The sequence below is a fragment of the Tinamus guttatus genome, unplaced genomic scaffold (assembly GCF_059628265.1).
Source record: "Tinamus guttatus ecotype Peru unplaced genomic scaffold, ASM5962826v1 Tinamus_guttatus_pri_ptg000063l, whole genome shotgun sequence".
Lineage (NCBI taxonomy): Eukaryota > Metazoa > Chordata > Aves > Tinamiformes > Tinamidae > Tinamus > Tinamus guttatus.
Window position 1 is genome coordinate 806,311 of NW_028288597.1, and position 113,379 is coordinate 919,689.

At 39.5% G+C, this 113,379-nt stretch overlaps 1 protein-coding gene across 1 annotated transcript; it reads left to right on the plus strand.

Moving 5' to 3' along the window:
* The first annotated feature begins 37,123 nt into the window (after window positions 1-37,123).
* Window positions 37,124-87,700, plus strand: CNKSR3 (CNKSR family member 3). The gene is given in 14 exon segments (XM_088519606.1): window positions 37,124-37,205; window positions 64,028-64,191; window positions 72,014-72,216; window positions 72,882-72,969; window positions 75,745-75,786; window positions 77,720-77,839; window positions 79,211-79,270; window positions 81,871-81,939; window positions 82,651-82,797; window positions 83,694-83,818; window positions 85,588-85,796; window positions 86,359-86,455; window positions 87,275-87,456; window positions 87,459-87,700. Coding segments are annotated over 14 exon segments (1,677 nt in total). The 5' UTR covers window positions 37,124-37,153; the 3' UTR covers window positions 87,578-87,700.
* The last annotated feature ends 25,679 nt before the right edge of the window (window positions 87,701-113,379 follow it).

A 113,379-nucleotide genomic window follows, 5' to 3' on the forward strand; every position in this document is an offset into this window, starting at 1 on the left:
CATCAGTCCTGAATTCAGACAGATTCCCAGGGAAAAGAAACTCAGCCCCTAGAAGCGCAATGTCCATTTTACAAACATTTGCAGCACTACATTGAGGTCACCTTTGTCTCCTGCAGAGACACCTGATGTCAGCAGAAAGCTTTGTTAGTTTTTGGCAGTTTTTACTGGCTGTGAAGAAGCCAATATTACTTATAAAAGGTAGATTTGTGTTATAGTCAATTGCCATTTGTTTCCTTCTCCAAAGACTGAGATCCAGCTCCACCTGAGCTGCAGGCTTGTCTTTCCTTTCTGAGAGGAATGAACCTCACCTTGCAGAAGCAGTTTGTAACCCACTTTCTGAACTTTGCTGTTGGTAATTGTAATTGCTGAGGTAAATGTTCTGGTGGATGCATTGTCAACTACAACGTCTTACTGGTTGCAGTCAGCCTGCAAACCAGCATATGCTTTTTTTTTTCGTCTAATTTGTAGTCTGTTCACCCAACTTTGTTTATACCTAGCAAGTAGGTTTATTACTTGTTTGTACTTCATTTATGGTTTGCTAGCATCCAGGTTACAGTAGGTTTACTCACAAATTACACCCAATTTGCAATCTTCACATAATTAACTGATTTGTTAATACCGAGTTTGCTATCTGTTTACAAAATTTGACAGCTAGGCATTTTTTTTTTATTTGATGCAGGTCCTGATGAAGGACAGGAGTTTTGTATGGGTTCAAAATTTACATATTTCTGTGCCTTATTTGGCTAAGCTATTGAATAACCTGCCATGTTTGTGGAATAAAGAAATGGGCCATATATTTTAAATGGGTAGAAAATGAATAATTCAACATTAAGAGTCAAATTGTCCTGCCAAGAAAAACCTGGTGAGGAGGAAGTACACTGAGTTATAATTATTTGCATTGTAGATAATGATATCAGTTATAGTTTCCAGCTGGAATCAAGCCTCCATACTTTTGGCTTCCATACAACCATGGAGTAACAGTTCTAGCCACAACAAGTTTGGGCCAACTAAAGACAAACTTCAATTACCCAAACAACTCAAGTTTGCAGAAAAGTAGGGCTGAGTAAATTGAGACCAACATTTCATATAGTTGCTTATGGTAACATGTAGGCAACAATTAGCAGGGCTAATAAAAATGTGTAAGTAATGTCATTTTTCAGACAAAAAGGTTTAATCCATCCCAAAAGCTGGTCCAATGAAATTCTGTTATTGGGCCAGACAGTCCTGGCATCATCTGTCCTGGCCTATGCTAGGCCAGAGGTCTATGCTAGGCCATGGTCTGAGGGGAGTTGGCAACCCACAGTGCTTTACTATGAATCTCATGCTGTCAGCCTCTTATGAAAATCCTAGCTTCTGAAAACTACTTATGGAAGAACCTGTTTTTTCCCTTTTTAGTCTACTTTAGTTCTATCAGCAATTGTGAAGAATATTTTAAAATGTGAATGAATGTGAAACGTTAGTCTAAATATTCCACGATTTTGAAGTGCTATTACAATTATGGTGTTACTTGATCAGTAGTTGGAACAGTTAAAACTGCCTACTTGATGGAGACTGTAGAAGGCAATGGCTGAGAGGCAAATAAACACAACAATTTGATATGAAAGTTACCACAAGGCAATCTTTGAAGAAAAAGAGGTTTCTCAGCAACAAAGTGTAACTTTGCCATTTTTCCTTCAAGGAAAAAATGCACCAACTTCTGAAAGCCAGGTCCACTGCCACTGTCCAGACAAGTGTAAGATAGTGATGAAAGGACTAATCCCCCTCCAGCACTGTGCTCCCCGAAAACCCTTTTGTGGCAGCAATCACAGCTTTCTGAGGTCCTCCCCCTGTTTCCATGGCATATCCTTTCCCCACACTCATAAGAATAACTTTGGTCCCTCATGGCTGGCATTGCAAAATTCAATTTTGCCTACATTATTAAAGAGCTTGATGTTGTTTCAGACCCAGGTGTCCCAGATTTTAACTTTTCCATAAGGCATCTCATATCTTTAAAATCTTCTTTTCTAGGACAATGGATTTCCATTCTAATAACTGAGTGACAACTGAATAGAAACGTCTCTTTATATTTTCCTTTTCTAGCTAGTAGGAAAAGACATAGCCTTCTCTTCAGCTTCCCACCTTTTAGGAAGAGGAAACATCTATATTTCTTCTCATGCCTACAGGAAAGAGCAAGAGGTCTCTCCTCTTTTCCCTATTACAGCTGTGGTGACCCAGGGAGGTGACCCAGTTTTGCCTCTCTTTGCTCGGGAAGCAGATGAGCCTGGTACCTCGCCCCTCTTTGGGCAATCACACATGCTCCTGCTTTGAGATTAGATCTCCAGGCCTTGGCTTGCTGTTTACCAGCAGGGTGAACTTGACAGGCCAGACTGGATTTGGCGCGTACACACCCTTCATCTCTGTTGTGACAGCGCTTAATTAAAGTGACTCAGAAAACAGCTTCCCCAAAACAAAGTAATGTTTATTTGCTAAAGGAGCATCCAAAGAAATGCCCTAAACAGCAAAGAGCCCTGAGCTTAGCTTGGCCTGCTTGTGGATCTGGCTGTGTCATGATGTGACAGGGAAGCCTGCAACCTGCTGCACCGTGGGCCAAAAGCTCCCCTCTGCTCACTGCAAGTGGTAGCTCATCCCTCCTCTTTGCCAAGCCAGCATCTTTCTTATGCAAAACCTTCCTTGACCTCAGCTTTGGCCTTGAGTAGTGTCAGCTGTGTCAAGGAGCAGGGCTTGGGTATAACTGTTTTTGTCGGAGTACTCATTTGGTCTGTGCTCTCCTTTCTTACTCACTTCCTCTTAACATTTTCACTGTACATCATCTTCAGGTGCCCTGCACGATTAAGACATGGCCGCGGAAGCGAGGCTGACACAATACATGTAAAACAGCACACCTTTCTCTTATTCAGCACAGCTATGGCAGGAAATGGGAGGTGCTTCTCTTTTTTACTATTATGAGTAGAGTTTGTATGTGACTGCCATGCCATGGCAGTGGCATGCCATGACTGGCATGTGACTGCCCATCATTTTCTATGTGAAATCTGATCTGAAAATGGATGCAGAGATTGCTAATTCTGCTTTGACAATTCTAACTTCTACACAGTGCAAGGTTGGCAAATCAGAGGCCATGACCTGAAATAAACGGGCCTAAGTTGAGGAAGGTTAATTCACAGGCCTACATAGTCCTGTGAAATTTGGCGATAGATATCTGGAGGAACAAACTTTAGAAATATTTCTGAATTTATAAATGGAAAGGCTTTCATTTTATGCCCTGTTTATTTGGTATGATAACCTAATATGATGTATGAAGAAAGTAGAACAGGAAGCTAATAGCTAAAACAAGAACACTCACTTCGCCAACAGAGAAACATTATAGGGATATGGATTAGAATTAGTGATACTACATTTGAGTTCTGAAGTCTAGTTATATCTTTAAGAGATGATTGTTGCCTATTAAACAAATAAAACAAATATTAAGCTGTTACAGATTTTTTTTGTCCTTACGTACAATATACAAAAATAACGTACACAAACATGTACATAGACAAAAATCACAAAATATACAATAAATATAAGCATCACATATTGTAGTTTTTCAGACACAGCTTTCTTAGAAACTGAACGTACAACTGAAAGATACTATATATGGTCTTCAGGAAAGACTGTTTCTTAGAGGAATCAAAAACCTTACAATGTGCTGAAACTGATTCAAAAGCAAAATCTGAAAAAGATTATTGGGATTCGTTTTTATTTTTTAATATTATCAGCTAGATTGTTATATTTGAATGATCATAATCCTGTTTTTCTTTTTTTGGTAGAGAAGATAAAATCCCTTCTTGACTATCCTGCGATGTGCACATTTCTTATCAGGTCAGCATAATCAGGTCAGGGTGATATGGGTCAGTATAAAGCCTTTATGATCAGTGTGTTATGATCAGTGTGTATTTAAAATTCAGTTAAGTTAAACTGACTTAGTATCTTTTTAAAGGTCATTCATGCTTCCTAATTGCCTAAACATTAGCTACAAATGTGTAGAAAAACTATTTATTCTTAAGCACTTTGGGGCAAGTTTCTCCCGTCTGACACTAGAGTCCAATACCTAGGACAAGAGAACCACCTACAGAAGGGAAACAGTTATTTATATGCTTTTTAATTAATATTTATAAAGATGCCCTAGTAATCAGTATATAAGTCTTTAGGAATAATCTATTTTATGTGAAAAAGTTGCCAGAAACCTGGATAAGCTTATTGATTTTTCCATGATGGTATGTCACAACTGGCATATAAAAGCTGCAGTTCATTGCCTCACAAGGATTATGAGAAATATTATTTTTCTAACAAATTAAACTTTACTCCTAGACTAAGGACTGTACCAAGAATAGCTTTCTTTTTTGTTTATTTATTTTCCCTGGAAGCTTTGCATCATAATAACAGCTAATAGTCCAATGGTGGTAACAATATTAGAAAATGTGACATTGACCAAGTTCAGATGGCTTCCAGTGCTTGGCATATTGCCATTCACCACTTGAAAAGTGTATTCTTTCATTCTATAAAGTAACAGAATTGTATATTGTAAGTATATCCATATTGTAATGATACCAGTCTGGTTATGCCTCACTATGATATTTTCAGTGACAGAATTCAGAGTTTTCTTAGATACTAATCCAGCCAGAATAGAAAACAGCCTTCTGTAATGAGATTTTGCATCTGCCTAAGCCAAGCATTACTACACTAGTACTGTCCCTGCCGCTGCCTATACTTGAACTTCACCGAAGTTAGTGATGGTAGGAAACTTCAAAAGCCTGAGGAAACTAAGAGTGTTTTCAACCATTCAGTGAATGCTATCTCCAGAACACAGGTCCTGTCTAACTTGTTCTTCAAAAGGAGGGAGTCTGTTTTTTTTTTTTGTGACAGAATATGATTTTTAAATTAGTACTTACTGTACTGCCAGAAGTTCAGTTGCTGAAAGTGTTTTCAAATATGCTCCATAGCGACTTGTGACTCCTTGCTTTACCCAGTATTGAGACGAGTGGCAATTCAGGGATGGTGGAATGGACTGGGCAGCCTGACCCTACAGTTTGGACCTTACTTCCATCACACTGAGCCACAAAGATCTATTGGGGAGTGGACACTGACACCTGCGTATCCTTAGGGTCAATGCACACTGCCGGCAGTCAGATGCATTCGGCTACAGTGAAGTATGGAGATGCCGGGCTATCACTCTGGGAATTATGCATTTTATAATATTCACTGCTTTCCTCCAGGTGCCAATGCCCACAGGAATATTTCCCACGGTTGAGCTGTATGGAGAAGAGAAAGACATGGTGGGAAAATGTGTGTCAGGTTACATACCTAATACTTGGCAAGTCTGAGGTAATACTTACACCTAAGATAACTGCAGCTAGCATAGTGGAAATAGGTTGGGCATGCAAAATATTCAGTATACCCTGAGGTCCTCAAACATTCCTGTGATTAGATATGCCCACTTTCAGTTGAAGCAAGGATTAGAAGAAAGGTGAATTTGGCACTTGCTCTAAGAAGAAAAAAAAAAAATCTTGAACCTACTGAGTTCACAAGCACACGGAAATAAAAATAGCCAATTGAAACTCTTCCAAAAAAGACAGGTGTGTGAATGGTTCCTGCCGAAGGGAGGTATAATTCTGTTTGTATTGTTGCTTTTAAGCAAGACTTTGCTCACCACCTCCCAGAGCATAAATATGGAGATTTTTAATGAAAGCAGCTGCAGGACATCTAAGAACAAGGATGGTATCATTGGATCAGACTATATTGACACAGACTATGCTAACCCCTTAAGTCAAGCAACAGTGAAAATGTGATGCTTTTTTTCTGGCTATATATTTAATAGCATGTATTACCAAGGCTGAAACATTTTAGACTTTTATGTTCATGTTTGATTTCCTCTCCATTTTGATAGTATAAGATAGATGCAAATATATAATGACAATTGTAGGTCAAAATGCCAAAAACTGAATAATTTGGTGAAGATTGTTTTATCAATTGTATTCCACATACCTCCAAAAAGAGCAACTTTGCAAGAAACTTCTGAGGAGAATCATGGTAATATCTGGGTGGTGTAAGTTCCACAAGGAATTTATCGAGCATGGAGCATTATCCTATGGAAAAAAATCCTTAAGGAAACTGACTCTGTGGTGAGAGGCTGGAGATTTTATGCACTGAATGCTACAGGGCCCATCCCTGCCAGCAGTGCCTTTGGGGCTGGGACTACCCTGGCTGTCTCTGGTGTCCTGGTCCCTTGCGGGTGGTGGGACAGGCCTTGACAGTGAGGCTTGGCTCTGCCACCACTGGGAGCCTCGGCTGCCACCAGCCTCTTGGCCACAGGGCACTCCTGGCTGAGCAACATTACCATGCTAAGCTACCATATTACGTTAGCAAATGAAATATGTTTTTTTAGTGGTTTGAGTTTACAGAGAACTACTAGTAATTCATACTGATTGAGATCCAGATGACTATCTCTTTTTTTAAAGGAGCCTTCCTCACAAGACTGCCAGCCCCTTTTTGGTCCGGCTAGGTCCTAAATTCAATGTAAATATAACCTCTCTTTGAATTCTGTGTTTCTTCTCTGTCAGTTAAGAAGTCAGCAAGGGTGTGTGTGTGTGTGGGCAGATAAATGAACAAGTGAGATTACTTCAGCTATTCCCATAGATTTAGCTACCACCTTTGTGACGATGACTAAAAACCCATTTCTAACCTCTCCCATTTTCACATATAATACTAGACTTGTCATTGCTGTCTTCCTCAATCAAATCTTCTCTATCTCTCTTCCTCCTTCACTCCATCTGGGCTTCTGCCAGGTCACATTGCTTCATAATGAAATCCATTCCCACAGCCACCAATATGATTCATCCCGTGACCATTTTTTTATGTTGGCTATTGCAAGTTCTTTTTTTTGTGTATGATGAGACACATTCGCAAAATCCTTAAAATCTGCACTTGCACAAGTAGTCATATTAATGATAGGTGCTAGCAACATCCTTTTCTTTCATTGACAATTGAGAAGGGAATGGTGAGTAATGAAATTGCCAAGTTGCTCATTTTTAGAAATCTAGTCTTTTGTATTGACTTGCAGTTTAAAGAGTCAGAGCATGAAGAAGCCAAGGTGTCTGTGTGGCTCCACATATCTCTCTGAGTGATAGATGATGGAAGACAGGATTCCAGGGTCCTATTTTTGATATTATAAATATTTTATTTTATTCCTACTCTCCAGTAAGTCTCCTTTCTTGTCACTGGACCTTGGAAAAGAAAAGCAAACATCATATATACCCAGATTTTCCTAATTGACATTATATAGTCTCCTATCTGCTGCATGATCTTGTGGCTATTTTTGTCTGTTTCTCTAGGTGGGATTTGGGAACTACAATCACAAGAATTATTATTTATTATACAGTAGTTCTAGAAGACCTTATTTTTTTTCACTTTCTCTGTAAACAAGTTTACTATCTGAGCAGTCCAAAACAGAAACACAAGGAGCTGACTGAAGAGCACTGCCAAGACAGACAAAGCTGACCTGGCCATTATTATTGACAGATGACCTAGTTTATAAATCCCTAAAAAAAAAAAAAGAAAGAAAAAAAAAAGGGGGTCGGGGGTGGGGGGGGAGGCAGGAAGAAAAAAAAGTGTAAGAACAAGCCCATAACATTTTCCTTGTTCTTCCTCCTAAATGTGACACTTGCAGAGTTAAAAGACAAAAAGAAGTAATTAATAAGAGATAAATCCTAGTATTTAGATTCAGCTGAGGATTTGGGATAAAGACGGGGAAAGGCTTTGATTGCCAGGCTGTAGCAAAGAAGGTTCAAAGCTGCCCTTTGAAGTATCTTCCATTTTTCCAGCCACCTCGGCTGAGGAGCTTGGTAGCTGTGAATTTTTCTCTTGCCTGTGCCCTGTAGCAGAATGCAGTCTGTAGGATACAGGACTCTGTGCAGAGACTGTGCATTTGGCCATGGGATTTCCAAGTTAAACTGCTTCCCATTTTTCTGCTTTTTTCTCTAAGTATATCATTGCTTAGAGAGAGGGTCATGGTCTTCTGTAATCATGGAACCTGAAGACTCAGCTTGGCCATGAATCAAGCACATAAAGAACTTGTGGCCTTATTGACATGTAAAACCTTTGTCATGTAACAAAATCTAGCAGTGCCACAAGAAACTTGTCCTGTGAATAACTAGAGCCTCCCCATCTTTTCCTATGAATGGATATGTGATTTGGTCAATATTTGAAAGTGAGAGAAGAATGCCATATCAAAGACAAAGGTTACTTTTTTAGCCTAAATTTTCTAAGACTTCCTGAATTCTTGGTGTGACCAGTTATCACAGCATAATAAGAACAGTCATTTATTCTCATACATGGAGTCAAGGGATAAATTTACTGTTTTCCTATTGCATTGTTTGCTGCCTTAGGCAGACACTCCCTTCAATGGGTGAGTCAAGAAACAATCCTGTAGCATCATAATTTGAAAGGACAAGAGACAAATACTTTGCCATTTGTATCACCTTTCTTACCCCTCTAAAGGGACTGTTAACATCTGGATGGCATTTTTTTCCTGTCTACTTATTAGACAGGTTCTGCAGAGGAGACTGATGCTGCAATCATATTGACCTGGAAAATTCTGCAGAGCTTTTATAACAAATTCTAAAACCTTCTTACAACTACTAATGACAAGCGTTTCACAACCTTCTCATCAGACAGGTAAGTATTATTATCATGTTTTGATGTCTGAAAGAACTGGAACAGAGATTGTCTGAGTTGCTCAGTCAGGTGACAGAACTGTACAGAATCCTGTGCCACAAATATATAAAATGTGGCAGTTTCCCAATCCATTTAATTTTACTCATAAAGCAGATTAGTGTAATGATGAGGAACATAAATATCAATTTAATTTGTGGTGACACAGATTACTACTTTTTCGGTGGAATTTTATGAAAAGGTTTCAGGGAAGTAGCAACACATAAAATGGATGATGTGTCTGTTGTGAGTAGAGGCACTGAGACACTGGGCTCATGTTTCTGCATCCTGAATACATCTTCTGGCAGAAGCCGATGCTTATATGTGAAGGAGTGCACAATTCTGACTATTGCTTGATCCCCCAGTTTTTGGAAAAGTATCAAAAAATGTGTGTTCCCCAAATCTGCTTCCAGGTAAAATTCAGCTTTAAAATCCAATTAGGTTTATATGTAAGGACCCAAAGCAATGCCTTTAAGGAGAAAAAAAATATATATAGTAGCATTTTGTGTCCCCCATGCCCTGCACCTTCTCTGTTGTTTCATTTGGTATGTCCTGACATTGTCATACAACTTTGAGACAACTATATTTCAATTGCTTTTTTGTTTGTTTTAGAATACTTTGAGGATGAAGGATATATTGCCCTTAAGTGCTATTATTTTCTATTGCTTTCCAATGCACAATAAGCATCTATCTAAATATTGCATCTACTTGACCTGTATTTTATTGATGTTTGATACTTGTAGTTCAAGAAACCTAATATGTTAAGAAATCAGCCTGCAGTCAGGAGAGAAGGAACATTCAAATGTAATTTGGAAAATGTGGGTGTGCTTAGACTGTCAGGATATTCACAGCAGAGGTCCTCCTGTGCCAATGATGCATAATTTGAAGGCTGTCCCCTCTAGAAGTACCACCTATCCACAGAGCTTCATTCAGGAGCTTGCCCGCAAAGAAATCTGCCATAATCAGAAGAGTCTGAGCTGAAACATCTCAAGCTGTTGATCTTCCAGATAAATATGTTGCCTACTCAGTCTTTATCTAAGTTCTCACAATTTTAATATGACTCTACAGCCTTTTTTCTGGGGTAAAATCTTTGACAACACCACCTTAAAGAATAGGATTGTATCTTTGGTTTGTATGCCCTTTTTTGGCTGCAAGAGCATCAGTAAAATGAGGAATCAAATACTCTTGCTGTTAGAACTTGCTGTAAGAACTGCCTGGAGACAGAGGAGATATTAACAATGTTGATGAATATTTAGGAAAACTGAGTGCATCCTACAACTTGTGTCATCACCATCCTGAGGTTTTCACAGTTGTCCAGCACCAGGAAAGGGCCTGCAGGAGGTAAAACCTTGGCAGTGATTGACTTGCTGATTGAGTTGCTCTGGGGTTGGAAGAATTCTTGCTTTCTCCCTTTTGAGTGTCAACACCAAAGTACCTTAACATAATTCCTGCACTTTTACAGTTTGCTTCTGAGATTCAAGGTTTTCCTAAATGATTAAAAATCTTCCCAGACTGAGAGGAGGAGGCCCTCATAGCTTCCCAATACCCTGGTTCCTTTTCCCATTGCACATAGCTCCCCTCTGTCCTTTACACCTAGTGGTTATCGCTACGGACAGTTCTGTTTTCGTGTGTGGCATAATGGGCCATTGCAGCAAATTCTTCCACTGTTTTCAGTCAACACAAAGAAAAAATTCTGTATCAGTTGGCTCCAGTTGGCTCTGACTGCTTGCGCTTGTGTGCAGCTCTTGTCACTCCTGTTGCAAACAGATTAATCAGTCCTGCTTGTGGAAATAATATTGCACCATCAAATACTTATTGCTAAATTATCTGTATTTTGACATTCCTTATGGAGACTATTGAAAATCTCCAAGAACATATAAAGACACATAAATAAGAATGAAGCTAGTATAATACTGTAACTCAAAGTGATTCTATGATAGAAAAGACTATATAAATTTATAAACTTTGCTGAAAAAATGAATCTTTCTTTAGCTTATTTATTTAGCGTGTGGGTCCACTTGGGAAAGTTCTCTGTGTATGTCTGTAAGGAATTTAACAGAAGAGAAAGATATTGTTGGCTCCTCTTTATGCTACCTTAACATACGTAAAACTCATATATATTTTTAAGACAAAGATATTATTCTTCTTATATTTTGCATGGCTGTTCTACAATGACTTCTTCCAAACGGGGGTATCATTCCTGCAATCCTATTATACACGTAAATTCTACTCGTCAAGCTGGAAGAAGCTTCCACATAAAGGCTCGGTGCTACAAAGAGTTGTATGCCCTGGACTCCCACTGGCTCCAAAGAGAACCTGAGCATTGAAAATAAATGTTCCTTTTGGAACAGAACTCTGCTACCAGCAGTGGGGTTGTGGGCAGCTGTTTTTGAGGCAAATTGCACACACAGAGCGTGCAGTTAAAAATGGATGGCCCTCCTGGTTGTTTGTCTAATTTCAGTGTCTGATTACAGATGGTAAATGTAGTTGAATATTTTCTCTGCTGTGTCAGGGATCAAACGAAAAGAATTCCTCTTCTAATCAATTTATGGAGCTTAGCATCCATGTGTCTAAAGCGCAAGGAACAGTTGTCCCTATGCTAGTTTCAGTTTGTATCAAAATCTGAGATAAGTGCTGTTTCCTACCTTTTTGGGAAATCAGAAGTTTAACCACATAATGCAACCAAAACACTGTTTTCTAAAAGTGAACTTCCACTGACTCAGATTAACAAAGAATGTGTAACTGCTGAATAAATGATGCAAAAAAAGAGTTGGACTGTATGACTGCTATTCTGTGTCCTTTCTGGGTCAAAAAAATACTTACATCAGTGAAAACACATCTTGCTGCAAGTCACTTACCTTTATTTTTAATAAAGTTTATTATTTATTGTATTTTCGCAGTAAAAGAGAGATGGAAGCTCTCTGTGGCAAAGAATTCTGAGTTCCTTTCTGGCCTTCAAAACATTGCTTAGCAATTACAGGACTGAATGTTTCTCTTTGTTTCCCCGTACATCAGCACACTGACATTTTATCAGTGACATGAATTTTCCGTATGACTGTATTTAGTTATTAAAATCTGCCTACATATAACTGTTTCAAAGTAATCTGCTCTCAGAATCACTATTATCCTTTAAAATGCTTGCGACTGTGAAAACCCATGGACAGATGTTTCCTAATGAACAATGTGTGCCATTCCCAGTTACATGTGAACAGCGTAAATAGGAACTTTTCAGAACAATACTCATTTTGTGGACAGGTTTCTCCAAACTAGTGTCCTCACCGAAAGCAATTTCCTGGCAGAATGTAAGGGTACAACACCTGTTTGAGGAAATATGCCTGCTGCTGGAGGGCTTTTATATATCCTCTCTCTATATATTTTTGTGAAGACCACCCAAATGTACTAGGAACTTACAAAATACCATACAGGGAAAACTACATGCGGAAAAGGATCCTTCACGAGGTATGAGATATCACTGCAATTGTGGTGTCACTAATTCTGCATGCCAGGCTTCTTGTTTAGGGAGCTGAATGAGAAGTTGGTTGTCCAGGAGTCGGACACATCCAGCAGGAGGGAAAGATGCTTTTCTGGGTCAGCATCTCCATAGCAGAGTAAGCATGACTTTTGGAAGGACTGCAAAGTCCCATTGAATCAGATAGAGACATTCTTATGCAGCAATTTGATCAACTCTTTTTTTAAAAAATCAAACCAAGCAGGAGAAGCTTTAGAGCAACAGTTTGTTAACAAGCACTTTGCATTCAGGTGCTTTTAGATACACAGACATATTATTACAGGAAAAAAAAAATCAATTTCATGCATCATTAATTATAGCCTTTGCTCATTTGTTCAACTTAGCTTCTTTGTTTATCACAGGGGATTAAAAAGGTCAGTGTATTAGATGTGGTGCTTCACTGATCATCAGTATTTTTCTGTTATTCATTAATTATTTTTCTTATAGGAAAAAGGAGAAGGCATGTTCTATAACTACTTGAAAAGAGGTTGTAGTGAGATGTGCGTTGATTTCTTCTCCAAATTAACTACTGATAGGACAAGAGGAAATGGCCTCAAGTTGTGCCAGGGGAAGTTGAAGTTAGATACTAGCAAAAATTTCTACATGGAAAGAGTGGTGAAGCACTGGAACAGGCTGCCCAGGGAAGTGTGGAAGTCACCATCCCTGGCAGTGTCCAAGAAACACGTAGAGAGGCACTTACTTAGGGACATGATTTAGCAGGCATGGTGGTGATGGGTGGGCTTGATGATCTCAAAGGTCTTTTCCAACCAGAATCATTGTATGTTGATACAGTGATGCTTTAAAATGCTATAAAAGGCTGTCTCAGGGCATTCCTTACATATTCCAGAAAACGACATATTTCTATGGCTTAAAAGCTCTCCCTAAAACAGAGAGGTTTTGGGATTTCTTTTCAGTAGAAGTGAAAGAGATTTCTTTCTTTGCCTTCTTTATGCTAGACAGCAAATAATAAGGAAAATAGATTGCAAAAAATAATCCCTATTTTGGCAAATATATTTTATATGTATGCATTTGTATGTATTTTATTTTATTTTATTATTTGCTTCCCAGAACAAAGAAGGCAAAGAAAATAATGAAAATACAGGCCAAAGAAATAGCGTGTGAGAGCATGTGTGTCTGCATGCAATAATTTATATACTAACATCATTACACAGTAATATGAACCATTTAACCAGCAGTGTTCCCCTACTTCATTACACTGTGCACAGTTAAAAAATACAGCTTTATATTAAACATCTTGTTATATTCTTTGCCATCTGAATCTTTTGCCTCCTTCATTGTTCTGCTCATCTCAATCTAAAACATAGTTCTGATTTTGATCTCAGACTACTATGAATTCAAAATATATCTAACAACTTCAAAGAAGTTATTTCTACTTTACATGGTTATAACTAAGATAGAAATCTGGCCCATAGGCACGTTCATTTTATAGCGAGTTAAAACATGTACACTTACTACTGTCAAATCCTTAAGGCAAACAGACATACATGTGTTGTTAGAATAGCAGCTATGATACTTCTTTTCTTTCATCCAAAGCTATTTTTGGTTCCTTCCCCTTTGACACACATTCCTGGTAACAATTAAAAGTGGCTCCTCTTAGCATAAAATCAAAGCTGATAGCTGAGGATGTTATGTAGCGAATGCATTTTTTATTGAGATGCTGATTTTTGTACAGAGAATAGAAATGTAAGGTCTGATCCTCCCAATGCTTGCAGTGGTGTAAAGTAGCAGAGGTGAGTGTGTGGAACAGGAAAATGACTCTCTGGATCTACTCATCTCAGGTGTTTGGCCATTGGAGGAATATGATGCAGAAGCAAGTCCTGCCTATGCCTCTGTGGCCTCTGACTGATCCCAATCCCTGTTTGTGGAAAGTCTCCTTGGAGGGAAAAGCAACACACAATGCCCTGCTGAGCTTCCCTCTCACGGAGGGGCTGGAGGGGATGCTGCAGCAGCACACTGGTGTCATCGGGGCAACTGCAGCAGAAAGTGTTAGCAGAGTTGGCCCTGGTCGAGAGCAGAAGGTGAGACCTGTTGAGAAGGGATTGCTGACGTTGTTGCATATTATCACGGTGGATTTATAGCTCTGTTCTCCTTTTTAACATAGCTATTGCCCCTGCAGGTTCACATGGACTTGGTATTTGTGCCTTGTCTGTGGATGGAAGCTACCCCTAGGGAAGAAGGAGAACTGGGTGACCTTGTCCAAAACAAAATCTGGTGGTGGGCCTTTAATCTGCCGTAATCCCCCAGTGTTCTGATTTATGTAAACTACTGTCTAATCGATTTCGTCTAGGAATTCATCAGAAGTGTTCCAACCTTTCCAGCCTTTTAGGGGGTCAATTTTAGGGATTCAGAGCTCTTCTTAAGACCCATATGACCCTGGGTTAGGCAGTAACATTGCCTGGAATGATTTTCTCTAGAGTTGAATTTCTAGGTACAAATAATAGAGGTTCCTAATGGAAAATCCCTGGGTCGTTGACTCATTTCTTCTGCTTTCTCTTTTCTCTTCTCTTCTCTTCTCTTCTCTTCTCTTCTCTTCTCTTCTCTTCTCTTCTCTTCTCTTCTCTTCCTCTTCTCTTCTCTTCTCTTCTCTTCTCTTCTCTTCTCTTCTCTTCTCTTCTCTTCTCTTCTCTTCTCTTCTCTTCTCTTCTCTTCTCTTCTCTTCTCTTCCCTTCCCTTCCCTTCCCTTCTCTTCTCCTCTCTTCTCCTCTCTTCTCCTCTCTTCTCTTTTCTTCTCTTTTCTTTCCATTGGGTTCCAGATTTTCTGACTTTCAGTGAATACAACCAGGAATATTTAGTTATTTAACATTCCTGAGTCCGGGCAAGAAGCCAGGCAGGAGGAAAAGAATTTATTTTATCAGTGGGTGGGGTTGGCAGATGGTGGCACTGCTTTGGGCATTTGCCAGTGGTTGGCTATTCCTGTGTTTATTTTCCTTTAACTGTGCACTCTGCCTACACATGACATTATGATAATGAGGGCAAATACCGATGAATAGTGATGGAGGAGGCTTCTAAGAAGATCTTCATTATGATGGAAGGGTGTTAAACCCACAGCCTACAGTCATCTGCATTAACTCCATGCAGCCTATTAACCCTGTTCAGAAATGCAAATGAGTTAAAGAATCAAACGTCTACTCAGTAAAAGTTTCCCTTCAAGGGTAGTAAGAAAGATTTCAGTTTAAGTCACTGGGGTTAAGCACATGCTTTACTTGTTTCCTGAAGAAGGACTTTGCTAAGTTGCATTCTCTCCAGCTAAGACTTTTTTTTTTCTCCTAAGAAAAAATGCAGCCAGAAAGAAAGCATTTTCTCTGTAAGATTATCTCTTACATCCAGAGTCACTGGCCTCCCAAGCAGGCTGCAGTTGCGTTTGGAAGGGCCAAAATTAAGGGGGAAAAATGTGCCCTGTTTACATGGTGTTTTGTGGATTAAATGCCAACAAAGAGGTCACCAAAGAATGAAAAAGACTTGCTGTGCTCTCAGGTTGTGTTTTGCCAATCACATGCTTCAGTGCAAGAGCAAAGGCGCTGTAGAGCAAAGAATGTAAGAATAAAGAAGGCACAATTCCGTGTTATATGAACACAGAAGACACTATTCTGTGTTATATGAACACAGACTATGTTCATTTTGTTAAAGAGTGTACACAGAGTAGTTCATTCTATTGCCAATAGACTGGCAATATCCATGGGACAACATGCAAAGGAAAGTCTCATTCAGTGCGAGTAAAGATCGTAGAATCAGACACTAAAGTCAGTAACTATAAGACAGAGAATGATGCCTATATTACACACTTCATGTGAAAGCAGACTAGTTATTTTCCCTTTTTCTTTTCCCCTTTTATGACATTATTGGAGATTGTCCCAGTGCATGCAAGTTTATGACACTCCATAACACCAGGGTACAAACAAGAACATCAAAGACGCAGCATTGCCCAGAATGTGGTGTGGCAGTTTTCTAGGAGGTAGATGACTGCTACTAATATTCATGAAAAAGCTATCAGTGCTGTTATCATGGCATTATCCCACAAATAAGTAGTTAACACTTGCATGTACCTTCTTAGGATAATAGTTTCTTATGTAAAGTTAATTACTAGACAACTTGTAAGTGCTAAGACTCATCCTAGTCCTGAAAGCAGAGAGACTGCTTTGTGAGCATTATTTTAATATCTCATCTTAAAAATCTGGGCAGCATTTTCTATCTGTTGAAAATGCCCTGATCTTACCCCACCATCTTCAACACCATATTGTGCAGCTGAACCTTGCATTTGCCTTGTGGTAGTCAGTTTTCACCCTACCTTAGTTCCTCTTGTCTCCTTACCAACTTTGTTGAAGTTAATCCTATGATATACCATGCCATACAGTTAGGTGACGGCTGCTTTGCATCACTGTAGATGTTGTATAACCACAGATGAGCCCAGCGCTAAGACAACAGGTGCTTGGTCTAGAGCTCCTATGAGGCAATTGGCCATAGCAAGGGAAAACAATTTAGCTAGCTCGCTTAAAATGAAACATCTTGAGTCAATTCAACCACTCAAAATATTATGGTTTTTTTTTCCAGGAAAAAAAAGTTTAGATTTGATTTTCCTTTTGAAACATCAGTTTTATCGGAACTGCATTTTCTGTTGGAAAGGCATTACGGCGAGAACTCCTTGATCAGGTCTAATCATTTAATCACTGTAGCTTTATGTGCTATTAATCCTCAAAAATCAACAATATGCTACTTTGTCCTTTGTTGATATTTTTTTTCCCTGTAGTGTCCTCTCTTCCCTCCTTTCTCTGCTTCCACTAGTTTGCATTGGCCCTAAGATGCTGAGTAGACAAACAGCTCATCTAACCTCACCCATCTAGTTATTTTTTTAGATAATTACTTTGTGCTCCCAACCCCCAAGCAATTTTCATGTAAACATGTTTCAGGAAATATGTTTCATTGCAGATAATTTCTGTGCCACTCTCAAGTTCAGGCGGGTGTTTTGTTTGTTTTTCCATGTGTTCTTATTCTCTATCATTACTCTTTATAAGTCATTACTTTTAACTGCTTTGATCTATTCACTGACTTCAAATCAGTCTTTCTAAGTAAAAGTTGACTCCTGTATGTTTTTATGCATTGATTTTCATGTTATATTAAATGCTCATAAGCACAGTTTAGCTTAATTCAGTTCTCAAATAAGTGGGATTTTTGCCACAAGTCAGACTTTTATTTTCCTACCAAAAGAAATACAGATCAGCACATGGAAGCAGCTGTCATGTAGAACTAAATTCCATTGAGGCTGTGTCTGCTCCATGGTGACCTGCAAGAGAATTCCTGCAGAAAAGCACAAGGACTGAGCTATGGGAGATACAGGTGGTTCAGAAAAATGCTAAAGATGTCCATCACAGACAGCCCCACTCCAGATACCAAACATAAGCTTGCACAAGGAGGAGAAATGAGTTCAGATACAGCAAACTGATGCCATGATACCTTCCTTCTTACCTTTACCTCTCCATTCTATCATCTCCAGCTGTGACTAAGGTTTATCTTTAAAATGGGTATTGTGTCTTGATGATTATATTGGTGGATATAATTATCATTCAATATCCTCCAGCAGGCGCACTAGGTCACAGTCCTGATAAGTGATTCAAAGAATTGCACAGTTAAAGAGGAAAGACGGGACCTCTTGCTATAAAATATGTTTTTAATGAGGAAGAGCAGGTAAAAAGCTGCCTAAAAATAATGAGTTTTTAAAGATAGATAACGTAACTAATTAGAATACAGGGCTGTGGTTGGTTATGATTGCCAGTGAATGCCTCTTCTGTCTCAGCAGGTTGAAAACTGAGATGATGCAAGTCTGACCACTTTTGAATTAATTGGAAGCTTGTGTTTGCTTCATCCAAAATCCCCTAAGTATGGACAAAAAGCCTTTGTTTCCTCAAAACCATCTGAAAGAAGGTAAAGCAAAAATATTGTTATATTGCTCAGTTTTATTTTATTTGGTAAAAAGTATAAAGAAAGGATGTAAAATCACTGAGGGAAACAACAGTGGTATCTGTCTAAAGCCTTTCAGCTCCACGCTTGGCCTAATCAGAAATATACCAACCTCTATCAGTGTTATTTTGGTCTTTGTTGTTCCCAGTGGGAATTCCATTAATTCCTTTACAGAAATTCTGTTGGTTTGAGCTGGGATAGCAACAAAGAAACTGTAAGTTACCAGCTGTCAAATAAAGTGTTTAGAAGGCCATGATTTAGAGTTTCCTCTCCAGGGTTTCCCAGTAGAGAGTCTAAATGCAGAGTGTTGGTTAGGGAACCCACAGTCTCCCTGGGGAAGTAAAACAAACACGCCCAATAGTCAAAAGAGAATCTGTTCTCATAATATTTCCAGCCTTCTTTCAAGCTGTGTGTGAAATTTGGATCCATATGAGAATGACTGTGTACTACTCTCACCCCAATGTTGCTTCCAAGCTTTAAAGTTTTGTCCACCTCAGGGAATAGTGCAGATTGGAAGCAGAATGGACCTGGAGGAAAAAACATATTTGAGCAATGTAAATGGCTTCATGGCCCAGTATTCTTCTGCTAAACTCAGTCTGCAAGTCATTCATGGCTTTCATTGGTATTTTTGCCTCTTAGAGCAAAAATAAATAAATGCAAGTATTCCTTCCTTCCCAGAAACATAAATTATGTGAACATGATTTGACTTGACAGTAAAAGAGAGTGCTGGCCTGACCTGTGCCATCAAGGTCTAATGAACTAAAGCTTTAATTCACTAAGTCATCATGTCAGCTTGGTGTTGCATTTGCAGCTTTTGCGAAGGAAGAACTCCTGAATCCTCTAATTTTTTTTCCCAATTCTTTATTGCATCCTGATGGATGTATCCTTTGTACAAACATAGATCTCAAAGTGGATATGAACATTTTTGTTGTCATTGTCTTCAAATGAGCTCATGAGAAGATGAGAAGATGAGAAGATATGTTTACCATATCTTCTATTCCTATATCCTGATGCTTTAAACAGTATATTGGCATGTTCTCACATTCTTACTCTAGGATGAGAAGAGACCTTTTTCAGGTAAGCAACCTTCCTTCCTTTTAGAGGCATAATGCAATGTATTACCAACACAGTTAGTATGGAAACAGAAGTACAAATAGTAGGAATAGTAGTAGTAATGATGACTGTGAGATATGAGAGAGTGCTTCCCTGAGTGCTTGGGGGCTTTTCTGGGTCTTCTAGCACTATCAGTCAAGTAAAAGATACTTCCTTTTCCTGCAATGCTTACTTTTGGTTGTTAGCAGTGTTAGAGAAGGTGTCCAGTCAAACTCATCTGCAGCTAGAACTTTAATTTACTCCCTTCTTTGGCTTCTGAAACTGATTAGGAATTGACTAATTGTTGAATAAAAGATTTCTTTACTTCCCCCACAGTTTACAGATCTGAAAACAAGCTTGGCTGAGCACTGCCTTTATTACCTAATCTTCAAATCTTTATTTTTTCCTTGAAATATTGCTCCCTAGGGTTTACAAATCTAGGACAAATTGGCTGACAATATTTTTCAATTATTTGTTGATGGAAGAGGGTGCAAACTGATGCGTTTAGTGAATAAGTATTAAAACAAGTTTCCTATGACATGCAAGTCCGATTTTTCCTCACAAAATTACGTTATTCTCATAAATAGGCAGTGCCTCACAAAACACAAGAAACACAAGAGATTTTTTAAATATGTGCTTCATTACTATTATAGTGTATGGCCTGAGTGGCACAGAGCTGCTTAAATTCACTCCAGATGTTGCTAAAAAAAATGATTTTTGGCAGATGTTTGAAATTACAGTAAGGACCAAGTCAAGCAAGAACTTTTATAAATGTATCTCCATGATATAAACTTCTCCTGAAGGTGTGAAAGACTCAGTGAAATTGTTTGCGGCCATAGAAGTAGGTTTGTGCCCTTACTGAGGAACTTTTCTGAAAGTAAGCTCAACTAGCCACCAGAAAATGCCATATGGGAAAGAGGAGCCAGCCAGACGGAAACACTCTGATTAGATACTGCGCTTCATTAGGAAGGGAATAAATCACATGTCAGACAGAGCCGTAAGGCACTGTTCTCCATGGCTTCCACCACCAGCTGATCTCTGTGACTTAAATAAGCTGTGTTGTATACATTGTTGTTGAAATATTATTTTGATAAAAGTAGGGCAATAGTGGGAGCTTTATTAAGTTTACATTAAAAAAAAAAGGATTTTATAAAGGCTATTAAAAATTAGCATACTACTTACTTTTTTTTTTTTTATGACACCAGCAGAGAACCTTTTGCCCAGCGTTCCTCAGACTGACACCATTATCACCTTCCAAGTTTCATATCTTGGGGCTCTCATAGATGTCCTATGCTGAATCAATCTTTCCCTTTATTTTTCTTTTCTTTTCATTTTTTTTTTACTCCCAGCTGTCTACTGCATCTCTCAGCTGGATATTATCTTCTCTGTTGTAGATTTGACACGTAACCCATGTGCCTGATCCTAAGATGATCCAGAAAAAAATAAATAAATATGGTTTGAGCTACATCACATATTGACTTTGAGAAACAGAGATGCACTTCAGTGTCGCACTTTAAATCATGTTAGCTCTATCCATTAGTGTCTGCAGCCACTCTTTTGAAATAAACCTTTTCTTTTCTTTGGTTTCTTGCAGTGGTGGCTGTGTTCATATCAGTCAAGCCAGAGCTCAAAGCAATTTGTTTGCCCCCTGAGTGAGTAGGCAAGTCCTATGGTGTGCAAGCTTCACCTTGTTCCCTGGCAAAAGAAGTTAAATCTGAAGTCAGAAATGCGGTTCGGTCTGTTCTAGGCTTTGAGCATCTGAGTGGTTCCAGTTTGATTCATAACTGGTTCTGCATGCTTAAAGCCAGATATGTTCTTACATGTATTGCTGAATGAGGGACATGGCTGGTCCTGGAGCCGAGTGACTTGAACACGGTGTCTTTCTCTGCTCCTGATCTTTGCATGTCTCTGCTCCTGACTTTAGTGTGCAAATCAGTCAATGTTTACGGCTTTCTCTCTCCTCTAAGATTCACTTAGTTATTTGTGAAATTCTTTAAGCCATTTGGATGAAATTCTGTGCAACAGCAAATCAAATATTGTATTACGTTGTAATTCTGAGAAAGGAAAATTTTCTTCTAGTTTGCTTTGCCTAGTAACTTCATTATTATGTTTTTCATTTTCTTTTGAAATTAGACTTTCATTAATGTCAGGGAGACCTGAAAGTGACTTTCTGTGATGCGGCTTTTGAAATTTCTTTTAGTAACAAAGATAGTTTTGTTGTTCTGTTAAAAGCGCTGGTTTCAGCAAATGCTCCTTCTATTTGTAACATTATGTCTTCTTTCTCCTCCATTTATATACATGTGATAGTCCGTGTGCTATACAAAGATATCTCAACTTTTTTCCACAAGAATTTGGTTGTTCAGTTTACACTAGTATGAGAAATTTCGAGTATTTATTTAACAACACAGATTTTGATCTATGCCTGCACTGCTTCTGCAGCATTTGGGGAGAAAATATTGGATGAAAAACATTCTTTCTATTAAAACTTGAACTGCATTCTGTCCTATATCAAATAACAGAGTTAAATATACATCACAGGATTGCTGAGCCCAGAATGAAAAAATGACCCATGAGATTGAACTGAATACAGATAACTGGTCAAAAATCAGGACAAAAATGCAATATGTTTTATCTGTTTTACAAAAGAGCAGCTTCTCCTTTTGGTTCTCTTTTCCTTCTCCATGGAATTATTTTTTTCCCACAAATTTCCAGAAACATAGGATGAAATACAAAGGTCTCTCTTGCTCACCCCTTATACTCATGAATCCGCAGTGGATTCCCTGGGGACTACATTTTACATTATCTCATTTCTTCGGACTTGAGGAAAGAAGGGCAGCTACCAGGAGACACAGGAGTTCACCAGACCACATGCTTTGCAGGCTAACTGCCCCAGCAAGCGATCATAAATCATTACTTACCTTTTAAGTCCCCGTGTTCTTATCTATACTCTACCTTTCTACTCCTTGACATGCTGGGGACTGCCAGTCCCTTTCTCTAAAGTCTCTCCATTCCTTTCCATGCCACTGTCCCTGGTGTTCCGGATATGCAACTACAGGAAGTTCCATCCTCTTTCACCTTCAGTCCTTTCGTTAAAACACAGGGACATTGCAAGGCTGTTACCAGCCTGTTGGCTGCTGGCAAAACCTGAACAATCCTTCCTTTTTGTGGCCACCAACACCCTCAGGAAAGCAGGATTCCTGCACCGCAATGCTGGGCAGGTGCTTGCTGTGCTTAATGGTTATCTCTGAGGGTAATTTAGAGTACAGGCAGCTTGGGGCACAGGTTAACCTTAGGCTATCATCTTTATCAGGCCAAGAATACCATTGGCGCAAAGCTCATAATAAAAGAAATAGCAGCCCACAACAATCAATTATTGTTATGCTGTTAAACTCTTTCCAAGGTGCAAGTTTTAAAAGTGAAGTGCTTAAGGAATTGTGAGTCACACTAAAGCAAGAGAAAGTTAAGGGGTTATTAACGTTCACAGAGAAAATAAAAGTTAAAGTAGCTTTATCCAGCTCCTCAAAGCTGAATACATATTGAATGTATATTGCCTGTCCTGATTGAACCATTGGTACATTTTGGATGAAGTACTTCTGTTTGTAACAAGTGTGCAAATAATCAGATATTTTGACAAATAAAAATAAATCAATGCTTTTGCAGATCTCTCGATATAATGCTGAAAATCTCAGAGCTGCACAAAGAATTGTCTGGTTAAAGATAGTGTCACTTGTATAGCCTCCTGAAGAATTATGGCAAGTCACTGTTGAAGTCACCAAGAAACAGGTCATTATTGCCAAAATTGCCACTGTTTTGTGCAGACTGTATAGCGCTATTAAAACTACAAAAGCAGCACATCACTTTCAAAATGAAACAAAAACGTGGAGTACATTTTGAAGCTTTTATTATCAGCTATACTCAGATACCAGAAAACTAAATAGTTAAATAGGAAACATGAATAGATGGGCAATGCATTAACTAATGATAGCTAAAGAGGGATGTTTCCTAAAACATCGAGAGTTTTCATTTAGTTCAAATAATAAACTCTCAAAAACTTGGTTATTTATCTATAACTATCTTTTGAAGTGCAGAATGCTGAATCTAATTACGTTTGCACTGAAGTCAGTGAGAAAACATCCACTGGTTTTCTGCAGAAAACATTTTCTGTGTCAACAAAGAATGCTATCAAATATCCTTACTTCAGCATTTAAAAAATAAAGATGTACACAGTGAATGTCACAGTCGGTACGTGCAACTTTGATTAAGTTTCAACAAACTTTGACAAAGAACAAATCCAACACAGAATATCTGAGATTAGCACCAAAAGTAGCCAGCTGCATTAAACAAGGTCAAACTAAGATCATTGGTCATTAGTAACTACGTTCTGTGCTTACTGTAGCATTCTCGTAAGGCCTGATCTTATTTCTAGAGGACTCTAGAAAGTTTAGTATTTCAGTTAGTAGCAGTTTAGTATTTCAACGAGATGTCTTTCAAAGGTTCTGAATACTCTAAAGACCTGATTCCTTAGATTATAAGCAAATCATCTGAAATACGTGATTTTAAAAGATAAAAAAAAGAAATTCCAGGATTTTTTTAAAAAAGCAATAAAACCTAATCATTCTCCTGTCATTAAAAATGGATAAATGTAATGTAGAATCACAATAACTTCATGAATAGATTTCCCACTTTTCACTGTCTTCTTTTTCTGAGTTTTTTGTTTGTTTTGTTTATCTGCACTATTTAGTGCTGCAGTTACAATGTTTGGAAGAGCTAGCTACTGTAAATGGCATTCATGAAAAATATATGGAATAAAGGGAATGGAGAATCTAGTTTTCTACCTGGTTTTATTTCTGAGTTTTTTAATGAAAAAAAAAAAAAACCCAAAATACATATTAAAAGCAAAATGTCCTACAAGCTTCACTGGTTTTGTAAACATTCTTAAATGCAGTGCTAAGAATTGTTTGTGCGAGTTATGCCAGCTGCCTCATGGTTAAAAACTTTATCTTTCTTCACATTGAAGCAGCAGGGAAGTAGACCCATAGGGAGGGAATCTGCAATTAAGAAGAGCACAAGTGATCATCTAAGGACCATCTGCAAAATTTGCTTGCCAATGGACAAACTGCTGATGAAGGTCTCACGATATTTAACACAACACCCAACACCATTTTCACACAATTCACAGGCTTATGGGCACACTACCTGACATCAGCTGGTCCTGCTTGGCCTTTCTTATGACTTAAAACCATGAACCTATTTCAGAATTGCTTCCTCACTTTAAGCTGGTGAAATGCTTTGGTCAGCTGTATTTTTCATTAGAGTTATTTTCTTTTAAGAAGCTAACAAAGTATCTACTTTGCTTATTTTTAATTGCTGCTTATGGGGTTGAATCCTTTTAGATCACATATTAATATTACTGATGTTTTGTACTTCCTGACTTAAAACAGTAGTGTCTACGAAGAGAAGTTCATCTTTGGCTTTTTAATAAAAGCAGCTATTCAGCTAATCAGGGAGTGGAAATATTTGTTCAGATATATCATTTTTTTTTCCCTTAAATGAGTCATCCCAGCTTAGCTCTCAGCATTAAAGTTTGAATCCACAAAGTATTTAAACATAAGCATAACTTTAAACATATGACTGGTGGTACTGTTTCAAAGCATGGCTTATGCCCTAAATTTACAAGTGTTGAAAGATCTTGTTGAATTAGCAGCTTCAGCAAAATTGGCAAGCCTATATTGCTGTGGAACACATTTGATTGCTTTACTTTTTTTAAAGCATGAGTCTTCAAAATATGAAGGCTAGTGCAAAGATCCATAATTCAACTGATACTTAACAGGGTACATGGTGATAATAGCTTAAAATAGGGAATTGTGAAACCATGCCTGTTAGTAGATAATTATTTCCAAAAACAGAAAACGACTCATGCCTCACCGGGCAAGTAGTCCATTTCTAAATCTATTTTGTTCAAATACTGTCCTAGCTGCCTTAGCTACAGATTGCACTACCAAACATATAGTAGTGCAGCAGAAACCCAACAACCCCCCATTGACCACAATAAAGCTAGAATTTTATCAAAAGATAGTAAAATACTGCTGTATAAAAGAATTTTCCAGTATGATAGCTCTGAAAGAAAAGGAATCGTGATGCCTTTGAGATATATATTTAATTTTCCATTGACTTTTGTTCCTTTCAGAAAATAAACAAAGGACTCAGAACCGTCTGGCTATCCCCTACATCTTCAGGCAAAAGATTTCTGATGATCACTTTAATGCAAAGTGCACGGGTTCAATTTTTTCATTAAAAGAGGTTTGTATTGACACAAACACTGCAGAAGAAGCTGACAGGGATCAAAAGGGCATAAGCTTCATACAAACCTATGGTCTGTAGAATATGAAAAATCTCACTGACTTTTTTGAATTGTCAATTAGGCCTTTGTAGGCCAAATCCTGGCCATGTTAAAATTGAAGATTAGAAAACTTCTGGCCCTCACAGTCCAAATTTACCCCAGAAATCTGTTCAGGTTCCGGAAGGAAAGCATATCCTTTCCACTACTGATGTTAAAATCATATGGCATAATTTTCAGTCTCTGTTAAAATTACTTTAGATTTGGTCTCATAGGATTTGAAGGTGCTCAGCTTTGAAAAATCTGCCTGCTCTTTCCATTTGCACATGTGGGGAGCACATTAAATTAAGCAATTTAAGAGCTTAGAGGAAAGCCAGGTTTGCTCTCTGGTGATCTTGACTGTAGAAAGGAAGGGGGGCCACTATACATGGCTGATGTTCAGTGAGATGAAACTTTCTCCTAGATGCTTTCAAAAGTCCCACTCTTCCAAAATACTGTGGTCTTCAGATGCTGAGGCAGGACTCAGTATGAAAACTAGCATCTCTCAACGCCCAGGCCAATTAATCTAATAATGAATATTTTTGGCAAAGATAGGTCTTTTGGAAAAAAAAGGCAAGAGAAGTCCCAAATATTATTCTGTAGAAAATTAAACACATATAATGCTTTGTAAGAATTAGTGTTCTTACTAACTGCTCTCAAACTACCACAGTGGGATTAAAGTGAAGACTGATTTCCATTATGTTTTTTCCATTCTGCTATAAAGTTACAAATAATTTATCCATCTATAACAGGGCTGAGCTGCCTTGGCAAAGCTGCAAACAGCTTTTGTCTTGGTCCTCATTTGGTGGCAACTGTTGCTGACTTGCTTATATTTTACATCCTGTGCATTTCCCCATTGGAACTTTTGGTCTCTTAAGTCCCCTCACGACTATGAAAAATACTTTGAAAATGAAGAATAAGCGCCAAAAACATACAGTGCCACAAACTAAACCACAATTAAAAAATACTAGGCTCCAAATGAGTAAGTTGCAAATACTGTTTTGTGTATGTGGAAGAGGACTGAATAAGGAATTTGTACATGTGCCTGATATCTGTGGTGCTCTTTCTCTTTCAAGGGGCAAGTGAAAGATGCCAGCCTTCTGACAAAACACTAAATATTTAAAAGCAACTCCATTCATCTTGTGTCTGTATTTGAAAGAACAAATAAAAGTCCATTGTCTGGCTTCTGCCGACATCTTGTACACACAGAAAGCCAAATAATTTTGTGACCTCAGGCATCAACAATAAACAATGTATATTTGATGTGTTGGTATAATTTCTGTCCACTGAATCTGTCATTTTAAAGCTGTTTTGAGGCTTTTCTTAATGTTCAAGATCTTTATCTGTCCAATAATCTTTCTTTGTCTCTCTCTCAAATCTTACAGCTTCATTTCTAGGGTTCTGTTACTGAGGAAGAGGTGACCAAATTGTTTTACACTAAAGAACATTCCAGGCAGAATTCCTGCAGAAATTTACAATTCCAGTCTGGTGAACTCTTTGCTTTTCACTACGCTTTTTAATTATATTATCAAATTTTGGGGAAAATGTCCTTTAAGCACAGAAAGGAAACATAATTATCCTTGTAGAGGAGACAAAGAATAGTTCCCAGAGATTTTTGCCAGACTTCTGCTATGAAAATTATTATCCTGAAGGGACAGTAAGCCTATTTTTGAAGATAGGTTTTAAGAGGGACTATCGTACTTCATTTAATTGCTTTTTCCTTTCTCATGTGATTTATAAGGTCTTCCAGCATTCGTGGTACCAACATTTGTTCGTGACTTTTATTGCCCTCAAAGCAGTCGCTGATTCAAATGACAGGCCTACTCTTTGGTCTCTGTAAAGCCGTATTTTCAGGGGACTATATGACCCCTTCTTCTCTCCATTCCTCTGAGGTTCTCTTCCCAGGGCTTCATTTTGTACCTCAAGCTCCACATGACCAAAGAGTCAACTCTTTGCAAAAGCAATACACTTTAAACAAACCTAATAAAGAATGCAGGAATTTATTGAAGGAAAGAACTCATGGTAAATGTACAGAAAATAATTTGGCGCTGCTCCTCAATAGAGGAATGACAGGTATGTATCAGCAACGATGACAAAAAAGCTGTAATATATACAACAGTTGAGCGTCGTTTATTTCCTTTGGAAGCATTTTTAAAAATAGCAATACTTTGCCAATACTAATAGCATTGCTGCAAAGGCAAGTGTCATAGTTCCTCCTCAGATTATTTACATGATTCGTGAAGAGAGCTGGCCATGTACAAGCCATGAAATCTAAAAATCTCAGAACCAGCTGAGCCAGTCCACTAAGAAACACCACCAGGGATACACTGAGAAGATGAAAATTATAGTGAGAAACAGACATGAGAAATGGTCTGAAATCCTCTGAGGAGGAGGCTGAGCTCCAATCTCTTGGGCGAGGCTGCTCATCACTCACCTACTGGATGGAGCCCTGATGTTTTCATAGAAATGATCAAACCTGTGCTGAATACACTTATTAAATCGGGATCCCCATATGCCATGGGAAACTGAACATAGTTACCATGTGAGCCCAGAAAAGGACCTGGTCACGAGAAAGTCATTCTGCAGTACAGCTTGACTAAGACTAGACTGAGTCCCCGGGCAAATGTTTACTAAAACTGCTGCGGCAGCAGTGAAGCGCTAGTGGTTTAACATATTGCTCTTCTTCCTATCCCTGCTCTGCTGCTCCCAGGTGACTGCCACCCAGCACTGCCCCTGCAGGGGCATCAGGAGGATTATCCTGAGAACCTCTTCAGATGCTCCAACGCAAAATGGGTGGTGTAGCTGTTAACTGCTGCAGGAGGGTTGTTTGGGCTTAGGAACCAAAGGTACCCTTAAATTTCCTGATCTGCAACATTTAGACATATACCACTATATTTAAAAGAATTACTTTAGTGCCTAAATTTAAAGGACTTCAGGATCAGAGTCTTGGTAATTTTCTTAGTATTGCATGAGCTGGCTGTGACAGTGCAAGGCTTTGAACCTCTTTCTTTTGAAAGAGTTCAGTGTCTTAACCACAAGACCACAGGTATTCAGTGAGACTGTTCATTAATGTTTACAACATGTTTTAAGATCTGAAGATGGAAAATACTGTCAAAGATAGTTTAACAATAGCTTACATTCTATGGAGCTTTTTAGAGAAACTACTGCTCAAGTAATGGGATCTTTGCCTTCCAGTTACAGCCAGTCTTTGGCTGCAGTAACCAGTTGTGATACTGGTGTAAATTTCACTTGAAATTCACATTAGAATACTTGAAAATTAGTGCAAACAAACGAACAAGAAGTTTTTGCTCAACTTTGGGGGATTATTTCTAATACTAAGGAAATATTTAAATTAATCATTTATTTCCTATTTTATAGGAAGAAATATTTTATTTATTTCATCTTCTCCACAAATTACTTTTTTTCAAGCAATTCTATAGTAGATAAACACACTTCTCTTGTATTTCAGAGTTGCCAAATAAATTTAAGCTATTAAGAAAAATAGCTAAATTAAGTATCTGCATGCCTCACATGCTTTAAAAAGAAAGAGGGAAAAGGAAAACTGCAAAGAGGAAAATAGTGAGAAATACTGTCTTCTTCTTTTAAGACCATGTAGATTCTAAAAGTCTATTTCGAGCTCACCAGTCCACCACTACATAAGCAGAGAGACCCAGATTCAGCCAGTTGAGCTTTAAATCTCTTCGTTGTTGTTTCCTGATGTCCAAAGACTTAGACAAGAGGGGAAAAGGGAGTTGGGAGTGATTTAGGTGGAACACAGGCTTCTCAAATCTGGGTCTTTAAATACAATCTATAAAGAACTATCAGCATCTTCCTTGTAAGAGTATCTTTGCTTTTCCAGTAGAAGGCTCCTATCTCTTAGGCCCTGCTCTGAGCAACATTTCAGTAAGCCGTGGAACAGGGTGTTCTGGCGTCGTCTCTGGTGTGGCAGAGAATGACTCGTCCCTGCTTGAGCCCCTGCGGCTCCCTCAGCAGCATCAGGCTCCTTCTGACGCTGCATCATCACAAGCCCCTTCCATGCGGGTGCCGGTGGGGGTCAGGCTGTAGTACCTGTGGATAGGGCTCTTCCAGGTGATTTTCCAAGTAGGCTGATGGCACATAAGGAGATGTCAATGATTTAGTTACTGCTCTGACTACAGCTTGTGTGAAGTTAAAAAAACCTCCGCTTTTCCTTTTGGCGGCACAGCATGTGAAACCTGACCCCCTCCGCACAGGCATCGGGCAGAACGGGGTACGAGTGTGCGTATTTGATAAATGGCTGCTGGACAAACATCCGCAACAGATGGAGCAGACAGTGCTCCTGCTAATTTTTCAAAGTGCTTTCGCCACTCTTGCAGCATAATCTTTTCTCTGCTAATGCTAAACTTGTAACAGTTGTTTTCCATTTGGGAACATTATTCTTCTGTATCTTATCAAAATCACTAATGGGGTGTGTTCTAGATAAAGCTCTCTCCTTTTGTACACTTGGGTGGAGAAAAGATGATTTTTTTAGCTATATTTGTATTAAAAATAATTTTTAAAAAGTTGCCATTGACTTTCATTTAAGTATTCATTTAAGCTGACACTGACTGATATCTATGAAATTTTCAATTTTACACAAATATTTTCTGTGCTCCGTTTATCTGACGGTCATCCAGCTTCATGCTTGGGTAAAGGTATCCAAGGTAGGATAAAACACATTTAGAATCCATTTTTCATTAACCATCAAATATATTTAGAATAAATTTATATTCTACAGAATAGTTCTAAAAACTTCTAAAACACGCTACCTCAGCAAAAGGTGCAGTAGAAGAAATTAATTCTGTTCAGTGATTTGAGCCTAAGCTATTACAATCATCTAGTGGACTAGATTCTGAAAGAAACAGGTTAATCAATGAAGTTAAAGGGATTTTTTTTTCCAGGTAAAAGACTTCAGGGCACCTTCCTATTTACTGCTTAGCCTAGTTTAGCACACTATCATCATTTTTTTCTGCTATCAGCAGGCAGAGGCAACTTTTACCTGACTTGGAACTTTGTGCAGGCTGTTTGAAACCTGAATGCAACAAAACAAAACAAACAAAAACCCAAGGACAATTCAAGTATAAAAATAATGCAGCTCTATTAATAAGTAGTGCAGATATCATACAATGGAAAAAAAATCTGCAAGTCAGGCAGAGCTGGTAAATGTCAGTTTTGCTGGATTAACTCTCTTTATTGATAGACCACCCGTAATCACTGCCCTTTTCCAGCAGTATGTGGTGTTCTATGGCCAAATGTAAATATACCTAAAATGAAATGAATTTAGCAAAATCATTAGAAGCAATTTGGCATCCATCTCTTCATCCGACTATTCATTGCTTACTCCTTTGTACTTAGAAACATTTAGGGGCTTAGAAATGTTTCCATTAACTGAAGTTAGCAATTTATTTTTCTTTTTATAGTTTTTTTCGGTTATTTAGAACAATTCAGCATTTCACAGCAAGGCAAGACTATTCAAGTGGTTATGAGTTTCAGTGATTTGGTCTAGGTCATTAAAAGTCAACACTGGGATTAGAAGGCATATCCTTCTGCCACTTCTTCATCCTGACATCCACAATTTCATTCAAGGTAAGACTTTTTATAAAGTCAGTCTGATTTGAAATTATTGTTTTTGTTTTACTTAAGAGAAGTTCATTGCTTTATCAAAATCATTCTGAATTCATGAGGATATGACCTGAAATGACAATATGCTTTAGCTGATTGACCAAGTCCCCAGCCTTTGACTCTCTCAAAGGGGTACACCAAAACCTTCTATGCCTACATGTATACAGAGATCCTTCACTAACAGTTCTGGTAGCAGGATGAACAGTCGGATGTTGATTCTTCTTCAACAACAGTTGCCCCATTAGTTGATTTTTTTTTAAATTATATGTTTATAGAAACAAGCCCAGTTCTGTACCTGACTCACTTTTGAGTCATTTAATTTACTGGTTGCAATTTCCAAATCAACTTTAAAATACTTACCGGCCTTACTGGGAAGTCCTAAGTTCTAGCTAAATGGGGTAACATTCTTCCAGTTCCTGTGCAGTAAGTCCTAATGACTTGCATGGACCATGCATGTAAGTAAGAGCATACTTGTAAAGTTATATGTAAATAGTAATTTTTTTAGTAGTGGTAGTAGTAGTGATGTACTCTAAAGCATTATGTGTGGCAAAGGAGCAGGGAATGCTTATTGCCTAGTGACCTTCTGTGATTGGTGGTAGAGGCAAATTTATTTCTCTACCCAAATAATCTTTTTCCTTTATATTTTTAGTTTGCCAATTTTCAGTTTTCAACTGTGAATCTTAAATGAATAAATGTATATACCTTTCAAGAATCATGTGATGAAATACAGTGAAACTTTCTTAGGCAAAGCTTTGCCAAACAGGATAAACAATCCTTTCACTCAAGATACAAATTGCAATATGCTGACCTTTAAAAAAACTAGATCACTAAGAAAAATAACTTTTTGTGGCCATGAACAAAAAACACACATTTTAAACTTGGCATGTGACCTTTGGCTAATCAGCTGTTTATTCACCTCTCCAAAGATAAGTAACACTGGTTACCTCTGTTTGCAAAATGGGTTTAAGACTTAAATCTACCTCATTTCAGGCAGGAAACTTTGCTGTACAGAACTGCTTTCTGTGCAAATCCACACTTAGAAGACGAAAGAGCCTTCTGCTTAAGTCTGACCGCAATCCTCAGACCCATCTGACTGCGCTGAGTACTCAGGGCCTGGAGCTAGAGCCTTGCCACAAAGCCTTGGCCCCATCGGAAGGAGTCTTTCTCAAGCAGAGCCACCACCTTTTTGGGACACGATGTAAGCCCAGGTAGGGTAACTGTTACGATGCTGTAAGGTGCCTTTTAGAAGAGCAAATTAGAAGTACACATTTGCATTAAGCTCTGATATAGCATAAATTGTTACACAGAGGGCACAGTGACAAAAAAAAAAAAAGGTTTCTCAATATGCCTTTAAATACAGTTGCATGCTCAAAATCCCCATATGCAAGGTCTGAGGTACACTGGGTGCTCTTAAGTTACCTTATATATATCTATCTATGACTTTTGGCACAATAAATTTCAAATGCTACAGGTGGCAATATTACTGCAACTCCTCTGCCACCTTTTTAAAAAATGACTTCAACGTATATAGTGATTTGGTGTAGGCAATGCTAAAAGCCAAAGTCACGACCCTTGCCATGTGTAATCCTGCACTAGTTGCCAAAAATATCTAGGCTCTAAATGGATGATGAAATAAATTGGGTTTAAGGGCTCCTAGTACTGGAAAAAAATATGCAAAAAACACATTGTGTAATCTGTTGATCTGGCCTAGATAGATTTTGTTGTGTTATTTTATCAGCAGGATTTGTGCTACATCAACCATTTTCTGTTACCTGGTAGCCTGCTTAAAGTTTGAACAAAATCCATACTGTAGACTTAGGTTACTCTAATAGAAATATGATCATCTACCTACTAATCATGAATGATCAAGACCCAGTCTTGTAATCTGGTAGTACACAGATTTGGTATTGAAAACCATGGCCTAAAAGATGGAGTCAAACAGAGTTTTTTTAAATAAAATGGCAAATCTGGTTTTAAATAAAATGGCAAATCTGGTGTTAAAAAACAAGCTATCTGTTGAAACACTGTTAAACAATCGCAATAATTTTTTTTTTTTTTGAAATGGTAACTTTTCCCCAGCAGACTTTATGTTATAAAGAATTACCTGTCCTCCTTCAGCAACCAGCTGTTAAAGATAAGGTAAACATTGTATAACACCCTCTGATAATTTGACAAGGTAGAAATTGTGGGTATATAACTGTTTCATTGCCCTTCTCTGCTAGGTGCTATGATGGCACACAGCTTTGTTTCCTTTTCTGTGGAGCCATGGTCTTAGTTCACATGAACCGTATTCACCAACTATCCATGCAAACTAAACTGATATCCCTTTGCAAACCTGCTTGTTAAGAAGAAAAAGAAAAAAAAAATGAAAAAAGCAGGGAATCAGGAAATGATTAATTTGAATGTTCTTCTAAATCAAATCACTGTAACAAATGGAAAATTATAGCAAATATAGAAATGTGCACTCTTAGAGAAGCATTGTTCTAGTCCTTGCTGCAGAAATGAACACCACACATGTTGGTTGAACATCAGAGTACAGCCAGCTTATTTAAATTTCTTTTGGCAATGAGTACTTTTTTAACAGAAATTTTATTCTACAAACAGAAGTACTAATTGCATCATGTCAATTGGCTACTAATCGCAAGTGAGGAAGAGACTGAGGTGATGAAATTACTGTTGTAATCTGTGTTTGAAAAGATCAGTATGGGTAAGCAACTCAGATGAATCCCCTTCGAGGAACTGGAGATGCTCTTCTCTCCCCGCTAGCCCCATTTCATTCATGCAGAGCAGGCTGTAAAGGGGCTAGTGTTGAGGGACGTAATGTAATTAAAAAACACAGAGTCATTACAATACCACACTGTTTAAATATGTGTGATGTACATGTACATATAGAGTAGATCTGTTATTTGGAAAGTTATAAAAAGATCCAATGAATAATCAATTTATCAAATTTGCAAACTGCTAACTAGATCTGTGGGTCTTACTTTCAAGATACGGTGCTCACTCAAGTAAGATCCAGGGACTGTCCCAAGACGCATGACAGAGAAGGATGACAGCAGATGAATGATCCAAACACCAACATTTGCTTTCCTTCCTGCAACCTTGGGAAGCATCTGTGCAGTTAAGACAGAAGCACTGCTACATTAACCACTGTGAAACCATTAAAGGGGCACGCAGGAAGGTCCTTCTGTTTATTCAGGCCTCTCCAAAAGGTGAGAGCTGCTTTTACTTCTTGTTGTTCTTTTAAGTTTCAAGAGCACATGTTCCAATGGGCAATCAGGAAACTTTTGTTGTACCAATATCAGAGTTGTAATGAATTGCATTTTAATCTTCAAAACATGCAAGAAGTGAACTGGCAAGCATAATATTCAGGAGCTAAATGACAAATAAATAAATCAGCTTTAATGAATTCACCCCACAAACAAGAATTAAAAACATGTTTTCAACCACCCTCTAACAAAAAGAATGAACGCATTATGAGTTTTCCGGTAAACATACACAGTTACTGAGGTAATGTGCTTGACTGTGTCGTCACACATGCACACACACGTATTTTCTTTTCCCCATTTTTTATTACCCACAATTAAACCTTTGAGGTGTCTTTCATGGGCAGTCAAATGATTGGAAATGCAGTGATCTGCAACACCAGCTGCTTGCCTACTCTCAGATATTGCCAGACTCAAATTTCAGCTCTACCATCACAGCAGAGTTCCCTCTGCTCTTTCAAACTGAGGAAGAGGAGCAGTGAGAGCTTCACACGCTGTACAAATGGGCCTCATGCTGGAATTTGTTAGAGACCCATATTCTCTAAGTGATGACTGTAATAAAAATACCCATTTTCCCCATGTCTCCTTGCTGCTTATCTACTGGTGGGAAAGTTTTCTAAGCGGGGTTACTTCAGTAAACTGAAGTAGGGATTATATTGACTTCAGGAGGTGACCAGAAGTGAAACATTTCCTTTGAGGAAGGTGAGGAAGGTGCACTGGAAGGCCCCACGTTGTTCCACAGTGAGAACAGTAAAAACAGAAATAGCCTTTTGCGGTGAATTGGCCTCCCCGCCCAAAGCCTCTTTTACGTGTAGGATTCAGAAATAATTTTTTTAAAAAAGCAAACAAATGCCAATATTGGGCAAAGAGCGGTTGGAGGAAGTCTGCAGTTGTTGCTAAAAATGCCACAGGGCTCTGAGTCATGTAGAGCCGCCACTCCAATGGGCTCCATCCAGCCACCGCTCCACCCTGTGGAGGTCCCACCCTATGGAGGTCACCGCGCCCATGGCCGGGAGCTTCGTGGGGCTCCTGAAATGCCACTGCTCTGCATGGCAGGCTGCTGCCAGCCCTGGAAACCTGCCATGAGGAAAGCATCCTGTGTAGACAGGGCTCCTTCTCCTCAGGGCAGCTGCAGACCATGCAGCCACCTTGGCTGTGGCCCTCCTTAAAGGGTCTTGGTTACACTACTATTTCAGACCTTCCATTTTGTGATGATTTACACATAATGACTTCAGAACTGGTGCACCTTTTAGACACTAATGCAATTTAAGTGTTAGGTTTACTGTGTGTTTTGGAGACTCTTCTACTTTAAAGACTGGTGTCACCTATCAGTAAAAAGGCAGAGCCTGGGAAAGTCAATCAGAGTTTACAACACGTTCTCTTTTCCAAAGATGCATAGTATACCCTGAAAGTTCATTTGTCCATCTATATAGAAAATACGGAGATACACCAGGCCTTACAGCATTGTATAAATGCTAAAAAATCAGCTATAAATTTGAAAAGAACAAGTATCAAATAGTCATTTTTCAAGTAGTGAATTCACATAGCTCTGAAATTATCCTGTTGTCCCTATGGTGCATCAACTTTTTCCTTTATGATACTCATTCACAGCAGCTGATTTTTTTTTCATCTTGAATTTTAGGGGCCTGTGTGGGACATCTAAGGGAAAAATAGCTACATACCCCTATTTCTGATCCCATTTCTGTTCTCCCAGCACACTGTGCACCACTCTTGTATGAAGACGTTTCAGCTTTGCGTCCTGTAAGTGTTGAAAGGTATTAATTGACAGAATGCCTTGCAGCCATTATATTCAAATTATTTAAAACAGAAATGCACAGTTTGATATTTATATGTATTTATATTTAAACATTTGCAGAAGGCAAGACTGAAGCAACTGTGACCCCAGCAATGAGGAGAGGTAAAACCAGTACCGGGGTAGAAATCAGTATTCAAGCACTGATTCAAGCTTACCTCTGTTGACCAAAGGCAAAACAAACAAACAAACAAACAAACATATAAATAAATTTTTTTAAAAAAAAGCTTATTTTCTTCAGAGTGGCGGTTTCAGTAAAGTTGCCTTTTTTTTTTTTTTAGCGTGCTCTTAAACAAACGCACTTTTGAACACTGGCCTGGCCCCCGGGCAGTCTTCTCCCCCGTTTCCTCCCTCCTCTAACACCGCCGCCCCGCGCCCGCCGGGGCCATTTTCTCCCTCGGGGCCAGGTCGACGCTCGGCGGCCGCCGCGGGGCCCATTTCCCGCCCCGCGCGGGGCGCCAGCCCAGCGGGCCCGTCCCGGAGGCCGCCGTGGCCGCCGCGCTGGGGCGGCCCCGCGCGGAAGCGGCCGGGCGGGCGGGAACGGCCCCGTCCCCGCCCCCGTCCCGCGGGGCGGCAGCACCTGGGGGCGGGGCGGGCGCGGGGCACGGGATGGGAGCGGGCGCCGGCGCCGGAGCCTGAGCGGGCGCGTCCGTGTCCGTGTCCGTGTCCCCGTCCGTGTCCCCGTCCGTGTCCGCGCGCGGCGGAGCGCGGGCGGCGGCTGCTCCCGGCCGGAGCTCGCCATGGAGCCGGTCACCAAGTGGAGCCCGAAGCAAGTGCTGGACTGGACCAAGGGTGAGCGGAGCCCCGCGAGCGGCTCCGAGTCTCTCTGCGGCGCCGCCGGGTGCCCGGGCGCCGATGGAGGTGTCGCCTCCCGGCTACCTGGCCGCGCGCTCGCGTCTCTTTGCTCCTAAACTTTGCTCCTAACTCGGCTCTTTCTGGAAGCGGGAACGGGAGTCCCGGGCTGGCCTGGCGGCGGGGCCCCCTGGGTGTTTGCTCTCCCCGGTGCTCGCTGCCGTCCCGCCGCGGGCTGCTGCCCTGCGCCGGAGCGCGCAGTGCTCCGTAAAGCAACTTGTAGCGCTTCAAAGCCGAGCGCGCTGGTGGAAAAACTCCGCGTTTCCGAAGTTAGGCAAAAACTTTAGTCCAGCTGCCGTCAGCAGGAACAGGAGCTGGCGCTGAGCGGTGATTAGAGCCGCGGACTCGTGTTCCACAAGCAGAGCTGGGCACGTGTGTGTGTGCATGCATTTATATATATATATATGTGTGTGTGTGTTTATGCATGTATGGGGGGGCATATTTGCAGAGTTTGGTCCTGTGTTTCGTGGAGGAGGCAAGCCCCGTCCTGTCCCGTCAGGCTGGGCTCTGCCAGCAGCCCTCGGTTCCAGTGTCGCTGCCTGCTGTGTGGCGCGTCCCGTCTAAAGGGAAATGCTGTGAATTAAGCGAGAGACTAAGCATTGCTGTCTCGTATGGCCGCGTATCTAGCGTGACCGTCCTTTGATACATGGGGCACTCTCACAGGCTTTAGCGACTTGAAGGTGATGGGAAATCTCAAATGCTTCTGGAGATGGAAGTTTCCCTGGGTTAGAAGGAGCGTTTACTTCCCTTCCAGCAGCCCTTGCTCCCACGTGCCCGGGGCGCGATGCCGACGAGGCTGCGTGCCCGTGGCCGGTGCTTGGCCGCAGGGCAGGCGGGCGGCCTCGTGTCCGCACGCGGCAGCGAGGAGCTGGATGCTGGAATGTGTGCGCGAACGCTGCTGCGCCGGTGACAGGCCCTCCAGCAGCCCTGCTGAGAAAGGGGCTCCGCAAGCGTGTGCGTAAATAACATAGAAATAACATCCAGAGAAAGGCCCTTCTCTCCCTGCGCATTGGTTTAGAAAGGAGCGTATTGTCTCGGTGAAATAAACCTCTTTCTTTGGCATGTGGAATATTTGTGCAATGCTTTATCCTTATTGTGTTTGTCCTCTTGGGCACCGAACGCTGGTTAGCATGCCAGGTTAAAGAGTAAACCTGCTAATCATTTTAAAAGGCTTTATTATACTTAAGCATGCTTGGCGTGCTTTCTTGCATAATTTATTTTACTTGCAGGTTCCTTGTGCAGGTAAGGCTTTGCTTGGGCTCTCAATTAGGATTATGCAGAATAATTTGAGGCCTGGCTGAAGTTGGAAGGTGCATCTTCTGACTAAGGCTAACGCGTGTCCTTTGAAATGCAGAGGAATAAATTAAATACTGATGGTGCCTTCTGTGGCTGCTATTGTTTTTCAGTTTCTTGGATGACCTCTTTGGTGCCCTGCATCATTTTGCATCATTCTCTTCATGACAAGCTTGCAGTAAAGAAATGAGATGTGGAAAAGTTTTATTCAAGATTGCACTTTTTAGTAGATTCCACAGAGATTATAGTTCAAAAATAATGAATCTTATGTTTGACCGAAGACCTATGTTCTTATGTTTCATCTTATGAATATTATCTGTGGTTCTCAAAGTCAGCTTTCTAAAATAGGCTGTCAGCACCCTGTATGGAGGGAAGCTTATCCTGCATGTTTGCCTCCGCATGCCATCCAGGAGGTGATACCATTATTTGCCCTGAGCTCTGGGTCAAGCTCTGGGAAAATGTGTTTTGTCTGGTGATATTCATGGCCTGTGCTCAGGGCTGGATGATATCAATAACTATGGTGGGAGATACCAGCTGTCAGTAGCGAGTTCGGCTTTGCAGATAATGCTCATCAAAGATGCATGCTCATCAAACAGATAAAAACATCTTCATGCAAAGAGTAGTGGAAGTGGTCTGATTTTAGACCATTTCAGTTTTAAAGCTGAAGAAGTATTTATTCAAAAAGTGTTTTTCTGTTTCAAAGCTCTTTACAGTCAAACATATGTAAATTAGTTTACTTGATTTGGAAAAAATACTTTTATAAAATAAAGAAACCTCTGCCCCTCATATTTCATGAAATATATTCAGGAAAATAAAAGGCAGTAATTAAATGCTCTGACACTGGTAGACAGTGTATATTCTCTCGATAAACTTGGCTTCCATGGGGGTTTAAAAAAAAAAAAAAAAGTGGCTTTTTGAACTTAGTTTTAAACAGGTCAACTCTTGTCCTGCGGAGCTATGTTCTGTGTTTTGTGAGCTTCTCTGTTGGGGAGAGAATCTAATTTTAAATTGCAAAACTTAACTAGAGTTTAAACTAAACATGGATATTTTTAACTTGTGGTAGTCAGACTTTAAATAAAAGTGCTTTGTTTATCGTTAGCAGCTCCTAACAGCTGATAGAAAAAGCAGTGGCTTGTATTCTCTTGTTAATTCAGACTAGAAAGCCGCTGTTTTTTGTGAGCCAGGGTGTTTTTTCTGGCAAAGACCTCTGTATTGACAGCAGCAGGCTCTGTAGCTAATAAAAGGGGCACAGCTAAATTGAAGCTGCTGATGAAGCATTGTGCTTTACTCCCTAGTAGCACAGAGTTTAGGTGGAGCATTTCTCAAGCCTTTTCCAAGGATGTCACAAGCTTTTCTAGCTGCAGAATCAATGTTTGAAAGTTATCTGATAGTCATGTAAACATTTCCTTGGCTTCTGAAGTCCAGGAGTTGTGATGGTTTAGTTCTGAGCTTCTCTGACCCAAATTTGACAATATTTGGGGGTCACCTTCAGTAGCGAAAAGATATATATTTTTGTCAAGTTGCTTGACAAAGCAACTTGCTTTTGCTTTGCTTGCTTTTATCAAGTCTGGAGTTGTCATGGAGTTGATACTGCTTTAAGGGTACAGGCTTCTCTGATTTCCGGAAACAGACTCTGCTGAGGTGAAATACATAATAATTTGGGTCACTGTAGGTTTGGGTACATGACCACAGAAATGGAGTACTAGTACTGATTATGGGCCTGCCGTTTCCTGGGCTGCGTTGGGTGCAGAACCCACCAAGAACCTCTTTATTACTTCACAGAATCACAGAATGGTTGAGGTTGGAAGGGACCTCTAGAGACCATCCAGTCCAACCCCCTGCTCCAGCAGGGACACCCAGAGCACGTGGCACAGGGTGGCATCCAGGCAGGTTTGGAAGATCTCCAGAGAAGGAGACTGCACAGCCTCTCTGGGCAGCCTGTTCCAGGGCTCTGTCACCCTCACAATAAAGAAGTTCTTCCTCATATGGAGATTAAACTTCCTATGTTTCAATTTAACACCCGAACTTACTTTAAAAATGTGTGTGTAGAAATCTCGAGCATAAAAATGGCACAATTTTATTGGCATAGCAAGAATTTGCAGGGAAGGGGAGAACCCCAATCAGAGCAATCTGCTGATATGGAGAAACCTTTCCTGATCTGGGAAGCCCCTGGGTACCGACACCTTTATATCCAAAGCTATTCTTTAAAAGATGCTGCGAGAGGAGGCCGAGTTGCATGTGGAATAGATTCTCCTGTGTGAAAAAGGCCACTTATTGGTGATCTTCTTTAAGAAGAATCTCCTCTTTGTTTTCTGCAGCCTGTTGTCCCTCTTTCCCCTGCCCCCAGGTAACATATTTATGCGAGCTGTGACTTCCAGCCAAATTTTACACGGTAAAGACAGTTTGCCATGCTTGTGGTTAGCTGCTCCCCTTGTTTTGAGCCTCCGTTACAATTTGGCCTTTGTTACTGTAGTTGTAGACTCAGCTAGCTCTGCATCACGCTGACACTTCAGTCCTTTTATTGCCCTCTAGGTTCGGTTGCTCCCTTCCTCTCCGTGGTTCATGGATACCGTTTGTTTGTGCCCGTTGCATCACCAAATACTTTGGTTTCCATTCTTGGTGAATCTTTAGGGCTGATATATTTGCAAGTCTGCCTTGGAGGAAAAAATAGAAATGCGTTCGTTTGTTAATAGTTAGCAACTGGTTGTGAGGGCTGGTGTTCTTTTTTTAGTGCCATCGTGCTTGCTCAGTGAGATTTCAACAAGGTCAGTCATGTTAATTATGTATTCTGGGAGCTGCAAAGCATGGTAGGATTTTGGAAACAATTGTGAGTGACAATAAATTGTTATTATTTACTATTTTTTTAGCCTTCTTCTTTCTAAGTACTATCAAGTGAACACTATTGTTGTTCTAGTTATCTGGAAAAACACTAAAGCCCATGTTTTTTTCCAACACAGAATGAGAGTTATGCTTTTGGTGAAGAAGACTAGAGAGAACCACTGTAATTTGGGATGCAGAAGAATTTCTTTTCTGTGCTTAGTTATTCAAAAATATTTTTAAAGAGCTTTTAAAGAGCTTTTGTTAAATAGGTAAGGAAATGACATTGAATGAACTCTTTCTCTTCGGATATCAGCTGAAACTTTGAAGAAACATGGTCAATAATGTTTCATTAGCCAGAACTGAAATATTAAAGAGATTCAGTTAATTGTGGGGTAAAACTTGAAGTCAAGTTGCACAACCAGTTTGCCTTCTTAAAATTAATCATTTGTTATTGCTGAGGGTCAGTGCATCCATGAACACAGAGACCAACTCCACTGGTTTGTTTTGTTCCATGTGTTTACTCCTTTTTTTTTTTTTTTCCTTTTTTTCCCCTTCTCTCCTGTTTTATAGTTTCTTGAGTTGCTTTTGGGTTCTGTGATTTTTTTTTTCCTTTTAATCTCGTGTTCATTGACAAGTTCTGTTTACTTTAACATTGAGTGGCTGTTGAAACTATTTTAACCAGAGATCAGAAATCTAAAAGTAGAATTTTGCCAGCATAATGACTTTAAAAGCAACATTTGAAATGCTAAAACCACAATGAGTATTACTGGAAAGTTTACTGTAGCCTTCTGAGAGTGAGTTTTAGGATAGGAGAGTGATATACATAGCTAGTAGCATTAAAGAGACAGGGTGCTTGCTCAGTATTAACCAAATAGAGATGAAAGGTCTTTCAACTCCTCGGCAGTAGGTGCAGAGATTGACCAATACATCAGTTTTTTCTTCTTTCTTGAACTGTTTTCTTAAGTCTTTACACAAGTCTTTAGTGGCCTCTGCTTGAGATTTCAGGAGGGTGCATGTCAGGTTTTCTTAACTCTGTTTATTCTGTGCCCATTCCTTACGCTTCTGCATGACACTCCAGATTAGAAAATTTCTCTTTTAAGTGTGTAATTTCTTTGGCCAACAATAAGGCCCCTTTTGGTCTGTGCACTGTCTAGTAAACTGCAAGAGGTAATGGAGGACAAAGTACAGGGTACTAGATAAAACGCCTGTTTAAATTTGTCTTATTTTCTTAAGTAGAAGACCTTGAAAAATGGTTGTTATCCAGCAGATGCTACTGGATGAACGGCAGTTATGAGTGATGCGTGCATGCAGCTTGTCAGCAAGTATGCAGGACTTTCTGGCTTGCGCACTCATTTCTTTTGATTTCTTAAATCTAAATTGCTGGATTGCCCGATTTCAATCGTGCTCCAACAGATGGGCTCCTTCTAGGCATGTCAAGCTGCATGCAGGCACGTCAAAATGACTAGCAGCGGTTAGGGAGAGCAGAGAAGGTGGTGAGATCGCTCCGCTTCCATCCTTATCTCAGAACAGGTTTTTCATTTGCAGGGAAGTTTCGCACAGAAGAAATGCTAATAAATATATCCAGTGTTTCAGACAATGTCATATAGACAGGCATATAGACACCTTGCTAGAGGTGTAGTGTTTCAAGCCTCTCTTGCCTTCATCCTCCAGTTATCCCAAGTATGTAAGCCCTGGCAAGAGGAGAGGAGGTAGAGAGAAACTGCCGTTGGAGAGGAGAAAGGAGGGGTTGATAGGAGCTACAGTGCCCCTGCGTTCAGTTCTTCCGGCCACGGCTTGCGGTGACAGGGTTCCTCACAAATGTTAGTGTGTTTGTCCTGCACACGGGGCCTCAGTGAGAGAAAGGAAATTCATATGAAATCTCTCTCCACGTGATGTTAGGGAGGCTGTGTGAGCCTTTCCACACTTGGGCGCTTGTTTCCAGACAGAGGCGACTTCCGAGCGAAGGGCCATTTATCATCCAGAGCCCTGGGCTGCCCTTCCCTTTGCCTGCAGCTTTCCACGTGCCTGCCCCGTCCTTCCAGTGTGTAAGCAATAATGTTTCACAGCTTGGAGGATTTGTAAGAGATGTATGGAATCCGCCTGACCTTTCCTACTGGTGTTGAGCGTTCACCACCTATTAAACTACATGTTTATGATATTATGAAATGCAATTAATTCTCGTTAAATGTCACGTGTGCTGGATGAAACAAACATCTGTGTTTGATTTGGTGAGAGTTAATTTGCTGACCTTTAACTTTGGTCTGCAGACATGCCTTTGGTATCTGGCTGAGTTGTATTATAACACTGCATTAGTGCTGAGTTCATATAATGTCCCCTAAATGCTTCTCTGATACCCGTTTACATGAAGAAAATTCTTTTCTCTGTCACTGTAACGATAATCTCTTTATATTTGGGGGGGCTATCTCTTTTGCTAGTAGTTAGGTGTAGGTAAACTAGGTGTCTGCTGTGCTGTTGCAATCCAAGCTCTGTGGCATAAATGTGATCTTATCTAACCCCTTGATCAAAGGGAAGAACTCCATTTAAAATGTAATTGGTGCTCATCAAGGGCTAAGGCTTCTGCTAAAATGAGTGTTGATAAACGCCTCTAGGCTAATATGAGCCTGATGTCTTTCTTGGGTGTGCAAAATGAATCTTGCTTAGGTTGCCATCCTTCTATCGTTAACGCTAATGATATCTCTTTCCTTATCACATCGCGTCTTGTATTACTGGAATGAAGCTTGCTGGGTGAATGCTTTATGAAAAGTGCTGTAATATGCCCTTTTTGTCATTAAATACAAGATACCGTATCTGATACAGATGTTTTCCCATCCAGAACAGAAGGGCAAGACTCACAGTATCGCCTCCTTTGAGTATGTTATGAGTTGAGTGGGCTAATGAAGCACAGTGGTTAAGGGCTTCTCATGGGTTTCTTCCTACCTTTGGTGGCTGGTAAAAGACCCTAGTGTAATAAAAGAGTTTTTTCAACTCCTATATTACTGCTCTTGCCAGGGTTACAGTTCCAGAGAGTCTTGTGTTCTGAACTGCAGCTATTGGTAATACAGTCCTTTTCCTCCTTAAACTAGTGTGGTGAAAGACCTGTGAGCTCCTGGCTGCGATGGCCAGAAAGGAACCCTTGAGTTGCAGCTGGGCTTGTAAATAAAATAAAAAAAAAAAAAGAAAAATGTCTTTTTGAGTGGGGTAGCAGTGTCTGAGCAGGCACCTTGGCAATATAATGCTGAGAAGAGAGGTGTTTTGCTTTGGGTGTGGGGAAGGGAACAATAAAGGTGGGATTTTTTTTTCTCCTTTTTGTGTGTAGGACTTACCCTCAGGAAGGAGGGCTATAAGGACAAGTTTAGACATGTCAAAAGAATGTGGACTGGAAAACATGTGCAGTGGCCAGGGGAGGGAGCTTGCCCTGAGTCCTGTATGCAAAAGTTGAAGCCTAGTGAAGTGCACCAATACCTACTCTGAAGAGGTTACTTATTTACCTTCTCCCTGAATATCTCTAGTGCTGATGTGTATTCCCTGCTTCACTCACCGTTCCTTTACAAGGTACAGTATTCTTGTTGTTTTCATCCCATTAGTTTCACAAAGCACATTTAAGAGAATTATGACAAAACATAAAACTTAGGAACAGTTGGCATTCCTAAAGCAAGCTGTAATGGAAATTTTGGTTGAAAGAGGAGACACAAAATAAATATGCCATAAATTCTGTGTCCTTGTGCTTTTTTTTTTCTTTTTTTCTTTTTTTCCTTCCTCCAGATTTGTAATATTTTGTGTAGTATTTGGACTTTGTCTGGACTGACCAGACAATGCAACAGCATACTGCTAATGAAATATGATATCTGAATAAACATAAGGGCTTCATAGTTGTTTTATTTAAAATCAGTCTTTTATCTAATTAGATGTATTTTCCACTATTTTGGACAATAGTAGGTAAATGAATCTGTATGTGATAAAACCAAAATCTTTTTATTTCTTCCTGATTTTGGTTGCATCTCATGTTATCTCACAGTTTGTCATGGTTGCATCAAGAAAGGGTGAAAAAAGAACATGATTTGCCTGCAATTCTGGCTAGTATTTAACAGGAATCTTCAAGGGACACTTAATTTTGGCATTTGGCTGTGAGTGAGGTTCAGTGCTTATTCAAAAGGGTAGGTATCGTTTTTGAAAATGGCCTGGTGCTCTTCCATAGCACATGGCTCATTGCCCATGGGGGCTCTTGGTAGCAGGGGGTCCGTTCTTAGGGTTTCTCTTAACAGTAGTTTCAGGCTTCTTTAATGTGCTGCTGCTTACTACTTTATGTGTACCAGACTGATGCCATCTGGTAGGAATTTGGCAGGTTGCAGTACTTGGGTGTATTTACAGTAATTTGGTCATGCCGGATTCAGGTGTTTTCACAAGTGTCCAGGGAAGATGACCGGAATAGATCCGTGAGAAACAAAGTCTCTGGGGGCTGATGGCGTGTTGGCTGTGTGCCCCAGGCCATTCTTATCCTGATTTAACCATAATGCTTATTTAATCATTGTGGTATCCCTAGTGCTTCAGCCTATTTCATTCTTACAGTATCCCTTTCAGTAGGAAGCTACTGTTAGTCCCGTTTTATAAATAGGAGCTAAGATTGTGAAGAAATCAGTGTGTTTCTGCATTACACAGGGAGTTCTAAGTGACTTGAAATAGGCTATCTATACACTAGAAGCAGCATTAGCATGGTCATCTTCTTGTCTGTTTTCATCTCCTAATATAGCTACCTTGCTTCTAAACTCCTGAGCAGGTGGTTTGAGCTACTTCAGGTGTCCATATGTGGCACCACATTGTGGAGCATATGGTGAAAGTGACTTGCCGCTGGTCACACAGTAGGCAGTGTTCTGATCAAGATTAAGATATGATTAATTTAAACATCTAAGCTCCTGCTCTAGTTAGTAGAGCATAGAAAATGGTTCAGCTGACCTTGTGCTTAGTGCCTTTCAAGGTGAGTCGAATCATGCTCCAGGCTCTACAGAGTAGCTGTCCTCCATCCTGGGAGTTTGAGCACGTTAATCTGCAATTGGATCCAACCCATGAAGTCTTCAGCAGGGGGGACAGTCTTTGCAGGCCAGTGACGTACGGATCCTTCTTTCTATCTCCACAGGTCACTTCAGAACTGTAGTACAGGAAGTGCCACCCAAAATGAAGGCATGTGTTCCTCTAGAAATGACGTGTGTGTTTGCAAAAGAAAAATGAGCAAGACTGTATTGAGGAGTGCTGAAATACTGCTGATCAATGGGCAAATGTTATAACAGAAAAGTTGTTGAATAGAATCAAAATGATCTGGTTCATGCGAGAGCAGTAATTGTATCTTGTTATTCTACATCTCTTGAAAAATTCTGTACATTTTAATTTTAAAACATTGTGTCCGACAGTAATAACCGATGCAAGTGTATTAATAACAGATCTTGTCTGCTGTTTTGCTCTGTCCAATCTAGTCCAATGTCTTAACTGGGTAGACTACATTGCAAAGGTCTTGTAAAAGGATGACTACCAACACATGTTCTTGCATAAAAAGGCTGTATTTGACAGCTGTAACTTAAGTCACGTGTAGCTGATGGCTTTTAGATCTTCATGGTAAAACCTGAGACGTGCACAGTAGAACCTTCCTATGTTATGGAGTTAGCCATTATGAGAAGCTCTTTGCAAATTGGTGTTGCTAGAATCAGCCATATCTTGAAGTAGTTTGACTTGGATATTTTGGTAAACTGTTTAATATTGTATCTTCTCAGACCACGGACTTTAATCTCAAATTGTCAATTGCCTTGTTTCAAGAGGTACCAGTTTTACACATCCAAGATATTTAGGAACTGGTTGATATTTAGGAACTGCTGTGGTCATAGTTGTGCTAGCAATTTTGTGGGTCAGCTGTTAGCTTAGTAAGGTTTGTACTGCCATCTCAGCAGTTTAAGTGGAGAGAGATCCCATCTCCCAGCAGGAGTTGTGTGCTTGATGTACCTGAAAACTTGTTCAGCTCTCATTTGTAGAAGTACTTATTTCTGTGTGTGACTTTTTATAAATGAAGGTTATAGGTTTTGCTTAAAATAATGCAACTTGGTTGCTGTAGAATGCTGAATGGACTGTGTGGTTTCTAACCCATTAGTAAATGAGCATAATGAAGATAATTTTATTACTATCATTCTCAATTTTCCAAGGATTAAGCATGTGTTGAAATGATACTTGAAAATTCAGCTAATCTCTTGCAGCTCTACCAAATGTGTTTTTGCTCATATTTTCTGCTGTCAATGGGTATTGTCAAAAATCTGTTAACTTTTGAAACTTCTAGTTTTCTATTAAGGTTTAACTACTACCTCCTAATCTCTCTAGTAGCTTTGTTAGCCATGTATGAGGGTATGGCCTACAGGTGCTTTTGTCACCTAGCACAACTAACCTTTGTAGCTTGCTTCCTAGGAATCACGCCCTCACTGGAATCTTGTATTGGACTATATATGTATGTTTCTCTCTCTCTCTCTCTCTCTTTATATATATATATATATATATATATACACACATGTATGTATGTAACTGAAGAAGTTGTATTCTCCAACAGGTGAAAAAAATAGATTTTTCTGAAGTACTTTGAGCAAGAAGCAAATTATCAATCCAATTGATCAACTTTTGTAATAACATCTGATGTTTTGTTGTGCCTTAAAGTATCAAAAAGTCTTGCTTGAAGTTTCAGCAAAAAGTCTTGCCACTCTGCTAACTAGGTGGAATATCTACTCAAATGCTTGCCCCTTCCTAATCACAAAGATTATGAGGATGTAAGATGGAGTATGTGACACAAATGCAGACTTTCTCCCCTCTCCTTTACTGGGGGAAGGGAGACAGGGCTCTCTGTCGGGTTAGTGGTATTTTGGGCTTGTGTAAGATGCTGACAGAGCCCTTGGTCACCTGTGTTGCAGTTGATCTCGGTTACCTTTGGCTTTCACAGGTGTGTCTTACAGCTGACTGTTACAGCTGGGGAGTTGCACTTGAACTCTGAGGTCCCTGCTATTTTAGGAAGCAGCTTTATCTTTGAGCGCCTAACGAGAACTGTAACATGGAATAATCAAAACATGCCATGTAGTGAGTTGTTGGAAGCAGTGGCTTTAAATGCTAAAGCCATTATAAAAAATGTAGGGAATCACAGAGGTTTGGTGGTTGACTGCTCAGTTGCTTAAATCTCACTTTTAGGCACAACAGGTTAAAAGGAAGGTGAGATGTTTCACTGATATGCTTTAAAAAGCCTGTTGAGTTGCGTGCCCTAAGGCAGGTCTCTTGCTGCAACGTCTTCTCTCTTGCTAGGTGTACTAACTGTATCAAACTTCTATTTGCGCCTTTCTGTTTCCTTGTTGTTTTCAGTATATGCAGACTGTTAGGATGACTTCCATTCTTGGAGGTCTTTGCTGCCAGGCCTTAGCCTGATCTTGCTCTGTGTATCTTCAGTCACACACGGTGGAGCAGCTACTTTGAATGCACACTTTCAAGCTTTCTCTGCACTCCTTTAAGATCCTGACAGTTCAGTACTGGCTGAACTGTCTTCAAAGCTGTCAGTTGTGTTGGTATCAACACTGGCACTATGAAATGACTGCCCGTCCTGCTGGATGCTTAGAGCCTCATTCATTGTGTCCGTGTTCTGTATATTTTAAACTTCCTTTGGACACTGACTGGGATTTTGCACGTCAGTTCTGTGTGCTGGCTCATGGCAGGGATTCCTGTGTGGTATAGAAAATAATGCAAATAACTTTCAGTAAGTTAAAATTCTGAATGTAAACACTATCTGTAGGTTTGCAACCTGAAGTAACATATGTATGCAAGTAGTGTGTGCTGAGCAAATCCAGTAGTGACTCCTGTGGATTTGTCCATAACAGAAAGAGGTCTGCACTGTCAGCATTTTTATGTTAATTCCATTCAGTTTAATACAATGTATGGATGTGATTAGCAGGTGCTGATGGCTGGTGCTTCTCATGTGTGTGTGCTTCTGCCTTCTTGGTGACTGAGATTGTGAGGTGCTAGTCATAAATGTTTCGTAAGTGTAGGAGATTGTCATCTGAAACGTTGGCTAGCTGTCAACTGCATCAGCTGCTGCCGTACAACAAACTGCTCCTTGACTAGCTCCTGGGTGTAACAGTAATCACAGTGTTCGCAAGGCTTCATACACAAAGGAGAGACAAATGTGAGTAATGGACCTTGCTGCAGTCAACCAAAACAGTTCCACATGTGGTGTGAGAAGGCAGCCAAGCCAAATTAAAGGGATCACCCCATTTCTCATTGGGAGCCAAGCAGCAGTCAGTTTTGCAACATTCATTCTTGTTTCCACTGTGGGAACAGACATCAGAGTGTTAATTACTAGAGTTCAAGAAAAGAAGCTCTTGTGACTAATGAACTACTCCTTAAACCACAAAAACCTATAAACTTTTAAACAGCAAACTCTTAATGGCATGTTTGAGATGAAGGCCCTAGGGCAGGGGGTTGTTGCGCTGCATTAACCACATGAAGTTGTCAGATACGTAGGCTCTGTACACAAGAGATACAAACAAGTAATGTATAAAGGGTACTATTAGTGCTTTTAGAAAATGCAATTACTTTGGGCTTAACCTGTATAAGGATAGTATTTATTTTTAAGGTCAACAAAGGCTTGTCTTTATGCTTGCTAAGGAGCATAAAAATTCTTCTTTAGAAGGTGGTGACCTACAATGCCTATAGATGCGGCCTTAAATGAAATGCTAGTTGACAAGGTATACAGCATCCATCTTAGAAAATATATTTCAAAGGGAACAGTGGTGTTTCTGTGGCATCAGTGTATGTTTAGTCCAACTAACACTATTTGCACTTTTTCTTTCTTTTTAAAGAGAGTAGGTATCCATTGTGTTATAAAGAAGTTGTTACCAACAGTAAACCAGATGTTTAGAGGCTTATAATGGGATGTGTAGCCTGATGGAAGTCTGTCTCTGGATAAAGTAGGCAGGAGTATTTATTTTTTACTTATTTAATCTCCCAGTGGAGTAGATTGGTTGTTTCTCGAGTTGTTGAATTGTCAGGGAGTTTTGCTACGCAGTTCTCTTAATAGCTTCCCTTCCTGGCCATTTCAGGAGAGGTCAAGACTGGGTGGGAGGACTGACTTGTCTCATTCATCCTAGAGATGGTCAGTTGTTCAAGCTTAGTGTCTGCAGACCAAGATGTTGAGTTACATGTCTGTTAAAATATTTCTTTTGCCAAAAATGTTTTCAATTCTATGTGAGGCACATAGGATTTCTAGAGAGAATAATTTGGGGATAAGGAGACTACCATATTATCCTGTTTGTATGTTTTACAGCATATTCTGTATGAAACTTTTTGTACGTATTAAATAATACTACTTTTCTGTGGAGTGCTTGCTCTTAAGATACTGCAGTGTCTGTCAGTTGGAAATTATCACTAAGAATAGTAATTGTCTGCTTGTGGTAGTTAAACCTATATGACTACTTAATGTTGAGGCTAAGTGACCAGTTACATGACCTCTGGGTGAATTTCTCAAATAGAAAATGCTTTCCTTTTCCTGTTTACATGATTTTTTTTTCTGTGCTCCTTTTCCCTATCTAAACAGTCTCTTATCATAACTTCATCCTCATCCTTCCCCCATGGATGTGTATATTGCCCATTTTTTTCCTCTTTTTTTTTTTTCTCTTATGGTTGTATTTCCCTCTTCTATAGTTCTGTAGGGTTTTTCAAAGAATTCCTCAATATAGAACATGCTTAGAAATGACAAAGAGCAGAAGATATTTGGAGGAATTGCAGTAATCCACAAGTTAGGAACTTTGTTCATTTTCCAGCTAATGGTAAGCAGAAGACATGAGTTCCTGGTGGCCTCTTTGGTGATAGTTCTGAAATTAGTGGGTATTTCACAGCTTTCTGCTTACATGTTCCCGTTGCTTATGTAGGGGGCACCATTGGAGTCAGTGACCTTTTCTAGAAGTTTCAGTAGAGAGTGCTTGGGGATGTCATCTTCCTAATAGCAGGCTCTGGGAATATAAAGCAATATTTGCATAAAGACAGTGTGTGTGTGTATGAGGCATTCTTTTTTTTTTTTTTTTTTTTTGCACTGTGGTTCCTACACCTTTAACAAGTGATAGTGTTGTTTTAGAAAATAAGCACTCCTTTCCCTTTTGCCCACACACTGTCACAAGACCTGTTTGCTTTCCCCACTGATTTCCACCAGCTGTGAGAGCGAAACATTGACTTGGGTATAAATAAGATCACTGTGGTGCCCATTCTTGAAGAACAAGGGTGAACAGTAATGAAACAGATTTCCTTAAATCATAGTCCTAAATAAAGTAGAGAGCTGCCTCCATTGCATAGTTAAAAAAGAACAGGAATACTTTTTCAGCAGACGCAAATCTATCCGGTTGTATGTTCTTCCCTAAAAAAAAAAAAAAGTAGCTCACTGAAGTTATATTTGCAAACATGAATTCAGGAGTATGTTTTTGTGTAGTGAGCACTTTTGGTGGATTCCAAGCTTGAGATTGTGGGGTAAGCAGGGATAGCACTATCTGAAAAAAGGTAGTGCCCTTTCCAGGATTTAAATGGCACCATGTTGTAAGAATTCCAACAATTTATGGGATTTGTATTGCTTCGTCCATCTGTTTTGCAAATACAGAAGAACTCTCTAGAGCCTTATGACCACTTCATACCTTGTTCAAGGTAGGTCTGTTAAAGTATTAGTCTGACTGTCACTTCCACAGATCTTAACTACTTTGCCTTCTTTTAAAATGCATTTGAGAGATACATTCCTCTTGGTTAGTGTACAGCTATAGACATTATGAGCCTGAAGCTTGATACAACTGAAATTGAAAGTCATAGTAGTAGGGATGAAGAAGAAATACAATCATTATGAAGTGGACCAGCCACTGGGCTAATAAAAGTTTTCTCCGTAGGTGGCTTGTCAGCTTTTAGGGTGTATCTGCCTGTTCCTGCCCCACGTACTTTTGTCCTTCTGTTTTCGTCCTTTTGCTGTTGGATTTGCATTTAACTAAAATGGGAGAGAAATGGTGATTTTCTTAAAAACTAATTATTGGTTAACTTGTTTTGTATGAAAGCCAACACAGAAAATGTCATTTTGAATGAATAAGCTTTTAAAGTAATATTGGTAGTCCTTTTAAAAAACAGTTGTGTAGCAGAAGGGAAAAACTCAACTCGTCATAAAAATGACTGTGCCCGAGAGATCAGATATACCACATAGACAAAAGGAATTGTTAAATGCATAAAATTAAGGAGCTGAAGAAGCATTACTTTTGGATGTGAATAGGAGAGAGCTCTCTAAGTGGCTATCTTTTACTGAGTTAACTCTTCTGTGTGAAACAGAGACACTTCCTCCTGTAGAATTCTCGATTTTGATACCATGAGACATTTCATCTAGTGATAATGCTGATACATCAGTTACAGTAAACTACAGTTTGTATTAACATTACAATTCACATGAATTTATAATGAGAATAAGTCACTCCACTGTAGAGTAGTCCTCCTGTATCTGATAGTATTGTTATTTATTTAATTTTTAGTATGGTAGTAGTTTATATACTTTTTAAGCTCATCAAACATTATGGCATAGAGAACCATTTTTAGTAAGCTTAACTTTATGTCTCTGCTTAATTGGAAGTGGAGCAAGGAGGTACTGGGAGGGAAGGAGAGAAACCTGCCAAGGAGCATATCCTTTGATGAGAAATAAAATATTGCTTCACTTCAAGCAGTATTACATGAAAGGACTGACTAACATCTGTGTCCCAACAGACCAGTCTTGCCAGCAGCTCGAGACACTGATGTGACACAGCATAGCTCTAGTGGCTTGTAAACCACTTGGCCAGATTTTTGAACTTTTGCTTGGAGTGCCTTGAATATTTTGGATCATGGGACATCGTTAGAGCCATGTCGAGTAGGAAGGACTTTTGTTGTTGTTCTGTCAAGGGACAGCAGTGCAGAGGTCCACAGCAAGGTCTAGTGACTCGCAGCCTTGGTGTGATTGGAGACCCTGACCAATGAGCTGTCCTCGACATTGTTGTGCCACTTTCAGCTGTTAATTCATCCCATAACTCTCTGCCTTCATCCTTTGCATTGATTTCACAGCAGGGAGCAGACCAGGATGTTTCCCCATAAATCTCTTCTCCCAGTGTACAGCACATTTTATTAGCTGGAGCTAATGATGATGTTGAGCATATAAAGGTCTTATTGTAGCAGTTAAGGTACAGGAATCTACTGCCTTCCCTTGCAAGATACAGGTATTAAGATGTTGAGACAGATTCCTCTTTAGTGCAAGGTAGCTTTTTAGCCCCGTTCTATCTAAAAAGTGGGTTGGCAGTACCCTCAGCTATGCAATTCTTTGAGCCATGTGGGATCCAGTGCAACAACTTTTCTGTCTTGTTGCCTTCCCCTCGTGTTGTGTAAGAGGGTGAGTAAGGGTGCTGGACCAACCTGAAGCTGAAATGGCAGCTAGTCTTGCCACAGTTCCTGTTGCCATCTAGCTGCAGAAAAGGCAAATGCTGTGGTAGACCAAGGGTGCCTCGTTTCTGAGCTAACCGTGTTCTGTAAGTGGGCAGCAAAGTGGGTTCCTTCTCCATGAAGCGCAGCCCTGTATGGAGGGAGGAACTGGTCTTGTCTGTAGATTTTTCTGAGTTGCAGCCATCAGTGACGTTAGACCACTCTGCTTTCGTTCTTGTCAAAACCCTGCTGTGTCCAGGCAAAACTGCTGTTTGCATCCGTAGAATGAGTTAGTGCCTCAAGAGAAATGTAAAACTAGCAATGAACAATTCATTTTTTTTTTCAGAGGAAAGAAAATGGCAAACTTCTCACTACAGAAGTTTCAAATATTATTCCTTACTGTAATTTTACTGTAATATAAAATGTGTTGGACAGCATGTCTTAAATTTGCACTTACAATGAGGAAAAATAAAGCCAAAATAGGCCTTAGTGGAAAAACAAAATACTGGAATCATCTAGTTCTTTTCTAGTTCCTTCATTTTTGCTTTTTATTCTCTGGCATGTTTTTGTTTCCTGCTAGTTATGTAGTGATTCTTAAGCCTGTTTGTACTGGGAAGCAGTTTCTGTGGATCCCAGATGAGTGCCCTTGTCAAGCCCAGGGTAAAACACAGCACCCCCATTTAAACTTACAAATACACTGCTTGAATGGGATTAATGGAGCCATTTTATAGCGGCGTAAATAACTTTTGTTGCTGTCCTGTGTAAACAGCACTTAGATCAGTTATGGATGTTGGTTACAAGCAACTAAAAGAATATAGAAGAGAATTTTCTGTGGTATAGGAAGGGCTTAGCAGTGTCTCAGATGTTTTAAACCCTATTGCATCTATCACTTAAGAAAGCCGCCTTTTTTCATTTTCTTTAATGCAAGAGCGGGACTTTAAAGCCACACTGAGTGATTATTCATTTACTGTGCTAAATATCCCATGTTTGCTGATACTTTCAGTCATGTTTTTATAAGCAAAATGTTTTTATTGGATTTTGAGAAAATAGGGTATGTTCACTGGATACAATAGGTGTCAGAAGTAAAATAGTTAAACATTCTCTTTCAGTAACTGTGAATTTTTGTGAAGTTCCAATAGTCTATTACAATATGTAGCAATATCTTACTTAAGCTCTGTGAGTATAAAATCTTTTTTCTATAGGAATAAATTGATGGGTAGATAAAGAAGTAGCAAAAACTTGGGAATTAAAAAAAGGTGGTCTGGGTCATACTGGCTGTAAATGTTTCTGTATCAGTGCACTGCTTTTAGTCTAAACCCATTTAACTGCGTCTATTTTAAATGCAACGCATAGACAAACATGCTTGTGTTTGTGTGTATTGATCTATTCAGCAGAGAAGTGTTTTCTTGTTTCAGTTACAGTCACTCTTAAATGCTACTAGGGCAACAAATGTATATTAAATAGAGGCTCTAGAGAGGGCTCAGCAGAGCTATGATATACTGCCATCTTATTTGATTTGGGCTGCCTGGTTCATTCTGTAGTAAAACAGGAATCGATGAGAGTTGCATCTTGCCACAAATAGGATATTTGTTTTACTGTGAAGTCAGAGAGGATGTTGTCAACAGTGTCCCTGTAGACATCTTGTGGTGTTGGCTGGGAAACTACTTAGGCTTGTTTGCCCAGTGCAGGTGTGTTCTCTATTTTTAATGCGTTTTGCATGCATTTACTGAATGTTGACTTTCACATTTTTTTTTTGTTTGCTTGATTTGTTGTTTTTTTTTAAGCTTGCAGTGCTGGCTCTGTCTGCAAATAATATGTAGGTATGTTCTGCTTCTGTCTAATTTATTAAGTTTGCCAAACAAAATGCTTGGATGCCAAATGTAGCTGGTCAGTGAATGATGATGCAGTTGATTCTTTAAAGACAGGAAACCAAAGAATGAGTTTTATGTTGCATGAAACTGCTTCTCGCATGAAACTTTATCCTCTTTGTGGACAGACAGTATACACCACAATGAGCAGGAAAAAAAAAAGTGTTTCTTCCTTTACTCATCTTTGCTTTTTGCATCTGACTTTCTCTGGTCAGCAGTCCTGTTCTGGTGGGGGCTGCGATTAGAGAAGTTACATTCTTAAAAACAGTAAAATATCGCTGCCGGCTGTTTGAGGCCTGAGCGTGTGAGCCCATGTTTGTTACTCCTGCTCTTCTTGCAAACTCTTTTTCTCACGATGAGTATTCGCTGTTTCCCCAAAGGGCCTGGCTGCCTAGGTTTGAGTGGTAAATCCTTGCTGAGAGGCTCTCTTCCCTCTTCCTCTCAGTTGAGTCAAAATTTCAAACTTAGAAGCCAAATACGTGTTTGGCCTAATGTTCAGAGGTAAAATCAACCACATTATCCCAAAAAGTAACTGAAATGAGTTAGCATGGCAGTGAGGCCTGACCTAAGTGGCAGTAGTCTAGTGCGTGCTAGAGAACCACAGCTGTATGCAGATGTCCAGTCCAGCTCTGCTGATGGAAAGCGTGAGTGTATGTGTATGTTCCAACCATCCCCCGTCAGATAGGAGGGAACAAAACAATAGCTTTTTCTCTTGGTATTGTTTGCCTCTTCACATCTAGTGGGAATGTTCTACCACTTTGAAGTCCTTAGTTTCAGTCTTTGTAGTTAGGGCGTCATGATTTTTAGTTTTCAGTGTAATAAAGCATGACAGGAGTGGCTTATGCCATCATGCTTTTTATCTGTTTTATAAAAAGACATTTCTTCAATTTTATTGAAATTTTAAGCGTGCATTTCCATATGATGTGTCTATCTTATTGAACATGGTGTGCTACCACAATTCACTTAATTCTGCCACTTCACATTTTAGTTTGTCTTTTAAGCTGAAAGCCTTAAACCTCTATCACAACAGTCTTTCTTTACCCTCTACCCCAAAAATAGTTAACCTTTCCTGTTCCTCCATTCCCCTTTTTTTCATAAATACCCTGCAAATGAGCCATTAAAAAGAGAGATAAATAAACTTGGAATTTTACTTTGTAAGTAAACCTTGCTTTTCGTTTTGTTATTGTTGTTTTTAATGTTTTTATTATAGAGTTGCTTTTATTTCAAAATTTATTGTATGCTACCATACACTAGGGTCAAATGTATTTTTGCACTTCTGGTGGAAGTTCAGAAAACTTATCTTCAACGGAAGGTGCAGTTTCTCAATTAAGCCACACTTGCAGTTTCACAGGCATAGTTAATATCTCAAATGGGATTACAGTCCACGAAAGCAGCTGTGTGGTTCATGGTAGTCTCTTTCCTACTACTGATAGGGTCTGATTTTGCGCTCTGTGTTTTTTTTTTTTTTTTTTTTTTTTTAAATGGCGTGTAGCAACTTTGCCTGTGTCTTCCATTTAAATTGATATCACAAGTCCATATTACGTGTTTAGCTTTTTATTTCTTCCTATATTCAGTTTTTGTGTTTTGGGGAGGATCTTGTGAGCCAGAAGCAATGTATATAGAAGGTTCTCTTTTCCTTTTAATGTGCCCCTTGTGATTTTTTTATAGGCCTTTATCATAATCCTTGAGCGCCCTGCAGTGTTTTCCTCCTTAGGGACTCTGCTATCCCTTACCTCATGTCTGCTTAGTTTCCTGAGATCTATGGTGAGGGGAATTGAAATCGGCTGTATTGTAGAGAGAGGTTTTTGCTTTGTGAATTGCAGTTCTTTGAAGGGGTCAGCAAGCATGTGAACAACAGCTATTTTGACTCTGTTTTGACCTTGTGAAGCATTAAAGCCTGTAGTTACCTTTGAACGTGCACCTTGGAGCCTCATGGGAATTTCTGGAATGGCCTCAAACACTGACTTTGTAGGTGGGACTAGAAGGTAAGTGTTGACAGGGCTGCCACTCTGCTCTCTGAGATCGTGCCCAATCGAAGGGGCTAAAGGTTAAACACAGTTTCTATAGCACTTCTGGTTTACAATCCTTATTTACCTACAGGTTCTTTTGTTACAAGGAAGAACTTCAAGTTTTGCATTTAAGAAAAATGCTAACTGGGTGGATTTATTTTAGAGTGTATATGTATTTAGTCATATTTTAGAGGTCCCATACATGAGTTGTAAATGCTGAAAATAGAAACATGTTGCAAAAGGCTACAACTGTTCAGTCACTGGTGTTTACAGAGGAGACACTAGGACATTCATTATCAAAGCAGAAATCCTCGTCCCGTCCCTCTGCCCTGGCGCGACCCTTGCGGGAGCGCTGCCCTTGGCGCTGCCGCTGGCTGGGAGAGGCGGCGGCTCCGCTGCTCACAGCTCCGCGTGAAGGCGAGCGAGCGCCCGCGAAGCTTCCTACCGCTTCGTGCTGTCCTGGGCAGCGTCTGTGCTCAGCAAAACCAGATCCAGCGTCTGGTGAGGCAGCAGGCCATGGTTAGGATGGTTAGGATGTGGGTGATCAAACAGGAATTTGGAAGAGTTGCTTGAAATTTCTTATATGAGGAGAAGCTATTTGATAGATCAGCCGTTTTGTGGCAAACTTTGAGATGCTGATAGTGAACAGCTCTTGCTCTTCAATTCTGCTTTTTGTGTGTGTGTGTGTTTGGTACTTCACACGGTGTCTGTGCTATGAGTGATTGTGAAATTATTTGGATTGTAAGAGGAGGAGGTTTTATCTTTGTACAATACACAGTAACTCAAAGATCTCTTGAAGGCTTTTATATTTTCATGACTAAGCCCTTTGAGCTCTTCTCTGTCCCTCATAAATGGCTCACACCAACTGATAACTAGACTATTTTATTTTGTAAACTTTCATGAAGGTATATACTAAACAAACATGACAGCCTAGAAGTAATCAGGGATACAGGCACTAGAGTCGTTTCTTACCCAGACTCAAATTATGATTTAAGCTTCCAATGGCTGCTGCAGGTTCATCTCATCATACCTTATCTTGTTGCTTGAAAGGAATTTGAATTCCTTTGTTGGCTAAAGTCATGTCTGGCTCCATTTGTGTGCAATACTGCAAGAATGGCAGCATGATGTGTGTTACAGAGGAACAATGTTATAATGTTCCCACTGCACTGAATGTGTCTGTCAAAATTAACTGTTTTTTTTTTTTTTTTTCTCTCATGTTTCTTGTACCTATTTACCCTGTTTGTGTTTTGCTATGCTCGTTTAGCTTGCCTTTTTAGTTTTTCACTGCTGTCTTGCTTTCTTGGTCCCTTTTCTTTATTTTTGTTTGCCTTCTCGGGTGCTGGGTCATCCACTTAGGATGAAGTGACTCTCAGTATTAATTATTGTTCATTTTCTGCATTGATTTCCTTCTGCTTTCTCTTGCACTAACTGCTTTCAGTCCTGCAAATAGGTGGAGGAAATAAAGGGAAGAAGCTACCACAGTAACAGTTATAAAAAATAATGTGGAATATAAATGATAGTATCATGATGCTATCAAGCCATGGAAAGGATTTGATGATTTTCAAAGCTGGGGGGAGTTGGTTGAAGCACGTATGTGCAAGGACTGCCTTTTGAGACCCGAGTTAGCTGCTATCCACAGTCCCGTCTATCTTCTCGACTGATTCAGGGGAAACAGCAACTCCCTAGTGCTCTCTGGGATCATCAGCTGCTCTCTTCAGATGCCCAACAGAGAAGAGATCGAGGGTGTTTTTATAATGATGCCCTTCAGGTGGAGTGTCGTGATCTTGTGAACTTGGTGTTATACCGAGGCAAAGGTTTTGGACCTTACAAGTCCCTTCTTGGTTCACGAGGCATCCCACGTCCTAGTAGCAACTTGGGTATTTCATGAGCAATGCTGAGAGTCTGTTCAAGGTGCCAAACTGGTAGAAATGGTCTTGGTCACCCTCTGCCTTTCACCTCCCCTCTCTTCCCCAGCTCCTTTTCCACTCAACCTTCCACCCTTTGTTAGGAGAGGTGGAAGGGGGTGAGGGGAAGTTGGACTGTGATCAAGACCAAGAAAGAGAGTAGGGAGGAGTGGGACCAGAAGAAAGAAAACAGAGAAGGTGAGTCAGCTGGTTTTGGACCTAATACATTATTGGATTTATTGCTTCATTGTAGGTAAATTAGCTGATAATGAGCCAGCACAGAAATTGGTGAAAAAGAATGGATGAATTTCATTAGCAGTAGAAATGTTTTAATTGTCTCTGCCTTAGTAAACTGATACTTATGGCTAAGACTCAAACCCACCTTTCCCCTCCTTTCCATTCCCTCCCCCAAAGTGATTTTTTTTTCCTCCTCAATTCTTATTCAAAAACTTCCTTAATCTTAAAAACAGACCAAGATTGGTATCGGTGTGAACCTCTAAGTATAAGGATTGTCCTAATGTTTTTACATGAATACAAGGTATTGAATATCCTCTGGGAGGCTTTGGGTGGTGATGGGAGGTTATTTTAGACGGGGAAGTCTAGACAGTTCTTAGGATCTATTGCATATCTATACACCTGCCAGAGTTGGGAAGGCAGTTTGTACAAAGTTGTACAAGTGAGACTGCTGCCCCTCGAAAGGTTTTCATGATACAAATAACTCTAATCGGCTTAACATTTTTTTCTTCCTCCTTCCAGAGTCATTGCTCATATTGTTGTAAAACTTGGGTAGTGTATTGCAATTGCTATTTTTTATTTTCATCTCCCTTCATATATTCTATTAACTATGTAAATAGGAATAATTTTATCTTTTCCACCTGACTTTCTTGTATGTGCTAAGTACAAGACCAAGGCTTTTTCACATGCAATTTAAACATTATAACTGCATTTTTAAACACATTTATGGTATAAAATAGAGGTTAGTTTAGACTTAAGAAGGACTCTTGAGTGAGTAAAGAGATGAGTATAGGTGTCTCCTCCCAGTGTCAGTCCCTTAATTGTGTTGCCTCCCTGGAAATAGTAAGCACTCTTTTCTGGCTTGAATATGCTAATAATCTTCTAATTTATGTTCATCTAAGTCAACACTTAAACTACTGAACATATTGTATTTATTTCTTAGTCATATCATTGGTTACACAATTGAGAATGTGGTCTAGGCTATTACAGAATAAATCACAAAATAGCCGGACTTCCAGCAGATTTTTAATTTGCCCGGTATGTATAACCTACAAATAAATATTTAATTCTTTTCCTATCAAAAGATAGATACATATCGGCTAGCCTTTGGATACCACTGTCGTGTTGTGAAATGTGTTGGAAATGACCTGGCATGTAAAAAGTCTTTTACAGTAACGTAGACTGCTTTACATAGGTTTTAATTCATCCAGATTTTTCAAATATCCAGACTTTGCTGATGGGCAATGCCAAGTATACAGGAGACTGTGAAGTTCGCAAAATGCCTCAAAAGAATCAAGGTGTTTGGAAGTAGCCAACAGAAAAAAAAAGGGGGGGGGGCGGTCTGCAATGTGTTTGAATTGCCAATGGCATTTGAATGCTGACTTTTAAGCAGTACTTAAATATTATTTGTTTTCCTTGAACTAATTCTCTTTTCCTTGCTTCTCCTTTTTCCTCCTGGCAGAAATGTGTGTCTTTTTGGCCTACATGAGATACTTAAACATTTCATTCATATGGTGGAAAATTAAACAATAGGCTATAAATCTAGTGGCTCTCTCAATTAAAATGTTCAAGATTTTTGCGTATGTCTCTTAGTAAAAATAATAACAAAACTAATATTAGTAAACTCATCTTAAGTCATTAGTGAATACTTGCCATAAGTGTGTGGGTTTTTATACATCATCATTCCCTGTTTCTTAGGTCTTTGGTTACTTAATAAGGTTCTATCTGAATAGCTATGCCTCTCGACTATTTTGAATAAAGACTTTTTTTGTGGTTCTGCAATATTTTACTTTACAAAATAGTGTTATAAGGTGATCACAGAAGTACTGTTTTGGGGACTCCTGTGAAAAATGTATTTTAGATGTGGTTGCTTAACTTGTGGTAGGTACTCGAGAACAGACATATAAATAAATAATAATAATAAAAAAACACAGCTTAAAAGCCACAGTTATGCTGATTGGGATGTATACATTGAAGATGATTTAACAGCGAATAAAAGTCTAGCAAGTTGGGTCAACAAACCGAAGGGATAGAAGGGATAGAAGCAAAACTAAACATTCTAAGAAACTTAAAATAAGAACTTTATAGCATGCCAAACAGTATTTTATTTTATGTTCTTGTGCAATTTGTTATGGAAACTATGGGCTTACAGTGGCAAATGATGGGAAACAGTGGTCTGTTAGACAGCGTTAAAAATTGGGAATGCCAAATATGTACGCTGTATGTCAGCCTCAGTTGAGAATTTGTTTTGAAAAAATAAATTGCTAAACAATGAAGGCCAGATCTTTTTATTATTTTTCCTGGGAAAAGAGTTTGTATAGCCTAAGGGAGAATTTGGTGCCTGTGGGAAAGAGAACACTGGGTTCAATTTTCAAAATATGAGGACTTGCCAAGACAGATGGAAAAGAAAAAGTGCACCCTGAATTACTGTAGCCCTGGGAATCTGTGCTGATCTTCTGTATGGGTTTTCATACTCATAATTCTGCTTAAATACCAAGCTGTGTACATCCGTAGCTCTGCATGTGGAGGGGTTGAGCTTGTTCAGCTGGGTAGTCATCCCTTAACATGATTCAAACTGCAAAGTGCCAGGGTGTCTGTCCTTAGGAATTTCCTAGTTAATATGGTAAAGGCAGGTGATGTGTTAGCGTGTGTCTGTGAGAGTTCATAGTGTATAGATTTCCTGTGGCTACTACTACACGGCAGTAATGACTGTGTTGCTGTTGTGAAATGAGTATGTTTCATGTGACTCTCCAAAATCCACATTTAATTTGTTTTGAATGTTTGCTTGGCGGTAGCCTGTGCCGGGAATGCTTGTTTTCCAGGCTCAGGCTCCTATGGCAGCGTGGTAAGTTGTATTGGGCGCTTGTCTTGTGTTTCTCTTTTTCCTTTTAGTTCAGGATATGATTAGTGCTTCTCATCTGTAGAATGCAACATCCTGCACATCTCAATGGCTTCCCTTTTAGCTGCTGTAGTGGGGTAAACATCCTTTACACAATTATGGGGTTTATCTTTATTAAATTGTTCAAACAATACAGTTTCTGTGACTGCTATAAAGTAGATGTCAAATTTGTAATCTGAATTTTTGCTTGTGTTGGCTGTTTGCAATGAACTTGATGTAGTTGTACAAAACTGACCCACTCAACTGGATATTTCTTTTGCTCTAGCTAGTGTTTTATTTATATGCTATGTTGAAGTGGAACAGAGCACTAAGACCATTCCATCATGCTTAAAATAGCACATCCATCCAAATGTTTTCATCCAGGTTGTTGCTTAAACTGATTCAGAGAAAGCATTTCTCTCAATTTTATTTCATTCATATAACTAGATTTGATATTTTACAACTGTTTCCTTGTCTTTTATTCATTTCTGGTGTTCTTAAAGACCTTGGGTACAGAAAAAAGGGGGAGAAATACTGTAGAAACAGGATCAGATAGTCTCAATATAAAGCAAGGAGATTGATGTGACAGATGCAGTGCTCTAAATTTAAAAATACTTAGAAAAATTAAATTTGATTTCTCATTGATGTGTGTCTTTAACTCTTAGCAAAGAGGAAAGAATGCCTCATCTAGAGAGCTACGCAGTCTCATAAATCAGGGGAATAAGGAGACCCAAACTGAACATAATTTTGATTACTTTGTCCCTGATTGTTCTCTTTTCCTCTCATTACTGAGCCCACTTGTGTGTGATTGGGAGCTGTGGGTTTTCTTGTTTTGTGTAGGTAGCTTTTGGGCAAGCTCTCTGTTCTTTGCCTTCCTTGTTATATTTCTTTGTGTTGCTCTGGTGTCTCTGGTTGGCTTGGTTGCCCGCAGGGATCGGGTTAATCCATTAGTTGAGTCCATCTATGTCCCTGCTAGTTTTACCTATGCTGGCGTTGGAGAGGTGTCTTTCCCTGCGTAGCTTGCTGCACAAGAAGCAAAAGGGTCATGCGTTGGATTAGGTGACCCAAAGATTTACAAAACCTACCTGCTCCTTTGTCTGTGCCCTTGTGCTTCCACTCCTAATCTTCAGTCTGACTGCAAATTTCATTCATAATCTGGCGCTACGTATATTGTTTGCACTTGCCATTTGTGCCTTGTGTAGTTTCTTGTTTGTTTGTTTTGACTGGGGGAAAAGAAAAGAGAGAAATTGTTATTACACCCCTTCTCTGTCTCTTTTTCTCTTTTGTGTTCTGGTAGGCCTGGATGATTGCCTGCAGCAGTATGTCCACAAATTTGAACGGGAGAAGATAAATGGTGAACAGCTGTTGCAGATTTCCCACCAGGATCTTGAAGATTTGGGTATTACACGAATTGGACACCAAGAACTTGTTCTAGAGGCTGTGGATCTCCTGTGTGCACTGGTTAGTTAAACGGCGAACAGAAGCATAAATAATTCTGTAGAGGGGAGGTGTGTGTGAATAACTGGGCAAGTCTTACAAAAACAGCATACCTGTCTTGCTTATTTTTTCTGTTATGCATCATACTAAAAGCAAACAGTAAGAATTTGTTTAATTGTGGAAAGTTACGTGTTAGCAGTCCTTGCTCCTTTCCTGGTAAGAGGCAGTGCTAACTTCTTGGGTCGCACTCCTGAGCAGAGGGGTTCTTGGGGCAGCGTTATTAGAGCTTGTGATTCCAGTTAGTGAACACAGTGATTAAAATTGCTATTGAGTAAAGTGAATTTGCCGTGGAAAATAAGATATGCTCTTGAAATGACAATTGTTAATGGTTGCTCACCTCAGCTGGGGAGGGTTTAGCAATTCTGCAGTCCGCACACAAAGTGAAGAAATACGTTAATTGAGGAATATTTGGTTAACTTACTTACAGAGGGAGTTCAGCTCTCGCTGGATTCAGAACTTAAGCTGTTCCTCTACCTTACTCCTCATGTATAACTGCACAGATGTTTTTAACACAAACATACTCTGAAAAGAGTAAATAAGGATATTTCAGATTATTTTCCTCTGCAGAACCATCAGTTAAGGCTGTATTTTAATCCAAGGTTTGGGTGCAGCCTTGAAAATGCATTTGACGTGAGGCAGGGGTACGATTACATCCCTGAGAGCGAGCGGTGGGAAAGGCGGCCCGGCGATGCCTTTGCCATTACTGGCCTGCATTCCTTTCGGTATGCAAGGCTTGCAGCACAAGCATGTTCTTCTTAAAATGGAGACTCTTTATTGCCCATGTGGTATGTGCTTTTTGTTTTTGCTGCAGAAAGGTGCTATACGGAGATCATCTGTACTTGATAAATCGCGAGCAAATTTGGATAGCTTGTACCAAAGGAAGCATGTATAATAAAATAGCTGCAGATAGCCTAAAATGCTTCCTGAAGAATTACTTTTACATTGCAGGACCTTTTATTTGCTCATCAGTATTTGATATATCAACTTTTTTTAACATTTAAGTTGCAAATCTAATAAAAGAGCTAAATTAGCCTGAAAAGCAATTCATGCTGTGGGAGGGGTAATCTGTCAGGTGAATGAAGGAGTCTGGAGAATGTACCACATACTGTATATAGTCTTGACTGAAGTAATGGATGTGGCAGCCCCTGAAGGCACATTTTTCTTCTTGCTCTTTAAAATATTAGAATAAAAAGAACAAAGCTGGATGGCTGCCAGAACCTAAAGCTGTGTTTTATCTCCTACAATTTCCTTCTAATTTCCTTAGTAGACAGAAGTTTTGACCTCAGATTCGTTTCTGGAAATGCTTTGTGAAAAGCATTTCACGTTAATGCATTAGACAGAGTTCATATATTGTATCTGAAATGTCCTTGTTCTCTTTTAAGAGGTGGAGGAAGAAATCCTGTGTTCTGGCTGTGCCCTTTGTCACCTTCTTAATGTCACTTCCCTCCAAGGTTTAGGAAAGGGATTGTTGTAGAAAGTCAGTGTTGATTTTTGTTCCTGAGGGGGTGGTACATTTTTAGTTCTGGTGACAGCCAAGGTTTTATTTTGCTGGCTCGCTCTTTGAGAGAGAAGATAGAATTTTCTTTGTCCATCTGTGTTCTCTGAAAATGGATGTAGGTATTATTGATTTTTTTTTTTTTTGGTCATTTCAATAATTTTGGGACTGGAAAGGCAGTGTGAAAGTTGTATTGCAACTTTTACTGTTCACTTCATACAGTGAAGTACAGGCCAGCCTGAGGTCAGTGTTTGAAAGCTGTTTTTCATGCCCTGGGGAGCAGGGTTTTTGGTGTGGATTCTCCTTTCCTGGAGAAGACTTTTGCTTTTTTTTCTTTTTTTTTTCTTTTTTCTTTTTTTTTCTTTTTTCTTTTTTTTCTTTTTTCTTTTTTTTTCTTTTTTCTTTTTTTTTCTTTTTTCTTTTTTTTCTTTTTTCTTTTTTTTTCTTTTTTCTTTTTTTTCTTTTTTCTTTTTTTTCTTTTTTCTTTTTTTCTTTTTTCTTTTTTTTTCTTTTTTCTTTTTTTTTCTTTTTTCTTTTTTTTCTTTTTTCTTTTTTTTCTTTTTTCTTTTTTTTCTTTTTTCTTTTTTTTCTTTTTTCTTTTTTTTCTTTTTTCTTTTTTTTCTTTTTTCTTTTTTTTCTTTTTTCTTTTTTTTCTTTTTTCTTTTTTTTTCTTTTTTCTTTTTTTTCTTTTTTCTTTTTTTTTCTTTTTTCTTTTTTTTCTTTTTTCTTTTTTTTTTCTTTTTTCTTTTTTTCTTTTTTTCTTTTTTTCTTTTTTTTCTTTTTTTCTTTTTTTTTCTTTTTTTCTTTTTTTTTCTTTTTTTCTTTTTTTTCTTTTTTTCTTTTTTTTTCTTTTTTCTTTTTTTTTCTTTTTTCTTTTTTTTCTTTTTTCTTTTTTTTTCTTTTTTCTTTTTTTTTTCATTTTTCCCCCATTTTTTTTATTTCAAGGGCTTTCTTTCAGCTGAGCATCTTTCACATAGGTGTTTTGAATTACTCACACAACTTTGAAGCCCATAAAGGCAATGAAAATAGCTGGTTGTGGAGCATCTGTCTCCTGACGTGGTAACTTTTTTCAAAGCATCGACCGTAAGGAACTTTCCAGCCTCATCATATCAACAGAAACAGTACAGTGTGCGGCTAGTGGGTGCTTTGAGGAAGGATACCAAATACAGCTTTTTAGGCTTCATTGCGGAGATAGTCCTCTATGACAAGGTGAAAATGACAACCGCAACTTACAGTGTTTGCTGCTGCAGTAAACCATCTCCAGAGGATATAACTGAAAGATTAAAGCATCTGTCTGTTTCCTTCCTGCACTTGACAGTGCCCCGTGTATGCATCTCTAGCTGCGTTGCTTGTTAGGCAGTGTTCCCTCATCTTTCCTTAGCATTAATACATGCAGAAAAGCTGCAGCTGAAGAGAGAATGAGAACGTGTGCTCAAAGACTAAAGGTGAAGGTTGCCTATGAGCCTGCATCTCTGTTCTCTTGAGCTTGTCTAAGAAACTGCTCCAAAGAGGTGGTGAAGGCTTTTATTTAAGGAATTTGGGGGATAGGTTAAGCAAGTCCCCAGAGGGGAAAAACACATTGGCTTGAGTGTCTCCAACTTCTTGTGTTTGAAATGGTAAGGAAATCTGACAATATTTGCTTGAGGGAGAGAAGGGGAGGGAGGAAGACATTCCTTAGTTGTAGGAAGTATTTGAGAGGGAGAGAAGCAAACAAATATACATACACCTGCTTTTCAAACCCGTGCTAAACCACAACAGCAGGGACAGGGGCCCATAAAATAAGCTTTCTCAGTGTAGTTCAATGGAGCAAAAAGCATCTAAAACAGGGGTGAATTCATACTGCTCATTCCTTGATGAGTAGATGTGTCTGGGATTAGTGAACACAAAATAATGCAAGCCTTAATAGGAGATGATAGAGAAATAGTTTGACTTTGAATATGTTCTTTGAATTATGCTTCAAGTATACTGTATGAGGGGAGAATCTGGAGTAAAAAATAAAAAATAATAAAAAGATTTTTCCTGCAGTTTAGGAAGAAGAGAATTTGGTTTGTAAGCAAGTTTTTGGAAAGGAAAAGCTTGCGTTCTTTCTGTTTGTGTGCTTTATTAGTTTCACTAGTAGTAGCGTTCTGCAAGCGTATCTGCAAGCGTATTTGCAATGGAGCAAGATATATCATAACACAAAATCACCCTACCAAGTAATTCCATGATAGTGTACTCTTAAAACTCTTAATATTGTCATCCCTGTGAAAGGTACTTGCAAAATTAACCTGGAACGTACAAAGGCCCTTCAAATTCCAAAGTATGTAGCTTACATATAGGTGTGGATTTCTGTGGCTATTACTTGTTGACAGTGCCATGTGTATGTGCTACTGTGGAAGAGTTCACTTTTCTGGAGATCTCAAGTTAAATTTAGTGCTGTTCATTAAGAGATTTGAGACCTGAGAGGATTCGCATGGGGGGCATTTTTCTTAAAACTAAGCAAGAGTTAGTGGCTGTGATAGTGCTGTGTATTAGTCCTGGTGTTTATATAGTCAGATAGGGAGCTGAATCAGCTTTGAATGTGTTCAGCCCATTTTTATGACAATTTTTTCCCTTAAAGTTGATTTTCGGTTGGATCAGCCAGCAGACCCAGCTCATCACACTGAGCGCGAAGCGAAGGTGAGACTGCCCTTTGGCAGCAGCAGAGCTGTCCATCTCCCCAAGGCAGCTCCTTTGACTAAACACAACTTTTTCTACCTAGCTGCAATTGCAACCTGAGCAGTTATTTGCTCAGTGTATTATTTTGTATTAAATATAACAGGATTTTGAAGGAGTGCTCTCTCAGGTGTGCCCTTATTCACACATGCGTATTTTCTCTCTCATTCCTGCTTTTGGTCTCATTCTCTCTCTCCAGCTATATTATCTTGCTCAAGGTTTAGTCTTGCTTGTGGCTACCCAGGTTAATGAGTAACGAGGCAGGAATGTTTGACTACTGTGTTCTTGACCGCTGGCTTTAGTCTACGTTTTGATGAAAGTAACTTTGATGTTTTAAGTCAAGAGCTGTAGGAAAGCATAACATGCGTCGGGTTCATGAGCAGCACATAAAACCATTTGGTTGTTTAAATAATAATCTGCTAGATACTGTAGCCCCAGTTTTGTAGAAGTCCTTTGGCGGGAGGTGAAAAACCTGCTACACTTTGCACTTGGCCTGGCACTGCTGTGCAGGCTGTGTGTGTGCCCTCTTTGCTACCGCTGCCATGTTATCAGCATTCCAATCTGCTGCAAACTGAAGCTGCAGCTCAGTGACAATTTGAATCAACCTCTGTCAGCGGCAGCCTCCACCCTCGTCCCATCCTTGGATTAGAGCTCCTTTGTGCTTGCACTTGGCTGACCCTGAGGTGAGCTGCTGCAGGGGGCTAAACCAAGGGAGAAATAGCAGTATTGAGCAAAAGAGGTGGGAGCTGTGTGTGTGCTCACTGCATGTTAGCTTGGACAAGCGAGAGCTGCTGCAAGCACCGCTGCTAGGTGGTTGTGTGTCAGGTGGTCAAAGCACTGTCAGCTCAGATAAAATCACAGACCAATATGGTAATTTTGCCAATACTGTTCATTTTCCCTCTTCGTCATCAAAGAGAGAAATGTGCACAAGGGCATGGGTATGTGTTGTGGAGTGTTGCAATGTTTTCTGTACAGTAGAGCAAGGGGTTAAGAAACTAGCTTGCTTTTGGAGTAGAAGGTGCTTTGGATTGCCATGATCATTTTTGTTTCTGAGGCTTTTAAAATTCTTTAAAAGCTAACTGGACTAGGAAAGTTTCACTGAACTGGCCGTTGTATAAATAAAGCCAGAGAAATGTGGTATGCAAATGTTCTAGGGCCTTGAACTTGACCTGGAACTTGACCTGGATATCAAAATGCATCCTCCTGTGTGGTGAGGTTCTCTCTAATCTTTCAAAATAGTGAGGTCCAGGATAAACTCTGAATTTCATTGCAATGCAGAACAGAGAGCCAGCAATGCCTTAACTATAATCTGTAATTCTTTAGTGCTTTGACTTACTGAGTCTGTAATTTTTCCAGTTTACAAAGGTAAGGATCTTCATTTTCCCACGATTTACTGAAGATAAATGACTGGCCAATATTTTTAAAGTTCTGTGAAAATAAAAACATCAATTAATGTGCCATAAGTACATTTAAGAAATTACTGGAGGAAGGGTTCATGTGATGTAGATATTCACATTCTGATATTTCACTGAAACCAAGAACAAAGTCAAAGATTGAAGTAGATTTAATACAGGAAGATACCTGGTACTCTTCCTGTCCTGTCTGGTAAAGTGTGCGACTGTAGATTCTTGGAGCCGTAGGAAATGCTTGTGCAGATACCCAGGAGTGATGAGTTTATACTTGCAGTGTGCGAGTACTTCAGTATTGTTTAGTTGTCCAAGCTTTTCCCTCTCTGTGATGCTGGAAAATTTAAGGATATCCTTTTGCTGTAGCAGCAGTGTTTGTTTTCTTGGATATATCCTCTCAACCTCTATTCCTGGCTCTGCTTCACCAGTGTTTCCCTGCCAAGAGCTCTTGGGGGGGAGGAGGGGACGCTTGTGTAATTGATACCCACTGCACTCACATCCATAGGAGGGGACCTTAAAGGCAGCGGAGTAGCTGAAATCTCCTCTTTACGTTGGGTATATTTGTAGGGCAAGGGTTTTGGGTCACTTTCCGCAACATTCTCAGTCTGAACTGGTCCAGGCTTTATTATGGACTTTTGGCCATGGAAATAATAGCGGTGCCTGAACAGGACAGAGGTTCATGCTAAGCAGTGGTCCTGGTGAAGTTAGCTGTGTTTGGTCCACCAGTTAGGAAACGAGTAGAATCACTGGTGGTGCCTGTGGAATTTTCTCTTTTCTTAGCTATTTATTTTTATTAGTGAGAAATCCTGTGTTTCGGCAGGGGGCATTAAGACATCCCTTGACTTGTTCCTTTTCTCTTACGAGTTGGTGTGGAACATGGACCAGCAGTGGTGCCTTGACACCTGAGGTCAGAAGCTTCCTGGGCCGTGCGAACGGGACCCCAGCCAAGAGGTGGAGGGAAGTGGTTATTTCCCTCTACTCATCAGTTGACAACCATTATCTAAAGTACCCTGTGCAGTTTTGCGTGCTCCTGCCACCCCTTCATAGGCGTTACAAGGACAGACTGGGTTTACTCCAGAGTTAAGGTTTAGTTGATTTAGGTTTTTTTGAAGGGAGGTAGGAGAACAAACAAGACCATAGCTAGTAAAACTTGGGAACTTTGAGGTCGATCAGAAGAATGAGTGGCAGCAAAAGAATAGAGAAAGGCTGATTTTTTTTTTTTTTAATTTTATTTTTTCTTTTGGGAGGGTTGGAGAAAAGTAGGAGGCTTCAGTCAGAAAGAGCTGAGCATTGACAGGAACTTAGTTTTCAGAAAAAGCTCATAAGTTTTTGTAAGGTGGAAGCAATCAAAAGCAAATTTACTTGTACACATACACATGTGCATGCAGGTGTGTGTGTCTGCAGAGCAAAACAAGAAAATCCTGACTTAAAAACTGAGTTGCCTTCAAAAAGGTATAGTGTTCATGATGTACTTGGAATGAGACAATCGACTTGTGTTGCTTAAAGCTTCTTCGTGGTGATATTGAGCGCACTAACTTGCACATGATTTTATTGCTCTTGTAAAAAACAGCTACTGGAAATTTGTGATCCAAATATTTTGATTGTGAAATTATTTGTTTCCTGTAGATGTTTTTATCTCTTGCCAATTTAAACTTGTCTTTAGTTGTGAATGAAATGTAGCCTTGCTTTTTAATATTTAAAAAAAAAATAAAAAGAAAACAGCCTTTGTTTTCCTTTATCAAAAAGAAAAAAATTCTTTGACTACATTTGAAAGGTAAACAACATCTGATAGGACTTTGGGACTCCACTCTGATTGTGGAATGTCCTCAAATCTCTTTAGTGTCAGTAAAATTTGTGGGGTTTTGGCATCTGCAGAAATATCTTTTAGTGGCCATAGTGTGGGATAACTTGTGAAGTAAATGAATAGTGTAGAACTTCTCAATATGGAAAAGGCAGTGTACAGTCTTGAATGTTACGAAAAGGTGGATAGAGAAATGGTTCTTCTAGTAAAAGAACTAGGTGTATCAGGTGAAGGCACCATTAATGCTCTGGCCACCACCACAAAAAAAAATAAGAAAAAGAAATACGAGCACATTCTCAAACTTTTTATATCACGTGAGTCTGTAACTTGTGGAATAATGAGTGGAATCTTTATAGGGAGATTTATCAAACTTAAAAATGCTTCTTGCAGAACTATGGCCTTGAAACGGACAACATGAAGAACTTGGTTCTCAAACTGCGAGCATCCTCCAATAATCTGCAAAATTACATCAGCAGCCGAAGGAAAAGTGCAAATTATGATGGTAATACTTCACGCAAGCCTCCCAATGAATTCCTTACATCCGTGGTGGAGCTTATTGGTGCTGCTAAAGCCTTGCTTGCATGGCTGGACAGGTAAAATAATCTTCATGTTTTCATTTACTGCTATAACAAATTATTTCTCCTTGCCAGGCAGTTTCTAGCTGCGAGGTACCTAGGATATATCTACTCCTGGGTTTTTACCCTTATAGAACAGATGAAACTGGAAGATTGCATTTAAACTTGTATTTATAAAGGTAGGGGAGATGTTTCTGATATGCCTGACTTTTTCTCCCTTTCCCCCCTTTTAAATCAGCCATCATCAGCAGATTCTGTGGTAAAAGAATTTTGTTTTACTGAAATTGCAATCTTTGCTCAGTTTCTCAAATAAGAGAGCTGAAGAGGCTCTTCCTCTGTGCGTGTTTGTGTTTTCTGCCTTTTTTTTTTTTTTTTTTTTCTTGGCAAGATCAGGAGGTGTTTTGTATCAGCTGCAGCGGAAGTGAGCAGGCAGCAGAGCTGATAGTGTCCTGGCTGTGATGCTGGACAGGATAATGGATCGACGTAAATTCTCCAGCCTTTTGCCAGCTTTCCTGAGAAGGAAGGTTAGGAGGAGAGCTGCATGAGGACTGTCAGCAAGGAGAGCTTTTAGCCTGGAATTGGTTCTGTTTCCTGGCCATGACATTTGACAGCTTGTGCCTCCACCTGGTCCTCCCCTGTACCCCGTTCCTGGCAGCTCACCCTAGAATTTTGTCTTGTTGCAGGGCTCCGTTTACAGGAATTGCAGACTTTTCCTCAATGAAGAACAGAATCATTCAGCTTTGCTTGGATCTCACTACTACTGTTCAGAAGGTCAGCTGACTGCTTTTCCCCTTTGCTTTCCAAAAGGGAAGGAAGGTGGGTCTTTGGGGAAGTAGCTGTGCTAACTGTGTGCAGAGTACAAGTTAAAAGACAGGGAAGGAATTGTGAGTTTCCTTCAAAGCTTGAAGCGAGTCTGTGAAGGTCTGTTCCACTTTGCCCCATTTTGTTCTGAGGTTGTGTTTCTTGTTTGTTTAGTTTAAATTTTGCTGCTGCTGGCTGCATCAGCAGTGACTGCTGTTTCATGTTTTCTTGAGCTGTAGTAGGAAGATGCTTCAGTTCTTGAAGTGGTTGCTCTGCATTTTGAAAATTGTCCAGTTCCAAAGAGCAAGTTGAATTGCCAGTGTCACTTCTAATAAATATAATTGCAGTCCACGTGACTGTATTGGCTACTAAATCTGTAATCTCAGACTTTTTAGCTCTTTTATGTCCCATTTGTACTATGGTAGCCCTCACATGGGAAATGCTGCATGTAATGTAAGGAGCTGCTGCCCAGCGGTGTGATGTTGGTGTTACGTTTCAAACCCTTCTGTTTTTCAGCTGTGTGATAAATGCTCAGTTTTGGATAGATAAAAGGGTGCATAGCACCTGCGTGACTCATGGCAAACTCCTTTTGCTCTCTGGGTGATACTGCTTGGCTTCTAAACTGTTCAGACCATATGTCAGTGCTTTATTGGGGGAACTACTATTTGCATGCTTTGGCTCTTGCAGCTCTTTGATTTCCTCAAAACTATTAGCTCATGGCTATGTAGTGTTAAAACCTTGAAGAAACCCATCCTGTGAAGTAGGTGATTCACTCCCTTCCTTTTGAGGATCGTGTCACAGGATCACGTGAGTTGTCAAGTTGTGTTGACACCCAGTTATACAAACAGGATTGTAAAAGGATAGTAACTACCCAGTATAACTTTAAAAGCACGGTTGATTGCTCATAGCCTGTCTTCCTTGGGCACTGCATGCACAATTGTAGAAAGTCAGTGATTTACAGTTACAGATTTACAGATGGCAAAGTAGAGCACTGTTTCCAGTACCAGATGGTGTTGGCTCTGGAGCACTACAGGAACTGAGATATGAAGTTGTTGAACTGTATTAATAAAACTACTAAAAATGGTGTCTAATCTGTCAGTTAGATCAGCCTTTGATGGCAGTGGAATGGAAGTTGGCAAATACAATCCTAGCCTCTTATAAAAGCATCTCTGCCAATTTGATACGAGCTATAATAAAGAATGGAATTGTTGTGTATAAAGTAAAAAAAAAAAAAAAAAAAAAAAAAAAAAAAAAAGCCACAGGGGAGAATCAGCACTATTTCTTACTGAGATACTGCAAATGAATTAGAATTACCTGAAAATCCACTGAAATGGAAAAGAGAGACCTAGCTGATAAAACTTTAGGTGAATTTTTTTGATGTCAAAAGCTTTTAAGTATTATTAGGAAATATAGCGTAGGCATAAATAGTCAATTCTCACAGTGGAAAAAAAAAAGAGCAGTATGGCTCTCATGAGGCCTGTGCTGCTCTGCATAATCATAAATGATGTCTGAAAATGAGTGAAAAATGAGGTCAGACGTTCCCGTGGTAAATGGTGATAAAATGCCAGTTCACTTCAATGACAGATGTATGGATGCAAGGAACAGAGTTTAGTCCACTGTTTCTTATGGTTTTGTGGCAAACTTTGCAGATGAAATAGTTAACAGTGTAGGTAAAATTGAAGAGGTGCAGAAGGATCTTACAGTACTAAGTGACTGGACTACGTGCTGATAAATGACGTTCACTGCTGATAAATGCAGACAAGTTGAGCAAACAAAAAACAATGCTGTTCCACAGTGATGGAGCCTACATTTGGTTTTAGTGCTCAGGAGGGATCTTGAGCCTCTTGGCTGTAGAAAATGTTATGTTAGTCCTTACTGGTATTAAGAGTTATTATGAAAACATAGCTAGCTATTTTATACATATCCTTATTATGTCCATATTTGGAAGGTTGCATGTTTCTTTTTCTGGTCTGCTGTCTTAAAAAGTACAATATAGAGCTAAAATGGAAGAGAAGAGGGGTCAAGAGCTATTGAACAGCTTCAAATGTATTTCTCAGGCATTGTAAGGTAGTTGTGCAAGCTGAGGTGTTAATGAGAGGCTAATACCTTGGAATTTCAGATGGTTTAAATGCTTGGGCTTTTTTACCCCCCCTCACCTCTTAAATATTTTAAATCTTGTTTCATTATTTACCTGCTGTTTTTAACTTTTAAATCTAGGAATCTAATACTGTTCTCTAGCTCAGCTGTTCTTAGAGGGAACAATGGCTACTTCTGTGTTCTGTTAAATGAACTTGTTTCATGTATACCTGGGCTGTGTAAGTAATTCTTTGTGTGCAGTTCCCTGGCCTTCATGAATGTCATCAATAGCATATTTTATAAATCACTTATGCTATTTTGAAAAATATATTTTAGATCCATTTTGATTCCTTGAATAGAGGGAGCACTGGAATCGATGTTTATGATGTGCAAGGCAAGCTTCTGTGCCTTGCTTTCTTCATGCCTTATTGTGCACAGCTCTGCTTTTCAGCAAAAGACTGCTGCTGTAATTGAATGCCATGTTCCTTTAGTTTTAAAGGTTTATTATTGCTTTCTACCTTGGCCAGAAAATAGTTGTTTAACAGTACACGAGCTCTGCCAGGTGAAACTAATCTGTTTAATCCCTCCAGCATGAACAACTCTTTCAGGTCAAGGTTAAGGTGTGTTAATTTTTTTTTTCTTTTTTTTTTTTTTCTTGTTGCTTTTTAGGATTGCACCGTGGCTGACATGGAAGATAAAGTTCAGACTGTTGTAAGTATGAAATTCTGTTGAAACTCAGCTGCATGCACTCACATAGATTTCAGTGGCTTCTACACTAATTTTACTGATGATATACAACCTATATGTATCATTCAATAAAATACCTCTATGGGTTGTTTTATGAATACCTTTTGCTGTAGAGGAAATTAATGAAATTTGTGACTCAGGGGACATTGTGTGTGTGCAGCACTAGTTCACATATTCCTTAAACTTTCATTGCATAGCTACTTTTTTCAAGAGAATGCAGACTTCAAATTTTAAAGGGAGGGTAATATTGTGTAGAATGATAATCGCCTAAATGAACCAGTTTGCCTGTGGTGTGCATCATGAGATATTTAGTGCCTCTATCAATAGCTAAAGTGCCTTATTTTGATTCTTCTTCTAAAATAACTATCCTGCCTATAGAATTAAAGTTCTGTGTCTAATTGTACTAGAGCCTGAAAGATCTTAAGTTTTCAAAATCTGTTTGAAGCAGCCTTGTGACCAAATGAGCACTGTAGTGGAATGCTTTTTATATTTTGTAACAGTTAATCATCGCTTCCTGCTTTTGACATGAACCAGGCTGTGCTCTTTGATAAGGCCTTCCGCTAGGTCATAGATGCTTAGGAATTTAGTAGCACAATAACTAAAAATAATTTAGTCCATAAATAAAGAGACCACGTAAAAGGGTCTTTTTTTGCTGCCTTTTTTTTCCCTTTTATGCACACCCACTCTGGAATAGGTATTGTTGTTTGGAATTCCCTTGTTCGAGCAGTTCCTCGTATTCACGCTTGCGCATTGTTTTGATTTGTTTTATTGTTGCTCTACAAATCGGATTTAAAACAAACCAAAAAAACGGTTGGAACTATTGTTTCCAGGGACCATTGTGGTCCCAAAGAACTGTCTTCCCCCACCAGCAGTGCTCCTGAATTACCGTCTGTATTGAAGCATCTGCACTGTGCGTCCGTATTGAAGGAAAAATTCTAATCCCTCTGTGAAAGTGACTTGCCTTGCTGGCTCCCAAATAGGTTATAAATAACTAGTCTGCTGTGTAATAGACCTTCTTCACCTCTCCATATACTTTTTGTAAGTTACTTTAAATGTCAATATTGTTCTGGTTTTAAAATATACAAAAAACCGCTGTGGGATATTAGTGAAATCTGTGGGTTTAGAGAAGCCTCAGGTTTTCCAACTACAATATGTATTTTTTTCTAAATAATTAGCCATTCTCATGCCTAAAAGTTTAGAAAGTCCTTCTACCTTTGACTTTACTGACATACACAGAGAAGGTCAAAATTTGTCTTTGCTTATAATGCTGGCTTAGGATCAATTATGGCTTGGTCAAAAGGAAATATGAGCCTTGGCTTAGTAAGCATTCCAGAAGAGGTCAGTTCAGAGGCATGAAGGAGAGAAGTAATTCTGAAACACTTAAATGCTAGATGTCTTACCCTTATGCTGTAGAGCTTTGTGTGCAAATAAGTCAAATAAGTCAGTGGTCAGCATAGTCATTTTTAATGTCTCCTAGCTTATCTTGTTCTCATAGTAAAAATGAAGAACAGTGTGAAAGTGTTAATAGCTGCCACAAGAAATCATGAAAGTATTTGATCATTTTAATGGGTTATGTTTATGCCCAAGCAAAGCAAACCCAACTGCTTTTTCTCCCCCCCCCCTTTTTTTTTCCTGTATTGTGTGTGTTGAACTTTTTTAGGACATGCTGTCACCCGTCAGTGAGTTGGCACTAGTGGAATCAGATCTCCTGTCCTGTAGGAAGACAAGCATGCTGTAGATGAGATCTGTAGAAATCAATTTTCTATTTCACTGATTCCTAATGTCACTGTATTAGTACATCAAGTTTTAGAACTATTTTCCATTCCATTATTGAAAGGTGAAATTGGAGGAAGCCTGAAGAGAACTTCTGAAACCATTTTTTGTGTTTTCATTATAGTCGAAGACTTTGAATGGAATTTGTGATAAAGCCATCCGATCAACTACAGATCCATTAATGAGCCAGTGTGCTTGTCTGGAGGAGGTTCACTTAACCAACATTAAACCTGGGGAGGGCCTGGTAAGAACCGATTTTTAGAGTGTCCTGCTGAGCCTGGTGTCAATAGGTACTCCTGCTGCATGCCCAAGTATAGCTGTGTATTTCAGAACCATGAATGTCTGGTGGGGAAACAAGAGGCAAAGAGGAAAGAACTTGAAGGATTAAATATCAAGGCATCACTGGATGGGGAGGACTTTGTGTTTTTGAGGAACACACTTCTATTTTTGTTTATAGCAAGACCACAAAGAATGAAGTGTTTAAAGGTTTTTGTTAGCTTGAATATGAGGGGGTTTTTTTGTTTGTTTGTTTGTTTTTTTTAACTGTTCAGTGGCTATGTATTGGACTACGTCAATATTACTGAATCTGTTTTGTTCAGTGTGTTCTACTCATCTGAGTCCTAGTTATGAGAAACCGAGGTTAGATGACAAATACACTGTCTGAGGAATGTACATGTTTAGAAAGTCTTGGAGGCACTTTTGATTAAGACGTCTTTAAAAAACAAAAAAAAAAACACTTTCAAAGAGAGCTTTACAGCCTTATTGTGCTATAGTTTTACATAGCTTGCTGGATTTGACCAAGTCACTCATGCATTCTTGAAATTTTCAGTCCCTCCTTATTAAATGCACAAGTCACATGAAAGTAGTGTCAGCTTGGCTGGAATAAATAAAAAATGAGGAAGTAGGCACATGAAATTGGATAGACAGCCAAACTGATCCCCTTTTCAGGGGAAATATTTCACATGGAATTGTTAATAGCTTGATGGTGATCTTCATTTTAGTATTTATATGATCAACAGTGACTCCATCTGCATCTACCCTTGCATGTGCATTCAGCGTTACCAAACACAGCCAAAAGGATTTAGTTCTGCTAGAGCTTTTACTGCTTATGTCAGAATTGTGGTTAGGAGGTCACTTGTGTTTTGACTTGCTGAGAGAAAGTGCAAAAGAACATGAATACGATCTGTAGCCTGCCCGTGTAAACGTGCTTTTTATGGAAAGACCTAGTGGCTATCTAGTAAAATCTGTAATGCTGCAGTGTGGGCAGGGCAGTAAAAAAATTAAAAGTGAGTTCAAGACCAAATGCTATAAACGCAGCTAAAATAAGTTTAAGGCAAAAAGCATTGAACTGCTTACAGAGAAATAATATTACAGTAAAGTGAATTATAAACTGTAAGATTTCAGTTGATCTCATGATTTCAAAATTTCCAGTGCCTCAAATTAGAAAAATATAGAGACTTAGAATGTGATATTAGATTGCACATTTATTTCCTAAGGGAAAGAAATGTGAATTTTTAAGGGTTTTTGCTAATTCTGAGTCTGGCCTATTGTGTGATTGGATATATTACATTTTTTTTATCCTTAAACTTGTTCTTCATTTTTCTACTTACATTAGGGAATGTACATCAAATCAACTTATGATGGATTGCATGTAATTACTGGAACTACAGAAAATGTAAGTGAAGCTAATACATAAGTGCGTGTGTGTCTTTTTTGGGTTGTTTTTGTTTGTTTGTTTGTTTGTTTTTTTCCCCTTCCTCCTCACTATTATTTTTTATTTTGTCTGACTGTCAATATATTACTGCTTTAAATACTATACAGCAATGGTTTATCCAGAATTTGTAAACACTTTGTGCCTGAATGTTTTACTACGTGTCTAATTAAATCAGTTCTTGCAAATGCATGAAGTGCTTGAAACAGTTGATGTTAGAATAGTTACTTTAATGAAGTACTGCATCTGTTCTGAGAGTTTATGGTATCTTGCATAACTAAGTCTGGAAGTATTCATTTGCTCTCCTTTGGCAAAGGAAATTTATCCTAATAAGAATATATAAGCCTCAACATGATAAATTCAGTAATAAGTAGTGAAATCAATAAACTATCCAGTGACAAGATTAATGTGCAGTGTAAAAAGATGATGAAAAAGTAAGACTTTAGGAGCAGTCTGCTGGAAGGAAATGGTCAGCATGACCACACAGCAGAATTCTTTTGCCATAAATGGCTGCTTATTAGTAGTAGCAGAGACTTTATTAAAGGCTTCTGTACACAAGTTAGCCCAGTGAACCTCTCTTTGGTGATTGAGGCTGGTAGATGACGGTGTAACGTTGTCACTTACTCTGCGAGAGCGGGGACTGAAATTAAAAGTTGCTGAGGAAAAAGAACTGGTGGTCCTAGTTGTCTGCTTGCCAACTAAAGGGGCTGGAGAGGAGTGGGTGGAAATCTATGCCTGCAGGTCACAGTGAAAACTGAAAGCTTTTATGCCAGCTTATAATGTTGTTGGCCTGGTGTAACTCAGTGTTGGACCTGAAACACAGACCCAGTCCATTTTGAGAACAAGTAACTCTGAAAGAATGTAGCATTGAGTGCTGCCAAACTCTCTGTGCATATAGATTTCATTTTGGAGGCCATAAGCAGGGTTTGTATTGCTTCTTGAGTGTTAACCAAAGCCCAGGACTTCAGCTTGTGTATAAATGCTAGTTGTTTCGGGGAAACTGTTCTCTTTGGGAAAACAAAACTGAGGGGGAGCTACAGACGATGTCTTTCTAATAGCGTGAGATCATTCTGATCAGGCTGGGCCATGGGTCCATTTTTTTTTTTTAGTCTTGGAATGGTGTTTTAGCAGCCATCTCCAAAAATCCCTTTATTGGAACAGAGTAGAATTGCACCAAAAGATAACAGTACTGCACATTAAAAGGAGTGGGAAAGCCCGTGCGTTTGACACCAGTCAGCTACGAGTGTTCCTGAGCTCAGCCTCCCTGTCTGTGTCTTCCTGAATTGCATTAGCCTGGATCTAAGCTTTGCTCTTGCCTCTGCTCTCACAATGCAATTGCAGCATCTACCGTGTTAGCTGGGCTGTGATAGCAGCCTTCTGTCCGAGGTCTCCCACCCTCCTGCTGTTGATCACCCAGGGGACGCTGGAACAAGTGTTGTTTTCCGCAAACGTAACTGTGACACAGAATATTTTATAGTCTTGGCTGAATCACATATACACAGCCCTCCACAAAGCCATTTCCTTGCAAAGGAAGCAAGAAGACAATGAAGAAACGGGGTTACTCATGATAGCTGGAGCCTCCCTCAAATTCCCCCACGTCTTCCCTTGTTGCACAGTTTATTCCTGCAGTTCCTTCAAATAAAGCTGTTGCTTCAGTTCTTAAGGCATGGTAAGGAGGGGCAGGATTCCTTAATCCTGGTGGCTAATTCTGGAGTCACTGAGAAGAAATGGCGGGATGGTTACCAGGTACACACGGGGAAACGGAGAACTAGTTTTGGCTCTATCTAGTATCCCTGTGGTTTACTATGCTGATATGGCTCTGCAGGTCATGTGTTGCCAGGGCTGCTATATTATGGCAGTAATCCTGTTATTAGTTACTGCAGCAATAGCTGGTGCATGGTACCTGCTGTAGATAAGGCCAAATAAATATTGACACATATCACTCACTATTCCTTCCTGATGGTTTCCCAGAGCTTGGGTTGTTTTTTTCCTTTTGTTTCAAGGAAGAAGTATTTTGGGGTATTATTCAGTATCTAAGTACATGTGATATGTACAAACACATTTTATTTGTTGACCTTATTGTGGGGTGATAACCTCATATTAAAGTTGGCAGCTCTTGTTTATGTTAGTAAATGGTCCTATTTTGTGTTTTGAAGGGATTTTGCTCTAGTCTTGTACATTCAAAACCTTAGTGAGCTTTTTTTATGCTGGTATACATTTAAAAATGAAGTTTACATAGAGGGTTAATGTGTTAGGGACAGCAATCTTCTCTCTAGTCATCTGTGTGAAACTATGGTATAAATTCCAGCTAAAGGAAAGCAAGTCCCGTGATCTGAGTACAGTGTGACCTCTGAAGATGTAGACCATATCCTTTTCTCCCCTTATTTTCAGTTCCCCCAGTATCATAAGCAAAGTGTAAGTTGCGTAGCTCTTTGTATGATGCAGTTGTATGGAGATTTTCAGTGACACTCTCTTAGTTATATCTACAGCCTTCAGTATAACCTGGGCTGGGGAGGTGATGGGAGGGAGAAAGACTATTGAAACTTTTGTTTTCTGCTTTGTAGTCTCCTGCTGATCGATCTCAGAAGATTCATGCTGGTGATGAAGTGATCCAGGTTAATCAGCAAACTGTGGTTAGTAATAATTTGTCTTACCAGCCTTTCCATATGATAGTTTTGTAGTTCTACATGGATAACAGCTTTGTAACATGTGGGCTGTCCTGGTGTTTTCTGTTGAAAAAATTCTAGGGTTTTAAACATTGTTTTCATGTTGATTTGTACTTAGATTTAACATGTATTCTTTTTTTCTTAATTCTTACAGTATTTTATTGTGTGCATATAGTATTTATTAAAATCTTCCGCATAGCATTTAAGACAGACTATAAATTATTAAATATTTTCAATCTACAAAAATGCAAATAAAACCAATTTAAAAAATCAAGTATTCTTCAGATAGTTTGTAGCTGGAAACTTAGTACATTTGTAGTAAACACAGATAACGCAATTTCTTTTTAATGTTAGGAAGCAATATCATTATGCGAGTTCATTCTGAGTGAACACTCGTGTTGCTCAACCTGAGCACATTCGTGCATCCTGCTAGGCCTGGACCTCACCTACAAACAGCAGTGCCCAAAATCTGTGTTTAATCTTATTCTTAAGCAACTCTCTTTCTCCAAAACAAACCAAACAAAAAAACTCCCCAAAAAGGGAGTCCAAAAATAGTTATTGTTCCCCCAGATTTTGTCTTTATTTTTTTAAATCTCTTTTCTCTTTGGTTTCATGCATAAACAAATTGACTTTCAGAAAAAGTGCCACTAAATAAAAGATGCCTTTATTCTCTTCAAGGTGGGGTGGCAACTGAAAAACCTGGTGGGAAAGTTGCGAGAGAATCCTGCTGGCGTCAGGCTCCTGCTTAAGAAACGGCCCAGTGGCTCTTTCAGTTTTGCTCCTGCTCCGCTGAAGAACCTGCGCTGGAAACCACCCCTAGTGCAGGTGAAAGGTTGGGCATGACTGTGCCAGCTGTAATGCCTGGGTGCAGGTGCCTTAGTTTTGAACCTGAGAGGGAGAACTGGCAGAAATGCTCCTCACAACGTGTGTGTTAAGCGCAGATCAAGGAGGTGTGTGAAATGGCTGTCTTTTCCAGGTTCCTAACAAAAGGAGGAATGTTTCTCCTTTTTCACACGGATCATGCCCTCTTGATACACAGGGAGTAGGTGTGTTGGGCATTTCAATCGGTCACTGGTCTTAGAAAGAACTCATCTGAGGCAAAGCTGCTGATACGTGTGGAATTCATCGGTTTGGAGTAATAAATGCTTCCCCTGTTTTACCCAAGTAGAAGAGTTTTGCTGAAATAACTTAGGTTATTCAAGATATTTGTTTTCTTGAATCCATTGTAGGGTGGAGAAAGAGATTTTTGGGAAGATTTTTAAGCTATTTGCAGAAACAAGATTTGGATGTTGAGTAAGTCGTAGATTAGGTAACAAGTAGCTGGAGAAGCTGAAGTTAACAATGCTAAATAACATGCCATCCCTCAAAGTGGTTATATGAGGGAGTGTAGGGCTTCTTACTTACAGGAGGAAATAATCTAATAGAATCTAAAATGATTACCTGAAACTCTGAATGCCTAAAAGTGAGGCAACAATGCAATGTAATAAACCAACAATAAAATGTCAAATTTGTTCAGATGGGTACTAGCAATATATTTTTGCATAGCTTCCTCTGCCCTTGTTGTTTTACTTGATGTAATTTATTCCTTCATCCTATTCCTGCCTATGCCCATGACCCAGGCATTGAGTTGTACAGGATGAGGGGCAGTGAGCTATCTTCAAGTGGTACAAATTCTGTGTGTGTTTAACATGGTGCTCTATTTGTTGTTTCTAACATTCCAGACCAGTCCTCTATCAACTTCAACCCAGTCAGCAGAAACTACCATGGACACCTCACTGAAAAAAGAGAAACCAGCCATTTTGGATCTCTACATACCACCTCCACCAGCTGTTCCATACTCTCCTCGGTATGCAAAAAATACATACTACTGAACAAAAACGTCCTTTGTTATGCTTAGTTCTAAGCTACCTTGCTTGCTTTTAGAGGTCTGTGCTTAGCTTAAGGAAATTAGCTTAAGGAAACTGCACATTTCACTTTCTTCTGCTTGCTTAAATGCTTAAGTTGGTTTAGGCTTATGCTTCAATACATAAGATTATAGTAGTAGATTTTATTGTTAGAAGATTGTATGCCATATAGATCAGAGTTGTTCCCAAAGCAGTAATCAGTGTCATTGCTTATTTGTTGTGGGATTTTTTTTTTTTTTTGCTTTTATTTTTAAATCCAGCTGTACATAGCATAAAGTCATTTTTAATGTTTTTTTTTTCCCAAGTGCTCTATTTCCACCAAGTTTAGTAACTGTTGTAATAGGGTAGAAAAGAATTTACACTGAATTATTATGCACGTAAACTATAAAACACAGGAATGTTCCCACTAAAGGGAAGGGAGAGTCAGTTTTATTTTTTTTTGCAACAATGTCAACTACAAAAAGACCTGTGTATACAAGAGGGAGAAGCTATGGTATGGCTGGTTTGTGTTTGCTCTCAAGTCCTTGCTCACTGATGTTAGAGACTTGACAGATGACCTGAGGAGACCAAAGGCCAAAAGGCTTTTCAGGCAGGGCATGCTTCCTGATCTGCCCTGGTGCATCACATACGTAGCTCAGGACAAAAACTTGACTCACCTTTTGCTAAAAGACTCGCATGGGAAGAGTGGCCACCCTCTGTGGATCTAAAGCCTCGTATTGCACCAGAGATACTTCAGAGAAGTCTGGTTGGTCTCCAGAGTAGGATAACTTCACCAAATATCGGCCTACCTTGATTTTTCTCTGTTTTTCATGTTTATGCATGAGAAACACTTTGGATGCTCAATTCTTAAAAAATCAAGCCTCTTGTTTCTATACATAGATGTATTTTGACTTTAGCATCCATCTTACTGCTGGCATTAAGGAGACAATAGGTGTCTTCCCATCCCAAGAACCAGTCTCCACATGGTGGTGTAGTAGAGCTCTCCTCTAACATATGTTCATGATGTAGCATTACTGTGAGTTTTCAGTCTCTGAATCTCCATAAGTAGCTTCATCCCATCCACTGAGTTGGAATAATGGTCTTGGTGAAAAGTGAGAAAAAATTGTAGTAAAAAGGGTTGGTTCTGAAAAGAGCTGTTCCTGACGCTGAGAATGAGTGTGTGTTCTAGGAAGGGAGTTCCTGCAGAAATAACTCAAAAATGTGTATATGCCCTTTCAAGGGATCTCAGTACTGGATTGAGAAGAGATGGTGATAAAACTATCGGTCTTATAAGGACTGAAAAGCCCAGTCCTAAGATTGAGGTGATAGATGCGCCCATGACACACGGATGGATAAATCCTTCTACACGCTCCTGTTGGAACTGTGTATCTAGCAGTTACAGCTTTGACATCCTTAGGACTGAAAGACTTCTCATTCCACAACAGCATTTTTAAGATTGGTACATATACCTCTAAACTTCTCCATTACATTGCCATTACAATACCAGCTTATTTAAGGGGTGTGCAAGTTGGGAGTAGCTCGCCATTCTTGATAAACATGTTTAATGAAGTCTTCCATCACCTGACATGCTTTCTTCTTCAGCTTTTGTTCAGTTTGTTTGCAGAACAATGGCAGCTGGTGAAGAGCATGACTGTGAGCTTAGAAATCACTTTCAAGCTTGCACGTATCTGGAAAACCTTTAGTCACTAACTGAAGTCAAATTTCATTACAGAGATGGAAAGGGGAGTTTTGTTTATGGAGGAGGCAGCAAATCCAGTCAGCCACTATGTGGGTCCAAGGGTGCCGAATCTCCAAATTCTTTTCTGGATCAGGAAAGTCGAAGGCGAAGATTTACAATTGCTGATTCTGATCAGTTGCCTGGTTATCCTCTAGAAGCAAATATACTTCCAACCAGGATGAGGGAAAAAACACAGTCCTATGGTGAGTTCATTTTTCTTCCATTATTGCTGTTCTAACTCTAAAATATGTCATTCATCTTAGAATATTTGGCATGAGAAAACTGTTTGCTAAACTAGTTGAACATTCAGAGTAGTCATGTGGGAAGTGTGAGTGTGGGTGCAATTGTACATCTGAAATAAAATTATGTAAACATTATTTCTTTAATGAATGTCATTCAGCTGAGCTCTGATGCCACAGTTGTCCATTTCTGTGTGTCTTTTTGTATGAAGTCTGGGTTATAACTTATGGTCATTATGTTCATTAGAGTTAGAGATGAGCAAGAGCCTGCCTGTTCAATCTCAGCTTTGACTCAACTTTGACATCTTTGTTTTACTAGTCAAAGCATCTTGAAATAGTTTGGGGGTTCTTTGTTTTTGTTTTGGGGGTTTGGGGGGGGGTTTGTTTTGTTTTTCTCTGTGAGTTTAATTCCTTATTGCTGCATCTCTCTCCTTGTTTATTATGTATAGCATTTAGATTTAAATATTTAAATGATGGCTTCCTAAACTTAGTGCAATTTTCTCGTCTTTCTCCATGTTCCCTTTAGGAAAGCCTCGTCCTCTGTCGATGCCTGCTGACGGGAGCTGGATAGCAGCTGCAGAACCTTTCTCAAGGCCCCGAGTACCAGGAAGAAAAGGCAAGATTTAGATCTCACCCTCCTTTCTCTATCCTTCCCTTTCCAAATCTATTGGATTCAACTGAATGGAAATGTCTAAATTAAGAATGAAGGATTGGATTAGTGTTTGCAGGTTGTTGAACTAATCCAGGATCGTGGTTTTTGTTGTAACTGTGCTAGGGTCGAACTGTTTTTTTTTTTTTTTTTTAATCTGTTTTAAAATTCATGCAAGTGTTAAAAGTAGACTGGTGTGACTAGGGCAGATCTGCGCTTGCCTCTTCATGTAACACCTTCTACCATCTTGCTCTTGCACACACTCTTTCCCTTTTCCTTCTCTCTTCTGTGTTTAATATTCATCATGAAAAAAGGAAGCAGAGCAAGCATAGCCAATCAGTGATCAAAAAACAGGAAAGTACTCACATCTTTATTTGCAAAATTGATATCTGTCATCCAAGGTAATATTGTAGCTTTTAAGGTAATAATGAGTCATGTGCGGACCAACTCTTGTCTATCAGCAGCTTGAATGAAGCATGCAATAAGGAGGCCTATTAGTTGTGACTCATGATAATAACTTGTATGCAAGTCATCTGTAGTAGCAGTTCTGGTGTGTATAAATCTGAAATTCAGCTGTCAGATGTCATCTTCTGTATGAATGTGTTTTGTTCTTACTTATAAAAAGGAAAAAAAGCTGCAAGTTTATTGACAACTGCCTGTGTGCAATGTTACAAAAGGTAGCTAGAGTCTGAGAAGTGCTATTAGAAATGCTGAAGGGCAATATAAGAACATAAAAATATTAATGAAACAATGGATTTCCTTGAAGCCAACAGTAGTTCTTTTTTCTTCTTCCCACAGGTGAAGATGTCCTGTGTAGGTACTTCAGTAATGAAAGAATACCCCCAATCATTGAAGAAAGCCCCTTAGCACAGCATCCCTTTCCGAGGCCAGTGTCTGAAAAGCATTTGGTGAGAGGAACAGATTATATTCGAGGCAGCAGATGTTTTATGAATACAGACCTCCACAACAGTGCAACAATCCTTTTCAAGAGGAAGGCTCTAAAAAAACTTCTGTTGCATCATCCACAAAATCTTCCTCTGCAGAGCCCTCGCTGTTGGTCAGCTGGATCACAAGACTTAAGTTGTTGACTCACTGACTATTGTTCACAGACTTGTAACAAGTGCCTTTGTTCATCAGTCAGGCTTATCTGCTTTTCAGCTTAACCAATGCCTAGTGACTAATGTGATATTCTTTTCCTGGAGAATTTTACGTCTTTCCATTTTCTTTGTGATTTCTGATGGATCAGAGAGGGTTTTATAGTGCTAGGAGAGAAGAAAAGATAAAGATTAGGTTCTTCCTGCCCAAAAGTGGGAGGCAATTGTTCCCCTGGGAATGAGTCAAATCACAGTGATGTAGAGGCCCAATCTGATCTGAAATCTGCCTAACTATTCAGAAGAAATCAATGCATTACAGTCAAGTCCAGTGGCACTTCATTTGTCTGCCTGCTCAGGTTGGCTGGGTGTCAGAATACATAAAGCACAGCAGAAGTTGTGGCGCTCTCCTGACCAGGAAAGGCAAGGAGGGAATCATTGGTTTTATACAGCAAGTACTGCAGGAGATTCAGCCTTGTAAGGAAGAAATGGTAGTATTTTTCTTTCTCTGATATCCAGAGAAGACTTGGATTACAAATCAGGTTGTATTAAGTTTTCCATTTTATTGAAATCATCCTACAAATAAAGTGCACTGAACAGCACTGCAGTGCTCATCCATAAAGATACATGGATTGCTACAACAGGCCAAGGAGATGCATCTGTAGAGGTGGTAAAAGAATATATTTTTTTCCTTAATTGTTTAAGAATGACTTGCTGTTAACCAAAGTTATCTTATAAAGACGGTCCTGTTGGACTTGTGAGAACTTTTACAGTGGTTCAATTTTTGAATGATGTGCTATTTTTACAAAAAGTATGTGCTATGATACATTACAATTGTAAGACGTCTTGCTATTTTCTATATAGCTGAAGTTTTTACCTCTCCAGAATTTTAAAGTAGCATTGGGTATTTTGGGAGGAAAATAAAACTTGTTTAAAAAAATATTAAAGAGGTAGTGTTTAAAAATCTTATGATTGTTAGTATGCAAAGTGTTGTGTTTAAAGTAATTTAAATGTTAAATATAGTTGTATATATTTTTTACTCTCACACAGATACAGTTTGTACCTTCCTGTCTACAGTGCTGGATACAAATTAGTCAAACGAAAAGTAGTTTGTAATCCCCATTAATTTCAAGACTAAATATTTTCATAGATTGTGTGTTGCCATCAGCCTTTACTCCTTTGGTCTTGTTGAGGAAGATAAGAAAAGTCTTCATTCAATAAACAGTAAAGAAAGGGGGAGGTTTGGACAGTGGCACTGTGTGACTAGGGCAGGAATTCTGTGTGATAGCACTAGTATTAAAAATATACCTGAGTTTGGGCAGTGGAGCTATGAACATTCGATGCTACAGCAGGTTTATGTAATCGTGTTGCAGCCCTATCGAGGTGGGATGTTAACTTCAGTTCAGTATTAATCACGTTTGATTGCGACTCGGCTAGTGATGAAAGTGGGAGCTGGTTTTGACCTTCGTGATCAAAGCACAAATAGGGCTGTCCTGTGCAAACTCTCTGCACCCACAAATGTGGCAGTTGGTTGCAGGGACATGTCCAAAGACAGTTGTAGGTTTGCAGAGGTTTAGTTGTGCCTCAGAGAAAGCGCCTGAAACCATAAATGTGTTCTTGTTCATTTGGGTTGCACCCAGGTACATTTTTAAGACCCTGAAAACTCAGGGTTGATTCCTCTGTTCTGACAGATTCCCTAGAAGCTTGATCTAACACTGATAGAAGCTTGCCTTAATTTAACAGATAACTTGAAATCACTGCAGCTATGAGAAGGGAGGAGTTGTGGCCACAAAAGCCATGTTCTTATAAGCTGTAAAGTTAGTGTGCTCTTGTAAGATATCTTGAACTCCTTAGTATTTTTGTCTCCAACTGTTGCTTACCGCTCACTGTAAGCTACAGACCTTCTTATGAAATATATGGTATGTAGGGGTCATTCTTTGAGAAGCTGAAATTCTGTTGACCTCAGGAAAAAACATATTTTTTTCCTCTTGGATTATCAGATGGAAAATTTCCAATAATCTGTTCTCAGTCATGACAGGCTATTCTGTGTTGCAGTATCAGTTGCAGATCACAATGATACTGGAATCCATCCTGCTCTCCTTTGCTTGCTTGCTTTTCTTTGCTTTCTTTGTTTTTTGAAACATGAGATAAATACAGCAGACTGGGAACAGAGTCTACTCTAATATGTAGAAACTTAGAGCATTTTGCTTCCTGTGCTTGTGACATTGATTTAAAAATAATAAAGCAAATGTATCAAGCAAGCTCAAAAGAGCAATAAGAGCTGTAACTTAAGGTGAATTAAACACTATACCCCTTTTCCTTTGCCTATACAGCGCTTTGACTTATGTATGACTTTCTTCCAAATGTCTGTTTCTTTAAAGAAAAAGACCTGATATACAGGAGAGCTGCTAAAATGCTGCTTGGAAGAGTCTCCCCTAACATAAATTTTGTTAGCAATATGGACAACACTGTGCCACTTAGTCACAGTCCTTTACCCTGATTGAAGGAAAGGTGAAGTGAGCAGCAGTTAGCACAAGAAGCCCAACTTAACCTCTTCAGGGATTTCTGGCAGCTGCTTTGCCAACGCAAGCATCATGCTAGAGCTGCTGTCCTCCATCCCGTTAAGCCCCTTGCTGTATGGAGTGTTTGTGTATGGCTCTGGAGGTGACAGCTGAGCCAGGGTGTTTCGCTGATGTATTCCCAAATAATGTGCAAATGATCTCCTTGCAAAGGAAGGAAGCATGTGGCCCTGGTTTCTTTTTCTCTGTTACAGAGAGGCCATGGTACTAGAGCGGTCTTTTCAGGAGCGCTGCAGTGGTGGATCAGGCTCTGGTTGGACTCAGGCTCAGCATTGCTGCTCGGTGACAGTGCAGTTGGTTGAACAAGCTGCAGATGTGTGGGTCACTTAAGTGCTCTGTTTTTTCAGAGCATGGTTGATGCCCCTCACTGCATGAACACCAGGTGAGAGGGAAATTAAAAGGGCCAGTGTAGGAAGGTGGAAAGAACTAGCAGAAAGCACATCTTTAAGAGCAGGTGTTACCTTGCTTTAAGAAAAGTATTCTACTGAAACTGTTTGCTTCCCTGTGTGACCTCCTTTCCCTAGCAAGGAGTAAAGAACTCAATCCTCTCTGTGCACAGTGTTCACTGTTAGCTGGTTAATGCTCAGCAAATAGCAACATGGCACGTGTGCCACTACTGGTCTGGAGAAATGCTGTGCTTGGTTTGGAACTGTGCTTTAAAATGCAGGAAAGACCAGTAGCAGTGAATGCCACGTTATTGCTGAGTGTGGGTTTTATTTTATTACAACTGCTTCTACTAGAAATTCTAATGTATGGAGAAGCAGTAAACTTTATTTTTCTTTTCTTTTTCTTTTTTTTTTTTCTTTTGTTCATTTTAATCACAACGTATGTATCCCACTATCCTGGCATGGTATAGCACAATACCTGCACACTGAGTGTTCTAGCATGGTGACAAAACAACACTATTTATGGGAAAAGATTACTCAAACCCCACACTCAATTGCCACTTTTGCTTATGGGTATATTTCAGGAATGTGCATGCCAAAAATACTGAGCAGGTATTTATTTTTGTCCACAGAGTACTTGCAAGGCAGGAGCTTGGGTGTTCCCTTATATAACAGTAGCAAGAAAATATTATTCTAGATAACAATGTGCAAGAGAAAATAAGGTATAAAAAGTTGTCCTAAAGGCAACAAATCACATTGTGTGATTTGTAAAGCCATGTGGTTCCTCTAACATGGACAATGAGGCTGGTCTGCATTTAAATGCAGAGATTGTGGGGTTTAGATTAATTTTATACTTATAAATAAACCCATAACTCATTTTCCACCCCCACAAGGCAGAGCTATTTTATAAAACATGTTCTGTGTAAACTGGGTACTCACTGGAAGTTGGCAGAGGGGGGCAAACCAGGAAGAGGATAGTTAGGTTGCCTGGCCCTGTAGTTGGAGGGGGTAATGGATTTTCCTTTCCAGGAATTTTTTTTTTTTTGGTCCAGCTCTTAGGAACTATTTTATCATGTAGTGAACAACTACTCTTGAGAAATCACTCTATCCACACAGCCACATCTTTAACATGGCCTTTGATGGAAAAATAGCTTCCTCCCCACCGTGGACTTTTCTTCCTCTGTAGCTTTTCTGTGTTCATAAATCACTTTTCTGAGTTTTTCTTGCACAAGGTGGGCAGCAAGGCTCCTGTGTGCCTGAGTGCATAGAACTGTGTTTGCCCACAGGATTGGTATCTGCCAAGGGAGCGGGTGCTGGCTTTACCCTGCGTGGTTTCTGCGCCTGTCTAAATTCAGCAATGCTTTTCCTCTACCTTGGCTTCTACTGTAACTGCTTGACTTCTTTTTAGAAATGCTTTTGCCCTTTTGAAAAGAACTGCCGGGTCTTTGAGGGTAAACTGACTTTGTCCTGCTGTAACCTAAAACTGTATGACTTCTTTCTTTGGTCTGAATTTGTACTTGCTGCCCTAATAAAGCTCCCACTTGAAGATCTGGGTCATCACCTAGAATGCTTTTCTCAACTTGTGGGCCTTAAGGTTTATATAATGGACAAGAGCTCTTGTGAAAGCTGCAGACTCCAATGTAGAAAAAGCACTCAAAAAACGTTCCATTTGGAGAATGAAAGGGGAAGAGCAGGACTAATCTCCGAGTGGGGATCTGGGTTCTGTCGAGCACTGTTCCAGCAACATAGCAGTAGCTCTGCAGAGAAATAAAAACCCACACAAGTGCTCCATGCCCGTTTGTTTGGCTTCTCCGTTTGTGTGGTGTTGATGTATGAAACAAGGGCAGTCATTCAAAGTAGTTATAAATAGCTCTGCGCATGGTAGTTGAGCTGTCAGATGCATGACAAAAGCAGTCAAGAGCTACTGTTAATGTATAATTTCACCCAAATCCGCTGCCGACCCTGCTGCTGTATTGGTTTAAAATAGCAAACTCTCTCTCTTTACGTTGTTACCTGCACAGTGAACTCAATTCTTTGGCAAGTGCCTAACCAAAAGTTTTAGCCAAGAGTTACTGAAAGGAGTTATCTTGTATAATTTCCCACAGGGCCTCCCTCACACAGTGGTCCAAAAGATGAGTTAGTTCGATTTACTCTGGACTTGGTCCAGAAGTGGAAATTTGAATTTAGTAATAATATTGCTGGGCCAATATGATTTGAATAGAATAATGATTTTTTTATATGCTAAATATGAAACAGGCAGAATTTGTCCGTCACACATACTTTGTTAGAAGGAAAAATGAGGATTACATTGAAGTGGAGGAAAAAAACAGACCTTTGGGTGTCCTCCAGTTCCTGCCAGTGGGAGAAATGTGTTTGTTTTAGCATGACATAGAATAGATGTAAACATTTCTCTTTAAACCTCCCTGTGTGGCCACTGCAATTAGTGTTCAGAATAATGTAAGCCACTGACTTTTTTCCCCCTTAAGTGGTTATGGAGTCAAAATAATGTATTCTTTGGGGAGAGGGAGAAGATAGCTATTTTTAGGTGCTTATGTGATTTGTTCGTGGGACGTAGAGATAGAAGAATTAACCATAAAAGTGGCACTTGCTGATTTACAGGGAAAATCCCTATGGCCAGTTCCTGATGAGGATAAAAGTAGCCATGCATGGGGAACAGTTTGAATCAGATTACAACTAAATTCAACTTACAATTCCACTTTAAGCAATTTGTGTCTGTTGTGTAAGTGTTGCCTTCCTTCAAGGTTAGTCTGTGGGAGCAAATACTACCTGAACAAAAGCACGGAGCAAACCTGAAGAGATGCCGATGAAGAACATGGTGCTGTTGGGCTGTGCTCGCTGCCAGGCATTTAGGTGTGTTCTGGAAGTGCTCTTGCAGGTAATAAGTTGCAGGGCCTCGTGACAAAAAGCTGCGAGACTTCTTTGTTTGGAAAATATTTACTCAGAGCCATAGAAAATGCCATGCTGCAAACTGATAGGAATATTTAGTGGCTTTTCCAAGTAACTGTATGCTTTTTAATGGTATTTATTAACATATTTTCTTCCTCCTTTGCCCCCACTGGCTGTTTCTAGTGCAAATATTTCTAAAGAAACCCTCGTGTATTTCCAGTAAAGAGAGTAATACTGACAGTCGCAAGTAAGCGTTAAAGATTTATTTGTAAACTGGAAAACAAGAGCAGAAACAAAGCTCAAAAATAACTTGTATAAGGATTTTCACCCTGGCGAAGCGATTAACTAAATCTTAGTAGTTGTATCTTAGACCATTTAATTTGGTTTCAAAAGATTTTTCCCAACCATAGCACATCTGTAGCTCAGACAGTCCTCTCCGAGCCCTCTGCATGTCCCACTGAACACTGAGGGTTCTGGTGAAGACTGGGCTCTTGGCTATTTGCCTCTGATGATAGCTGGTTGTGAGGATTTAAAAAAAAAAAAAAAACAAACTCCAAAACATTTCCCTCTCCTTACTCCTCTTCCATGCTGCTCTTCTCCCTGCATAAAGGCCAAGGGACTACTGTCCAGGAATTTACTGTATAAACAAATATAGTTATAAACTAATAAATTTTAAAGCATTATCTAGTTTGTTTTATTGTCTGAGATAACTTTGGACAGATCTCTTCAGTAAAGCTAGTGCTGCCTGCAACCCAGATTTTTAAAGCGCTTGATTCATCTAAAAATTCCCCTCTATTTAGTAAACTGTCAGCTTGGGTTCTTCTTTGAAGCTGTTTAGACCACCCCAAGCTGTAGTTGGCCATTTAACTCCAAACATGTTCATCTCTTATCACTTTAGAAGAAGAAAGATCTGCTTTTTCTCCTAGCTCTGTGTTTTTTAAGTCTGGATTTGCAGCTCCTCTTGGAGAGATGAGTCGTCTCATAGTCATGTCCTCCTCCATTTATGGCTTGTTTCTCTTCTGCTGTCTACTCATTTGCTTGTCAGTACGGAGAGCAGAAAAAGCAAGTTGGAGACTCCATGCAATTCATCTCCCTCTGCCAGCTAGTAATTGCTGGTGTGCTGGACCTGCTGATGGGGAAAAACTGGGAGCTCCAAAGATGCACAGAGAGTTTATGCTCTGGACTAAACATAAGACCCTGAAACTTGCTTCAGGAAACCCTTATTTCATATGTGCTCTATGGGCTTGTGCTTCTTATCTCTGTGATTTAATTTCTTTAGCATTTGAAACTTCAGTCAGATTTGCTGAGAAAACTTAATGAGAAGCTTGGTAAAAGATCTCTGGTTGTAAAAATATAAATTTGATAAGTTTTCAATTGCAAAGGAGACAAGTAGTCTTTCAGCTAGTTTTTAGAAATAATAAACTCAAAGATAGGAAATATAAATCTTTAGGATTGAATTCACCCAGTTATTTCCCATCCTGAAATGCTTCTTTAGTATGTTAATAAAAAGTAGCATTAACCCTTGAAACTGCAGGTCCTGATGAGCCTCACGGTGTTGGCTTCTGCTGACAGATATGAGGGCTCTTTTCTTCTTTTCTCTTTTTTTTTTTCTTTTCTCTTTTTTTTTCTTTTCTCCTGTTTTTTTTTCTTTTCTCCTGTTTTATTTTTTTTCTTTTCTCCTGTTTTTTTTTTTCTTCTTTTTTATTTCAAAAGAGCTGTGAGGCTTTTTCTTGGGAGTGAGTTGGATTTCTAGTAACAGCATATGCACTGACTGCCACCCATTCCCTATCTCCTCCTCTTTCTCCCCTGAGAATTCAAACAGGGGGTTTCCCTCCTTCCTCCTCGTGTGCTGCTTTGCATTACCTGGTAGCAGTAGGAGAGAAGGGAGACTGGTATGACATGCTGGGTCATACATATACATGGACCACATCATCTTGTATTGCAAACATTCGCTTGATTGATGTGATTTATGATCCCAGTATAATGAAGATCAGAAAGAGTTTATACTTAAATAGCAAATGAATCCAGGATTGGAAAATTTAAAACTGTAAATGACTAACATGATTAGTTATGCGATGTTGTTGTTATTGTTGTTTTTTTCTTTTTTTTTTTCTCTGCTTTGCAGACTGTGTTTTACTGTTGAAAAATGATGTGTTCCATAGTTGAGTATTAACATTTAGATAATATGAGGGAGCTGTTTACAAAACAGAAAAAGGTTTGGCAAAATGCAACCTCCTGGTACGAAGCAGGCATGATTTACCTAATGCTAAAGTGCACAAAGGCCTTTATGAAGGTGAAGTGTGTAGGTACGGAGGTAGGCTAGGGTTGCTTGAGAGGCATTGAAAGCAAGGTATGGAGATAGATACCAAGGGATTTGCTGTTCACTAGGATTTGTTGCTGCTGTGCTTGTGATGGATATGGTATGTGTGTGGGCAATAAAGCCTCTGGCAGGATGTGGAAGTGGCTTAAGTTTCAATGTCATGATTCATTTCTCAAGTGGTTGACTGAAGAGGTGTATGTGTGATGGGAAACTGCAATGAGAATTAGACCCCTTGCTATCAAGAAATGGTAGGGGATGGAAAAAACAACAAACAAACAAACAAAACTGATTCGAACCAGCTCTCGTTAACTGAAGACTCTGCAGTCCCTCAGAGTTTACTCTTGTGAATGTGAGCTTGTAGTTCCCAGTGAAATATTTCACATGTTTTCAAAATGTGGATTTTGAATGCCCTCTGATCTCACAAAGCACTTGCTGCTCACGTAGCTGGGTGTGATTGGAGACATCTTGTTGAGGGTGGATGAGTCTGGCAGTGCTGACTCAGGGCAGGAGCTGCAAGTTGAGACTTGCACCAGCCTGACTGGTTTGACACCAGCGCTTCAGGTCAGAAGTGTATAACGTCTCCAACTTGCAATGAAGTGAAAGTCAATTATGAAAACAGTAAATGCCTGGGCTACAAGATGCAAGTCGGAAGAAGAAATGCTACTGAAGCATAGTTGCCTGGTGCTCTTACCTTCCTCACACTCCCAAAATGTGGTGCTTGGGTGGTGAGTTGACCCGGAAGACTTCATCTGCTGAAGAAAACACCAAGCTAAACAACATTTCTGTTGTTTTTACCTGGCTGTTGGGTGATTTCCAGTGATGACCAATAAATAGAATCTATTGCTGCCTTTGCTTAAGAGAAATAGCCTGTGTTTGTGCAGGTGTGGTGCTGCACCAGCACTTGGGCAATAAATTGCCCAGTTCCTATGGGTGACTTTAGCTCACCTTCTCTGGCCAAGCACCTGGAGTGTTTTCTATATTGTCACACTTGTGCTCCTTTTGATAGTGCTGTACCCTCAGGAAGAGCCTTGTGTTCTATATGCTTATCCTGCACTTAGTCTCCAGGATAAATAAGCATTTCTCTGGTTAAGCAAACACGGCTTGTCTGGCAAGAGGTTCTTTCTAAGTACTAGGTCTGACTCTTCTTTTCCTGTGAAATGAAAAGCGAATGATGAAGAGAATTCAGGAGAATTTTTGAACAAATGACCAAAGGTTATTGAAATTAAAGAAGTAAAACCAGTCACTTTATCTTTGGGCAGTGCTAAAACAAAAATACACTGTGTAAACGTGTATGTGATTGTGTTTGTATGTCTATTTGCTCTCAATCCCTCACTATCTGGAAGTTTTTGGACTTTGATATTATCCTCCTGCAAGATACTAGACAGAGTTTTGAACTTTGAAAATGTGGCTATGAGAAACTTACTGAGATGGATACAAACAATCTGCTGCTTATCGTGCTGCCCTATCTGAGAGAAGAGGCTGCTTGCAACATCTGGCTTTTCTGTTCCTTTCCAGTCCTCCCACTCCAAAACCAATGAACATCACGTCAGGTGGCTTTCAGAATGATGAACTCTTCACTAGATCCTCTTTTCATTGCCTCATTTGCTGTGCCTTCTGAAAACAAATTAAAAAGGATATATTTTAGGGTGGCTATACTGTAGCATGTAAGCAGAGGTGTATAGGATTATTATCAAATTTGCTTATTTGAGAACTGAAACTGTTATAAAGCAGCAGCTATGCTGTTGTATGCTAGATGAAAAGCTGCTCCTCAAATAGAATTTGTGTTGATGTGTACTAGGACTATTAATTACGTATTTGATTCAGAAATGCACAAAGCCCCACTTGTCTGCATCTTTAGTATAAAGTTCACGTGGAAAAACTGAATCATCCAAGTCATCTGAATGATGCACACTATTAAGATGTTGTTTTCCTCTACAGACAGCTGGTGATCTCTCTTCCTGCATTCATGGGAAGGTGGGTAAGAAAAGTAAAAGGGCAAGGAGCCTTAGTAAAGCGGGGGACCCACTTGATTCTTATGCACAAGCTTTTTTTATTATTATTATTATGTTTTTTTTTTATTTTTTATTAATGAGAACTCTAGATTTGTGGTAAGTTAAAATTACGGAGAATTGAAAAGGCAATATATTACAGCTGCAATAATGTAATTACAAGTGTAAGTCTTTTGTAGTAATCCTTTATACACATTTTTGGTGATTTGCTTACTGTAAAGCTTGGTGTAAGGTTTCAAGCACTGCTTCACCAGGAAACCACAGGAGTTGTGCTAGGGCTGGGCTCCTTCAGCTGGATGTGCTTCCTTCTCTAGATGAGGCGATAACTTAAAAGATTTGGCTCCTCTCAACTACTACCAAAAAAAAAAAAAAAAAAAAGTAATTGGCCTCTAAAATAAAAGTATCTTTGCTTTAGAATTTATACTTATTTTACATATTTACACTAACGGATTGTTTAATGTTGGAAAAATTTCTAGCTAGCATGAGATGGTCATGTTATTAGAGTGGACAAAAAAATGACAGATAGAGTTTTTGGAAGGGGATGCAGAGAAGAAAATGAAGTACATTTGCAAAACACCCCTCTACAAATACTTCCTGCAACTAAAATTTTATTATTTATGTATTTTTAGCCTTCATTTGCTTGACACAACTGCTTCTGCTTGGATCTGGATGTAAATAGCAGAGTAGAAAAAAAGTTGGGGATTCTGGTTCTTAGCACGTTCAAGAGCATCCCTCGTTGACTAGTGAGGAATTTCCGTTCCTTTTGGTGATCGTCATTTCACAGCTGGCCTTACCCATTGCATAACATGGAGCCCACAGCAGATAACCCTAGTGATGAGACGACACCTCCTTACTCCTCTTTTGTTTGGACAACACTGGCGTCTGAGGATAGATTAAATAAAATAATCTTGCATAGTCTTGAGAAGAGACGACTGAATTGGTGTTATGGGAACAAACATGGTAGATCGCTATAAAAAAAAAAGGCTAACATTTTTTTTTTTTTCCTTAAGGCAAGAAATAATAACCTTAATATACAACAATAATTTTAAGCAGAAAGATCTGTCTAATGGTAAGCAGAGTTAAACACTGGCTTAGACTGCTTGAGGAAGTTGTAGAATCTCCATTATTTTATGTCTTTAGAAGCAGTTTAGATGACTGTCTCAAAAATAGCCCAAGTATAATTGGTCCTGCTGGGAGGGAAAGACGTAATGATCTCTTGAAATCTTTTTCCAGTCTTACAAGTCTACAGGGATGTGAGTAGGGCCTACATAGTTGTATCTTGGCAAAGTTCATCAAGCCCTTTCAGGTCCATCTTTGTAAAAACAACCATATGTGCTTCAAATGGCTATAACTGTAGTGACCTTCTAAGGTTTAAAGGAACCTTAGGCAATGGAGTAAATGTGTAAAATAATTCAACTCAGTAGTACCATATAGGAAAAAAAAAAAAAAAAAGGCAGCGCAAGAAATCACATCCAAAATAAGTCCTTTTGCAATTTGACACTTATCTTGAATAAAAACATCTTCTCCAATTACCCCTGTCATTCCTTCAGTAAAGACATCTGCAGAACACTGGAGAAAACATAGAATAGCAAAGTTTCTTTTGAGGATTTTTTTTTTCTTCCAAATGAAAGGAAAATATTTAAGATTGCTTTGTACTTTTTGTTCTTCTAGTGAGAGCAGCATGATACGTCCATATCTTAGTCTTTAACCTCCACATTTCTTGCTCTTTAAAAAGCAAACCAGCGTATCTACAAATTCTACTCTCTTGCATCACTTCCTTTGAAGCAAAAGTACTTTTTTTTTTCTTTCATTCCTGTTTTTATCCTGATATTTTAAAAAGAAAAAGAATTTGTGGGCAGATGAAAATCTGTCTTAGCACTAAGGGAAATATTTAGTAGGGAAGTGTCGCTGTTTTTCCTATAGACATTAAGCTCCTGATTAAAATGTATTGAGAAACAAAAAAGTACCCACGCTCATGTTTGTTAAACAGTTAGTGTCCCTGGCCCATAGATGAAGAGTGGGGAAACAGTGATGGATCTACATTGCAAAATGAATTCCCCACACAGTGCAAGTCATCACAGTCCAGGTTCCCCAGTGAGCAGCAGCAGGTGCCCTCCATAGTTGAGCATGTGGGGCTGTAAAAAGCTCTGAAGAGCAGGAAGTGAAAGATGGCACTAGTCTCCGGACTGCAATTTAAGAGATGTGGGACGTCCTTTGCACATAAATAGGACAGACCTTGACAGCAAAAAGGATGGCTGGAAGTGGCATAGACTGTGTCTTTTCTGTCACTCAAAGAACAGCCGTCTGCTTTCTCATATTGTCACGAAATACTGCCTGGTTGCTTGTCTTTATCTTCTCTATGGACTACTAATTCTTTCCATAATTAACACACACATCTTCAGACCTTTTACTACTACCCTCTTAGGATTCACATGTGAAGTTGGTAGTTATCTGAGGAAGCAATAGCTGAGGGTGTGCATTAGGTATGTTCTTGGAGAAATTTTCCTATAAAGCATTTATATGCAACTAAAGCACTTGGAATAAGTGAAGTGCCATGTTAATGATTAATACTCATTACCGTAAATTCCAAATAAATGGTATTATATTAATTAGACTCATTTCAACATGACTTGTACTGTGGAAAAAAGACTATATGAAAATAATACAAATGGGTAATTTATTTGTGGTAGCAAACTGTGATTAAGGGAATAGTGTTTTGTGAGGGGGATAGTAATATATAGAGCAAAGTAACAGTACTGGAGAATAATAATAATCTAATTTGCTAAAAATCAATAGTGTCTGTTGCTCATTCTATACAGGAACCTACAAATGACGTATCTGTGGTGCTTGAGCCATACTACAGCTCAGAGCATCCAGGGGATGCTCTAATATATACTCTCTGAAATGTGGCAACTTTGCTCTCCAGCAGCTGCTTGAATATCCCCATTCTTAGGTAGGTATTCTTATGGTGATTCTTACAGTCCTATAGCAGTTTTATGCTAGGAGTTACCACCTAGGAATTTTATACTAGGACCCTTCTGTTCTTGTGCAACCTTCTTCATGGAGGATCTGACAAGTTTCTGGTTGGGAGTAACAGAAAGCGGATGGAGAATTTGCCACAGGGCCTTTGAATTAGCCTTTTGCTGTTTTGTAGGGAAAGCACGTCAAGCTTTGCTAGATCATTTTAGGTCTTCTTTCTAATCGCTTTAACATATGTGCAAGGTGAATAGGAATGGACGACCAGGGTCAATGTATTGTGTTATAATATAAATATTCAGGAGGACTTTGAAGAGTTAAAGCTAGATCTTTCCCTTCCTTGAACGTGGTTGCATTCTGTGTCTCTGCTTCCCTTGGAAAGCAGAACCAGGTATTTCTGCCAATGGGGAACAGAGCACAATAACAAACTATTATTATTGATACAGGCGTGTTTATCACCTTTGACTCAGCATACCTTGGCAATGTAAGTGATAAATACTTGAGAGACTATAGAAATATGTTAATGAAATCATGTCTTTCCATTTTGGTTCCAATGCTAGTACTTCTAATAGTAAATCTTGCTAGGGTTCAATTGATCTCCAATAAAAAAACAGAAGCAACAGTTTAGCCATGGTTTATCAACATATGCTGCCTCAATTTATCTTCTGTCTGCTAGTCAAAACACCCATGGTCTGTTTAATATATGAACAAAGTGCCAAGGTTGATGCAAAGCAAACCGCCCAGTTTTATTTCCCAACTTTATTGGAATTTGCTTCAGCTTTATACAGTCTTATCTGTGTGTGTGTTTGTATGTATATACATACTTCTGTACTTTTGAACTATCCCCAAGTTTATTTTTTTCTAAGATTCAACAGAGATGGGGAATTCCTTGCCTATTTTTCAGAATCACTGTTTTACCTTTGCTACAACGCAGCCTGAAGAGTTTAGAGCTGTAAACTACAGTCAAGGCTCAGGTCTGCCAGCTGACACACTTCCCTGCACCCACAGCAAGTCCTTAGCTAGACAAGGAATAAAATCAGGTTAAGTAAAGACACCCTTAATGATGCAGCTCATGTGTAAGTTGCTACTTTATGTCTGAATGGGAGATGTTCTCCTGGGCTTTTTTTCTTTAACCTGTTTGAGGTTTTTTCACAATAATTTATATTATAATGCCTACAGAAAATCCTAAAAGTATTTTAATTCTTGCTCACTACTGTCTACCGTAAGTTCAGTGCAGAACACCTTGTTAATAATTGCTATTCTTTTTCTAGTATAAGAGTTAATCTCCAAGTACAGCTGTATCTATTTCTACCTTTTAAAACGAGTCAAACTGACATTTGGAGCTGTGCTTTGAAAGAACTGTTGTGACCTTATGACCCTTCTAAAACTGGTATTCTTTGCCTTTTAAATAGGGACTTTCTCTTGAAGGAATTTACAACAGATTTTCCTTTCGATCCTTTACACTTAGATGCTGGCTTTATTCCAGATTGTAGAAACTAGATTTGTGATTGCCGTATTTACTAGGTAGGCTCCCCCACTTCTTGTTTGCTTAACTTGGAAGAGTGTAGACTATTGGGCACCACTTAATCTTTTTTAAAAAATGCTTTATTTTAATTCTTTTGGTAGTAAAGATCCATTCATCCTCTCAAGAAACACTCAGGAGACTGAACAGAAATAGTGAATGGTGCTGAATTAAAATGGTAGTATCAGAGACTGACTCTTGCAAAAACAAGAGAAACTATATGAAGCAGTGTTCAGTTTTATTAGCTAAGAATTTGACCAAAGTTGGGTTTTTTTGCCCTATTAATTTTTTAGATTTGGATAAAATTTAGATAAAACAGTGGTCTGAACTTCCCTTTCAAGCTTAAAACAAGTCTCATACATGATATTTTTTTGGGGCGGAGGAGGGAGGAAGGACAGAGAAGGGGAAGAGAGGAATCATTGATGAACCAAAGAGCTTGTGGCTTAAGAGCTCCTGTTGCTTTTATTTGCAGGGGAGGAGCATCTGCCTCTGATGCTTAAATAGCACTGGGAGTCAAAGCTGGGGTGAAGGCAGGGACATTCAGCAGAAAGACTTGTGCAACCAGAACATATTTAAGTTTTCCTCTGTCAGATGTGCATTTTGTCATCATTTGCATCTTCCGCCTTTTCGCTGCCAGAAATGGCTCCTCATCAGTACATTGCTCTTTCCAATGACCCTACCAGGAGTCACAGCCTTTTCTTTAGGAAGAAATGGTTAGTGCGTGAGAGCCCAGCCCAGAGTTTGACTGCTTGGGTTCAGGGCACCGTTGTTCTCCCCGTGTCTGTGGATCCCTGCACGCTGTGGGAAATGGCTGGAATAGCTGCCAGGTTCCGAGATGTGGCTGGTGGAAGGGCAACAATCCCTCCTGCCGCTACTGCACGTGGTAGGCACCGGCTGGAGGAGCCAGAGTGTCTGCCCAGTTATTCTGTAACTGATGGTGAGGTGTTGTGCCAGGCAGCTCTGGGTGTTGCTGAAGATTTGCACAAGCAGATGGCTTTGCAATCTCTCTGGGCAGGCAGGTGTAAGGCTTTTATCTTTATGACTCTGCTGAGAGAGAACAAAAAAAATAAGTATTTGCTTAGCTCAGCTACTGAGGAGTGGTTGGTGATGGCTATCGCTGGTTGGGTTTGCTGGTCTGTACAATCCTCCCTTTTATTTTATTACACTTAGATTGCAAAAGGCTTTGAATCTTAAAAATTAACTTGTTTGTAGTTGTCTGACAAGCAGCTCGTGTAAATGCCTAGTTTAGGAGTCCTTCAGAAACTGTTTGCTTTCTTGTTTTCACTCTTTGCTATTCATAGGGCTTAACTGCTTGGCTAAGTTTTGTGGGCTTCTGCTCCCCGACAGAAACTAATACAGTGAGAGAATGAAGATTTATTGTCCTCTCTGGATGAATGTAGGTATTTATACAAAGAGCAGATGTCCAGTCATGCACATAAAAAAACATTAAACATAATAATGATGGAAAAGGAAAATAACTGTGTAAGTTGAATAGGCCATCTTCTGTAAATCAAAAGCAGAGTAGGACTTGTAGAATCCATTTAATTCATGCCCTGGCTCTGTAAGTATTTGTCAATATGTGAATGCATTTTGGTAGTGTTATTGAATTCTGGGGACCTGCTCAAATTTATAAGATTAGTCCGAAGGCTTTGGAAAACCCAGAGCCGTCCTGCCAAATCTCTTCTAACTAGAGTGCGATTATGAATGTCTACAGGTTATAGCCGTGTCTGGACATGAACAAGCTTTGTATTTTGTAGGAAGGAGAACTGTTGTTCCCAGGGTGAGCAAGAGTTAACTGGAGACTTGCAAGTTTTGAGTGCAGAGGCCATTTCTGCTGCAGCCAGCCTGTGTCACTCCATCTCTCGGTGGCATGAAAAATAAGGTCACAGCGAGGAAAGTAATAATTAACTACTTTTAAAACTGTGAAGCTGTCAAGAACTAGACAAATTCTTCAGGTAGATGTCCATTCCTATTCAGAGTTGGGTGACTGACATCCTACATTCAGGATGCATGTAGCTTCTTGCTGGGCTGGACTTGTAAAACCCGCCATAAATTTCTTTGGTTTTGCCATCAGTCTTTTTTAGCCTCATATACAGTCTACAGTGACCAATTAAAGAAAGGTTTTGAAGCTGAATAAATCCTGTTAAAACCACTCCGAGTAGACAAGGCTGAATGTTCTATTTTTTTGTTTGTTTGTGGGAGTGAGCAGAATAATGCTGTTCACTCCCACACCATCACTGTTACCGAAGTGAGGGAAATGTGAAAGTCCAGATATTTCTTTAAGGGGATATTCTCAGGGTTCGTTCATCATGTTCATGCGGCTTATCAGAATTCATGTTTGAACTGATTCTGTGCCAGTGAATAATAATGTACAGTTGACCCATAATGGAAACCCAAATAGAAAGAGAAGATTTTGAAGACAGAGAATGAAAACAGGAAATCTAATATATAGACTTTTCTATATATAGAAAACATCTCAAGGGTAAGCACATACTGTTTTACTGTTTTGTATAAATATATTTAAAGTGTGTTTTGTAGGCACATTTTTTCGATGTGTTGTCATGATCTGAAACACATGTAGACTCTGAAAAATTATGTGAAATATGCTGAGCCCTTGCCCATGTACATAAGTAAAAGTTATGTGTATTATATGTGTGTGTAAATATTTAGCTGGAGGGGCAGCCACATGGGAAGGATTTCAGAATGATCTCCAAGTCAGGAAGCCACAAATTATAGCTGGCATGTCCGCATAAATAAAACCAACTGCAAATATAGGAGGGAGGAAAAACACATTTACAAATAGTGGCAGATTAGAGAAGAGGGAAAATGATAAGCCATTTTCTTGACTCTAATCAGAAGGCAAGAAGATTATTACAGGCAAGAGCTTGCAGACTTTGTCTAAAGAACTTCCTGACTCTGAGTGTGAGCCTTGATTTCGTTTACGTGTATGCAAGCAGTCAATGTTTTAAATACTCCCCTTCACATAGTCATTATTATAGCAGAAGCCGAGCGGGGGCACGGTTGGATTTGTTTTTTCCCCCTTCCAGGAACATTGCCATCATCTAAGTGGCTCTTTATCTTTGCCAGGTCTTTGGGATGGGATGATGTCATCTTCTGTATCTATCTGGTATCTACCAAGAGGAGGTCTTGGTGCTGACTGAGGGTGTTGGCTGTTTTAGGAATGCTGAACTAGGAAGCCGTCACAGGAAACTGGAAGCTCCACTACAGACTGCAACACTTCAGCTAGAGTAAATACAACTGATACTTGTAAAACCACTGAGACAACTACTAGTTGTCGCAAGGCCTTATACAGGCATTGGTATATCAGTCCTCCCACTCTTGGGGACAGAGCAAGCTCTTTTTGCTTTTCTCCCAGCTAAACTGTCATGCTTGCAACTTTAACTCAGCTACTATAGTCTTGGAAATAAGTAACTGCCTGGAACAACTGATCGCTTACTACATCCCAGGCTTTCCTGCAGCTGGAGGAAGAATAGCAGGTAAAATACAGTCCTTTAGATTGAGGAGTAGGAAGAAGAGATGCTTCTGTGAGAAGTAACGTGTCATGTGTTTGGAGTTGTCTTTTCTTTCTGTCTCTCTGAAGAGAATTGCTGAGCAGAGCATTTGCCTCTGATGTGGAGCATCCCTGGATGATAGAGAACGAAGGCTGGCTTGCACTTGATTTCACTTCTGGGAGATCTGTGACATGATTGGCAAGAATGTAGCAAGAACCACTGCCCTTCTGCATGTGTACTCTTGAGGCTTCATCCATGTGCTCTGGTTGACCCGCTTGGAGGACACACAGGAAGAGAAGGAGAGGGCAAGTATTGGGTAAGTTGGGGAAAAAAACCTTTGCTCTTTTCTAGCAATGTTAGAAACTTTTATATGGGTGGATGGGGGAGAGAGGGGTGTTGACAAATTTTTCTCGGGTCAGAGCGCTGAGAAACTGAGATTGAACTCGTAGGTTCAGCTCTGTCCCTTTGGTTCTCTGAAAAGGAAATACAGCAAGTTACCAGTAAATGCCTGGAATGCGGAGGCCTGGTCTAGGGAACTCTTTCATTAGAGAAGAATCAATATATTTACAATACTTAGTTCTGTTGTCAGGTTCTGCTGACAATATATAAATATTTCATGCTATCAATTTCTTAACTATTCAGTTGCTGTGTTTGTAGTGCATACAGTAATACGCGATGGTGGTGATTACCTATTACTTAGTCCCTGAACTAACCTCTGCTTGATTGGGTTCCTGTGTCTGCTGAGAGTTCATCAGAACTTTGCTAAACAAGAACTATGCAAACTTATTCTACATGTTATCACTGGCAAAAAAAAATATCTGCTTGTACGTTCTTCTTTACAGAATGAGGTTCAATGTTCTGTTAGATTTTTAGAGACTGCTTTGCTTCGTTAGCATGAATCTGTTCTTTGTGGTAACTGGTCAGTGTCTAAATCTTGTTTCCATTCAATCCTCCTAATTTAGAAAGCCTATTCTTTTCTCCTCCTTCTAAGTGCTCCTTACTGAAGAAGAGTGAAGGAAACAGTTTGATTTATGGTGCAGGAAAGTAGTGTGAAGAGATATTTAAGCTTTAGAGCTTGAAATGTTTCTATTGCATGCTCTCCTGCTTAGAGTACCATTTGCTGCTGTCTTCTGGAGCAGAAGATTGGGTAGGCAACTGTAGAAGGGGGAATCTGTCCTGGATTATAATCACCAAAAAAAAAAAATTTCTTCAACAGATTTTGATACAGTCTTGTATGTGACATGTCTTTCAAGTATCTGCCTATTTATTTCCTCAAGGCTTCTTCATTGTATGTATTGTTCCTTTTGAGTTTTCCTGTATGTGATAGGCAAGATTAGGAAAGAACATGTATATATTGAATCTGAATACCATTCAGAGAATTTAGAGCTGTTTGTAACTGCTGCTTTCTTTAATATCTTTTGTAACTCTAATCTCTAACATTTTGCACAACTGAATGCTATGCAGGCATAATGTTTTTTTTAGCACGCTTTGGTTAGAGGAAGTTGATGTACTGCTCATATACACAACCTAGATGTCCTGCTGGAGCATGTGACTTGTTCTTATCTTTTCTTGAAGCGTTAGAGACTCAAGGGAGCCTTCATTGAAAGCTGAGTTCTCCCTAGTGTGAGTAATGCCTCTACATATAGGTCCCTGCCCTCCCTCTCCCTGCCCAGGGAGGTGGCTCGACCAGTTGTCATGTCCCTAGAGTAGTGTTCCTTATGACAGCACTCACTCCAGCCATAACACTGCTGCTAGGGCAGGACATGAGCTCTCGATATAAGTCTTTTTTGGTTCAGAGGGTGGTTAAGAGTTAAACACTCTATGGCTGGAGGGGATTGGGTCATATGCTGGCTTACATTTGTTATGTGGGGTCAAGCTGTAGAGAAAATGTTGAACTGCATTTGACTGTTTCTGGCAGACAGCCTGAAGGAAGACGTAGAAAGGCCTCTGTGAATACACGGCTCTGCAATGCATGCTTAATGAGCACCTGCATACATAGTACTTATTAAACAAGTAGCTTTGCATAGCAGGGCGGGCGGGCAGCTGTTTTGCATATGTGGGGCACGGTGCTGCTTCCTGGCGGAGCATCGCCCATGTCCTGTCCTTCCTTCCCTGCTCCCTCCCGTCCCTGTTGACCTAGGAGCAGAGCAGCGCTCTGCCACCTCGTGGTGGCCCTGGCTCCCAAGTCCTGCCATCGGAGTGATGCTGCTACTATACCGATTCCTATTTAATCTTCCAGTTCAGCATTTCTGAGAGAGTGAGCATCGGCGCTTGATTTGTAGGGATTTTTTCTTCTGAAGATCTACATATGTAAAGTCTGCCTTGGAGGGAAGACTTACAAAGAAGGAAGAAATCACCATGGATAAAAAAAAAAAAAAAATCTAGGTATTGGTTAGCTGTAACAAAACAGAGATTTGAGGGCACCAATAGGAAACGCCAAAGGCTCAAATCTCTCATCTTTATTAGGCTAATCAAGTGTATCAGGAAACCATAGATAACTCCTTCCTGAAATGATTAATAAGGCAATCCATAAAAGGAGAGAGCTCTCAGGTGAGCCTGGGCAGTGCAAAGGTGCCTAATAAATGACATACATAAGACTCATTTCTCAGAAGGAATGCTAGTGACCTCAAATTCGGCAACTGTAGTAGTTTAAAAGAAAAAAAAGAAAAAATAACTTTAAAAATGTGAAACAGCATAAGAAACTTTGTTGAAAGGAAAAAGAGGAGTAGTTAAAAGGGTAAAGTATTTGAAGTCATATCAATGGCTTGTTTAAACATGCCATTATTAGAAGTTAAGAGTAAATGTTTAGCACCTGCTAAAGAAGATTAAGAAAGCACCGATAAATAATTAAAAGACATGCTTAGATAGCAAACTGCAAGAATTTATTAGAATGAAAAAGTACCATTCCAGATATGGAAGTTGTATCCAATGGAGTGAAATGGAGACAAGGATAAAGTCTGGCAAATAAATCTCTTGGTCAAAAACTTTTTGCTTTGATAGAAGCATAAAAAAGAGCCAGAAAAAAAAAAGAAAAAAAAGTAAAAACCTTCTCAAATCATTATAAACAGAAACCAGGCAAATATATTGATAGTGTATGAACTGTAAAAGAAGTGTTAAAAGATGACAAAGCAATAAAAAAAAAAATTAGATGAGCCTGTGTACTGAATGTTTCTGGAGTAGAATCTTCTTGTGTTGATAAATATAAGGAATAATCTCACACTGAAATACTTTATAATACCTTTTAAAACAATAAGTAAAAAAGACTGTGTCATGAGCAGTTGAAAGTACTCACACAAATTTCTAAAGCAAATGAATAGTAAATAGTAAATGCTGAATTACATACTGTAGTAAGTAATTTTATTAGCTGAATTAGTTACTATGTACCAAAGGAATAGAAAATGATAAATCGATAACAAGGTGGATATACGCATATCAAAGTGAGAATAACTCTGCCTGTGTTTGGCAGGGGGAAGAAGAGAGCCTTCACAAACCTAAAATTCTTTGGTTTGATGAGCAAGCCCCCTCTAACAGGGAATTAAGTTGGCAGAGGATGTGGTGCCGTTACTGTGTTTGTTCAGGACAGGAGCACACTTTGAAAGCAAATTTCATGATTATAGCCACCTGCCTTATGTTGCTGTTCACCACAGACTTGGTGGTGCTTGGATTGCATGAACTGAGAAACTTTTGAAGGAAATTAAACCAGATGTGCTCTAGGAGCACAATGCTAATCAAAGACTAATCAATGCTAATCTAAGACTTTCTCCTTTGCAGTGCTTGTGCATGTCAGACCCTTGGCACCACCTGTTTTGCTCTACAGATGCACTCCACTTGAGTTATAGCACTGCTTTCTCAAGTTCACATAACCACAGCTGACTTATGTTATTGCCAGAGGCAGCTAAGCAGCTAGAGGAGTCTTTTGTGGGTGAACACCTAACTAAAACATGGGAAACAGGTCAGAAACAAGGTACAGAAAAAGGGAACCAGAGTATCAGTAGATTAGGGTTCCTTAGTTCGAAAAAGAGCACTGAAAAGTAATGTGATAAAGGTACCTACAGGGACCTGCACAGAGACTGATACAGAGCAATGACTATCTGCTTTCTTCATACCAAGAGTTATGTGTGCCATTTATGGAAAAAAAATATATAGTTATAAAAATTTAAAGCAAAAGTACTCTTTCATAGACACTTAACAGTTAAACTGGATTTGATTTGCTAAAAGTATAAATGGGTTCAAAAGTCAAGAGAAAAATTCAAGGAAAGAGAGGTTGTAGAGAGCTGTAACACACACACAAGCTGACGCAAACCTCCTTCAGGCTGTCCTCAAATGGGGAGAGCCTGATGGCCCCACAGAACCTCATTGTGCATGCTCTCTGTCCCTGTGCTCTGCTTTGGCAGTGGACAGGAGCAGCAACCAGAGACAGGGTTTGGATTTAGCTTTGCTGTGACCCACTTCAGGACAATGACCAAAGCAGCCAGTGATTGATTTAATGGAGGATAGTGCACAGGAACACCTCCAAATCCCAGCTTGATGTATGGGGTACAGTGGAGAGGCATGCAATGGCACTCTTTAGCTTTGAACTGTTTGAATCTTTCAGCTTTGGGAGGAGGTTGCCCAAAGAATGGTCATTTCTGATATAATCATAGAATCATGGAACTGTTAAGGTTGGAAAGGACCTCTAGAGATCATCTAGTCCAGCCCCCCTGCACACGCAGGGTCACCTAGAGCACGTGGCACAGGACTGCGTCCAAGCGGGTTTTGAAGATCTCCAGAGAAGGAGATTCCACAACCTTCTTTGGCAGCCTGTTCCAGTGCTCTGTCACCCTCACTGTTAAAAAAAATTTCCTTAAGTTCCTGTGGAACTTTTGTGGCCATTACCTCTAGTTCTGTTGGTGGCCACCCCTGAAAAGAGGCCGGTCTCATTCTCTTCACTGCCTCCCTTGAGATATTTGTATACACTGATTAGATCCCCTCTCACCCTTCTCTTCTCCAGGCTGAACAGGCCCAGCTCTCTTAGTCTTTCCTCAAAGGGCAGATGTTCCAGGCGCTGGACTCTCTCCAGCAGCTCCACATCTCTCTTGTACTGTGGGGCCCAGAACTGGACACAATACTCCAGATGCGGCCTCACCAGGGCTGAGTAGAGGGGCAGGATCACCTCCCTCGACCTGCTGGAGACGCTCTTCTTAATGCACCCCAGGATAATAGGACAATAAATCTCTGCCATGGGTGGTGAGTTTGAGGTTAATGAGTTAGGAACAGTTTAGATAGCACTGTCGTTATGGTCAGGGAAGATTCACAAGGCTTTTTCTGAAAGCTGGTTAAGCAATTGCTCTCCCTTTACAAAGGAGAAATGGGGGATATCCTCAGAGTGTGCTTGTATGGGAAGTTTTGAGTGCTTGTCAGCGCCACAGCATTGCCTATTATTAGCAATGTAGAAGTGTTAGAGGTATAACACAAGTTCTTGGGGTTTGACAGATTTTCTTTTCCTTTCAAAATGAAGGGTACCACCTGGTCCAGGTATTTTCTTCATCTACTTAATGAACTTAATACTGAAAAGTGACTGGGTGAAAAGAGCACTGAGCCTCACCTACGTTTCTTGAACCCCCTGTTTAGGTACTAGCATAAGGAACTTATTCAAAATATTTAGAGAGAGATTTTAACCACTGTTTTAACCACAGTGACTCAAATGTTTACTAAGATATATCGCTGAATACTCTTATTCCCTTCTCAAATCTTTCTACGAGTGATTGATGAAGATTGAAAATAAGCAGGGGGAGTGGAGGAAGGATAAAAAATATAGCTGGTTAGAAAGAGTGGCTGGACTGGAAGCATCCTTCACTTGTCTCGTCATGATTAATTATTTGCTATGCTCCAGGGACAAATGCTGTGGGTGAGTAAAATACAAAAAGAGGAAGTAAAAAAAATGCTGCCACTTGCAACCTCAGCAGAAAACACTGATGAGAAATGACAAATGCGTGGCTGAGGATGCTGCTAAACATATCAGTGTTTCCACATAAGCCCCTTCACTCTGAGGTTTCAGAGTTCAGCAGTTACTTTCCGTCATCTTAAAAATGTGTGAAAATGAAATAAGCTGAGACTGAATTTGATTTCAGAAGATTTGATTAATCTAAATAATATTGATTAATATGCATTTAGCTAATGATAGTATCATTTTAAAAGCTGTTACTTTAGCAATAGGTGTGCAAGAATAAAAGTCACACTGTCAGCCTTTCCTTACTGCTGATTCTACAACTGACCTTTTGCAAGTTAAAAATTCTTGAAGACTAGGTTTTTAGGCTTTTAATTTCAGATTATATGATTTTTGATTACTGAATCAGTATTATATTATCAGTATTATCAGTATTTGAATTTAAATGAAGCTCATGTGACTTTCAGAGGCAATTCAATGCACTTTATGAGTTGCACACAAAGTGATTATAGTTTACTCATGAATTGTTGCACAAATCAAAAGCTGCATTATCTTATTTATTTATTTATCTTATAGTTGGGATTGGCCATCCCTCTTTCAGATTCTTTAAAATAATTGGATGGGCCAGCTGTAGAAAGTTTATGTCATAGCTTTACTTAAAGTTGCTTGAAAAGATAACTGCTGCATTATGTGAAAATAATGTTTTATTTTACAAGTGGTTTTCAAATATTTTAAAATGTTTTAAATTTCTTTAGCTTTCAAAATTTTAAATCTTTGCGATTCTTATGGTTTTTTTTTGTTATTTTTATTCTCAAGATGTTCGCTATTTAGTTTTTCTTTTTAATTTCACTTTGCAAAATGACCCTGTGTTTTGGAGAGTGTGTGATTGGTTTATTTTCTCATTTTACCACTTACCAAGAAAAAAAAATCTTGGAATGAGGCCTCCCATCCTCCCCAAACTTGGGATTTTTTCATAGGAAAAGGTCATCATTTCTTGTACAAAGGTCTTTGTTCCTTTTTGGGTCTGTGAAAAAGCATTATAACTGAAAAGTTTTTCCGTTCAAGTGACTTGGCAGAACAACAGAAATGTATGAGTGAGGAAGGAATATTTTGTTGGTTTAGTGAGAAGACTGCCTGACTGGCCTCAGTGTGAGAAAGTTTCCTGTAAACCCAGCATGACCATATCTTGTTCCACCTTCTGCCCCGTGTCCCTTGCCCTCCTGCCACGTGCTGCTGTGAAAAGCCCAGCTCTGACTTCTTGCTGAGTTCCCTGCAGTGCTGCAACTGTGGTGAACTCCTCCTGTTGTTGTCTGTGCTCCTGTCTGCACCAGTCCCATGTGCTCACCCTCTCCTTATGGGATGAGTACTCCAGCCCCAAACATGTTGGTGGTCCTTTGCAGAGCTCAGTCCAGTACATCCTTATCTTTCCTGTAGTGTGAAGCCCCAAAGTGGATGTGGTATTCAAGATGTGGTTCAAACCAGATGAACCAAGGGGGTAAGCACTTCCCTCAATCTCCTGACTATGCCTATGTTAATACAAAACAGGATGCTGTTGGCCTTCTTACAAGCACACCAAGCTCCCATTTAACTAGAAAACTCAGTTTCTATCACATGGTTAATGGGATTCAGACTGATTAAATAGTGCAAATACTTGTAAGATGGGCAATTTT